The sequence below is a fragment of the Balaenoptera physalus genome (assembly GCF_965194825.1).
Source record: "Balaenoptera physalus genome assembly, chromosome: 8".
Classification (NCBI taxonomy): Eukaryota; Metazoa; Chordata; class Mammalia; order Artiodactyla; family Balaenopteridae; genus Balaenoptera; species Balaenoptera physalus.
Window position 1 is genome coordinate 24,603,151 of NC_138887.1, and position 144,179 is coordinate 24,747,329.

Here is a 144,179-nt window from a genome sequence, read left to right on the forward strand (position 1 = left end):
TGCTGACTGACCTTTCAAGTAGGGGTCTTAGTGTATCTTTTAGTTGCAATCCTCTGACACGTAATTCTATCAGTCAAGATAGACTAGGTTATGTCATGGTAATAAACAAAATGAATATCCTACTGGTTTTTAAAACAAAGCTTTGTTTCTTTTCACCCCACATATCCATTGCTAGTGGAAAGAGCATGGAAAGGGACATCTTCGGAGTGAGAGAGACTTGTGGGGGGGGGCATTGAAACTCTAGGTCCTCTTGGAAATCAAAGTTGGAAAAAGTGTTCCTATTGTGCTATATGAAGAAACCAAAACACATGAAGCCAGAAAACAAACTACTCATGATGCTCCAGTGACACTTAAGTTTTCATATGTTATTGATGGACGTTTAAATTCATCCAACCCAATGTGAAGGCAACTTGATTATATGTGTGAAGAGCTTCAAAAATATTTATCTCAATAATCCAATGATTCTTTTTCTAGAGCTTTAAATAGAAATTTTGACCTGTTTGTCTGGCGGATATGTCTGTTACCGAAATAGCTGGAACTTTGGTGGGGTTTTTTGCAAAATTGAGAAAATTTATTTAAAATCGTGTGATTTAAATTCTGTTATATGCAGTATTTGAAATTTGTTTGGGTGGCGCAGAGGACCCTCAAAGTAACAGCTATTGTGGTACATTATGTTATTATTCATAAATGTTCCCTCCCACTCCCTGGGGAAGGATTACACTGTCTCTCACAGATGCAGGCTTAGCCACGTGACATGCTCTCATCAATGAACTGAACGGAGAAGTGAAATGTGTTACCTGTGGGCAGCAGCTTTAAGTCCTTTCTGCAGTGATATCTGGCAGGGGTCCAGACTGAGGCTTTTCCATCAAGCTGACTAGGCAGAGCTCCCTATTACGTTTAGAATAAACCCATACTCCTAACCATGGCCTACAAAGCTATATATGATCTGGCTCCTGTCTACCTCCAAACCTCGTTTCACTACTCTCCAAACTCTCCTCCAGACACTCAGGCTTCCTTGCTGCTCTCATTCTCCAAGCATTTGACATTTCATGTCCTTTATTCTGTCTTCCCTCCCCGTGGAGCACATCTTTTTCCTCCCTATATTTTCTATCGCTACTCAAATATGATCTTCATGAAGAGAGAGTTCTTCCCTGATTATAGATCTAATACTGCAGGCTTTTCTTCTTGTTTATCTTCCTACTCTTTTATTTCTCAGTTCTAAAACCATTGTTTTTATATTTTAAAAAATCTGTTTACTGGTTTACTACCTGGATAGTCCACTGCTGTGTTCCCAGTGCTTAGAAAAGTATCTGACACATAACATCTGTTCAATAAATATGTGCAGGTTAAATTAATTAACAAATGTAACTTAGAGCAGGACCAAGTTTCACATTCTTGAATAAATTGTTTGTTGTCTTGCTGCAAGAAATTTTCATGAATATCAACAAGCAGAAAATAAATTAACTCCTTGAAACATATACTTAAAAACCAGGAAGGCAGACCATATAAATACAGCAACAACACTAGTATATCTGTCAAAATAGATGTTTTAGCTATTTCATCCTGATATTATAAAAGACTGAGAATAAAGCTCATGTCATGGTAGAGCAAGATGAAAAAATCTGTGGTAAAAAGCACAAATTGGTTGTGAACACTTAATAGCTATCAACCATGCCTACTTTCTAATGTTCCATTAACTTGCAGCTAAAATGAAGATATACAGATTTTAAAGATTAAATTAGAAAACTATATTCATTTCTTACTCTAGTGTCTGTCATATAGGAAGCACTCAATAAATATTAGCTGTTTTATATTATCTTTAATAAATATGCTTTAAATTTTGGGTATATAACACATCACTATTTTGAAGTAGATTGCCTAATCATAAATATTTTCCAAATCAAATGTCTATTTAATAATGAAAAAGTAGGCATTACACTAGATATACACTTTAACTTAGGATTTGACCATTGTAGAATAAAACTTTCTTCCTCATAAGTACATAGACTCCATATGTACATAGACTCCTGACACAGAGTGTCAGGCCATTGTAGAATAAAACTTTCTTCCTCATAAGTACATAGACTCCTGACACAGAGTGTCAGGCTTTGGTGATATTTTTTTATCTACTACATGTTTTATCACAAGAATATAAATATGTTTGATTTAAATTGCAACAGTTGCTAGAACATGCATAAAAAATATTACTCCAGTTTCTCTCCTGCATAAAATCCATAATTAGCATAACTATCCAACATACAATCGAATCACATGAGTGTCGCCTGAAGTACTCATGACAAGATGTTAAGTACAGCTTTGTCTTTCTAATTTAAACAATATATTGTTTATCAGGCATAGAGGGAACATACCTCAACATAATAAAGGTCATATATGATAAACCCACAGCTAATATCATATTCAATGGCGAAAAGCTGAAAGCATTTCCTCTAATATTAGGAACAAGATAAGGATGCCCACTCTCACCACGTTCATTCAACATAGTTTTGGGGGTGCTAGAGACAGCAATCAGAGAAGAAAAATAACTAAAAGGAATCCAAATTGGAAAGGAAGAAGTAAAACTGTCACTGTTTGCAGATGACATGATACTACACACAGAAAATCCTAAAGTCGCCACCAGAAAACTACTACAGCTCATCAAAGAATTTGATAAAGTTGAAGGATACAAAATTAATATACAGAAATCTGTTGCATTTCAACATACTGGCAACGAAGTATCAGAAAGAGAAATTAAGGAAAGCTTCCCATTTACTATCACATCAAAGAGAATAAACTACCTAGGAATAAACCTACCTAAGGAGGCAAAAGACCTGTACTTTGAAACTATAAGATGCTGAGGAAAGAAATTGAAGACAGCACAAACAGATAGAAAGGTATAATGTGTTCATGGATTGGAAGATCGATATTGTTAAAATGACCATACTACCCAAGACAATCTGCAGTTCATTGCAACCCCTATCAAAATACCAGTGACTGTACACTGACTGTACAGTACATTTTTCCCCAGAAAGTACACATAATAAGAAGTAAACTGTATTAAAAAGTGAAATTTCAAGAGTACGATCAGATGAAAACAGTAAAAAAATGAATATAAAAGGAGAATATGGGGGGCTACGAATTTTCTTTAGCATATATTCCCATTCTCAGTCCGAATAACATGGAATACTTATTTGAACTGCTTACGAATACCTGATTGTCCCTTTCAGAGCCTGATCCTGTCATTTAAAGAAAATGCTATTATTAGTGATTTAGATAATTATGTCAATATTCCTCTAAGTGTTAGAATAATACTAATTTGTTATCTTTCCACCCTCCCCCTCTAAGCCCTACTACACAAGGAAAAGACAGCTATATGTTAAGCATTCTCCTCAAAAAATTTAAATCTTTTCTTTAAAAAAGTAAATCCTCCCTATCACAGAGTTTGCTAGCATTCCCCAAATCCATTCTCCATTTCTCCCTTAGTAATAGCATCTGCAATGTTTAGCTTGGCACATGGAGTCTGAGATACCACATTGTCCTAGTCACAGTTTCAGCTCAGGTTTGGCCATGTGACTACGTTATGGCCAGGGGACTCCTGGGAAGTGCTCTTAAATGCAGGGTGCCTTTCCATCCTTCCTTTCTCTTTTCTGCTGTCTGGAACACAGACTTGATGATAGAACTTCGAGCAGCTATTTTGGACCTGAAACAGAGCTGAGTACTGAGAATAATGCAGCAATAAAATAGAATCCCTAATGATTTCCTTAATTTACCATGCCAACACTGGACTCCTACCTCCAGATTGCTTTTATATGAAACAGAAATAAACTTATTATTTTGGATTTTTGTCAGTTGTAGCCAAACCTAATTTTAACTGAAAAACCCACACCCATGGGGTTTTCTTTTGTATTAATAAACAAAAATATTACTATCAGAATACTTGCAAACTATAACAACAAAAAACAACAGAAGTATCAAAAGCATAGACAGTTAATTACTTAACTGGAGAATTAAGGTGATCCAAACTACTACTGATTAACTAAAAATCTAAAATTAAAATAAAACAAACCCAAGGTCATAATTATTTTAGAAAGCATTTATGTGTACAGTTTTCTAAATTCCATTTCATGGAAGGGAAAGCAAAAATATCAGAATCTATGGTTCATTGATAAACACCTGTTCCCCCTGCAGTTGTGAGCATATTAGGTGACATGATGTGGAAACAGACGCTCCAAGGAAGAGGGATCAACTGTGAGAGTAATGTCACAGGAGTTTTACATGTGACTGTTGTTCAAGCTCCAAGGGGCTAGGCCCAGCTAACAACTACAGAAATGAGATTCTGTTGCTTCAGGGAAAGTAGGTTCTTTAAGGATATCCATCTGAAAACGGATGGAACTGATCTAGAGCAGTGTTTTGCTCCCAGACAACAGGGCTGGCAGAAACTGAACAAGAAAGTTGGACCCAGCCAGTCAGCTGGTTGGGATAAAGGACAAGAGGAGGCTACACCTAGGGTCAATCTCAAAACTTAAGAAGTTAGCAAACCACAGAGATGGTAGGCAGAACTATTTCAAGAAGACAGACCATGACAAAGTTATTGAGGAAAGAAACAAAGGAACAAATAAAAACAAAGAAACAAACAGTAAAACAAAATGAATCACTTCTTTAAAGCAGCTACCATGATATCTGTTTGCCTGAAGCAGAGTTAACTAGGAGGGAAGAGGTATGGAGTGAGCTCTGAGGTCACTCAGGAGCTTGGGGTCTGCATCCTGGCAGAAGGAGAGTCATATGTATGTTCTGCCTTTGTCATATGTGCCTTTTAAATGGATCACTCTATCAGTATGGAAGAGGATGGCTTAAGGGAGAACCAATTTGGATTTAGCCTTTTAGGATACTGAGGCAGTGGAGGGAAATAATGAGGGCTTCAACCAGGGAAGAAGAGGTAAAAAGGAAGAGGAATGATCCTTTTCAAGGCATAATTAGGTGTTAAAATCAGCACACCTGGAGATCTGAGCAGTGGGGAAGGGGGAGAAGAATGGTATGAACCAGGGCTCTCACTATAAGAAGCCAGGGCTCTAGTTTGGTGGGTTTGCAGATGGTACTGCCCAACTGGAATAGAAAATAGAAGATATTGGAGGAAAATCAGGTTTAGGGGGAAAGAACCTGTTCTAGGTTTGGAAGATATTGTTTGAAGTACCTATTGGACATCCAGGTGGAAAGAGGCACAGGAGTTTTGTCTTTCTGATTAAACCTCAAGAGAGCATTTTGGACTCTCGATACACTAAACTCAATGTAATGGCCAGTTACCCACGTTTGACTGGGGCCTGTGACAATGGCAAAATGATAAGACTACCCTTTTTTGGTCATAGCTATGGCAAGGGTCAGAGCAACGATACAGCGTGAGAGAAAAACAGCTATATGCAGTCTATAATGCATTACAACAGGTGGAAGACATTATAATAGGCCTATGTGAGTCATCGAGCAATGCAAAAACCCACTATTCAGGGTCTAGAAGAGCTGTGCACGACATACAGGACCCCCATCGACATTGATAGTGACCAAGGAACCCACTTTACCCACCACAAAGTTCAGGAATGGGCCTCTAAAAATGACATATGCTGGCATTTCCACCTGCCCTACAACCCCACTGCTGCTGGGCTAATTGAAAGGATGAAAGGACTACTTAAACAACAATTGAGACAGGAAATCTATAACCGAACATCCCAAGAGCAATCATCCCAGGGCCTACGCCACGTTAACCCAGAGACAACTAGTCAACACCATCCGAGTTCAACTGTTGACCACCAAAGGACCACTGCCAATTATAGGTCAGGACAATAACTCGCTTTTGCCCTTACCACAGAATCTTCCCCCCGAGGAACATATTATAAAATGGCCCCGAGACTGGCAGTATTCGACATCAGCTGGGGGGACTGAGTGTGGACAAGTGGTGTGGTACTGCAGGCCAGGACGAAAACCACAGACCACTATGGATACTGAAGTGATTTGAGATGGAAGCACCTGCCAAGACAGTGTGTCCCAGAAACATAAAAAGAAACCTGATGACCAAGGAGCCTTCATAGCAGCTTTGAATGAAGACCTTCAGCCCTCTTTCACATAAGAGAGAAACAAAATTTATAAGTCATTTTATCGATAGTTTCTTTTATTTGCAGAAAAAAAAAATGTAATGCTATGCATTACAGTGCATAGCACTGTAAGAAAAATCCAAAAAAAATTCAGTTGACTAAAATGTGTGCCACATTATTGTGAGGTTAATAAAAACAACATTTTTCAGTTTGTCGTTACTATTACCAAAAAAACTCCACAAAACTCAGGCTTATCCAACTGGACATCATTGACCATATGCTGAAGTGATAAAACTTGAAATGATCCAGAGGCCACATTTGCCAACCCTACCTCTTCCCCCAACAGGACTATTACATGAAGCAGAGACTGCATGCTTCCGAGACAGGATCACTACACTAAAGTAGGCCTTTGTTATGTTTTTAGACGTGAATGTCCTGAGAATGCTCATGAGGTACATAGAGGCAGAGTTTGAAAATTCAAACTGATGAATTAAGGTAGCTGAGGAATATATAAATCATGTGTATAATATTGGGAATTATAAGTACTATTTTAATAAGCCTTTAATCCCGATGTATAACTTTGTATTTGGGAAATTTAGAGCTAGAGTTTCAAACTCATCTCCTTAACAGGTTGCACAACCACAGAACAGCCCTGACCCTAGAGGAGGAACTGAAAGCAATTCTAATCTGCAAATAAAGCCAATCTTTTAAAAACTGCTTTAAAAAATAAAATCTCTGGGTGAGGAACTCTTATCAATTTCTGAATTGGTTAGCCCAGTAGGTTTATTTCCCCAGGGGTTGGAAAGGACAGTCCTGTGCACATCATTTCATCTTATGCTACTGCTTGTTAGCATGTGTTTTTGCTTCTTCTGCATTTCAGTTCCATTTTTGCCAAAAAAATAATCCCCCAGCTTGTCCTTAGAAGGCTTCTTCCCAGTCAGAGATGGGATCAGATCACAAACTGAGCTAGGGAAGGAAGCCAGATGACATCCACCTTGGCTTACTCCTTGTGGTGGAGTTTTCTAGATCTCTACCTGGGATGGCCCTCTCTGCCAGGAATTAGGCCAGATCCCTTTAGGCTGTAAAGTAAATTGGATGTCACTTTTACTTGGGCAGTATTTTAAGTTTTTGTTAACCTTTCTTTTAAAATTCTTTTTAAGTACTGTAGTTCTTTTGAGGTTTTGACTAAATTTCAGTATTATGTATTTTATGATCTCAGTTCAAAATACATAAATAATAAAACCAAGGTTTTGAATTTTAAAAAGGAGTAGATTTTTGTTTCCGGGATAGGCTCTGCCTCTAGATGTGTGACCCTAGATAAGTCATTACACTTTTCTCTTTTTTTCTCTCTGTAAATTGACAGCCTTTGCAGCTATCAAAGTCTATGGTTTCATGGAGTATAATGCAAAAAATAAATATTAAATCAAGTTTTTCCCAGGACTGCAGTGGCCCTTTGTAAAAGGTTATAATTTCCTTTGAAGGTTTTTCCCTCTTTCATATAACACCCTCTGGTATCTGCAATAAAGGACAAGCACCATTACTACTTTCCTCTGTTTCAAAATAAATTCTGAGTTCTTTTTCCCCATTGGGGCCCCTTTGAATTCTTACCACTACATGTTTCTCTATGGTTCCTACTATTTGTATCTCACAAGGCTGTTGTACTTTTTTTGTCAATAGCTATATCCACCTCCCCCATCAAAGATAAAGAAACCTCCCCTGCTGAACTAGCTCCTTACCCCACTGACCTTCAACTCCGTCATAATTAGCATTACAAGCAACTCATATTTTAGCCATTCATATTTGAAGGTGAGGAAGCCATGCTCCTTTAGCTGATGCCTCACAGAGTTTTGGGCAAGGCCTGCTTGAAAAGCAATTTGACCCCTGAATAGCTTTTTGCTCATATAGTTCCCAGATGATGGCAACGTTTCCTTGTTTAAATAAGAGTTTCCCCCTTTGCCGTCCTTTGCTGGAAAATAATTAAATTAAATACACATTAGACAAGCTAGAGTGAAAAAGTCAAGCAGAATTAATATTGAATATCTGCCCGTAAGTATGTTCTTATTACAAGTTACTTGAACACTTCCTTTTCTCCAAAATGAATATAGAACCTGCCTATATAACTTCGTAATGATGATTAAATGAGATAAAAGAGAGTCTGGCAAATAGAAAGCACAGAATAAACATTATCTATTGTTATTAGATCATCTTCAAATACAATTAAACACTTATCATGATAAAACCTTTATCAGTATTGCGCTAGCAAAAGAAACCTTTATAATTTCATCTCTAAAAATTGTTAGTGTTCTCTCCCTTTGAGAACTTACATTATTTCCTGGATAATAAATGCGTAAACCTCTCTGAGTCTACCAAAAATGTCATAAGATTCTTGGGAATGTAAGGAAAAGGGGGCAGAATTTAAAAGATTAGGAACCTGGAAAACTGAATAAAAAGGGGAAAGATGAAAGAAAAGGAACTGTAAACTTAGTTAAATAATTAGTAATGCAATGATGGAAATGTTCATAAAATAGAAAAAGCTAATATTCAAATTGGCAGGATTTAAGGCTACAACAGTATAGAAAGATTGAGGGAAGATGAGCAAAAAGCTCAGTGAAATCTTACCATATATATGCTCCAGAAGTTATTCACACTTCTCAGTTAACACTTTCAGGTTCTTGTTTTATGCTTATCTCCCAGACGTGCCTGTATTTAGAATCAAGGTAGAGGCCAAGTTTTATTTATTCACTCTTGTATTCCCAGCACCTAGCCCTATTGTAGTAGATGATCAATAAATATGTGCTGACATGAAACAAGTGTATGACAGAGGCCAGTAGATCAGTTCAGTGCTCTGTGTCCAACTAGAGGGGTGGGATAGGGAGGGTGGGAGGGAGACGCAAGAGAGAGGAGATATGGGCATATATGTATATGTATAGCTGATTCACTTTGTTATAAAGCAGAAACTAACACACCATTGCAAAGCAATTATACTCCAATATAGATGTTTAAAAAAAAAATAAAAAGACATTGCTGATGTCTCCAAGGAGCTTAAAGTGAGTGGAGGTAGACTGAACATTAAAAACAAAGCAGAATACGTCAGCTGACTTTATGCAGAAATTTTGCAAGCCAGAAGAGAGTGATAAAATATATTTAAAATGATGAAAGGAAAAACCTAAAACCAAGAATACTCTACCTGCAAAGCTATCATTCAGATTTGAAGGAAAAATAAAGAGGATTACAGACAATAAAATGCTAAAAGAATTCAGCAGCACTGACTTTACCACAACGTTAAAGGAATTTCCCTAAGGGAAAAAGAAAAGACCAACACTAGAAAGATGAAAATAATGAATATTGTTTAGCATCCACAAAAACATGTGGACGCTAAACAATATGCTACTACATAACCAATGGATCACTAAAGAAATCAAAGAAGAAATTTTAAAATACCTGGAGAAAATGAAAACAAAAATATAACAATCCAAAACCTGTGAGACACAGCAAAAGCAACTCTAGGGGGGAAGTTTATAGTGATACAAGCCTACCTCAGAAAACAAGAAAAATCTCAAATAAGCAGCAAAACCTTACACCTAAAGCAACTAGAAAAAGAACAAACAAAACCCAAAGTTAGTCGAAGGAAAGAAATATTGAAGATTAGAGCAGAAATAAATGAAATAGAGACTTTAAAAACAATAGAAAAGATCAATGAAGCTAAGAGCTGGTTCTTTGAAAAGTTAAATAAAACTGATAAACCTTTAGCCACATTCATCAAGAAAAACAGAAAGAGGACACAAAACAATAAAATCAGAAATGAAAAAAGAAAAGTTACCATCAACATCACAGAAATACAAAAGATCATAAGAGATTACTATAAACAATTATATGCCAATAAAATGGACAACCTCGAAAAGATGGATAAATTCCCAGAAACAGACAATCTCCTAAAAGTGAATCAGAAGAAATAGAAAATATGAACAGACCAATGACCAGTAATGACTTTGAATCAGTAATAAAAAACAAATCCCCAACAAAAAAAAGTCCAGGACCAGATGGCTTCACAGGTGAAGTCTACCAAACAGTTAAACAATTAATACTTATCCTCCTTAAACTATTTCCAAAAATTGAAAAGGAAGGAACACTTCTGAAGTCATTCTATGACCAGCACCACTCTGATACCAAAACCAAAGACACCATGAAGAAAAAAAAAAAATACAGGCCAATATCACTGATCAACATAGAGGCAAAAATCCTCAACAAAATATTAGCAAATTGAATTCAACATTATATTAAAAGGATTATATACCATGATCAAGTGAGATTTATCACAGAGATAGAAGGATGGTTCAATATCCACAAATTGGTCAATGTGGCATACCACATTAACAAACTAAAGAATAAAAATCATATGATCATCTCAATAGATGAAGAAAAAGCTTTGCCAAAATTCAACATTTATTTATGATAAAAACTCTTAACGAAATGGGTAGAGGGAAATACCTCAACATGATAAAGGCCATGTATGACTAACCTACAGCCAACATCACACTCAATGGTGAAAAGCTGAAAACATTTTTTCTAAGATTAGGAACAAAACAAGGGTGCCCACTCCTGCCACTTTTATTCAACATAGTATTGGAAGTCCTAGCCACAGCAATCAGAGAAGAAAAGAAGTAAAAGGAAACCAAACTGGACAGAAATAAGTAAAGCTGTCACTATTTGCCGATGACATGATACTAGATATCGAAAACCCTTAGACACCAGTAAAAAGCTATCTGAACTAATAAATGAATTCAGTACAGTTGCAGGATATAAAATTAACAAATAATTCTAAAATTGTGTGGAAATACAAAAGACCCCAAATAGCCAAAACAATCTTCAGAAAGTAAAACAAAGCTGGAGGTACAGTCCTGCATGATTTCAAACTATACTACAAAGTAATGGTGATCAAAAGAGTATGGTACTGGCACAGAAAAAGACACATAGACCAATGGTTTGGAACAGAGACCCCAGAAATGAACCCACGCTTATATGGTCAATTAATCAATGACAAAGGAGGCAAGAACAGCCCCTTCAATAAATGGTGTTGGCTAAACTGGACAGCTATATGCCAAAGAATCAAACTGGACTACTTTCTCACATCATGTACAAAAATAAACTGAAAATGGATTAAAGACTTAAACATAAGGCCTGAAACCATAAAACTTCTAGAAGAAGACATAGGCAGTGTGTCTTTCACATGGATCTTAGCAATATTTTTTGATATGTCCTCAAGGGAAACAGAAGCAAAAATAAACAAACGGTACTCCATCAAACTAAAACGCTTTGGCACGGTGAAGTAAACTATCAACAAAATGAAAAGGCCAACTGAATAGGAGAAAATATTTGGAAATGATATATCTGATAAGGGGTTAAAATCCAAACTATATAAAGAACTCATTCAACTCAACATCAGAAAAACAAACAACCTGATTAAAAAATGGCAGAGGACCTGAATAGACATTTTCCCAAAGAAGACGTCCAACAGGCACATGAAAAGATGCTCAATATCACTAATCATCAGGAAAATGCAAATCAAAACTACACTTAGATATCACTTCGCACCTGTCAAAATGTCCATTTTCAAAATGATTATATATAACAAGACTTGCCAAGAATGTGAAAAAAAGGGAACACCCATGCACCATTGGTAGGAATGTAAGTTTTTACAGCCATCATGGAAAACAGTGTGGAGGTTCCTCAAAATATTAAAAACAGAATTAACATATGATCCAGCAATTCCACTCCTGGGTATATATCCAAATAAAATGAAAACATTAATTCAAGAAAAATATGCACCCCTATGTTCATTGTAGCATTATTCACAATAGACAAGGTATGGAAGCCACCTAAGTGCCCATGGATAGATGAATGGATAAAGAAGAAATCGTAAATATATACCATGGAATATTACTCAGCTGTAAAAAAAGGAATGAAATCTTGCCTTTTGCAACAACATGGATAGACCCTGAGGGTATTGTGCTAAGTGAAATAAGTCAGATAGAGGAAGACAAATGCTGTATGATTTCACTTACATGTTGCCTCTAAAAAAAAGATAAATGAACAATCATAATAAAACAGAAAGTCATAAATACAGAGAAAAAATTAATGTTGTTGCTGGGTTGGGGGGGTGAGTAAGGGAGCATGGGGGAAATAGCACAGTATAGGTTTAGGATAGAATGGAGTTTTAGAAAAGAGTGTAAAAAAATCAAAATTTAGAAAAATCGAACAGGATATACATTTGAAATATCCTTACTGACACCGAAAAAGATTGAGTACATATATTCTGCTTGGACCATTATCATCAAGAAGATTAAGTATTTTATAATGGGCTCTAGAATTAGATACATTAATCATCACTTGAGATAAGTATCTATGCCAGAAAAATTAGTAGAGCAACCTTTTGGAGGGAGAGGCAGTATAGTATAACTTGAAATAGGCAATGGTGTTACAGAACTCTTTTTGTTTAGATCAGTTTATAATTAGTTCTTCCAATTTTGCTTCCAATTTGAATGAAATGAGTGAATTTGATTCATATTTATTCTGAATTTAATGCATATTTTGAAGATATATTCCAAATTGATTAATTGAATTATAATTCCCTTTGTAATATATAGTGATATGGTAAAGAAATTCAGATGATCATTCATGACAACACTATATATATATATATTTATATATAAGCAAATTATATCATAGCACCACTCTAGCAAATATGAAGAATGAATAATTATATTTTGTAGTGGGAGAAATTGAAGTGCATAGAGATTAATAGTTTACTGAAGACCACTGATATTACCATAGATACAAGTTGGAATAGAATAATATTTTTTTGTCTTAGTTCTATAGACAGGTTACATGGCATTTCTTGCAATAAAGTACATGTAATTTCTGTCAATGAGATCATTGTTGTTGTTTTCTGCATTAGGCCCTAGAGCAGATTCAAATATATCCATGTATATAACTAAAATAAGAAAAAGAGAGCATTTTGATAAAATATTTTATTATTAATAATAATAATATAATCATGGTTATAAAAATAACAACTTTATTAACTACAGAAAATGTATATACATGTCATAACCACAGTGTTCCCCTTTTGGGTAAGCATCCAGCTATACCACCCAATAGGCAGATTATCTATTTCCTATTTACACACAAGACAAACAGTCATAACATCCACAGTATTCCATTTTCAGTTTCCTAAAGACAGAAACTTTCTGTGCAAATGGAAATGAACCTACTTAAAATTACACTGTCAAGATTTTCAGGGTCCAGAGAATTTTAACATTTTTTTTTTGTATTAGTAAATTCTTAGCTGAAAATTCAGTTGAATATTGAAGGATAAATTCTTATTGGATTTTATAGTGAAAAGTAATTTATTCACATAAAGACTATATCTCATTTAAAATAACTTTATTTCTCAAATGAGTTTGTCTATAAATATGGGATATAATTGATTGAAAGTAGTTCTTTTTTGGACCAAGTCAATTTAAAAGTTTTTTAGTATGAGAGTTTACTAAAATTCTTTACCTCATGATCCCTATATTGAAAAACCATTATTTCTTTTTAAAAAATGTTTACAAACAGCAAGAAAATTCCTGACAGCAATTTCTTATTTCTTGACAGTGTTTTTTTCAAGAGAATGTTGTGGCTATAACATTCACTTTGTACAGTACCATTGGTACCAACAAGAAATATTCACAGGAATAAGTGAAATACAATTTTGCTATCACATGTCATTATTGTTATTTTTCTTGCCTTCCAGTGTCTCACATTTCCCATAGTTTGAAACACTTAGATAGCAAGCAAGAGCCTGTTAATACTAGAGATTGACTCAATATAAACCATTGTACTGAGGACCTGCCCACAGCAGATAGGTAAAAGTCATTACACATTTTACAATAAAATTAAAGAAGTATACAAAAGGATTATCATCCCTTCTGCACGGCAGAGGCATTATGACAAATATTTTAATTTTACATTACTATTCCTGGTAGACATAAGAAAATGTCCACAATTATAACAGCATATAACCATTATTCAAACAGCCAAAATAAAAATAACATTGAAAACTTCTCATTTAAAAGATCTTTTTTCCGTGACTCGAAATGGATTTTTAGATAAATTGGATTTTTAAATTTTTTTTTGTAGTTTATTAAGAAAAGAATGCCCAGGAAATAGTATCTTTCACCAGAGAAAAATGACATGATTATTCCCTGTTGTACCACCTAAAATAACATGGGTCTTGTTCATCTTGCTTTTATTATCAATTCCATCAATCTCCTCCTATTAAAAGGAAACTCTCAAAGAAAGAACTGCATTTTACACATGTCTGATGGTTTGTTGGTGGTCTTGTTTTTACCCTTTAATAAAATGGAAAACACTGAGTTCAAAATGTCTATAAAGTTAGCTTCATTTTGTATCTAGGCCATCCCTATCTCTCTGTGGAAATTTAGAGGAAAAGACAAAAGAAATATTTTAAAATGTGAGTATTTAAAAGACTTACAATTCAGTAAATGTTTTACAAATATCATTAATATGTGACAATAAAATTTTGCCATTTAGCAAGAAGAAACTGAAAAATACTTTAATATTTAGACAATATGCCTTTGAAATTTCTGTATGTTGATTATAATGGTATATTACACAAGGGAGAGAGAAATACAATCAGATAAGCCTGTATGGACTAGCAACTTGTTGGATCTCTCTTTGCTTTCACTGTTTCTTGATACCAGCACAGATCTTATTACAGAAAATAAATAAATAAAATGGCATAATTTGGAAAAACATTTCTGGATTTGCTGCCCTATACTCTGTGGACTAAGCTCTTGAGTAAAGTGAAAACCGTTTTACTCAAGATGGAACATTGTCTTATGGAGCTTTTAGAGCATCATTTGAATCCCTGGCCTTAATTGAGACCATCCAAAAGAAACAAATTAGAGAAATGGAAATACTAGATTCAAAATATTCAAATAATTATTTTTAGAGAACTTTTATACAGGAATATTTTGTGAAAATTCAGAACCTATCCTATTGCTCTTTGTTATTTCATTTCTTGGCAAATACATGATCTTTAGCTAATCATGACTAATAAAACAATAAGTATGATTTGGTTGTTATCATACAGAATACAAAATCTGAATATTTCCCATGCGATAGGAAAGATCTATGTAAAATAAAGATAAAATTAAGATTTTTTGATAAAATATCTCATTCAGCAGATTTAACTGTACTTTAAAAAATAACTGAATACAGAGTTTAGACAAGCTAGTTCCTTTCCTTTCCTTTTACATTTTTTTCCTTTACTTGACTAAAGTTTTATTAGGCTTAAAGACTTCCAGGTAGAGAAAAGTATTTTGACTTCTTTCTTCAATATATATTTTAATGCATAATTTGATAAAAAGCTATTTACAAATTTTGGAGACATGGAAATTTTCCTCTTAAATATTGTTTTTAATTTAAAGAAGGTGAGATAGAAGCCAATCACAGCAGCAAGTCTTAGAGTTAACATATTTAAATACATTTTAAAGACCAAAACACTTTTAAACTTCAATTAGTCATCTCAGACTTTTTTAAATACTTTAGGAAAAAAGATCTAAAAACATCTTGCATAAATAATTGTCCCTAAATTTGAAGGAAAGAAATAATACTAATACACATATTAGCCTCTTCTCTTTAAGAATTAGAAACTACGTAAAATAACTTGGATGATAAATATATGTAAGAACCTATGTTAGGTGTTATTTAATTTCGTAGGTCATGACCACACCTCACATGCCAACCAGTAGAGGTCATCTGCAGATTATGGATGGAGGATGATCTAGTCACTTCTATCTTGCACCTTTCCTTAATATTTCTACTGGTCTTTAGAAATTTTTACATTTTTCTTAAGGAAAAACTATAAGTACACAATTTCAGAACATTTAGGGGTTATATTAGATACACTACAATTTGAACTGTAGTGCATGCACATGTGTACCCAGGCATTTGTGTATAGGTATATGCTTTTGTAAAGAGTATATGTACCAGTATTACAGGATACATGGTGAGGAGAAATGAATGAAATATAATGTATGGCATATTAAAGGTAATATAATTTAATATAGAGTTACAATTTAAGGACACAAGATATAAATTGTTTTTGTGAGGTTGAAATAATGTTTAACTTATGGCTTATTTATTGTTGAGAAACTAACCTTGGAAAGCAGCCAAGAGAGATTAGTTGATCTTTTCCATTATATCTTTAGCATCCAGCAATTATACCTTTGCATTTTTTAATCCATTCAAGTATCTTCAGGAGATATGTTACTACACTTGCATGTACCTTAATTCACTTCAACATTTACAAAATAACACTGACAAACAAAACAACAGAAAACACCCATAAATATTAGTGAGTATCTTAACAAACATGACACTCAAGTAGTTGTCTTGGGATTTTTTAAGTTACATTTTAATTCCATGTTCTCTGAAATCTTCATGTAAAGGAGAGTTGTATTATTGGAAGCTTCAGACACAGTTACATCAGCTACGACTGTGGTACCTTATACGTTAATATAATTTTGTGTATCCATTTTGCATAATATGCCACTCGGACAAAAATACCAGGACGATTTGGAATGGCACATCCACGACCAGGAACGATGACACCAAGAACCATTCTCATTTTATGTTGTTCACAAACCAGTGGGCCACCATAATCTCCCTAGGAAGAAGACATGCAACAATAACAACAACAAAGTATTATTTTAGAAATAAAAATTGACAATTCATTAACATTTCCTCTCAAAACATTAACATCTCAAATATACATATGTGCAAAAAAAGAGAATAACTTCAATTGAAATATGAAGACATAAAATTGATGTACTAGACCATGGTTGTCTTTCTGTTGGACTGAGATAAGTACAAAAGCTCAAAGAGTTCTATCATGTGTAGTTATCATTTAAGTATGACTTGTCTTTTCTAAAATAGTCACTCATGTTTTAAAGTGGTTTTTGCCTTTGTTGAATGCAGACTAATTAACACATGACCATTGATAGCTCTTTATGAAGATAGATTTCATATTTATTTTGACTTTCTTCTGATGTTCAAAGTATGTTCAATGTAGAAAATTTGGAAAATGTAGAAAAATACACATATCCAAAAACTCACCTGTAATCATACAGTTTTAATGATTAACCCATATTAAGTTTTCTCTTATTTCTAATTTTTTTCCTTTCCCTCAATCCTGCCCCCAGAATGATTTTAACGGTTAAATAAAAACTTGTAGGTGGTAAAATAATTCTGTTTACTATGTGGAAATTGCTTTTCCAGGCAGAAAGAAGGAATGTTTCTCCACTTAGTGTTAGTAGTTAATATAGTTATATTTATATTTTTTTCCCCTTTGTGGAAGGTAGTCTGTGATATCATGGCATTTCTTGTATGGTAATCCTGTTGTATCATCATATATAGATAGGTGATAGATAGATGAAAGATGAATAGATTGATAAAGTGATTCGTGTGTATATTTTTATATACATATGTTTATACACATTGTTATATATGATCATTAAAAAATGCTGCATCACTTTTTTGTGCCATGTAGCCTTCCTAGGATTGCAGTGACTAATTTTTGGCATCTTTGTATTTAGAAGAGTGCTTCCGACTATCTTAATTTTCCCCCAGTAGTGATGTGATGAGATAAAACTAAACTACTGCAAAATTTAGTTCTGTAATACAGGTGGAAAGAAGAGAGCTATTAACATTCTATGAAAGAGAAAATCAAGGTGGGGGTGAAATAGAAGATAAAACACTAAGGAAAATAGTTTATTCAAAGAGACTTCATATAAACTCTGCCACAGGTGTTAATCTGGTTTTTAAGTTAATGCACCAGTGATTACTGATATGAACTCTTCAAATCAATTCATTTTGAGAATTGATTTTGAGGGACTTTCACTAAATGTGATGCTATTGCTATTATACAAATGTTTAGGAGATTTCATTTTTAGGTGTCTAGATTTCCCTGGTTTGGTGATTATATTACCCTGTTTCAAATATCAGTGATGTAAAAAAAAAAATTCTGGAGGATGAGTGCATTTTTGAGAAGTGGCTGAATCAATTTGATTGACTGTAAATATAGATAAAAATAACAAATATGTGATAAATTTTTCAGTGCTAAAGTTAGGAATCTAAGAATGTATAGATGACAAACCAGATTACAGGCTATTCCTGAAGAGCAGATGTCAAAGTAGTAATGGCAGTAGGGCTGGGATAAGTGCAAGCTTTCTGAATATCTCAAAGATCTGGTCTAGCTCAAAACTTTGTGTTTACAGAACTCAGTAATAAGTAAACAAATAGATAGATATATTTACAGATAAATAATTCTTTCTCCTAGTAGATTTTCATTTGTGATGAAAATCTTAGTGATACTGATTTACTGGAAAAAACACCAAATTTGAAAGTGGTTATAAACACATAATCAGTTTTTAATTGTATTATTTTAATGCAATTTTTAAAATTCATTAACTTAAAAACATCAAAAATAACAGTTTAACAGCTTGTCTATGTGAAATAGGGATAGGAACACTGCCAAGTGGAAAGAACAGTTGCTTAACAAATGAAAATGTCCAAGCTCTTAAAATCATAAACTTTGACCTTTTGGTTTTTTAAATAGAATTTGTTTAAACACACACACACACATACACACACACACACTGGCTTAACCAAAAACATATTTAAAAGTTTAAAAGCAGGCATGTCTCTCTTACTAAAATTAATAGAGTTAAGTTAGAATTTGGGAAGATCAGATACATTTAGAAAAACATTAGAAAAATGCAAGCTATTGTATCAAACTGCATATTGGATACTTATAATTTGAACAGCTTTCTCTTAGAGTTTTGGCTGTATTATTTTCTTGTTTTTTGAGAGACAAATGTCATCTTCGTTTGCTGCTAATGAAACATGGATTGCTTCACTATTTAGCTAAAAAAATGTACAAGGATAATAAGGGTTATCTTTTTCAATTCCTCTCTCTTAGAACAGGTTGGTGTACAATGATTCTCATTTGAGAAAAATAGAAAATATAAACACAAGAAACTATGCTATCTATCACATACTCCTTATGTAAAAATCTCCGTTTTTACCTCGCATGGTCCTGATACAATATTTTCAGCCCCAGCACATATTTCAGACTCATTCAGAGTCACCTTCCCTTGATGATATTGGCTGCATTTCTCATTCCCCATAATATAGAGATGTGCTACTCGTAATAGACCGTCCGAGTTGATCACTAGAATGGCGCAAAATATGTACAGTTAATGAGCACAGGGTAAGGTAAGAAAAATAAACAAATATAAAATATTTTTACAAAATACATATGATATTGCCTTATCTTTCTAAAAATAGCTTACATCCAGTGTAGCCCCAGCCATAAACACTGCAAGTGGTTTTTTCAGGAATTGTGCACCCATAATTAGGTAAATCAATTGTACTAACAAAATCATCCAGAACAGCAGGCCTGAAAAGAGAAAATATAATGGTAAGTAACCTTGATTGGATTCAACACAAAATTAACATATTAAAATGTAGTGTGAATGTTTAATATGATTCATTTAGAGAGAATAAACAATTTTGCTTCGGAGTAGGTAGTAGAGAAATGAATATTTACTTACAAATATTTAAGAATAAATGGTCACTGCTATTTTTTTAATCATTATTTTACCTGTTAAAGTTATCACATAATTGCTCACTAACCTTTGGTTTTAGAGCAGGCTGATCATACTGTTGGTCCAATTTCATTTATTCACTTTTGAAAAATTTGAAAATGCCCCTCTCTTTGCCTCTGTACACACACACACACACACACACACACACACACACACAGACACACACACACCCCATGTGACATATGCTTTTATAATACATCTACATGAGAGAGAAAGAATAAGAACATAGTTGAAGAAAAAGCTTCAACAATTCCATTCTATGTTAAAAATATGAAACTATCTAAAGGAACTCACCTAGCAAGCTTCAGTAATACCAGATCTGATCCTTCCGGCCCATATACCAGTTGGGTAACATTTAGAACCTGTTTGCGTTTCTCATCTCCTCTTCCATGGACATCATGAATTCCAAGCCAAGCTTCATAATCTTTCAAGTCTTTGTTTCTAAGTAAAAAATTAACATATAAAATATAACTTTAAAATATGTAATATTAATCACATATATTGTTATATTAGCTTATAAGGGCAGATAAATAACCTAAATTTAAACTTTAAAATATAATAAAGAGCAACACATTTGTTACAGGAGATTCTGAATACTACAAGAACATATAAGCAGGAAGAACCTTTAAATTGCTGAAATTCTAAATGGCTTTTTTTTTTCCGAAAACTTGCTTATTCTTGCTAGAGAGTAGGTCATTTATGAGACATTCTCAGGTAAAGCACATTACATGAGTTATAATTTATTGCAAATTTTCCTTTTTATCTCAAATGTGTGTGTTTGGTTTGTTAATAGGGATTGAATATATATATATATATTTTACAGGGATTGAATATTTATACTAACAAAATCAATGTGACCTTAATGGGAATCAAAGAGTAAGCTTACAAATGCTACCTCCTTATCTTTTCCTTAGGCTAATTTCCATTGAAAATTATTCTCAGTATTATTCTGAGGCTGGTTCTACATAAGAAAGAAGTGAGGATTGAGAGAAGTTTGTTGATAATTCAGAAAAAGAATATCTAGAAATATACAGTGCAAGAAGGAGGTTGGGGTAAAAATTATTAACATAATTCTAGCAAAATTTTTCCTCAAATGAGAGTAGTGCCAATCGTGGAAAGAGGTGAACAGAAGTAGTACCCATAAGTAAGTATCAATTAAGTCAAGGTAAATTTTATAAGCTAAATCTAAAAAAAGAAATTAATTTGTTCACCCTATGCTGGTGAAACTCTGTTAAATGAATACACATTCTAAGCCTAAAGCTAAGTGGAAGCCATACATATTTTTAAATGCTCAAAACAAATACTGGTTTCAGAAATACTTTACCGAGAAGGGAAACACTGTCTTGCAGTAAGAATCCAACTTTCCTTTATCAATGATCCTCCACAGATATGTTTATTTCTAAGAGAAAGAGGAAAGAGAAACAAGTAACGTGTGTGCAGAAAGGGTGCCTGCCAATTAATGCAAAACCTATGGCTCCATTTGTTAAACACATTGAGAGAAAAATGTAGACATTAACCCAACTAGAATAAAACGAGTAATCCTTTTATCAGAAGGATGATATTTGATGATTATAGCGTTAGAACTTTTTTTCATAATGTGATTACAGTTTTATGAAAGCAACTTTATTTTTATATGAGGAACGCTGTCACTACACACGAAGATCCATTCCCAACACATATGTTCACGTGTGTGTGTGTCTTTCCTTGTGAGAGAAAGTATGTGCTACAAATATAGGATAATTAGACCTATTTTAAATTCAGTGTTTGATTATGAAAACTGCAAATTTGAGTTTTTATTTAAAATCTGAAAACCATCTGGTGGTAACCATATATAATATTTATGCGCTATTCCCTTCTTTCATTACCATTATGTAGTTCTGATATATTAACTTAGAGTATAACTGAGTTTGAGTAATTTGTTTTTTCAGCTTAAGACCAACAATATAACATTTATTTATAAAATCAAAACAATTTTGCAAGACAGATCTAGGAAATTATTAAATATTTGTAGAGAATAATAAATACTAGAATATTTACTTGATGTATCCAAAATCTGTAAATCCATTATTTTTTGGCAGACACATGGAAAAAAGTACAACTATTCACAATTTACATTTCCAAAGCGTACAGATGTTCAGTGCTTCAGAGGGTAATAGAATAAGATTCCCAGACTAAGACCACAGTTATTTATGGCCTGTACCACACAGGAGGTTAAGAATATATATCGAGTTTGAATCTCTATTCCTCTCTGTGAGTTTTGGAAGAATAGCTAAACAGCTGTTGTTACTAAGAACTTGGATTTAAAAGGAAAAGTACTTTTTAAAAAAAAGTTTATACTACTATGATCTGATGAAAAACAGTTTCACCTGCTTCTCCAAGGATGGAGACTTCCAAAGGAAGTCTCCTTTGAATAAGAATAAATTGAAAAGTATTTGCCTTTTTTTTTCCTTGAGTAATGAGATTTGCAAAGATCCTCTAATTAGTTCAAAGATGTAGATTCTTGGAACATTTTCTATAATAAAGAAAATAAAACACCCCCCCCCCAAGTTTTACAGCCTTCATTAAGTCTTCATATTGCACAATCAGCTTTAATGTTCTGGTGAGTTTAATAAATCTATTTCGGTACTACACACCCAGGACAGCTACTCTACAATTATCAACATAAATATTTATAAAAATTGATGTTATTCCTTGAAAGAAAGATACACTAAAAGAGAACTTTAGGCCATCTTCTACCTGGTATCTAAAGTCATATATATATATCAAAGGATATAAACTTCATGCTTGTTAAGAATTGACTTATTTAAAAAAAACTTCAGTTTCAAGTTGTCTCTATTCTAATTTAATGCCACTGTGATTTGGTTATGGTTAAAAAAAATGTATTTTCTTCCTCTATTCTAGGAGGCTAGAGGTAAAGGAACAGGGAGGGTTTCCAAAAACAGGAGATATTCCAGTTGGTATTTAAAGAATGAAAGGTTTTCCAGGCATAAAATACAGAGGAAGAAAGCTACAACATACAGTGGGAACCACAGCACAAAGGCTCGGAGAGAGAAACATGGGGTGTCTTGAAAACAAGGGAGAATGTGGCTAGAATTCAGGTGCACTTTGGCGTATGTTGCATGATGAGGTTCCAATACAGATAGATATAGACAAAGATATTTTAACATTCTGATTACCATACAGTATAATATGTGTAGTATATAGAAAGTTGTATGATCAGGTTTTAAGCTAACTCCTGTTTTCAATATTTAATTCTTACAACATAATTACTAATCTTAATTTTGTATAATAGTATATTTTGAAAAATTTTACATAGAACATGGCATTGATTCTTACAACATTGAGAAATAGACATGTCAAGAATTTTTTTATCCACACTGAATATTATAATTTCAAGACTGTTCAACTATCAGTATAATTTGTTAATCTTTTCCTTAATGATGAAATGTTCTAGAATTTTAAATTATTGCTATTTTTCATTAGAATGACAATAAAAAAGTCAGAAATTAAAAACAAATATAAAATTTTTGATATGATTGTGCATAGACAAGTTAAAAAATAATCTCATAATATACTAGATTGGGAAATTAATAATATAAGTATTATAACTATATGGTGATATCAAGGTATAGGTAGGTTCTCTGTGTAGTTGTCTTTTGCTTTACGAGAATTGAAGTGCCACATCAGGGTCAATGCAAACACATATGGGACCTTTGTAAGCATTTAAAATGGCACCATCTCTGGAGGCACAAATTGCAAAATCCATGGCTTTTGGCAAGCAGAATGTGATTAGTCCCCTCTTGTGCCCCCCCTCATACAGGTGCCTTGTGGAGGGCACAACCTGCACGACTACACATGGCCATACTGCTGAGAATATAACTTTTGCAAATAATCCAGATATGTATGATTTGTGTCTATTAATAATTACCTGTATTTCAAACTAACCATCCATCCTACGTTTGTTCGTGTTGGAATTCCATTTACAACTCGCAATTGTTTTGTTTTGGCGCAAGATATTACAGGATCTAAAAAGAGGACCAAACATAACATTTTGATAACACATTTTGAAATAATCCATGCCTCTCAGCTTTCTTTAGTGCAATGGTAACTACACAGATGTAACTACTGTAATTGTGTCAGAAGAACATTTTGGACAAAAGAAGGTAAATAGCATGACTACAGTGCCAAATCAGGCCCAAAATGTTTGCTATCCTCATCTAAGTAAATGGGTAACACAGAAAAACTAATCAACTCAAGGTCAACAGCATTACCATGATAGTGACAGTGGCTTTGCTCACTATGTACAAGTTCTTCAGGTCTAACATTAATTGTATTTCCCTTAACAACCTCAACATAAAATGGAACAATGTTATTTACAGTGCTTATTTCTAAATGTCAATGAAAAGCAATAGCCTAAGTGAAAATAAAAAAACTATATTTGGTTTATTACTCCTGAATTTGTATAGTAAGAATGTAGAACCATTTTGCAACATGTTACCAAAGTTATATTAATTGAAATTTTATCCAAATGACATAATTATGTCCAAATCATTATATCCAAATGATATAATTCAGAATTCTTTGAAGTAAACTTTTTCCTGACCCTCCTCTGTGTTCCTTGCCTTATCCTTTCCACTCTTGTCCATGGTCTAAAATAGATTTCCATTTGCTCTTCAGCCTGGGACACAGCAGGTGGTCTCTTAAAACATTTGAGTAACTTCCTTCAGCCCAAGAAATGTGTGAAAATCAGATACAAGCAGCTCCCAACAGATTTTCTTAAGCTGAGGATTAACTGAACCTCTCAGATTGTGTCATCTTTTGCCTCCTAGAGCATGCAAAGAGCTTTAAAGATAGAGCAGGATAAAGACACTGCATAACTTTCCAACCTTCGGGTTTCATTCTTTTTGACTGTAGCATCCTGATTTAATTTAAAGTATGGTGAAAGTCCAATGGATACCTTCTGCCCCCAATTAGGTAAAAGCAATATACATGCTTTTTTCAAAGTTAAATATAACATATTTTGTGACAGAGCATTGAATTTTGATATTCACTATGCAGTTGCCTTTGTAACACCTTTACACATGCACACAGAAAAAAAATGTTCAAATAAAATAAAATAGATTATTTTATTTTTATGATGGAACTTTATATAATGATGTTATTTTTCTATGAAGAAAATAATGACATCATTTCTGACGCATAGAGACTCAGATATATTATTTTGAAAGATTACTTACGGTCTAAATTGACTATTGTAGGTGTGGTATCACCTTCACCTGTAAAAACAAATATATATGTATATACATAATTTTTACATACATATTTCTGTTATATAGAACCAGAATTGTGTATTGAAATCCAAACATCCATGAATAGATAATTTACTACAATTCTTTACATTTTATTCAAAAATAAAATGCAATAATACTCTTTTGAGTAATTATGTATCGCTTTTAGACAAAGTTGAAAGCATGCACCTACTGGTAGTGGGTCATGTGAGGAAAGCCCTGTTTTATGACTGTGAAGGTTATCAGGTATGTGGTTTGATGGATGTTGGCAGTTTGAATTACACTGCTAGCAACAAGGAGCTGCCTCATTCTCCCAAGATGCCAAACATCGTACACAATGAACATTCCACCGAACAGCACTAATGCTTGTTATTGTTTACTTGGGCCATTCATATAGATAAACTATGTAGCTTTACTGTAATTTGACCCATTTATATTTTTTCTGAAAATTACTTTTCTTTTATATGGTTAAGGATAATTAAAACTTCCTATGTTTCAGAAAACTTTTTTAAGAATTCGAGAAGATAGAAATCAAGGTCACTCATGGAAAAAGAGGGATAGCCAAATATAATTATGTTTTGTTAGCATATTTCAAAGACTGGTTTTTCTAGGTAGTAAGGGGAAAAGTATTTAAAAAAAAGAATACCAGAAACTGCAAATAAATTATAACTAAAACTTCATACTTACTTCTTTTTTACAACCTCCCTACTGAGTGGGGTTTAATTGCAGCCAAGAGAAAGGCTTGGAGGATGCTAGGATTTGAAAATACTTAAGTAGTAATGAATGAGGTACAAGACATTTCCTGGAATTTAGCGTGTGACTGTCCAGAATTGATGACATAGAGTTTAGTCAGGCATTGTTTAGACCCAGCTGGTTGTTAGTCTCTGGAAGTGCCCTGAGCTCAAATAAACTGGCAACAAAACAAAAATGGCATATGGATTCCTTTGTAATAGATGCAAATTTGATTTTTATTTATGAGAAATCTTGAGAAAAATTAATACATGCTAAAGCATTTTTATTTATGTCCATTTTCCAGATCTAGATATTTTAAGTGAATAAGTGTAAAGGTGAACATACAAATTTCATCATTTCCCTTTCCCTTTAGTTTATCCTTGGGGATGGTTTTGTCTTAGAGTCAGCTGAGGTCATTGTTTTAGTTTACAGTACAAATTAGGATGGAGGCTGACTGTGGTCATTAAAACAACAAGGATATTTCTTTTTCCACTCAAGTTAATTACAAAAAATTCTAAAATAAAAAATTAGATATTTATTCTTTGTATCGTTTGTGGTGAGAAAGACTACACTATTCATTGTATTCTTAATTGCATATCAAGTTTCCTATTTCTAGGCATCAAGTTAATACATCAACAAAGTATTTCGTTCATTATTGTACCTTACTAAAATATTTAAATTTTTAAAAATGTGCAGATCTTATCATTTAGGGGCTTTAATAATTAAGAGTATATATATAGATTTTCCTCTAAGCCAATATTTCTCACAATTTAGAACAAGCTGCATTACCACTTAAAATCAGATTTCTAGAGATTCTGGGTTGCTGGTTAGATTATGAATTTTTTGAAAGCATTCTAGTTTCTTCTGCTTTCTAGGCCTTTTCCATTTTACCTTAAAATACTATTTTCACTTCTCCTCTTTTACTTTTCCCTTACGTCTCCACCATAGTACTCAAATCTGAACAACTATATATGATACAAATCTTACTTTATATTGATTCACCTTAAACTTGAAGAAGGAAAACATGTCAATGATAAAAGTTTTTCCTGTGGAAGTGTAGGGGTGTGTGTGAGTGTGTGTGTGTGTGTGTGTGTGTGTGTGTGTGTTTATATGGCCTCAGAACCAAACATGTGCTCTTACTGAAAACATAAAGAAAACTTTCTTTTAATAGATCCTTAAAGTTTCAACTCAAATTCAAAACTTTATGAACAGCACATCTTTTTCCACGCTGACATTTGTATTCCCATTTTTATTATATATTTTAATATTAATATGTATGTATTTAAATGACTTTATTTGAGATTATGTATGTAAAATGTCTCCTCTGTACACTGAAAATGATTTGAGTGTAGGAAACATTGTTTATATTTTCTATACCTAGAATGATATATAGGGCTTTGCATACAATAGCAGCACAATTTAAAATTATTAACAAATGAATAAATAAATACAAACTGAGGTGGAGATAATTTACCCAAGGCACTTAAAGTGATAGAACTAAAATCCTTCCCAGGAAATCAGAGTTGAAACTCTAAACCACTATGCTGTCTTAATACTTAAGAATTTTCTAAGATATACTGTGTATATGCATATAGACAAATATAGACATTTCTACAGTTTTATTTTTGCATCTTGAGAACCTTAAAAATATATGTTAAATATTATTTTGTAAGCATTTTTTAAAAAGGAGTACAAACCTTTACAGGTTTTGTAATACAAATGTGCAGTGTGAAAATGATATATAGTCTCTGAAGTTAAATAAATAAGAACTCAAATCGTCTAAAGATAAATTTTATTAGCCTTTCACCAGCAAGAAAAATGTAAATAAATCCTGGCTATAAATATTAGTTAGAAAAATGACAGTGTAAAAATATTTGTTGAAATTAATTAATGTTCAGAATACACTGAAATAAATGAGTTATCTGCAATTGCATTTAATCAAATACTAGCAACACCCTGAAGTCTTTCAATAGCACATTACTAACTTTTAGTTTAAAAATGTTAGTTGAAAATATGCTTTAAAAACTTTAAAGTTATTAGAGTCTTGTTTCAAATTTATAAACCAAATCACAGTTCTCTATGGGAACATTTTACTCTTAACTATATCTACATACTAAAATTAGGCTACTGTGATTTTTAGAAATCTGGAATTCTATAGGGAAAGCAATAGAACTTGTTTTAGAAGCCAGGTCGTTGACTTCTTTCCCTCTTCCTAGGTCATTGAAGAGTCTATTAGCCTCCATTATTATTTTTTTTTAATAAATTTATTTATTTCTTTATTTATTTTTGGTTGTGTTGCGTCCTCGTTTCTGTGCGGTTGCGGCGAGCGGGGGCCACTCTTCATCGCGGTGTGCGGGCCCCTCACTATCGCGGCCTCTCTTGTTGCGGAGCACAGGCTTCTGGACGCGCAGGCTCAGTAGTTGTGGCTCACGGGCCCAGTTGCTCCGTGGCATGTGGGATCTTCCCAGACCAGGGCTCGAACCTGTGTCCCCTGCATTGGCAGGCGGATTCTCAACCACTGCACCACCAGGGAAGCCCAGCCTCCATTATTCTTAATCGTAGAAACTTCACAAAGAGGTACCATGAAATAAAACTAATATTTAGAAAAAATAACCCTTTCACCATTAAAAAAATTTTTTTTGTGCACCAGAGAGGTTGGAAAGGTTGGTCTGTTTGCTTGTTTATTTTAATGTTAAAACCAGAAAGACATCTTCTATAAAAGAACATTTTCAGGACCTATGCAAACCCTAATCTGGGATAAGTTAGGAACATTAGGAGAACACTAATTAATTTGAAAGGCTATGATTAAAGCTGATGAAATGATATATAACAATATGAAATACTATTTCTTTGTGAACATATATTTACTATTATAGAAAATTTCTTTATTAAAAATAGATTGGGAAGTTCCAAGTTTTAACTATAGATACAATTGATTAACATCATATTTTAAAAGTTTGCTTTTATGCTAAAAGTTCATGAAACGTGACTAGTGTTACAATTTATGGTGAGAAATTATCTCTTTAATTTGATGTATATTATGGAAAATATAGACTTGTGTTTGTGTTTTATGTTTTAAAGCAAACATCATTTCTTCAATCTAATCTCTTTTAAAGTGAGTATTTTTGCTGCTATTTTCAAGGTACTTGCTACTGCCTTGTCTCACATGAAAAACATTCTTAAAACAGGACTCTTACTGAACATATAAAACTATGTCTTTTTTAAACAAGAAGGCAGTTTAACATAGTGTTTAAAGATGTTTGCTATAAACAGAGCTGTGAGACATGTACTACAGTAAAATGGTCTCTTGCTACTAATAGAGCTTTATAAGTCTTTTTCACTCAATCAATAATATATTGAGGATATATTTTCATCTCAATATACATTAGTCTCCATTAGCAGTTCTCAGTGGAGGTGATGCTATTGACATCTAGTGGGTAGAGGCCAGGGACACTACCAAACATCTTATAATGCATGGGACAGCCTCCCATAACAAAGAATTATCCAGCAGAAAATGCCAGTCGTGCAGAGGCTGAAAATCCTGATACCTTTCCCCAAACTGACTTCAATACAGGCTTCCCAGTACACAGAGCAGCACAGTATTGAGAGAGTCTGATTACCCAGGTACTCACTAATATTAGGCATTAGCAATCATTTTCTTATTTGCCAACCTGATAGGTGGAAATGATTTCTTATGCTTTTATCTTTTCATTATAATTATTATATTTTCTTACTATTAAGTTTTAATATCTTTTCATTTGTTTATTAAGTTTATTCTTGAAGATTCATCTTCAATTTTCTCGAATCATCTCATCTTTTTCTTATTGCTATATAGACGCTCTTTTACATGAAGTGTACCAGACATATACATTTTACGTATATCTTTTACTTTATGTGCTAATACTTTTTAAACAAAATCATCTTGGGCTCAGAGAAGTAGATGGAATGTTTTAGGCTTCTTAGTCTTGGCCTAAACAGCTGAGAAGAAAGTGGAAGCACAACTATCTCTGATCTGTTTATGGGTCTTTTAGTGGGCTGGGGACTTTGCTAAGAGCTCTGCTACTTTCAGAGGCTGAACAGTTAGTATTTATTGGTGGCGGTGGTGGGGGTGGGGGGTGGAGAGGTCTTTCTAGCCCAGTCAGAACAATGGCCATGTATTACTTCTGAATTCCAAATAGGAATCTTCTGAGGGAGGAAAATCTCTTTTAAAAGGTCAGCAGATTGTCCCCTTGTCTAGAGGAGAGATGAAGTTGTGTGTATGTGTGTTGCTGTCTGGAATGCATCCTTATTTTGGGATCAACTCTAGCCCTCCTATATTATTTCCACCTCTGGTTAAGGTATCATTTTAGAGGGCATGCAGTATATTTAAAATGGTTCACCTGAAAAAGATCACAAAATGTACTCACAACGAGAAATAGGGCAGTAATCCCAAGGAATGAGAGGGTTCCCCGTGTAACACCAGGGACCATGGGCATCATCATCAGGATTCCGGCAGTAATTCTTATTCAGCTTACTAGCATCTGGTTCCCAGAAGATATGCCTGCATAAACAACAAACTCTGAACATCACAAAATGCACATCTTGTCCAAAAGAAACAAAATGTCACGAAGATATAATCCTAGTGCATAACTTTCATTACAGATACAATGAAATTCACAAGCTACCTGCTGTGAATTTCGGGGTTTTTTTTTTTTGAGACTTATTTTGTTGTTGTTCTTGCAGTTTGGAAGGATGTTCTTTAACTCAGGAATAAGTCCGAATAATCAGCATAGATAAAGTGATAAAAGATTTTATGACTTTGCTTCTATTTAATAACTATACTGGCAAGGTAACAATACCCCTGTGCCAAAAAAGGAGCATATGACAAAGATCTAAGTTATAAAATGCATAGAAAATGCAAGCTATTGCAAAAGTATTTTTTTCATGTTTCAGAAACATGTAAAGAAGCATCACTAGCAACATTACTATGACAACGTACTGGAAGATACACTGAAAACAATAATAACGTGCTAATAAAATTATTAAATTCTAAAATTTCACTGGTCATATAGTTACAAAATATGATTTTTTGACAGATAATTGAGTAACACTTCAGCCTTTCTCATTTTACATCTTAACTAAATTTATTACAAAAGTAAAGCAAAAATACTGTATGTTATTTTATAAGACCATGCCCACTCATATAACATCAATATTTACATTTACCTCAGTAACATTAATGAAGTCAAATTCCACATGGCCATCCTGACCACGTCATGAAAACTATACATTCTAACTTAATTTGTTTTGGATTACTAATTACTACCATGCTTGAACATAATTAATATGTCATTTTTAAAAATTGGGAAGAGCTTCAACATAGAAACTTGGACTATCTTACTAAACTTGGATTTACTTTTTGGACCAATACAACAGTAAAGACATACAATACTTACTATGTGACAGGTTCTATTACAGATGACTTACATATATGCCCTTAGACCAACCTGATGAGACAGGCTCGAAGATTATGCAATTTTGTATTTGACGAAATTGAAATCCACAGAGGACAATTAATCTTTCTAGGGTCACGTGGTTTTTAAGCTTTAGAACATGTGTTTGAACACACGGCTCTTTCCAGAGTCAGTGTTCAAAACCACCGCACAGTATTACCTCTTTACTCGTCATAGTTTGTTCTTAAACCAAAATGGTACCATGCAACTTAGTCATTCATCAGTATCCTACAAGTTGTTTCCAAATGACTCTTAACTATTTCCAAAGGCAAACCTAAACTCAATGAATTGAGTTATAACCATTGCATCCCTGAATAAATATGCAACGTGTTTCCAGTGGTATGCTGGTAAATGTTTAACAACTAGCACTCTGAAGTGTGTATGGGGGGAGGGGGTCTTTATTTGTTGTCCTTGCATATTTCTGTAGTGTAACTGTAACTACTTCCACCATAAAACTGTCAAGCTTCTAATATGGAATCACTGAAGGCAGAGTTGGTTACAATTGTCTTTCACAAGTCCTTGAAGAGCTAGATCCACCCCACCATATTTCTAAAAATGCTTTTAAAAATATCAGTGTTGAAATCAGCATTAATTTTAATCATGCCAATTCTTGCTTAAAATTCTTGAATGAATTCCTTTAATGCTTAGGATAAAACTCAAATTTCTTAACACAGCTTACAGGGTCCTGTATGGTTTTGCCACTGGAGAATTTCTTCTCTGTGGACATTAACCAAATTATACTGTTTCAACCTTATTAAAGTTATTTCTGATTTTTATACACCTCCATTTTGGGGCTTTTGGACAAGTTATTTCTTCTGCCTGATGTACTTTTCCTCCTACACTTACTTTCACCAACTCCTACTTATTACGTATGTCCCAACTAACATCCCTTCCTGTAGGAAAACTTCCTGACCATTTAAGTGTGGGTGTCACTTGTTTGCAGTCCCATAACATAAGATATGCTTTTTTCGTGGATTTTCTAATATGGCATTGGCATTTGCTGTTTTCTGCCATTCCATACTAGAGTGAGATCCATGATGGCAGAATTCTGCTTAACTTTGAAGTCCTAGAGCTACAGTGTCCTGTACAGTAGCTACTAGCCAGAGTAACCGCAGAAAAGCTAGTATGTGGCTCATCCAAATTGAAAGGTGCTATAATTATAAATATACAACAAATTTTGTAGGTTTAATATAAAAATGTAAAATAGCTCATTAATAATTTTTATGTTGAATACATATTGAAATGAAAAGCTTTAGAAATATTGGATTAATAAAAACATTATTTTAAAAATTTGCCTGTTTAATTTTACTTCTGTAAGTATGGCTACTGGAAAACTTAAAAAGTACAAGTGCGATTACATATGTCAATTGCATATTTATGTTAGAGAACACTGCTTTAGAACTATCACTATTTGTTTGTGAAGTAAATTAGTCGAAAAAATATCATCCACTAGTGAGTACATTTTGAAAGAGAATAAGAACTTTAAAGCTAAAGTGGAACCAGGAGCAAAATGACTCAACTTCTCTGGATCCTTAAATTCTTATTCACACATACAGAAATATCTTCCATATAGGATTATGATGGTCAAATGAGATAACAACTCACAGAAAGCAACCATGTTGTAGGTACTTTATTAAATGACACTACCATTTTTCTTTTAATCCTGCTGTATATATTCCAGGATATTTAATACAAATCTGTTCTATGTTGCAACTATGTCTCATACGTCTTTTGTAATTTCAAACACACTAGCACTACTGCTGGGGTCAAGTGGAAGATAACTGCTTTTGTTGTGAATATGTCCAATGTCAAAATCTCTAATTCTCTGAAATATATAGATTTTTTTCAATTACATATCCATTGCTTTAATTATAGAAAAAGCGTGTGTATCAGAATAAAACTATACAAGGAAACATATCTCAATAAGTTTTTAGTAGTTAAGTGGAATTTTAAGGTATGTATATACATGAAGATGGTCACTTATCAATTTTATAAACTAATATTAATAATTAAATAATTATGAGAATATAATCCTATAATGTACTATTTGAAACACTAGATTTGACATTTCATTATACAATGTCTTATCCAGTTGTGTAATTGTTTTCTCCGTATGACCATATCATGCTTAAAGGTGGAGCCCAAGTGTATGTCCACTTTTTGTTAATGTTCCCGAGGCACCTGTTACAGAGCAGAACACATAGTAAATGCTCAATAAATATGTACTGGTTTGAATTGTTTATTTAAGTTTGCCACATAGAGAGAAAATGTTAAACTGAGTTGCACAGAATGATCAATCTAATGTTTTTATTAGCTTACTATAATATATAAATGAATAGAAAGAAATACCAATGTACCTGAATACACCTATCTGCTGTTATCACTACATACTATATACTGAAAGAAAGAAATTTACATACCGATGTAAATCTTCCATGTTCTTGTCCCACATCGAACATGTTAGTCCAGATCGTGTTTTGGATAAATTGCCCATATAATTTTTGCCATTCCCACGATAACAATCTAAACATAAAATACATGGAAAGAAGACTAATGAATACTAGGGAGTATAGGACAAAGACTTTTTTTACAAGCATATGAATTCATGAAAATCAACATAAAAATTAAAACAAAGCACTGAAATCTGTACAAAGCAGACACTTAACTATCTCTCATAAAATATCTTTATTTTTAGTCAAATTTCTTCTTCATTAAAATGAAAGTTTATGTATCAAATTACAAATTCAAAAAAAATCAAAGAAAAAATTAAATGAGTGGCTCTTAGGGACACCAAAGAAATGAGAATTTTGTGAGTGACACATATTTTCCAATATTTTCTACTGAAAAATTTTACTCCACAGGAAGGTCACAAGAATGATATAATGAGCACTCGTATACCAGTCACACTTGTTGTGTTTTGATTTTTGTCTTTCGTGAGATTGACATTCTGAGTCATCCAAGCCAGCTGTTTCACAAATGCTCTTTAATTTCATTTTGCCTGATTATTTTCTCATGAATGAAATCAAGTTAAATGCAGAAATATTGCCTAGGTGATATTTTGTCCTTTTTTCAGGATTATTTCATGTGACACATGATGTCAGTTTGTTCAATTATTGCTGATGAGTTTGATAACTTGGTTAAGTGGTATAAAGGAAAAACTTCTCTTCATATATAAGAAAAACAAACAAAAATATTTTGAGGCCTTTGAGGCTGACTACATCCTATTCCCAAACAAATTTTCACAAAATGGCTTAGGCATACTTTGATTAATTTTGCATGAATCAGTTATTACTCTGCTGGTTTTAAAATAATTTTTTTATTTCCTACTTTTCTTTCTCTCTTGTTATTCTTCTGTAAATGAAAGTTTTTCCTTCTCCTCTACTCCTTCCATTTAAGTATTACTACTACTACTAGTAGTAGTAGTAGTGGTAGTAGTAGTCTACTAGTAGAAGTAGTAATGTAAATATGAACTCATGGATTCTCTTTTATTCAGCATGATAGATTATCTATTCCTGTTGTTCATTTTGATGCTCAAATTGTTCCATCTTTAGCCAATGGAAGCCATGTTAAAATGGCTCCTGTGTCTTTTATCATTTCCCATGTGGTTTTATTTTTCACTTTTTTTCAACTGAGCAGTTTGCGTTCTATTAAACATTTATAGAAGTGTCCGTATTTGTAATTTTAAAAAATAATAAAAAGAAGTTAAGTTCTTTCAAATATGTGAGTTGCAGTTCTACATTTGAAAAGAAGCACTATTCCATATTTTGAAATAATCCTGCATATTTTAATAGTAACTATTTAACAATTCTGATTTTTATATGAATAAAAACTGTAGTTTTAACTATAAAATATTATCTACAAACATACATTAACATTAAGATTATTCTCTGGTTTAAAGTTGGTAAGCCATAGTATATTATCATTGGTTTTAAATATGCTATGTAATTAGAATAAATAATAGGTACAAATTCTAATAAAATTTTTAAATGAATAATAATTTGTCCAGGAATTAATTTAGTAAAAAAGAAATATAATAATATATTCAATAGTCATGTTTTGATATCCATAAATTTGAACTTAGATATAAAAACTCAAATAGGATAGGATTTGATACAGATAATATAGCAGTCATTACCATATACAATAAAATTGTTTTCAGAAAGCATAAATTTGTAAAATCCAATTCTTGTACATAGGCAGAATATATCAGTTAAAATATTTTCCTCTGACAGTGCTATTTTTTTCTACATTAGGAAAGGTTAAACCTTTGGCTGTTAGGTAGTAAATTCTTCAGATAATTTCTTACTGAAGAAAGCAATTGTGCAATGTGGTGTATTGGTACTGCTCTTTGATACATTTTTGATTTTACACCTGTGTTTTCTGTATTAGAGAAAGAGATCCTCCTTACCACTACCACCGTTTTATTTGAATATGAGCTAGGTTTTTTTTTTTCTTAGTAAACTTTTTATTTTAGAATAGTTTTTAATTTACGGAAAAGTTGTAAGTTGGTACAGAAAATTCTAATATACCACATAGTTTCCCCTACTTTTACTATCTTATATTAGTATGATAGATTTCTCACAACTATTTACCATACTGATGCATTATTACTAACTGAAAACTATATTTTGTTTAAATTCTTAGTTTTTACCTAGTGTACATTTTTGTGTCCTAGGATCCCACGTGATACCACATTACATTTAACTGTCGTGATTTTTAAGGCTCTTCTAGATGTAACAGTTTTCTCAGACTTTCTTTTTTGATGATCCTGACAGTTTTAAGGAGAACTAGTATTTTGTAAAATGTCCATCAGTTGGGTTTGTCTGATGTTTTCCTCATGATTAGATCTGGGTTATGGGTTTTTGAGAGGAAGACATAAATTTTGAGCTCTTATTAACTTGCTGGCATAAGATGTTCCAGCTTCACTTTATGTTTTTTCTTGCCCCAGGCCCGGAATCTTCCATTTCACCAAGGAGCCATTGTTTATGTTAGTGATGAAAGGTAAGGAGAAGACGTGGGTGCCATGTGTGCTCATTGCTATTTGGTACCATTGTTTCTAGTCCCTTTCATTTGATAGAGCTGGGAAGTGTGTGCATGTGTGTGTGTGTGTGTGTGTGTGTGTTCATGAGTAACTGATCCCTCTAACTCCAGTCTAGCACCAGAGTTGTTCCTTGTCTCCTCTTCATTTGTGTATTTCTTCTCCCATAGTGAGAACCATGATTCTAGGTAACATCAGTGTCTTTGCTCATTTTCTGAATTCTCCAATGCACACAAAATAATGTTAAAGCTGCTACATCCTAATACAGCAAAATTACACTTTTAAGTTCGAAAGGTATTTAAAGTTATCTAACTTTAAATGTATTCCAGTGAGGCTATATATAGTCAGAAAATTGTGTTTAAAAATTATTTGGAATTTTTTTCCGAATTCTGTAGTAATGGTATCTATTTGATATACAGGTAGGCACATTTCTGTGTTTTTTTCCATCTTTCTTGAGATTACTTTTTGAACATTTAAAACATTATTAAAACATTAATATTGGTTGATAGTCAAAACTATGTGAAAGTGTGTATTCAGAGTGTTCTCATTTTCCCTCTTGCTTCTTTGTCATATTTCTACCCACTACTACCCACCATTACAAGTAACCAATTTCATTAGTTTCTTGTTTATGGCTCTTGTGTTTCTTTTTTTTTTTTTTTTTTTTTTACTTTTTTGGCAAAGATGTATATACACACACACATATATACATATGTAATATAAATATATAACTATACGTATATATAGTCTATATATGTATTATTATATCCCATTCTTTATTACTAGTAGTAAATCCCTTTATTTATTACTAATAGAATACCAAATATATATTTTAGTGCCTTGCTTTTTTTTAAATTAATAATATACCTGAAAATCACTTCATATTAGTTCATGAAAAGTTTTATCATTCTTTCTGCAAATTTGCAGTATTCCATTGTGTGACTTCGCCAGAGTAGATTTGGGTTGTTTTGCTAGTACAGAAAACGCTGCAATAAAAAAACTCGTGCATATGTTTTTGCATATTATTGGAGCTGTATATTCAGATAGTGCATTATTGGTCCAAAAGGTGAATGCATATGTAATTTAATTATTGTAATATTCTGTTCCATAAGGATTTTATCATTTTGCACTCCCAAGAGCAAAGCATGAGAGTTCATTTCCCCATACAGCTTTGCCAAAAGATAGCATTGTCAAGCTTTTGAATTTTTGTGAATTTATATGTGAGAAATAAAAGTCTCATATTATGAAAAATCTCAATACCTATATTTTAGTTTTTTTCTTGTTACATGTGAATTTAAGCATAATTTTCATGTATTTAAGGGAATTTTTATATTTTTCTCTAAAGAAATCTTTCTGTTCATGTATTTTGTCCATTATTTAATTTTTTGGTCCTATACTTTTCACTTTCACAGTTTTTATATATTAAAAATATTTATCTTTATCTGTGATATACATTTTAAGACTTATTTCCAAATTTGTCTTTTGAATTTAAATATGATGGGTTTGTTTATGTTTTTTGCCATGGCAAGTTTTTGATGTAGCTTATTATTTTTTCTTTTATTGCCTTTAGATTTTTAGTGTTAATTAAAAGCATATCGCCACATCTAAGTTATAAAGGCATTTTTCCAAGTTTACTTCTAGTATATAAATGGTATCCCTTTTTACACTACATCTCTCATCCATTTGGAGTTTATTTTCGGGTATGGTGCAAGGCATGGATTTAATTTTATTATTTTTCCAAACGGTACTTTATTGATCCATTACTATATTTTAAAAGTTTATTTTTACGCAGTGACATATAGTGCCACATTTTAAATATAATCTCAGTAAGGAGTCTGTTTTTGGATTCTGTGTTCTGTCAATTTATTCATGTGCTAGAACTACATTCTTTTAATTATAAACTCTTTAAAAAATATTTTAACATCTGATAGGGTTATTTACCTCTAATCCTCTTCTTTTTCAAGGTTTTCCTTAGTATAGTTACATGTTTATTCTCCTAGGAAAAATCTAGAATGAATTTGTTTGGTATCAGAAAATATCACATTAAATTTACAAATTAGCTTAGGTGGAATTGATGCATTTATGATGTTGAATTCTCATATCAAGAACAAGGGATGTTTTTCTACATGTTAAAGTACAATTTGGGGCTTTCAGTAGTAATTTAAAATATAATTACATAGATTTGCACAACTTTCCTAAGTTTATTCCTAAGTTTTCCTCAGTTTTGTTTCCTATTATAGATGTAGTTTTCTCTTTAATTAGATTTTCAAAACCATATATGAATGCTATTAATATTTGTATATTAATGTGTATCCTGCTACCTTAGTGATTTTTTTATTTGAATTCAGATTTCCAAGTATATTACTATTATATCATTTTCACAAAGATCTTTTGCCTTTTTACCCAATCAATAAATATGCCTTCTTATCTAATTGTATAAAATAATATCGACAATGCAATGTTACAGAGAAATATAATGTTAACTTATATTTACAATATTAAATAGTAAAGGAGATGTTACACATTCTTGTTTTCTTTTTGACCTTAGTAAGAATGCCTCTTATGTTTTCCCATCAAGTAAGTGGTGGTTTTATGACTGAGATTACATCTACATCTATATATCTATAGTATATATATATATATATATATATATATATATGAGTGTATATATGGGTGTGTGTGTAAGTATGTATGTATTCCACAAATTCTTGAGTACTTTTATGAAGAATGCATGAATTTTGTCACAGTAATTTCAAAGTCTGTTAAGATTTGTTATATGGTTGTTTTTCTTACATCTAAGATGAATTATATTAATGGGTTTCTAAAACTGAACCATTTTTGTTCTCAGACTAAACTCCACTCAATCATTATGTATTATTTACTTAATTTCTTTATTGAACTGTTCACTCAAATTTCATTTAAGATTTTTACATTAATATTTACAAATGAGATAAGTCTATAGTTTTCTTCTGTGATACCTTTATCATGTTTAAGTTTCAATATTATAATTCCATCATAAAAATAATTTGGAAATTTTACTGCATTGGTTAAGCTACAGGGCAATTTACATAGCATTGAGATCACCTGGTCTATGAATTCATCTAGGCATGATGTGTTTGTGGTGGAATACTTTATTAGTAAATTTCCATGTTTCTTCTATAGGAATGAGTCTAAGTTTTCTTTCTCTATCAGGGTCAATTCAAATAACTTGAATTTTCCTAGTATATTACCCATTTTACTTTCATTTTCAGTTTTTACATGAAGTTGTATAAAATAATCTCATGTTTTCCTGTTTCACTGGTTATTTCTGCCTTCATAATTATTATTTTATATATTTTTCCTCTCATGAGTCAGTTATCTGGTGGTCTATTTTGTTAATTTTTTCAAAGAATCATCATTTGGCTTTATTCATTAGTTCTACTGTTTTCTTTTCTTTACCTTATTAATGTCTGCTTTTATCTTAGTTGTTTTCTTTCATGTGTTGCTTTTGGTTTACTTTTTTCTCCACCTCTTTGAGTGGGAAATTTCATTCCCCTGTCTTCATTATGTGTATTATTGATATAAATATTTAAAGCTGTGAATTGTGTTTTGTTTCCTGCCTTAAATGTACCTTATATAGTATAATACACTGTGTTTTATCAGCATTTTTAAAGAAATTCTGCAATTTCAGTTTTCTTTTTTTTAACAGAGTTATTTAATATCCAACTGGAAGAGCTTTTATATATATGCTAAATCAGATGTTGCAAGATTTGAGCAAAAGTTTTTAACTCATCAACCTATATGTGGAACTTATATTTCCTGCTATATAGAGAAGGATAAGAGCAACATCCTTTTGTGTGTGTGTGTGTGTGTGTGTGTGTGTGTGTGTGTGTGTGCCTGCATGTGTACATATCAAATATGTAACAATCCATACTACTAGCTTGGCAGTATTATACAATGACATAACTCTCTTAACATTTCACAGCTGTATGTTGAATTGGCTAACAGTGTCTCTTAAGTAGGACTTATTCATTTTCAAATTGCCCCACAGAGCCTAGCACATTGTTGCATATATCAGGTATAATATATTGTTAAAGAAAAGGAATATAATATATTGTTAAAAAAAGGAATATAATATATTGTTAAAGTGTTATTGAAAAGGAAAAAGCATTGAGTAATGGAAAGGTCATTTTAAGGAGAATTTGAGTGACTCACAGTTGTGCTAATTTGAGAGTTCAGGCAAGTTATTTAAATTCCATAAAGCTAATTTCTTCACCTATTAATATGCAGCTCTATTATATAAGCAACAACATCAGCTTAACTTTCAAAACCCAAAATCCTCATATTCTATTACCTGATCTTTGATAAGTGATATATATGTACATTAAAGCATCTTAATACACATCAGAAGCTTATAAAACAATTGTTCTCACTTGCCTCTATCACTCAGAATTTATCAGTAATTGTTTAAATGACTAAGGCAGGGACAAAGAAGATCCAGCTGGTACCAAACCTCCCTTAATCATTGGTTTCAACTTTATCTCCAACTGACCTTTAAAGTCTGCCCAAGAAGAGTGAAATTGATTGAAAAGGGACTCATCTCTTCTTCCCTCTACAACTGTTTTCAGAGTTGTTCACAAAAAATGGCACTGAGGAAAGTCAGGGGATGGAAGAAGTATGTACAGGGCAATAAATCCATGAAATAGAGTTTTAAATTTGGCTTGGACTTTTTAGAATGATTTAGGACTGACCATGGCCATGACCATCATAATTAAATTTATGTGAAAGAATGTGATTATTTAAAAATCATAACTCCTAATTCATTATATACCAATAAATGCCCAGAGCCCATTATTATTAATTTTTGACAAATGATTTTTTGTACCTACTTCAATGTGACTTTTCTCAACCACTGCTCCCTGAAACAATTATTTTCAATGGTGTCTATGTTTCCAAGCACAATGGTGATTTATCCCAAATCCCACTGTTACATATCATCTCTGCTGCTAACACCCCAGTACACATCACTCTCGTCTCTGGCCTAAATTACTGAAGCAATCATTCAGTTGATTCCCCCGTTCTGGCCCTTTGTCAGGAGTTCTGGCTATTTTTCATAATGCGGCCAGAGTCATCCAGTTAAAATTTAAGTCAGACAGATCATTTAGCTCCCGTCTCAGAATCCTACAACAGAGTCTCTCCTCTTTCAGAATGGAAGTGTAAATCCTTCCAGTTTCTACTAGACCTATGGAATTTTATCCCAGTTGCTCTCTCACCTCATCTCCTGCTACCCTCTACCTTGCTCATTCTGTACCAGCCACAATGATGCGCGTTTCTTTCTCTTAACTTTCCAAGCACTCTCCCATCTCATGCCATTTTCATTTGCAGTTTCCTCTACCTAGAATGCTCTTTACAAGTATGTGCACGTGGCACATGCTGCTCGCTGACTTATTTCAGGTCCTCCTTAAATGTTACCTTAATATGTAAGATCTTCTCAGACCATTAAAGTATAAAATAGCAACACCCTCCTCCCTCTAACTCGGGGACATTTATCTCTCTAGCACTTACACAAACTTACTTACTATCTCCACCTACATTTTAATTTCGCTTGTTTTTGTTTGCTGGACGTTAGTTCAATGGGATCAGAGAATTTTGTTTTGTTGTACTGGTATATCCACAGTGCCTAAAACTGTCCCTGGAACTAGTATACATTCAAATAAATAAAGGGATATTGAACAAATTAATATATAAAAGAAAATCCAACTTCAGGCTTGGTGATTTTGTTTGCTAACAGTGCAACAAGAAATAAGTCTTCTGCTGTAATGTGTACTCCATTTAGGCATTTCCACTGAATTTAATCATGCCCACACTGCAAAATGTCAGCTATTACCTTGTCCACTTGACACATCACATTTTGGAATTTGGGAGCAGTAGCCAACTCGGATGTTTGGATCAGTGGTAAAACACCACGGTGACTCAGCCCCATCTGGATTTCGGCAATAATTTTCTCTTAGGTCCCTATTGAGAATAAACATGTTAATGTAAATTGCCAGGGTTTCTTACATTGGTGAAGTCAGTGTTATTACATTTCTAGAATCCTAGGATGTATGCATTCTATAAATAGAGCCCTACGTTTTAGATTTAGGATAGTTATAACAGTTTAGAATTCAGTATACACAACTGACACTGCCCACATTACTGAAATAAATGCTGTCAGATGTCAGAATTCTTCTTCCACAGACCTGGAGTTTCACACAAACACTACTGCTTCGTGAAAGAGAAATAGTACCACTTCATTCTTCTCACTCATTTTCAAGACGTGGACTCTCAACTGTTACAATTTTTAAAAACTGGTCTGTTATTACTTTTTCATGGACTGTCTATAATGTAGAAACACATTCTCTTTACAGAAGAAAGGCTATTATAATTAATAGTCTTTAATTTCTCTTGTTTAAAAATGAAGTTCCACCTATTCAAACATTTGCCACAAAACACATGATAGATATTTCTTCTTTAAATTCTGTATTTCTTTGATTTATTTAATTCACTACATAGATTTCTTTTAATTCCAATGTAGTTCTTTCTTGATTTAGAGATTACAACATGCAATTTTATATTTCTGTAAAATTAAATCCTAATTACAATATAGATAACCTAACTATAGAAAAAGTTGTCAATGTAATACATGTACTTCCTTTATTTTACCAATGATATAGTTAGACATTTAGAGTTCACAATAAGGAAAAAGTCTAAACTAATATTATCTGTATGTAAAAGGATTTTACCTTAATGCAAGGTTCATGTTAAATAAAATGTGGAATTTATGATTTGCTCTCCTGATAATGCTCTCTAATTTGAAGAAAGCATGTACTTTCTTTTCGTAAATCCCTGCTAATAATTTAACAAAATTAATATTCAGTCTATTGGAAGGTACATTATTTATTTCACTTAGGCCCAATTAAAAATACTATACTTTTATTACTATCCAAATTGACCATTAGAAACTGAAAAGTTTTTAAAGAAGAAGCTTGAGTTTGGTTATAAAATCAACAGGTAGTATTTTATCTAGCCAAAATAGGTCCTGACACAACTGTTATTTAAGGTTGTAAGAACAGTGAGTGCCAATAGCTAAGGCCATTGTATAGCAAATATTCTTATTTATAACCTATATTCAAGCCTTTACCCTTCTTATAAAATTATTAACTGGAAAGATGAAGAAAATCTTTTCTTTCTTCTAACCAATTTATACTCATGTTTAAAAAAACTGTCAGTACAAAATACGTGCATTGAATTTTACATAAAGTGTACACAAATTTGCAATTTTAGATGAATAATTGCTTAGTTAAATTATTTTGAGTTATTAATTTAAGGCAAGATAGTTAAACAGAGATCTGAGGCTATCAAAAATCTTAGCTTAGGCCCTCTATAATCTATATCTAGAAGCACCTCATTAATCTAGATTAAGCAAGAATGAGAGTCAAGGTTTGCTCAAATATTTTTTCTAAGTTCTTTCCCTTCACTTGAAGAAAGAAGTGTTTACAATTATTAAAGCGAATTAATGATTATATGATTCATGTACATTCACCACAGGCAGTATTGTTCAGTTATAGTGTTTTTGTTTTGTTTTGTTTTGATTGGAGTAAAATTGCTTTACAATGTTGTGTTAGTTTCTGCTGTATAATAAAGTGAATCAGCTATATGTATACCTATATCCCTCCCCCTTGGACCTCCCTCCCTCCCTTCCCCCCCACCCCCCACCATCTAGTTCATCACAGAGCACCGAGCTGAGCTCCCTGTGCTGTAAAGCAGATTCCCACTAGCTATCTATTTTACACGATAGTGTATTTATGTCAAACCTAATCTCCCAATTTGTCCCACCCTCCCCTTCCCACCCCGTGTCCACATGTCCATTCTCTATGTCTACGTCTCTGTTCCTGCCCTAAAAATAGTGTTTTAAAGATCGTCATTTGTAAGGAGTCTCAGTTTTGGGGCAAATCGTGTTTAGTTCAACCAGAGATACCCGACCAGTATTCCATTCTCTGCTAGCCCACAAACAGTAACTGCATCAATACTCTGAGTAAAATGTTGAGTCAGATTTTATCAGTTTTATAACACAGCTCACTTTTTGTTTTTTTGACATTTATGTTTGGTTACCTTGACCAGATAACCAATTAAGAAAGAATGTCTTAAATTCCAATAACATGTAACAGCTAAACTTTTGATCATTTTTAATTGTGAAATGTGTGGATTCAATTTCTATAATTATTATCTTTTTTCTTACAGATGAGGTTCATTTGGGTATTTACACATACACAGTCTCTAACTTGAGTATTACCAGTCATTAGAAGTTGACAAAAAGTGTGCATGGCGCTGACACTGTCTCCTTTGTCTCCCTTAACTATTCGTTTCTCATTTTCTTTGCTCTCTCTAGTTTTATGTTTATTTCTGAGGTATGAAACACATGGGTCAAAAATAGAGAGTGAATTGCTGTGAAGAAAATGAAGGAAATAAACCCCAGAGTGGCAATTATAAATTTGTTACTATAAAATAATTTTAAAAACATAACAGATGAATATTTACTATCTAAGCAAAGAACTCTGAATTGGCTTTAAAAATCTAAAAATAAAATAAAAAAAACATAGACTATATCCCCTCTCCAGTGGGTGGGCCAACTAATGTTCATAGTTCTCCATCTTGAAATGTTAAGCTCTCTTATTAAAAGCCAGTTACATAAAGGCAATATATGTTATTTATAGGTGCTATTTCAGCAAAGCCACTATGAATGACACGTGTGTTATAAATTTTAAAAGCAATCATTTTATGTTCCTAATAACAAGGTGGGCAATTTAAAAACACATGGCATTGTGGCTGTCCGTCTAACAAAAGTTAAGTGGTGAAGAAAAGCAGCCATGGAGAAGAACATAACAACTATGTAATTGATATTCAAGGGCAGTTTCTTTGGCTTGGTTCATCTAAACAGCTGTTTTATTTCCCCACTTTTTAAAGAAAATTTAGAAACAATAAAAATCACTCATTCAAAATTTTAAAAATAATTTTTTTCAAGGCTGAAAACTCATCAGTTTACCATGTTGATCGAAATCAAGGTGTGCCTTGTAATCTCCCCTAAAGTTAATATGAAAATTTAAGAAGGCACTAGTTTGAAACTTGCCTGGTTATCATTACCACTAATTGGTTTATTAAATAGACCTGCAAGAGCAAAGCTGTGATCAGAAACCTAGGGATGTGTTTCCCAAAGCATGGATGGTACATCAACCATCTGATTCAGAATCACCAAGAGTGCTTGTTAAAATGTATTATTTGAAGTCCAAATTTCAGACCTGAGCAATCAAAGTCTCTGCGTGGATGTATCTGCCTTTTCATTGCTGAATTTTCCCTAGGCACACTAAAGTTTAAGGATCACTAACAAAGAAATTAGTAAAAAGCAACCACTCTGCCTCATTTTCCCCAGGGCCTACTGAAATTTATATTTCTCTAATTTACTCACTTGCACTTGAAATTTTCAGGAGTTATGTCATGCTGGTGAGGATACTGGGAATCCCAACGCTGACAGGGAATTCCATTCCAAATGGTATTGATGATGCCCCGGTAACCTTCTCCTTGACCTTGAATGCATTCAGTTGTTTCCATAGGGACATCTGTGTCATTCATAGTACTGTGAGCTATTGGTAAATAGAAATATAAATTTAAATAAAATATTTCAATCTGTCATCTACCTCTTAGAGTTCACTTGCATTTTATTAGCAGGGTTTTCTGTCACATAATTTTTATAATAATTGAATGGAATAAAAAATTCAATTTATCATTACTACTGTCTCACTCAAACAAAAGGAGGAATTAACATGGTGGACTCAACCACGGAATTTCTCTGCTTGTAAAAAGAACATTCTGGCTTGACTTTATCTAGACCTGTTTTAAAAAGCATCATTTAATAATATTTAAATTTCCTAGATCTATCTACTCATTATTAACAATAGGTGTAAAATCTCTCTATTTATTAATGTTTAAGTATTGCATATGTTTTTTAAAAATCACTTTTCTTACTTTTGAAATTAGAAAACATCTACAAATAATATAGTGACCAAGTAGGGAAATTTTAGCACTGTGCCGTAAGTTTGGCCATTAAAAAAAGTAAGAAAAAGAAAATTAATGCTAGTCTAGAGAACAGAGTTATTTTTTAAAAATCAGTTTGTCACTATTACTATCTCCATTCCAATTCTTTTCATTCAAACACTAGATTAGTTTATTCTTGAAAAATTCTTTAAAGGCATTTTACTTCCATATGTCACTATAACTTATACATGCCAAATATACAGTATTTCTGAAATGACTATACAATTACTCCTAAAATTAGTTTATTTAAATAGTTACAAAGTTGGTAATGGTATTAACCATGGTTTTCCTCTAAAATAATAAATATATTCTAAGCTGATATGCTACATTTTTCTTCTTAGTCAACTTGTTGGCTTTTAAGAAACATTACTTGCTTCTAGGCAGATTTATTTGTTGCCTTTTTCCTAGTCCAATTGCAGTGCTTTACCATACTTCATGAAGATCCTGAAAATCTCAGTAAGAAAATTTTTAAAGTACAAAATTAAATTTACCACAACTTGAACTCTGTCTTTTGTCTTAAGGTTTACTCTCTTGCATAAAATATGACTCAAAATGTTCTGGAGCAACTAAAATTCATATACCTTCTCAAAACATTCATGAAAATGTTTGTTTCCATGTAAACTTCCCAGTTACCTTTATAACCTAAATGGTTATTCAAGGTGCCTCTGCATAAAACTCAAGTTGACACCCTCTAGGATAGTTTAAGAAGTGAATAAATGTCTTTGATTCATCCATTCTGGAATTCGATGCATCATTTCTCCAAAGGAGAGGTTAGAATTAGACATGCCTTCAGAGGCTAGGGATGTCTGTAATAGTGTTTCATATTTAATGGTGTAAATTCTTTTAAAGTGGCTCTTTAACTTTATTTTAAATTTCTTTCTTTCTTACAAACAATTACTACCTTATGTGGCTGAATGCTTTATTTCATTGAGTTCCATGCAAACTAAGTAGAGCCTAAGTTTGGAGTTATTCTATGAAGTTTTGTGGGAAAAAAAAGGTGGATTAATTAATGACCATCCCAATCACTAGAATGTTTTATATACAGATTTCCAAAAATTGCTCTTTTAATAACTCTTCTTTTTTAAAAAAATCTCTTCTTCAGCTCATCTTAAAATGTGTTTTTATTTCTTATGTATCTACTTTAGGGAATAGAAATGCAGCTCAGAAATATCCTAAATTGAAAGGAAATTCAAATGGACATGAGAAAATGTCCAGAGATTGACCTATAGAATGGTCATTGAGAGTTGATGGCTTAGAGAATTTATATGTATTGATATTGGTAATATATATTGATTTAGGAAGAACAAAAATTTTGGACTGAGAGAAATGACTTGTATAGAAGAAGTTGGTGCTGTTTAACCAAGTTCATTACGATTTTAATATTACCTGAAGATCTTTGATGAAATAGAAAATAAGATGGATTTCATAGGTTCTGAGGGTTAGAACTATATTTCATTAAAACAAATGCTACTAAGCTATTTTTCTGATGATTTGAGTTGATTGTTACATGATTTGAGGAAACTGAGTACGTGTGGGAAGTCTTTAAAGGGTGACAACTCTAAAACAGGTAAAAGGTCAAGCTTGTACTGACATATATCATTCTAATTATAAAACTATGATGTGAAAGAAGACAAAACGAATGTCCCCAGGAATCTATCAATTCATTAGCTTAACATTTTAAGAAGAAAAGTTTTGATTCTCCCACTTCTTGGGTACAAGCTCTTGGGCAGCAAACTTGTGACCTCAGTTAGGACTCAGAATACTGACAATGGGAGGAAGGTCAGAGTTAGGGCAGCCAGAGCAAAAGCACTTCCACTAATCTCACAGATTTCATTGCCTGACTTAGGTACTACAGCTCTCTTACTTTCTTAGTTATTTGTGTGTGTTTTGTTTTATTCGTGTATTACTGATCCATTCTTCTCAGTATTATTTTGGCACTGTGAACTTGTTACCAAAGGATCCAGTCTTGATGAGTCAATCAGGGCCACGTTTGGCTAGATATGGGCCTATCACATCTCACTAAGTACCTAGTTCAAGGCTAAGCCCATCAGAGATTAACACACTGAGCTCCTTGGACTCTAGTATGATTTTCCAGACATCAACCTAAACAATGAAAAAAGAGGAATGATAAAATTTAAAAGCTAGTAGAAGATAAACATTTTTCTAATTTGAGGGTAAACTTTTCAAATTTTAGGATTCCCTGTGAAAAGAAATATCTATATTACAAAAACCCTAGGTCAGAGAAAAGAGTACCTATATAAGAATACTGAGGAAAATATTTCACTGCTGATTGATACACTAAAATTTCAGTGTCAAGTTCAGAGACCTGAATTGTTGTACTAACTTTGCACCTCAACTGCAGAGGTTCCCAGCAAGATTTAATTAAAGAATCTTTCACTTTAAAAGTAGCTATCATAAAATCCTCATTTGAACAATTGTGTCAAAGATTTTTTTCTAAACTTTCATTATTATATTTTAAAACTTATGATATAAACTTATTTTAAGGGGGTCACTAAATATTCACTAAAAGACAATGTAAGTTAAAATGGTTAGACTAAAAACCAAAATTTTGGATTTGGATTAAATAATTTGGATTATTTAACAGATTCTAATTTGGAGGTGGAAACTAGAACCTTTTGAAATTACAAAAATTACAGAATACAAAGAATTACTGCACATTCATAAAATACAATATTGTACAGAATAAATACAAATTTTCATTAGGCTTTGCTATAAACTGAATGTTTGTGTCTTCCTCAAATTCATATGTTGAAATCCTAATCCCCATGTTATGGTATTTGGAGTTGGACCCTTTGGTAAATGTTTAGGTTGTAAGGGCAAAGCCTTCATAAATGGGATTAGTACCCTTATAAAAGAGACCCTGCAGAGCTCCCTTGCTCCTTCTACCACGTGAGGACACAGGGCAAAGTGTGAACCATCTGTGAACCAGGAATTAGGCTCTCTCCAGATACCAAACCTGCTGTCACCTTGATCTTGGACTTCCCAGCCTCCAGATCTATGTGAAATACATTTCTGTTGTTTAGAATCCACCCTGTCTATGGTATTCTGTTATAGCAGCCTGAGCTAAGTCAGGCCCTATCAAGTGTAAAGAATCTAAATAATATTATTATTTTTGTCTCATTTTAATAAGTATCTGTAACTTTGAAATACATAACTGAAACAACTTGACAATTTTACTTATTGTTGTGTTTTAATTCAGTGGAAATATTTATTTTGATTTTAACTACAAACTAGCAGTATTCACATAGTATTTTTCTTTATTTAAAAAGTACCCTCTGAAGTTAGTGCATCTGTATTTATCCCATTTCACATTCAGCTGGTAAAAGTAACCCCATAAACAAAAGCTACATAATTCTGGTGGTAATGTATAGAATAAATAATATAGGCAAAAAGATATATTAGTACAACAAGGTAACTACACAGTTTTCATCAATTAGTAAGAGTTATTTTGCGACTTCATGCAGCTGTTTAATAAATATTATCTGATGGGGACCATGATGAATGATTTGTCCATAGACCATTTAACTGTGATGTAAATGTCTGATCTTTGTTGCCTGCATGAATACTTATGATTCGAACAAAAGGAATTATTCCTGAACCACAATAAAATAGACTCCTTCAGCTGTCCCACTATATAAACATCAAAATTTGGTGCAAAAACAAAACAAATGTTTCATGCCAATTGATTGGGAAAGGGCTATTAAATGTTGGGAAAGCTATTCCTTTGGACTTAATACTTAAACATGAGACCTGAATAAGGGAAGTCTCTGAAGAGTCTCCAGTGGCCTAGTGAAGAGTTAAAGAAACACAGAAACATCCCCAATATCAGCTGAACATTATCAAGTTTAGCCAAAGCAACATGTTTTTAAAATACTGCATCCCCACATCCACAAATGTTTTTGCAAGTATGTCTACCAAGCTCACACTGAAAATACCAGGAACTCTTCTGAGAGTTCCTCACAAATAAAACATTTTGCCAGGGGTGTCAGTGGTGGTCACCCTTTGGAAGCAGATGCAAAGATATTTATATGATCCTCAGTGGCCTATGAGTGAAGGAATGTTTTTCTTTCATGACTGACACAAAGTTTTCTATTTGGAAATGCTTTAAGGAAAACAACATTTGCTATTGACATTTTCCACTGTCCTGTTTGTTAGAACATGATCAAATATAGTGGTTGCCTCTTGGAACATTAATTTCACTTTGCTGGTGTGGACCTGCTATGATCTGATTGCTCTACTATTTGGTAGAGAACTTTAAGGTTTGAATAGATTTGTTGAGAGAATGAACATTAAGTGTTATGTAATTGTTGGGAAAACCCTCTCGCCCCCCAACAGAAAGAGATCAACACAACAAGACAACATATAATAAATCGAACCTTTTTCTCTGTGAAACACTAGCCAAATCCTTGCAGAGAGGCCACAAGGCCCTGACAGAGGTCCGTGAATGGCAACTGGAGAATGTGGTGCAAATGTATATTACAGAAAACCACACCTAGGGATCCATAAGCTTTACATGGACAATAAGTAAACCCTTACGTTTACTGTCCCCTTAACCCTCCAAAACCCCTGGATTTCTTAGTGGTGACAAGCTATTACTATTCTTTTGCCTGTAGTTAAGAACAAGTTGCTTCATAGGCCATTGGACAAATACCTGATTATTCTTGGAATAATTCAACCCAACCCACTTCTTATTCCCAGCTACTGAAGAGCAATTGAAATATAGGATTTACTTTATGATGGTCCCTGGATATTTAGAACAGTGTGTAAAGCTACTCTCCCGTCAACAGACTTGTGCTCTTTGGGCCGCAAAGGGCAGGATCAGGCTCAATGTAAATTTAAAGAGCTTCTTGTTTTAAACTTGACGTGGGAAAATAGTATAAAGACCTCCAAAGCACAAACCTCAAATTGCTTGCACGTTTTCTTTCCATGTGGACCTGGGATTCCTGTCTGAAACTTTTCTCTGGACTTTATCCAAGACTTTTCTGGTATAAAATACTCAAAAGACAAGACTTTCATGAAAGGTCTTCAATCCTATACTCTTACTCCTTAGAAGATGACTTGGAAAAGACCTCCAATACAAGATCTTTCCCTTGAGAAAGGATATTGATAGCACTGTTTTTTCCTGACACAGAATACAATAAGAGGATTATATTTCTATGAATCTCTGTTCTGGCCTTGGATGAATTAATAAAATTTAGAGAAATAATCAGCTTTCTTTAAGAAAGAAAATAATTTGCTAAAATTATTTTCCCAACACACAGAGACACTGAAGTTTAAAAGGTTACATATTACTTTAAAATGATGCCAGCGTACATTAGTTAGTAGGAGGAAGGATTCTTTTTACGTAGTACTAATGGCAACATATCTTCTTAAGCTACCGTAACAAAATAAGACTGGGTGACTTAAACAACAGTAATATATTTTCTCATAATTCTGGCAGCTGTAAAGTCCAAGATTAAGGTGGCAGCCAATGGTTCCTGGTGAGAGTTCTCTTCCTGGCTTGTAGATGAAGGTATAGACATACCTTTTTGCTATGTCCTCATATGGTAGGGAGAGAGAGAGATCACTCTCATCCTCTACTTATAAGACCACAAATCCCATTGGATTAGGATCCCGCCATTATACTTCATTATCCTTTATTATCTCCTAAAAGCCCTATCTCCAAATGCATTCAGGGCTTAGAATTTAACATATGAATTGTGGGTGGTGGGGAGCACAATTCAGTCCACAATGATAATTTTGATAGAAATCTTAACTATTAAAGATCTGCCTCGGCCACACTTCTGCAGTGGAGAGTTGTTCAACAGGTAATAAAGTTTCAGTTATGCAAGATGAATAAGTTTTAGAGATCTACTATGTATAGTAGATCTACTATACTATGTTGTACATAGTACCTATAGTTAGCAATACTGTGTTGTATACTAAACAGTTGTTAAGAGAGTTGTATTCTTACCACACACACACACAAAGGCAAAAGGGGGCAGGAGGAAACGTTTGCAGGTGATGAATATGGTTATTATCTTTGATCGTGGAGATGGATTCATGGGTGTATGCGTATGTTCAAACCTATCAAACTGTGTACATTAAATATGCGATGTTTTTAAATATCAATTTTACCTCAGTAAAGCTCTTAAAAATATAAAATGGATGTGGACACTTACATATCTAGAAGTTTAAAAAATAAGAAGGAAAAGAAAGAGGAAGTGAAAAATAAGGTAAAATATGACAAGATTTGTTTATTTTGTTGAAGGAAAAGCCATCAAGACATCAAGCAACGAAGGAACAAAACTAGCTCATGGAAGCATGAAAACTGACAATGAGTTGAGGTGATGGGAAGAAGGTATGAAGCAAATCTTCCTGGTTGGCAATGTTTGGGAAAAGCCAAGTTTTCATATGAAAATCAAGAAGCATAGAAGAAATTCCAGGAGACACTAAAAGAAAATGAAAACTACCACTGAGCAGGAAGGTAACCGTCATTCATTCAACAGATTTGTTGAACTCCTGTCGCGTGCAAGGCAATGTGGTATCTCTGTGGAATACAAAAACGACCTGGTCCTTATCCTGTTGGAACTTACAAATTTTGATAGAGACAGCTATTAACCAAATAACTTCAAAAATAAATGTAAAAACCAAATTCTGAGAAGTACATGGAAGGAGAGATTTATGTTGCTATAAATATACAATAAGGAATTTGACCCAGTCAGGGAAGTCAAATGAAGAAATGATAACTGACTTGAAATTTGAACAATGGGTAGCTGTCAACTAGGTGAGGAAGGAAGAGAAAATTTTTCAGGGGAGAGGAGATGGCAGGGGTGAAGGAACTATAATGAGAATATGGAAAATATGAGGTATAGGGAGAAAACTATTCTGGCTGGAACAGAGAGCATGGAGAGAAATGTATATGAGGCTAAAGATAGGGGTGGAGGAGTAAAGGATGGTCTTGTTTTGTCTGTGTCCTAAGATCAAAGGAAATGATTGAAGAGTTTTAAACTATTGTGTATGTGTGTGGTATGCTAGGCATAGGGAATGATATATTCAGATTTTTTTAAAATGTCATCCTGTTTGCAGTGTGGAGAAGGGATTGGAGGGGAAAGCTAGTGAATGTGGATATAGCTCCACTCAGAAGGCCACCCAAATATTCAAGATGAAAAATAATGCTGTCTTGGATAAAGGAGACAGTGATGAAGTGAAATGGAGATTTGATACATACATAGAAAATAAAATTGACAGGACTTAATGATGGATCAAATGTGAGGAGTGAAGGAAAGAGCATGTTTAGGATTATTCTAGGCTTTTGGATTTTAAACTGTGTAAATGGTGGTACCAATCATGCAAAAGAGAGCTTAAAAAAAGCAGATTAGACCATCCTATAGGATAAATGAAGAAAATCAGAGAAAAAGATAATACACGATAAAAGTCTCCAACCAGGCAAGTTGCTGGTGGTAACAGGTGGGGAACAATTGGAACAGCCAACAGGTATATCCTAGTAGGTGTATTTTAATGGGACATCAGCCTTACACGTATGACATGTAGCAAGAAGGTTGTTCTCAGAGGGATACCTGGAGTTCCAGAGATCTTTTCAGGGATCTAGGAGGTCAAAACTGTTTTCATAACAATGCTAAGATGTCACTTGTCCTTTTTACAGTGGAATTTCCAGTTGCACTTGATGTATGATATCCCAAAAGACTGAATGCAGAAGCAAATATGAGACACTCAGCTATCGTCTTCTAATTAAGGTAACATTAAAGAAATTTACAAAGAATCTAAAACAATGTCATTGTCCTTCCTATTTTTCTGAAAAAAATATTTTTCTTTTAAAATGTTATATTTATTAACATTCAATGAGCTTATTATTTTTAATGAATTAAATGTTTTTTAAGTTATGTTTTAATTTCCAATACAGTAGATTCATGTAACCCACGCGGACAATTTGGGGTTCTCAATAATGTGTAAAGATACCTTCAGTCCAACTGATTTAAATACTCAATGGGATAGCTAAGGGACATCAACCACAAGATAAGGGGCATTAACCACAAGTTAGCTTTTCAGTTGCCAAAGAGCTACTAAAGTTCACTTCAGAAAAGCACAACAAATATTATTTCTCTCTGAAAAGCAGTGAACTAATGTACAGAACAAACTCTTATTCAGAATACAAAGTTATTATTATAGGGGAAAACCATAAAAAAATCAGTACTTCATTTAAGCACTGCATGGGACTTCCCATCTTGCTATATGTTTGCAGTGTCTTAAAATTTCATATTCTTGGAAGTCTGTTAAAAGTTACACAGCCAGAATATGTGTGGGCTGCTGCCATTTAGGTAGATGTCACCTTCTGAAGAACATGGTGTGAAGGAGGACTGAGAAGGCCTGTCCCAGAATACCCTGCTACACATTTGTCAGGTGATGAGCAATGTTCATCCTTCACTTTCAGTGCTACACTAATTGTAAGACTGAAAGTTGGAAGCAAAGTGACACTACAATAAATTTGTAGTTCATTCAGCTTTTTAACAAATAAAAGGAATTGAGAGCAGTATTCAACACCTTGGATCTGGTGTAAATAGCCCAGTGTCAAGGCAATGTCAGCTTTTACTTTACTAGTTCATGCTAAAATTCTGAAATTTTAATTTTATCATAGATCTTGGTCTGTTTTGTTCACTTCTAGGAAAGTTCCCAACAACTAGGAAAGCATGTGACGTATAAGAGCTACTCAACAAATATTTATTTAATGAATTCTATAGAAAAGGGGCAAAAACTCCTCTTTATGCTCTCTCTATGCTTCCTGGGATTGCTACTATGTCCAAGGCTTCTGCTATCACTATTCACTTATGACTCTGCATGACCTTCAGGGAAGACTGAACTTAGATGTACTTTGAGCACAGATATGAAGCACCTGCGTCTCAATATAAGCAGAACCAAACTTATTATCTTTCTCCTCAAATTATACCTCGTTAAATATGTATCATCTACCCAATAACTTAGGAAGAATATTAGACTTTACCTTTTCCCTATCTCATTTCCCACATTATCCAATTCATCATTATATATGGGACGTTCTAACTCTTTAATATTGCTCACATCCTCCTTCACATTGTTATTGGCACTGCTTACTGCCTTAGTTCCCATTCTCTTTATTTCTTACTTGCCTGTTAAAATCAACTCTTCTCAGATACACCTGCCTCCTTGCTCAGCCCTCTCCATGCTAATTACCCAGAATACATAGTAATTCTTCTGGATCAGTAGTCTTCAAATGTTGTTGGTTTTTTTAATTTGTTTTTGTTTTTGCTCCTGTTACTAAAATAATTTTGAAAAAATATTTATATTCCCTCTCTTGTTTTTAAGTTGACATTTACATTTTTTATGCTAAGTTTAAATAGCTGCAAAAGATGTGATTTCTAGCATGTTTTAACTATCGATAGTTTTAAATTGAAAATTTTTATATCACTCTTCTATAATGGATTTAATGGACTCTAAATACCACAGTGATTTGATACCTATACCTTTTTCTGGATAAAATGTACATTATCAAGTTCTTTTTCTCCTTGAATCATTTTTCCATTCCACTTTACCCACAGACTGTTATTTTAGTGTAATGTATTTTATTTTATGTTGGAGAGTCTTTTATTCCTCACCTATCATACTTTCCTGAAAGATTTTTATATACTTAATTTTCTTTTAATTTCTTGTGACCTCAAAATTCTAAGAGATAAATGCACACTATACTAAACACATGCACAGCCACAAACACACAAATATACATATATATGTACACATGTTATGGATAGAGTTATACAATTATTAGCAGAACATAAATGATAAACAACAATAATATATAGTATTTTCAAAGGTCTCTTTGTTTAGTGTCCCCAAGGTTTTTACACCCCAGGACAGTACACCACATTAATATTCAGGAAGGATTAGCAGTTTGCCTTTTTTCAATAAAGTAGCAAAGGGCAGTTGTCAATGGGCAGGGAGGAAGTTGAACTTGACTGACTCCTTGGGAACACATGCATCTCAAGCAGAAGACTTTGGGAAAGAATTCATATAGAAAACTAGGAGCTGGAATTTGAGCCCTTTAACCTATCCATGCCCATAAACCCCTAGGACAGTCTTTGTTTTCCCCTGGGTTTCATAGACACCGATTTGGAAGCTACTGTTCTAGATGACAAATCAGATAAGACCACTCTCTCTGCTTAATTTTTCAGTGTTTCTCATGGCAACTGGATGGGCTACTCTTGGATCCTACTTCATCTGCCTCACATCAATCTTATTTTTCTTATCTTCTTCCATTTCTCTGTCTTTACCCCATCCCAACTCATATCAACCTAATTACCATGTCTTGAATATTGCCGTGCTGCTTTACCCATCATGTCTTTGCACACCTTTCTCACTGGCCTACCTAATCACAGTCATTCTGTAGAATTGAAATGAGGATTATTGACAGTAGATGGAAAGCACCTTTCTGTAGATGTTAAATAAATGGTAGCAATTACAACCTTCTTATACAGTTATTATATAATAAAAAAAGAGTTTTAAAATTCCCCTTCAACTTTAGAGAAGACAAGTGACACACTCATAAACTCTATTCTTTTCTTCAACCATATTGAAAACTCAGAATGAATTCAAGCAATTGGGACTGAGAGAAAACCAGAAAGCTCACCGAGGAATCAAATGATACAAATAAAAAGTGACAATCAATATTCTGTTACAACTAGTGCAGGTAAATATGTGTGTGGTATACAGAATTCTAATACACCCCTAAGATTCCTATCCACTGATGTACACTCTGTAACCCCCTCCCCTTGAGTGCAGGTAGAAGTTGTGAATATAATGGGAGAGCCACTCCTGTAATTAGCTTATGTTGTACAACAAAAGTGAAGAGATTTTGTAGATGTAGTTAAAGTTCCCAGTCAGTTGACCTGAAATTAATCAAAGGAAGACTTCCTTAGGTGGGCCTGACCTAATCAGGTGAGCTCTTTAAAAGCAGGTGCAGAGCCTTCTGCATCGAATCACAGTGTGGAGGCAAAAACTGACCAGTTATTTTTCAATCATTTTCCCAAATAAAGATGTACTATTTTCCCAGGAAAACAAAACACTGTTATTTTTACCTTTCACAACTCTGTGTTAAGGGGAAAGAAATTATATGGAAGTTCTAAAGGATATGATTTCTGAACAAGTCCTTTTGACATTCATCCCCAGTGCAGAATCTTGGGTAAAGTTGGCTTATAAAATTTTAATACCTTTGAAAAAAGTTCTTAATAAATAAATGGAAGAGGGTGCAGAGGTCAGAGGTTGAAAGTAACAGAAAGCTATCCTGTTGGCCTTGAAGAAGTAAACTGCCATATTGTGGAGAGGGTCATGTGGTAGGAAACATCAGGCAGTCTCCAGGAGTTGAGGATCTCAGCACTACAACCACAAGAAACTGAATTGGAATATTGGAATGGGACACCAAGTCTTAGATGAGACAATAGGTCTGGTGGGCACCAGGACTGTGGCCTTGTAAGATCCTAAGCAGAGGACACACCTGACTCATGCCTTGACTCCTGACCCACAGAAACCATGAGATAAGAAATATGTGTTATTTTAAGCTACCAAGTTTTTGATAATTTGTTATGCAGCAATAGAAAATTAATACACAATTGAAACCATCACCAAATTCCTTAGTTTTGCATTGTAGCCTTTACTATATGTATAAGCCAAAATATCTGGAAGACATTCTCTCTTATGCTTTCCAAAATTCCTGAATGTCACTTTATTTCATTAATTTTAATAAAAATATAGCCTCTATATATAAGTTTACAAACTAAAATCTGTCCTGTAATAAAATATTTTAAAAATATTCCCAAAGCTGAAAATATTTTTATCTTAACTACAATTGACCCTTTAACAGCATGGGTTTGAACTGCATGGGTTCACTTACACGCTGGTTTTTTTCTAGAGTAAATGCTATAGTACTACATGATCCCAAGGTTGGTTGAACTCACGGATACAGAGGAACCCAGGAGGGTCAGCAGCCCCTAATCATCATGTTGTATATACTACATACTGTATATAGGTTGTATATATTAATACTATATAGGTTGTATATACTATATAGGTTGTATATACTATATACTGTATATAGGTTTGGGTCACAAATTCTACCACCATTTTCTTAGAATTAGCATCCTATAAACATCACCCTCTGTTTAAAAAAGCCATCAGAATTGTTGCACGTTAGTTGTATAAATAGCTAACTGTAGACAGAAAAGAAAAAGAAATTTATCTAATAGTTAGAAGTGTCATATTCAGTCTATTTTTTTCCTCTCCCAATGTCTTTTAAAAATAGCCAGTCTTATGCATGCCAGTTGAAAGGTGAATGTGCCAGTGAATATGCATGTGAGTGTGTGTGTGTGTGTCTGTTTATACTGGTCTTATTCCAGAGACGATTTATGAGTGCCTAAAACACACACAAAAAGAAAAATGGAAGGGAAACTATTGGTTTATTGTACCTAGCTGGTCTAGAATTACTGACAGATTAACAAGATTTTAAAACTCATTGAGTTGAACTAACCAATCTATACAGAGAAACACTGTCACAAGAGTCATCCCTTATTTTAAGGACCAAACAGATGGTTCAATTTCCTTGGAACACTGTGTTCACATTGAGAGCCTTCCAGATTCTGCAGTTATTTCACATATGCCAGACACATCTCCTTTCTGTGGGTTTTATTTGAGTCGTCCAAAACATTTCCTTTTATTAGCAGGTCTAAGTGGAGAGATATTTACCTTGGCAGTATCATAGTGTAGATAATACTGAATAAGTCTGTTCAAAGAAATAGCCTCATCATGCCAATCTAGGGAAATATGCAAATCCCTATCCATAGCCTCATAATTGTATATTTATCATTCTGGGTGCTGGTACCTGATTGTATGTCTTTACATTTTTCTCTCTAGATATACATATCTTTATATTAGCCAGCCAATTTATAACATGATTCCACCTTACTAAATTTATGCAATTCTGATTTGAAAGCATTTTAGGATACAGTTGAAAAAATAAGACTGTACACATAAAAATAAAAGCATGTTTACACCTAATTATTATCCAGGATTATTTCAGAGAAGAATAAAAATGTGTGAGTTAACTGTGGAGGAGAGGACCAAGTGTACAGATTCAAAGGGATATCACAAAGCAAGTAAGAAAAGAAGCTTTTATCATAAACTCAGGAAAGTTGGGTAAAGGCCAGTATATAGAAGGATAGTAGGACTGCTAAAAAACAGGTTGAAAGAGAATGCAGGCTGTGTATAAGGAGGCCAGAGAGGTGAGGATCAGCTACTAGAGATTAAAGATGTCTGTGAGAATCTTCTGTTAGACTTAGTTTTCTACATTGCAGCCTCTGTCATTCACCAGAAGATGTGCATAGTCAGTTGACAGCTCATGTTATGTCTGGGAGGATAGGTAGGGAAAGGATACAGGATTGGAAGGTAAGAATCTGAGGTCCTAGCTCTTATGGCCCTAATGACATTATGATACTGCACATAATCCCTGATCTTTTTCCTCCCTCTGTAGATTGTTTTCCCTTTTTCTTGGTAACATGAGAATGTTTAGGTCTTTGCCATAAGTATAAATGTTTTGTGTGTACGTGTGCACTTGTGTGTGTATCTCTTTCAAAATAATGGCTCTCTGAAATGCAAAAGATTGGGTAGGATTATGTAACACATTCTAAAAATGTTAAAACCTATACACGTTAAAGTATCAAGTAAAATAGTTGTTAACCTGTCTCACTAATAATCGCCTGCTTAGATCCAGTCTGTGAGAGGAAAAGGAAGCAATAAATTTGACCCTAACTTACCGCACATTTTAATTGCACAGTACTCCCAGGGGGTGTCAGGGTCAAGAGTATAGCACCATGGCCTCGGCTTGCCATCAGGATTGCGGCAATAATTATCATCAAAGCCCTTGTCGGGATATCTGCAAACCACACCAAGAAAAGTGTCATGTAAATCTGCCTGGAACACCACCCAGCTCTCAGCTCACAAAATAACTTTTGACTTAGCTCGGATACTGTTAGCTGAGGAAAGAAGAGATTTTCTATGTTTCGCCTTACAAGGACTGCTAATCATTGACTGCTGAATCTATTACTGTGCATATTCTACTAAGGCTAGAGTACCATCCCCTTTGCTAATAAGTTAGGTCCACTTGGTACCGGTCCACTGGTTGAGGTCCCAAACTGAATCCCCTTCTCATAAAGCCCAATTAAGGACAGATTACATAAACATGACCTCGTGTAGAATGCTCATTAAGAAAACAGGTCCTCTTCTAGGGCAGACTTAAAGTTCAAACTGAAAGTTAGGTTTCAATAGCTATGTTACTAATGATAGCTCAGTTTTAGAGCTAGAGTCTTTCTAGGTCATGCCCTCACCTCCAGCAGAGCTAGAGACAGACTCCATCACACCACTTTCTCTATACCCACCTCCCTTTAAATGAACAGCGTCCTGAATTGGCGAGTTGTTTTTAATTGCTACCATATTCCTTGTGCTCTCACTTAAAAGACAAGAGATGCACTTAAAAACAAAGCAGTTTTAATTTCATCTAGAAGAGCAAGACAAAAAGAGAAAGAAGAAAGAAAAAACACCTTTCAGCAATTTCAGAAGAAAGGTGGGGATAGACCTTCTTCTGTAGTTATTTGTATTTTTAGTCTTTATAATAAAAAGAAGGAAAAATTTTTTTCAACTAAAATGTTTCCTGTGAAATGAATGGGCCAAAATACACATAATTTGTAAACCATTTAAACTCAAAACCTACTCCTGAGGAGAAAAGTAGACTTGGTTGCCTGACTTTTCCAGATGGGCAACTTCAAAATCCACCACAAGAAAGCAGCAAAAGAATTGTTTGCTCCGCCTTTCATTCCCTCTCTATGGGCATGAGCTGCGTCATGGTGTCGCACATTGACCCCACTTTACCTAAGTCATGGAAGGTGTGGCACTAGGAGGAGATTCACGTTCACTTTTATTTAACAATAATGCCGCCCTCCCCGGCTTGGGCCTGTCCAAGTGGTTATTATTGAATGAGCTTTTCTCTTTTTGCTGCTGCGGAAGGGAAAGAGGAAGCTTCTATTAGTGTTTTCCTTCTCCAGCCACTGATGTTCCTGTGTTCAGGACCATCCTGATTTCAGGGACTCTTAACCTCGTCAGCCAAGACCAGTTGGAGGTGAAGCCAGCACTCTCATATACCTCATCGTAAATCCCTGTGCCCCAAGACTGTCAGGAAAACATTATATCAAGAGAATTTCCATGGTAATTTGCCATGGGGCAAATAACAGTTTGTAAATAGAATCATTGGACACATGATTTGGTGGTATTTTACCTTTCTGGCAAGAATTTATGCCGATGTGGAGTCTGATGATCCCAGCGCTGACAAATCTTGCCTGATTCTGTATGATCCATGGGGCCTCGATAACTTTCCCCATTGCAGGTCATGCATTCAACTAATAAAATTAAAGCATGGCATGTTAATTGCTTTTGACAGCAAAATCAAGAACACCACTGTTCCATTCAAAGAACAGTAAATCACCTGTTTAGCAAGGATATTTTTAGAAAAACTTACGTACCCTTTTAACTTTAAATTAGGGCGTAATGTCCATTAATAGTGGCATAAAATACTCCCTACTGAACTTTTCATACAGTTTAAATGGGATTTTTGTAGTTAGTGTCATACAGATTTACCATAGGGCCAAGATGCTGCCTTTCTAATTTTTTAATAACTGTCCAAAAGGTACCTAGAAACTGAAAATCCTTGGGGATTTTCCCTTTGTTGTTCTAAAATGCCGGGGGTCTCAGTATCTATACTGTCAAACATGACAGTGCTCTTCTCTCAACCTACCCTGCAACACATACACAGAAAATACACAATTTAAAATGAGTACACATCATACTTCTACAGTTAATGCCAAGATCAGGACCAGATAGATCTGAGAGACCAGCTTCAAATAGTAATCTGGTACTATTTAAAGAATGTGAATATTTTACAGGACAAAATCATGGTTCCTTTCTATCAGTGAGTATCCACATCGAATAACTGAGCAGACTTACATACTTATCTAGCTTAGCATAGAACATGACCTGCTATTGAACTTCTTGTACTCGCTGTTTTTAAAATGTATAAGCTGATCTAATTATGCTGGATATTGCTGATGACTCTGTGAAGTTAATTAATAGTTCTCTTCTGGCTGGCCTCTTATACCACACTGAAAACTCTGAATCACATCAACTAGCTGAAAATAAGGCTTCTCAAGTGGACAGGTTGATTTGTGGCACGGCAGGCATCCTGTGGAATAAATCATTGCTTGGCTTTCCTACAAATCCGGCAAACTTCCCCAAACACATCATTTGTATCTTGTGATTACTGATCGTCTAACATTAGCTGAAGTGGGAAAAGATATCAGTGTTTAGTTTTATCCACCGGGATCTAGCCTAATGAGTATTTGTAGAAATTCGGGATATATTATTAGAATCGTCACTTTTGAACCTTTGATTTTTATAAACTAATAGGACGTTAATAACTAAATCCCTAAAACATGAAACCATTTGGCCTGATCCATCTGCTTCTTTTCGTGTAGGTTGATCTATGAACTAAGACAAGGGACCAATTCAGCTTCCTCTCATTTGATACTGAGATCCCCCAGACAACAGTCAGTAAGCTCCTGAAGTATAAATGAGAGGGATCCAAGAGCATACCGATAAAGGTGCTCTGGTTGGCCAAGGTCAATTCCACATCGGTTATGTAGTATCACATTTCAGCTTTCCATCTGAATGGGGTTACAAACTTAGTTCCCATTTTAAAAAGAATGCAAGGTTTGATATGTTCACAGAAAATGAGGCAACATTGATCATTGTTGTTTGCTCCTTTGTATTGAATGAAAGAGTAGAATAGAATCCTATGATCACAAATAAGGGGATAAAATATCCACATGTACAATTTCTAATCTTGTATAGTACTCAGGAATCAGAATATACCTATTTTGTCTCAATTAGAAAATGCAGTTTATAAGAGTATATCCTTTTCTAATTAGAGTGAATAAAATTATTGTCTGGGAAACTGTGTTGGGGCATTATTAAAAAACACTTCTCCTGAAACTTTAGAATTTTTAATTTTCTTAAGGAAACATAGCTACACAAATGAAACAGGTGATTCTATAAGATGACTGCTTTCCAGCATGAGCGGTAGATCAGTGCTTCGCCAAACTTTAATGTGCATAAAAGTTACTTTGAGATCTTGTTAAATAAAGGGCAAGTTCTGATTCAGTGAATGAGGACTGAGGCATTAATAACAAGTTCCCAGAGGACGATGCTGCTGCTGGTCCTTGGACCTCACATGGAGTAGCAAGTTTGTAGATAATTTATTCAATTCTGAAAGTTCTTAGTGTTTGGCTTTTAGGAGAGAATGGATTTTACTTAGACCTTGAAGGATGGATAAGATGTGGATAAACTATAAAGGGGCAAAATAACATAAACGGTACAGAAACATGAATTAGTATGCTATGTTTATAGTAAAGTGAAGAGAGAGTTATGAATGCAGGTGCAGACCTAATGAGATTGAAAAATAATAAAAGTTAACACGAAGAATGTTAGATTTTGGAAGGCAATGAAAGTTGCTGTTGGGGTGGGAATTAAGTGAATCCTGTGATAGGACTGAGATGCTAAGTATATTATAGTTACATATTCTTTGATTATTCAGTATTTTTAACATATAAGGAATCATTTGAGCCTTGCAGTGAGGAAAACAAGGCTCACAAAAGTTTTAAGGGACTTACCTAAAACAGAAAATGCCAGATCTGTGCCTGGAACACAGGTCCTCTGACCCACAGTCCAGCGCTCTTTCCATTCTCCCTAATTGCCTCTTTGTCCTACATATTTTAACTTGTTTCCTACACATTCTTACTGGTCATACTTTAAAATAGGTTGAAAGCAAAACTTTTAGAAAGTCAGTCTCCCTGCCTTTTCTCAGTATTGTCCTCATTACCCTCTTCGCTCCTGTTTACAGCAGTAGGTTGCCTGCCTGTTGGATTCTCACCTATTGGGGGCTAGGAGAAACGAGACTGGCCATCTTATCCCAGGATGAAAAATTTGTGGTTTCTCCATTGCATCCAACCGTCAGGTTAGTCATAAAAATTACTTCGAGAAAGGCAAATTTTGAACTCATATTTACTTCTCAAACTTCAAGAATTCTAAGACTCTTCTAAGTTTTCCCAGCTCAAAGTCAAGCCATATAGGTGGAAACCAAGTCCACCTACCTACCAAGGACTCAGGTGAAAGCATTATCTATATAAGAGTGCAAGAGGGTGAGAATTGCACCTCCTGCTGTATTTCCTTTTGACTCTCTCTATTGTTGCCAATGTATTATTTAACCGTTCCAGCAAGTTCTTCCCTTAAAAAAAAACAAACAAAAGCAAAATACTGTCCCAGTTCACAAAAGCTCAAACTAAATAAATGTTTATATTCATAAGTAAATGAATACCTTTTTCTAATTATAGTTCTGCCCTAATTGATAATAGAAAACTACAAAAACTACACCTGAATTGTAATATAACTAGGATTAATTTAACACCTTTCTCATATACTAACTAAACTCAAAAATTACTGTGTTCCATTTTTATCAATCATAAAACCACAAGTGATCTGAGTTCACAGACTAAAACAACTATTTTGAAAATATCTCTCAGACAAATCCACGCTAGTGATTACTTCAGCAAAACTGAATGTTTAAAATATGGTCTCACAAATCCACATTTATAAATAATAGTTTTATTTAAATCTTTGTTTTTAAAAGTCTTTTGCCACACAGAGTATGGAATTACACATTTAAAGTTATGGCAGTATTATTTGGTATTTTAAGTGTAAGGTATTTAAAAATAATGATTATGGCTTAATAAAATGCATTTACTTGAATATTTATCATTTAAAAAATCTGTTTCAATGACTAGTGATTGCTTTATTTTAAATCCCAAGCAAATGTTAAAGCAAGAAGTCAAATTTTCTATACCTCTGTTTTCCATAATCTTTGAATTAAACATTAATGGTAATATTTTCTTTACATAATTATGTAAGGTTCTAAATGTGATAAACGAGTATTCATTTTGGAATGCTTAATATATTTCAAAGGTTTACATTAAAAGAAAATAATTTTAATCTTTAAATACCAGATATATTTTTATGAACCAAAATTGCAGACAAATTTCAGGTGATTATTTAGCAAATATTTTAATATAGTTAGAAAAATTTCAAAAAATATATACTGTTCTACTTGTCCTTTTCCAAAGAACAGTCCAAAGTTGACCACATACTTTTCTTATTTAATTTTAAAGTATACAAAATGATGTGATCATTAATATTTCATCCATAATAATATAACCTTTGGAACTTGACATTTACAATATCCATAGATTAAAATGTCTCACCCATCATACTATTTAAACATTGTGGATTTTGAGGCGTTTTCCTCATATATGTATTTTAATAGAAATTTACATCATATCTACATTATTTTGTATATTTTGTATTACCCATTTTATAAATAGCTATTTTTCTCCATTAATGTATTGACAATGCTTCTTCTTATTTTAGATACCCTTCATTAAAATCCTGCTAAAACACTCTTTATGTCAGCATGAATTTAAATATCACAGCTCAATTCACAGTCCCTGAAATATGTTTAGCCTACAGGACAGGTGTTGGTTTACTTCTCTCACAGGAGGGTTATTCTACTCTTTCAGACTTCTAGTTGCTTCCAGAGAAAGCATATCTGCAACCTTTAATGCCACCGTGACCAATAGCATCATGTGCCATTCATACTAATGATCAATGCCCTTTTCTAAGGGAGGTGCGATGACCTCAAATCATTTAAAAATATTAGGGACGTATACTCTAATGAGATAAGGAATACCAGAAATTTTTCCAAGCATTTATTTTTTATCACATTTATTCTACACCGCCTGTCATTTTAGATATATGCCAATATAGTTTGATGAAGGTTCTTCTCTTAAACCAGGGGTTGAAAAATCACATTCCCACAGACTAGGCAGGCAAGATAAATGCTAAACTGTTTAAAGTTTGACCAATTTACCTTCCCTTGAAAACACTGTCCCAGGTCAAACAAAACCAATAAAGAAAACTCCTTGCCAATAACTTTCAACCTCAGAAAACTGTGATAGCGGAGAGTTCCCTAAAAGTAGGGTTTTCTTCCATGTGTAAATTTAAGACAAATATTACAGACTTATTCATACAAAACAGACATTCATAACGTTATCACAGATCAGTTTATTATTTTTAAAAGAAAAGAAAAACAAGAAGTTATAGTGAACAGAGTATGATATGGAATGGAAAGTAAGAATTTACAAACAGATGGAACTGGCTCTAGCACATGAATTCAAGAATTTTAAATTAACTAACAACAGAAAACAAATTCACCTTCTCTGTGACAATTAGCTAACAATGGCCTTTTTATGTGATAAATATCAACCTAATACTTAATGAATATTATGGAAGAAATAGTTCAAAAAATATTTGGTTAATCACAAACAGGTAAAATATCTCACTATAAAAATTGGACAGCATTCCAGCTGTAATCCCCACCCCAAGTACTTCAGAATGCTACTAAATTTTTATCAGAATTCAGTCCATGTTTCATTTTGATTTTTAGTATTTTAGTTTCTGACAGAACTAAAAAAGCCAGCTATTCAGTAGCCAGATAACCAAGAAAAATGAAGCCACATACAATGCTGAAATGGTCACTCTTCCTTCTTGCGGGTCATTCAGTTTCCACTGTAAAAGTAAGGGCAGTGCCCTTTCGTGCTGTGAGAGGAGGTGAAGACACAGACATGGGTTTAGAGTGCCTGCCTTCCAGACAGCCTGTGATCTACTGTTTTGATCTCTTCAGATACCATTCTGAATGGTATTCAGTTCCAGACTATGTATCAAATTTGGTTCACCAAAACACACACAGGGCACTCGAACTTTCAGTGACCCCCTTCCTTATTCTCTTCTGGGTCCGTATACCCTTGCCACACCACTTCAAAATAGCTTTGACAGAACTTCTGCAAAAGCGGGTTCTGGATGAGTAGAATTAGCGTTACTCATAAAGGGCTAAGTGTCATTCTGCTCCTTTCAGGTGAAGTATGGGAGCAGATTTTGAGCTATTATGAGCTCAAAACAGCAGATGAGGAAGCCCAAACTTTTACTCTCCCCGAAGAGATACCTCAGGCTCTTTTGAAATTCAAACTGATAACTCGCTCCATTATTTTGCATTAATCTGATGATAATCAGTTTTTAAAACATCCTATAAAAATGCTCGAATTATGATCTATAGTTGCAATTGAATGAACATCATATTCATTGTGATTTGATTCAATTCTGTTAAACTTTAATGTGAGTTGCAGTTTTACACAAAGGGAGAGCAGAGTGCCCCACATGGCATTCAGGTTCATTTACCTTCTGAACACTGAGGAATGTCACAGACTTCGTAGCGTACCTCTGGATTGCTTGTGAAACACCAAGGTCCCCCTTCTTCCCCTCGAGGATTTCGACAGTAGTTTTCCTGTAGGTCTTTACCCCGATAGCTCGAAGGCAAAAAGCTAGTTTTAAAATGATAATCATTACAGTATAAGAGCATGCAACTTTTGGGGGGGGGGCCTATTAATTTTACTAACTAGTGGGTATGTTTTCCCAAAAGTGGAGAAATCCTTTATTCTATCTCAGACCTCCATAGATATTAACCTGAATTCTGTCATTTCCATCTATTCTTAAGATACTTAAATTTTATAGATGTTTACCTAACTGAATTCTCGTATTCAGCAGCCTTAAGAATGGGCACCTCTGGATTCACTAAGAGTCAATCATTCTAGAGCCTAATTGACATTGTTTGAACCACAATTTCAAAGTTCCACTCAAAGGCAGCAAATGATTGAGGAAAGCCACTTAGGAGAGAACTGCAGAAATACTGCACTAGACCTGGAAATCTCACTATTACGCTGCTTATCTGAGATAATTATTTGTTTATTGCCTTTCTTATGAATGATAGCCCCCTTTTTTTCTGCACAATTGAGAAATAGAGTGATAAAGTAACAGGAACAAAGGGTCTAGAAACAAACTGAATCTGGACTCAAATTTCAGCTCTGTCTTACTAACTGGAGACCCCAGCGGGCAATTTTAGCCTCTTTCAGCCTACTAGCTTACCTATACACTGAGTATAACCATAACTTATAACATCTTACACCTATGTGGTTGTTTTGAGAAGTTCAAAGAGATGAGAGAGTAATTGACACTTAATAAACTCCATCTATTACTAAGCACACTCCACTTAGTAGTCTTTAGACTGTCATAGTAAAAAACAGAAATGCTTATTCTCTTTAAAAATTTTTAAAGTTTTCACTGTGACTGGGGCTTCGTGCTTTCAGGTTTAATTCATAATAGTTGGCCATTGCGTGCAGACTGCAATATATTACCTTCATTTAAAATGTGTAATGCCCTGGTTATAATTTTGTTACCAGCACACAGTACTTCAACATAAGAGCAGAAGAGTTCAAAGCCCTTTTTATTCTTTTGTACTGCTTGTGACCTTGGCCTCAATGATGCTGCAAGTGTCTGCTAGATTGCACACAAAAAAAGCATAAGTAAACAATATATATCTGTAGGTAACATTAGTGAGCACTTTTTTTTGAAAATCCGGTTACATTTTCAATATTCAGTTCAATTTTTGCTATGAAGCTTAATTTCTACTTTTACTGACCTCTGAGATCTAAATGGTACTTAAATTACAGTGAAGTCCAAAGATTTTAGTCTCTCAGTAAATACCATTCAAATATGTTTCCTACCCATTGAAACCTCTAGTTAAGAAATAATCATTTTTGTTATGCTGTGGCATAAAATAAATATGGACATGCCTTGGGTACCAAGGAACATTTTGCAATGAAATTATTTAATTTGGACAGGAAATACACCAGAGTTAAGTGCTCAGAAAATGTAAATTATTGGTCAAAAATAAAGAGTCCAAGAGACTTACTACTAACCAAACATTTTCAAGATATCTATTATTATAAACATTATGAAATGCCAAAATGTCTTTACATAAAGAGTTTATATCCCTACTTCACTGGCATTTTAAATATTGGGGAACAAAAATTAGACACTAGGTCTTATGACTGACAAAAATTATAATATAATGAAAACTTATCATGACTTTACAGTTCCTAACAGTAATTTTCAAAGGAAAAATAAGTCATCTTTTGTCTTAGTTTTAGCCCCATTATTCCAGAATAATTTAATATAATCTTTGTGCCATTGTGTGAAAATTATTTCCTTTCATTTTGCCAGTTCTCCAATTTTTCATAGTAAATTTATAATGAAATACTCATTTTTCTGATAGAATCAAAACTGACTTTTACTTTATATTTTTTTCATAAAGTACTGCATTAATCAGATTTACCTAAGAAAATCCCCCTATAACTCTATTTTCTGAAAAAGCTTGATATAGTATAGTACTGAGAATAAGTTATTGTTAATCACAAAAATCTACATTGTTGCCCCATATGTATCACTCGACTAGTATATGACACTAGCCCTTAGATAATTTACTTACTCTTTGGGTTTTCAACTTCACTTGCGAGATGAATGGAATGAATTAGATTATTATAAGCTCCTTCATTTTATATCATTTTATGTATTAAGTTTAAAAAACTAAATAATGATTTAACACATGTTAAATGCACACATATAAAATATCTACAGTTTTAGAGATTTTGTTCCACACACACATATACATATACACACATATACCTTTCCAGTGGATTTGTAAAGCAGAGAAGAAGTAGTGAATGGGACTTCCCTGGTGGCTCCGTGGTTAAGGATCCACCTGCCAATGCAGGGTACATGGGTTCGAGCCCCAGTCCGGGAAGATCCCCACATGCTGCGGAGCAACTAAACCCGGGCACCACAACTACTGAGCCTGCGCTCTAGAGCCCGTGAGCCACAACTACTGAGCCCGCACACCTAGAGCCCGTGCTCCGCAACAAGAGAAGCCACTACAAAGCCCGTGCACCGCAATGAAGAGTAGCCCCCGGTCGTCACAACTAGTGAAAACCCACACACAGCAACAAAGACCCAACACAGCCAAAAATTAATTAATTAATTAATTAATTAATTTAAAAAAAAGAAGTAGTGAATGAATAAGTCAACAGTTTAGTAGGAAAAATGCAAGTAGGAAGGGAAAGAGATAAAGTAGAAATCAAAACTAGCTATGGTTAAAAGATGAATAAAGTTTTCCCACTGGAGTTAATAAAAATGAAAAATGAAGAGAAAAATGTGTGCTGCTTTCCACAATTCTATATCAATGCATATCACATGCCTCTTTAGGACATGCAGGGTAAAGAGCAGAATGGGTCATCTCTTCTCTTCAGTCTTTGGTGTATATGACTTTCTACCCCGATTAACTGCTTTTCTTTTGTGTTCTGAAGTTTTCCGTCTGCTTTTCTTTAGTATCCCATACTTGACCAAGCGATGAAGCCTAGCCCTGCTCTTCGCACTCCATGTGTTCATTCAACACACGTTTATGAGAACCTATTGCACACACACCCTGTAATAAACTGTAATAAACTTTTACTCACATATATACTATTTTTGGTTCTCTGTCCTTGTGAGCAAGGCTCTATTTTTAGAGAGATAAGTGAAGGAATATTTAAAATTGAGTTACATCCAAATATACTTTGAAACATAAATTAGATCTTCTGGGTGCTGGCCACCTTTTCTTTTCTTTTAATATGAACTGTGTTCATAGGAAACTTGATCCATTCCATCATCTGCTTCTTTAATGAATGCTGGGTGGCCAGTGAAGGATATAGATGTAGATATCAGGTCACCTGATTTTCTAGTTAAGCTTCTATACTAATTTCATCATCTATCATCATCTTCCCATTAAGCCACTTGTAAAATATTTCAATTTAGGGAGTTGACAATAAATCACTCCTCTAGACAGACATATATAGATATATTTCTCTTTCAATTTTCCATAGAGTTAATCTTTAGTTAACACTTAAAAGTGTTAACCTAGCATGTAGATATTCCAATAAGCTGCTAATTGATGAAAATGTGTTGCTCCCATTGAATAAAATAAAAAAAAAAATGATTAATGTACAAGGTCCTCTCAGCCCTAAAGCTTTATATCACAAGGAAATGTTTGTTGGTAAAATAGCTGATTGGACTGGGAAGCCAGTTCCCAGGGAGATCTATTTCACATGTACTCCTGTAGCAGAGAATCACAATCATAGAGAATTTAGGTTGAAATAAGACCTCTACTGGGTCATCCAGTGTACTCTCCTCAACTAGGGTAGGATTGATTTCAAACGCCATTCCTTTGTTCATGAAAAACTTAGATCCATCTATTTAAGCAAAATGTTTTCCTCACTATGCAGGGAGTGACACCATGCAAATCCTTATGAGAGGACAACACCAATTACATTGTTTGTTTTGTAATGTAAAGATAAAACTATGTTTTGGAGGTATTCATGTAATTCATAAGTAATGAATTTGGAAAAATTAGTTGTTTTCTGTTATTGAAACACTGTAAAGCTGATCTGCTTGGACACTTACTAGCTGTTGTTAACAAGGCCAGAATCACAGGTTTGATCCCAGTGTAGAGCAACCAACTCTTTTTCTTTTTACGTGGGCCAATGAACTCGGTTTCTGTTTATTGAAGTAAAATCATCTTGCATAGTTTTGCCCCCCACCAAATGAATGAAATGGAATAAAAAGTGGATTCATCAAGGCAAGTTACTACCTCTATTGCAAAAACAGGTCACAGCACGTATCCTACTGATTTGCTGGGTGTTTAAGGCCCTGGGGTTGTTAAAACACAGCATACAGAGTGACACTGGCTGGCCTTAGATTCTGGCCATACCACTTGCTAGTTGTGCATGACCTTGAAAAGTTACTAAGGATCTTTGCTCTTCAGTTTCACCATATAAAAAATAGAACTAATAAAATCACCTACTTTGTGGTTCTTGAGAGGATTAAATGAGATAAACCAGGTATACTGCTCAACAAGGTACTTGGCACATGGTAAACTAAATCTTCCAATGCATCTAATAACCAGGGAGAGCTGTTTTAAACTACTTTAGTTCCTGTTAAAATTCTTTGTGAAATAAGTCTTGAAAAACTCTGGCTATATATGGCTCTCTAGTGAGTAGATATCTATGTTTCTCCTCCATGATGATTAAAATTCTCAGACTAATGAGCCTATGGATATTATGTTTACTCATCTTTAAATAGCATTCATCTGTTATAATGAACACAATTCTTCTCTTCACTATAGACATTTAATTTCCAAGGAATAAAGTTTTCTCTAGTCATTAGGCACTAGGTGAAATGGGAAAGTTGGTCAATCTGAGGCATGAATTTTTAGCAGAGGTTCTCAATTTTGACTGTGCTTTAGAATCACCTGGGGAACTTTTAAAAAAAATACTGGGTGCCAAGTGATTCTGATTTAATTGGTCTGTGTTGACACCCAGGTGGTAGGATTTGTTAAGGGCTTGTAGCAGGTGATTTTAATGTGCAGTCAAGTTTGAGAACCACCATGGTTAAAGAACATTTGGCCCCTGGGTAAGATCAGAATCTGTTCCATCTCCAACTTATCACAGGCAACCTCTCCACTCCAGCTGCAGAGTGCTGTGCCTTTTCGCAGGCAAAGAGAGGGAAAAAAATTTTTTTAATTACTTTTTTATTATTTCTTCCCAAACACCAAGATCTATAAATTGAGGTTTCAAGGTGAAAAAATGTTAGGTTACATCTTAATAATAATTTTTTATTCTTTGGCTAAATATCAGTTACAAATTCAGATAAGCTGTGGCCTAATACACTTCCGCAAAGTTGGCTAAATTATTATAGAAGTGTAGGATTATTCTGAAGCACTAACCTGGGATTGGTAACACACCTATAAAAGAGAGGCTCTATCCTCTTTTCTTCATGCTATTCTTACCTGTGTTCGTGTGGTATCATGGAATTCCAGGGCTGGCATTTGATGCCACTTTTAGTGATAGATACCGTTCCCTTATAGCTACCTCCTTTACCGATGATGCAGTTTCTAACGTAGTCTATCAGAAGAAAGCAGAGAAAAATGTTATAATTATGTGTAACATATATGCTGTGTATATTAAAAATAAAAATGATAAAATTCCATTCAAATCTTTAAGTAATGCTTATAAACCATCACAAATCATATTGAAATTTTTTGCCTAAAAATTCTACTAATATTTTCAAAATAATACATTTCAGAGTAATCCAAAACAAACAAAAAACACCATTGAGAAGTTTTAATTTTGTGAGTATATACCTGGATAACTGTAGAGATTAGTCTACCTACTTAACGTAGGTTATTCTTTATACTCAACTGGACAGGCAAACTTTATTTAGCATAATGATTTGCTCAAATTCACAGACCATTTTAAGAACATATTAAAAACAAAAATTTGTAAATCTATATTGAATTCAAAAAGTTACTTTAAGATAATGGAAATAACTGATTTGTCTTTATATCAGTAAAATTGTGTGGGTTTTTGTGTATGTGTGTGTATGTGATAATTACATTATGCTGATTGTTATTTTCCATATTTTTGCTAACAGATCAGCTGCTAAATTATAGAATAATCAAACTGAAACAAGCTGTATATTTCTATCCAATAATAGTATATACAGTTGTTAGCAACCTAGAAGATTAAAGATGGTTTTATACTAGATTATGAATTATGTTTAGGATTTACAGAATTATTGGGGTATATAGAGATCATCTTATTTTCTAACATGAATTAATTTTAATTTCATTTAAACATTTTCCCTATTAACAAAGAAATGTCTGTGTATATTACTAAATACCTAAGTTTAATAAAAAACACAGTATGATTTAAGAAAACATTAAAATTGAAATAAATAGTATTATCATAAACATAATTCATGATTATTATTTTGTGTAATGAGAGATTTATTCTGTAAAATACACATTTAGTAAACATTCTTCAATTATTTTATTATTATAAATCCACTTTTGAACAAAATAAATGCCTTGTGAATATAATATCAAACTACCAAAGTAGGCAAATTAACTAATAATATGGTCTCAATTCTTTCAAAGATTTTTTAAATGTATGTAACTAGGAATAGATCCAACTAATTTTTCAAAACCTCCACGTTTTGTTGTTATCAGAAATCATCACTATAACTTAGATTAATTATCCAAAGTTATGAAAGTTTATAATACTATAGTAAGCTCAAAATTTGCTGTTATATAAAATGTCTTAAACTAATAACTTAAGGTGGCACTTTCTAAAATGACTGTGGAGAATATCAGTTCCAGGAGATGTTACTAGAAATAAACAAAGAGGGGAGGGATAATCTAACTATGGAAAATTTGGGAAAAGGTCTCTTTAAAGTACCATACTGAAAATAGTCAAGGCAGTAGTGTCATCTGTCTTAATAGATGAATTGACTGCATAATAGATCCATGATATAATGGAAAAATCAGTTAGAAAGAGCACTGTGGCAGGCAATTACATATATTTTATACTTTGTTTCATTACGACATATTTAGGGAGAAGCCAGTTACCTTTGTTTTCATAGAGGTCAAATTCATGGCCAAACTCTTTTTTCACTCCACTTGACATGCTATTGAAAGGGAACCAGAGGCATCGCTTTCTTGCTTTGTCAAAAACAAAGGCCCTGAAAAAAATATCTGAATGAAAAGAAGGAATACTACTATTTATACAGTTTTTAAAGAATAGGCACCTGGTTTAAACAAGGAAGGCAATATAAAAACAGACACATTATTACATATACAGAAACATGAGGGATATTTGAACCTACCATTTTGATAGCCAAATAAGACAGAACAAAATTAAATTTTTATAGGTGTAGATTTAAATATCAGATAGAATAAAATTTGAAATGTTCTCATGTTATTCTAAATGACACATAGAAGAATGAGGGCTTCAACAAGCAAAATCAATATATAGCACAACTACTTGGAATATTTCTGAAGACTTTATTTTTTTTGTAAGTACACAGCAAGTTGGAAGATATTTTTGCAGTTATATACAAATTATTATATTTGAAATATCATGATTAACTTCTAAAGGTTGTAATTGTATAAAGCACATTCTAAAGTGACATGTCCTAAAATGTGTTAGACAAATCACCACCCCAGGAGATTCTCCAGAAAAGAAGGATCTAAAATCAAATGTTTGGGAAATTTTGCATATAATATCCCTTCTTGGTGAGTTATAAAGCATTTAAGCTTATTAAAGGCGATGAAAATCCTGCTCTTAGGTAACTTTACATAAGTCAATGTTTCCTAAATGGGTTTGCTTGCATAAGCATTTTTAGTTTAAATAAAAAACTACTAATATCAGAGAGAATATGCTTTTGATATACCATCTTGACAAAAATTGCTGAAATGTGTTAACTCCTAAAATTATCATTCCTATAGCTAAGTATTATATTGGTATTTTCTTGCTCACTAAAAAAAGTATTTCTTAAGCAAAATGATAAATACAAAAATCCCTTAACTGAGAATAGTAAAGTACTTAAAATTTTCAACACATTAAGTGTTACCATTTCTTAAAATACAGAAAATAAAGTTCGAATTCTGAACTATTTTCTTTCGATTAAGAAATAGTATTAAAACTCCTTCTTAACCATGTTCATGCTAATTATAATTTCACCATGTATAAGCATCTAATTAAGAAAAACACATAGATTTTCTAAGAATAAAGATTTTTTGCTTCCAGATTATATATATATATATATATATATATATATATATATATATATATATACATATTATATTTTAACATCTTTATTGGAGTATAATTGCTTTACAATGGTGTGTTACTTTCTGCTATATAACAAAGTGAATCAGCTATATGTACACACATATCCCCATATCCCCTCCCTCTTGTGACTCCCTCCCATCCTCCCTATCCCAACCCGCCAGGTGGTCACAAAGCATCAAGCTGATCTCCCTGTGCTATGTGGCTGCTTCCCACTAGCTATCTATTTGACATTTGGTAGTGTGTATATGTGCATGCCACTCTCTCACTTCGTCCCAGCTTACCCATCTCCCGTGTCCTCAAGTCCATTCTCTATGTCTGCGCCTTTATTCCTGTCCTACCTCTAGGTCCTTCATAAATTTTTTTTTTTTTAAGATTCCATATATATGTGTTAGCATACAGTATCTGTTTTTCTCTTTCTGACTTACTTCACTGTGTATGATAGACCCTAGGTACATCCACCTCACTACAAATAACTCAATTTCGTTTCTTTTTATGGCTGAGTAATATTCCATTGTATATATGTGCCACATCTTCTTTATCCATTCATCTGTTGATGGACACTTAGGTTGCTTCCATGTCCTGGCTATTGTAAATAGAGCTGCAATGAACATTGTGGAACATGACTCTTTTTGAATTATGGTTTTCTCAGGGTATATGCCCAGTAGTGGGATTGCTGGGTCATATGGTAGTTCTATTTTTAGATTTTTAAGGAACCTCCATACTGTTCTCCATAGTGGCTGTATCAATTTACATTACCACTGACAGTGCAAGAGGGTTCCCTTTTCTCCACACCCTCTCCAGCATGTATTGTTTGTAGATTTTTTGATGATGGCCATTCTGACTGGTGTGACGTGATACCTCATTGTAGTTTTGATTTGCATTTCTCTAATGATTAGTGATGTTGAGCATCCTCTCATGTGTTTGTTGGCAATCTGTATATCTTCTTCGGAGAAATGTCTATTTAGGTCTTCTGCCCATTTTTGGATTGGGTTGTTTGTCTTTTTGATATTGAGCTGCATGAGCTGCTTGTAAATTTTGGAGATTAATCCTTTATCAGTTGCTTCATTTGCAAATACTTTCTCCCATTCTGAGGGTTGTCTTTTTGTCTTGTTTATGGTTTCCTTTGCTGTGCAAAAGCTTTTAAGTTTCATTAGGTCTGATTTGTTTATTTTTGTTTTTATTTCCCTTTCTCTAGGAGGTGGGTCAAAAAGGATCTTGCTGTGATTTATGTCATAGAGTGTTCTGCCTATGTTTTCCTCTAAGAGTTTTATAGTGTTTAGCCTTACATTTAGGTCTTTAATCCATTTTGAGTTTATTTTTGTATATGGTGTTAGGGAGTATTCTAATTTCATTATTCTACATATAGCTGTCCAGTTTTCCCAGCACCACTTATTGAAGAGGCTGTCTTTTCTCCACTGTATATTCTTGCCTTCTTTATCAAAGATTAGGTGACCATATGTGCATGGGTTTATCTCAGGCTTTCTATCCTGTTCCATTGATCCATATTTCTGTTATTCTGCCAGTACCATACTGTCTTGATTACTGGAACTTTGTAGTATAGTCTGAAGTCCAGGAGCCTTATTCTTCCAGCTCCGTTTTTCTTTCTCAAGATTGCTTTGGCTATTCAGCATCTTTTGTGTTTCCATACAAATTGTGAATTTTTTTGTTCTAGTTCTATGAAAAATGCCATTGGTAGTTTGATAAGGATTTCAATGAATCTGTAGATTGCTTTGGGTAGTATAGTCATTTTCACAATGTGGATTCTTCCAATCCAAGAACATGGTATATCTCTCCATCTGTTGGTATCATCTTTAATTTCTTTCATCAGTGTCTTATAGTTTTCTGCATACAAGTCTTTTGTCACCATAGGTAGGTTTATTCCTAGGTATTTTATTCTTTTTGTTGCAATGGTAAGTGGGAGTGTTTCCTTAATTTCTCTTTCAGATTTTTCATCATTAGTTTATAGGAATGCAAGAGATTTCTGCGCATTAATTTTGTGTCCTGCTACTTAACCAAATTCATTGATTAGCTCTAGTAGTTTTCTGGTAGCATCTTTAGGGTTCTCTATGTATAGTATCATATCATCTGCAAACAGGGACAGATTTACCTTCTTTTCTGATTTGGATTCCTTTTATTTCCTTTTCTTCTCTGATTGCTGTTGCTAAAACTTCCAAAACTATGCTGAATAAGAGTGGTGAGATTGGGCAACCTTGTCTTTTTCCTGATCTTAGTGGAAATTGTTTCAGGTTTTCACCATTGAGAACAATGTTGGCTGTGGGTTTGTCATACATGGCCTTTATTATGTTGAGCTAAGTTCCCTCTATGCCTACTTTCTGGAGGGTTTTTATCATAAATGGGTGTTGAATTTTGTTGAAAGCTTTTTCTGCATCTATTGAGATGATCATATGGTTTTTCTCCTTCAATTTGTTAATATGGTGTATCACATTGATTGATATGTGTATATTGAAGAATCCTTGCATTCCTGGGATAAACCCCATTTGATCATGGTGTAGGATACTTTTATTGTGCTCTTGGATTCTGTTTGTTATTTTGTTGAGGATTTTTGCATCTATGTTCATCAGTGATATTGGCCTGTAGTTTTCTTTTTTTGTGACATCTTTGTCTGGTTTTGGTATCAGAGTGATGGTGGCCTCATAGAATGAGTTTGGGAGTGTTCCTCTGTCTGCTATATTTTGGAAGAGTTTGAGAAGGATAGGTGTTAGCTCTTCTCTAAATGTTTGATAGATTTCACTTGTGAAGCCATCTGGTCCTGGGCTATTGTTTGCTGGAAGATTTTTAATCACAGTTTCAATTCCAGTGCTTGTGACTGGTCTGTTTATATTTTCTATTTCTTCCTGGTTCAGTCTTGGAGTGTTGTGATTTTCTAAGAATTTTTCCATTTCTTCCAGGTTGTCCATTGTATTGGCATACAGTTGCTTGTAGTAATCCCTCATGATCCTTGTATTTCTGCAGTGTCAGTTGTTACTTCTCCTTTTTCATTTCTAATTCTGTTGGTTTGAGTCATTTCCTTTTTCTTCTTGATGAGTCTGGCTAATGGTTTCTCAATCTTGTTTATCTTCTCAGAGAACCATCTTTTAGTTTTACTGATCTTTGCAATCGTTTCCTTCATTTATTTTTCATTTATTTCTGATGTGATCTTTATGATTTCTTTCCTTCTGCTAACTTTGGGGTTTCTTTTGTTCTTCTTTCTCTAATTGCTTTAGGTGTAAGGGCAGGTTGTTTATTTGAGATTTTTCTTGTTCCTTGAGGTAGGATTGTATTGCTATAAACTTCCCTCTTAGAACTGCTTTTGCTTCATCCCATAGGTTTTGGGTCATAGTATTTTCATTGTCATTTGTTTCTAGGTATTTTCTGATTTCCTCTTTGATTTCTTCAGTGATCTCTTGGTTATTTAGTAGTGTATGGTTTAGCCTACATGTGATTGTATTTTTTACAGTTTTTTTCCTGTAATTGATATCTAGTCTCATAGCGGTATGGTCGGAAAAGATACTGGATACGATTTCAATCTTCTTAAATTTACCAGGGCTTGATTTGTGATCCGAGATGTGATCTATCCTGGAGAATGTTCCATGAGCACTTGAGAAGAAAGTGTATTCTGTTGTTTTTGGATGGAATGTCCTATAAATATCAATTAAGTTCATCATGTTTAATGTGACATTTAAAGCTTGTGTTTTCTTATTTATTTTCATTATGGATGATCTGTCCATTGGTGAAAGTGGGGTGTTAAAGTCCCCTACTATGATAGTGTTACTGTCGATTTCCCCTTTTATGGCTGTTAGCATTTGCCTTATGTATTGACGCACCTATGTTGGGTGCATAAATGTTTACAATTGTTATATCTTCCTCTTGGAGTGATCCCTTGATCATCATGTTGTGTCCTTCTTTGTCTCTTGTAATAGTCTTTTATTTTAAAGTCTGTTTTGTCTGATATGAGAATTGCTACTCCAGCTTTCTTTTGATTTCCATTTGCATCTTTTTCCATCCCCTCACTTTCAGTCTGTATGTGTCCCTAGGTCTGAAGTGGGTCTCTTGTAGACAGCATATATACGGGTCTTGTTTTTGTATCCATTTGGCCAGTCTGTCTTTTGGTTGGAGCATTTAATCCATTTATATTTAAGGTAATTATTGATATGTATGTTCCTATTACAATTTTCTTCATTGTTTTGGGTTTGTTATTGTAGGTCTTCTCCTTCTCTCGTGCTTCCTGCCTAGAGAAGTTCCTTTAGCATGTGTTGTAAAGCCAGTTTGGTGGTGCTGAATTCTCTTAGCTTTTGCTTGTCTGTAAAGGTTTTAATTTCTCCATCATATATGAATGAGATCCTTGCTGGGTAGAGTAATCTTGCTTGTAGGTTTTTCCCTTTCATCACTTTAAATATGTCTTGCCACTCTCTTCTTGCTTGAAGAGTTTCTGCTGAAAGATCAGCTGTTAACCTTATGGGAATGCCCTTGTATGTATTTGTTGCTTTTCCCTTGCTGCTTTTAATATTTTTTCTTTGTATTTAATTTTTGATAGTTTGATTAATATGTGTCCTGGCATGTTTCTCCTTGGGTTTATCCTGTATGGGACTCTCTGCCCTTCCTGGACTTGATTGACTATTTCCTTTCCCATATTAGGGAAGTTTTCAACTATAATCTCTTCAAATATTTTCTCAGACCCTTTCTTTTTTCTCTTCTTTTTCTGGGACCCCTATAATTCGAATGTTGGTGTATTTAATATTGTCCCAGAGGTCTCTGAGACTGTCCTCAATTCTTTTCATTCTTCTCTCTTTATTCTGCTCTGCGGTAGTTATTTCCACTATTTCATCTTCAGGTCACTTATCTGTTCTGCCTCAGTTATTCTGCTGTTGATTCCTTCTAGAGAATTTTTAATTTCATTTATTGTGCTGTTCATCATTGTTTGTTTACTCTTTAGTTCTTCTAGGTCCTTGTTAAATGTTTTTTGTATCTTCTAAATTCTATTTCCAAGATTTTGGATCATCTTTACTATCATTACTCTGAATTCTTTTTCAGGTAGACTGCCTATTTCCTCTTCATTTGTTTGGTCTGGTGGGTTTTTACCTTGCTCCTTCATCTGCTGTGTTTTTCTCTGTCTTCTCATTTTGCTTAACTTACTGTGTTTGGGGTTTCCTTTTCACAGGCTTCAGTTTCGTAGTTCCCATTGTTTTTGGTATCTGCCCCCAGTGGGTAAGTTTGGTTCAGTGGGTTGTGTAGGCTTACTGGTGGAGGGGACTGGTGCCTGTGTTCTGATGGATGAGGCTGGATCTTGTCTTTCTGGTGGGCAGGACCACGTCCGGTGGTGTGTTTTGGGGTGTTTGTGAATTTATTATGATTTTAGGCAGTCTCTCTGATAATGGTTGGTGTGGTGTTCCTGTCTTGCTAGTTGTTTGGCATGGGGTGTCCAGCACTGTAGCTTGCTGGTCGTTGAGTGGAGCTGGATCTTAACATTGAGACAGAGATGTCTGGGAGAGCTCTCACCGAATGATATTACGAGTAGCCGGGAGGTCTCTGATGGACCAATGTCCTGAACTTGGCTCTCCCACCTCAAAGGCTCAGCCCTGACACCCGGCTGGAGCACCAAGACCCTGTCAGCCACATAGCTCAGAAGAAAAGGGAGAAAAAAAAGAAGAAAGAAAGAAAAAAATAAATAAAATAAATAAAGTTATTAAAAAAAAAAATTAAAAATATTATTAAAATAAAAAAGTAATTAAAAAAAAAAAGAGAGCAACCAAACCAATAAATGAATCCACCAGTGATAACAAGCACTAAAAACTATACTAAAACAAATGGACAGACAGAACCCTAGGACAGATGGTAAAAGCAAACCTATACAGACAAAATCACACAAAGAAGCATACACATACACACTCACAAAAAGAGAAAAAGGAAAAAAAAAATATATATATATATATATAAAGGAAGAGAGCAAACAAATCAATAAAAAAAATCTACCAATGATAATAAACTCTAAATACTAAACTAAGATAAGCATAAAACTAGAAACAAATTAGATGCAGAAAGCAAACCCCAAGTCTACAGTTGCTCCCAAAGTTCACCGCCTCAGTTTTGGGGTGATTCATTGTCTATTCAGGTATTCCACAGATGCAGGGTACATCAGGTTGATTGTGGAGATTTAATCCACTGCTCCTGAGGCTGCACAGAGAAATTTCCCTTTCTCTTCTTTGTTCGCACAGCTCCTGGGGTTCAGCTTTGGATTTGGCCCTGCCGCTGCATGTAGGACGCCCTCTGGCATCTGTTCTTCGCCCAGAGAGGAGGGGGTTAAAGGAGCAGCTGATTAGGGGCTTCTGGCTCACCCAGGCTAGGGGGAGGGAGGGGTATGGAATTAGGGTCAAGTCTGTGGTGGCAGAGGCCAGTGTGAAGTTGCAACAGCCTGAAGCGCACCATGTGTTCTCCCAGGGGGAGTTGTCCCTGGATCACAGGACCCTGGCAGTGGCGGGCTGCACAGGTTCCCAGGCAGGGAGGTGTGAATAGTGACCTGTGCTTGCACACAGGCTTCTTGGTGGTTGCAGCAGCAGCCTTAGCATTTCATGCCCATCTCTGGTGTCCACGCTGATAGCCACGGCTCGCACCCATCTCTGGAGCTCATTTAGGCAGTGCTCTGAATCCCCTCTCCTCGTGCACCCTGAAACAATGGTCTCTTGCCTCTTAGGCAGGTCCAGACCTTTCCCTGGACTCCCTCCTGGCTAGCTGTGGCACACTAGCCCCCTTCAGGCTGTGTTCTTGCAGCAAACCCCAGTCCTCTCCCTGTGATCTGACCTCCGAAGCCCGAGCCTCAGCTCCTAGCCCCCACCCATCCTGGCGGGTTAACAGACAAGCCTCTCGGGCTGGTGAGTGCTGGTCGGCTCTGATCCTCTGCACGGGAATCTCTCTTCTTTGCCCTCTGCACCCCTGTTGCTGCGCTCTCCTCCGTGGCTCCAAAACTTCCCCCCCCACCCCCCATCTCCTCCAGTGGAGGGGCTTCCTAATGTGTGGGAACTTTTCCTACTTCACAGCTCCCTCCCCGAGGTGCAGGTCCTGTCCCTATTCTTTTGTCTCTGGTTTTCCTTTTTTCTTTTGCCCTACCCAGGTACGTGGGGAGTTTCCTGCCTTTTGGGAAGTCTGAGGTCTTCTGCCAGCATTCAGTAAGTGTTCTGTAGGAGTTGTTCCACATGTAGATGTATTTTTGATGTATTTTTGGAGAGGACGGTGATCTCCACGTCTTACTCCTCCACCATCTTGAAGGTCCTCCTCCAGATCATATATTTTTGAAAGCACATAATTTTCTTATAATTTTATGTAGTTCAAATTAGTCATTTATTTCTTAACATTGTAACAACTTTTAAGTAATTTTAAATAAGGGGAAATAACTTTTATAAAACAAATATTAAAAAGGTGTTATAAAATTAAAATATTTTAACTATTTTATATTTTTACATAGTGCATTTTATTCTATATCTAAATAATTTCAAAAATTATATGTATAAACTTTGTGCTTTGATTTACTTGTAGACATTTTGAAATGTCCACCTACAAGAACATTTTACAGCTGAAATAGTATTAAAGAACAAACATAAAAGGCTGTTTTTGCAACTGTGGCAGAATAACTTGATAAGAGAAAAACTGGCTAATAATATATTTGAATTTTGATCTAGTAGATAGTAAAATTATGCAATACATGTAAAATTTCCTATTTCCCTATTGTAGGGTGTTGGGGGGAGAGAGTTAAATAACCTTGAAAGCACGGTAATTAGATAAAGAATACATATGAAGATAACAACTAAACGAACACCTAAAAAGAAATTTTAAAATTACAGACTCAAATACCTGCCACTTAACATTAAAATAAAAGTGTACCACACATATATAAACTACTACTTTTTTTTCAGTAATATGGCTTTGACATGAGATTGCCTTGCAAGTGACTCATGAGCCCCATCAGGAACATGTGAGATTTGCTTCTGTGAATACAAAGGTGATTCCATCTGGAAAGTGGGTGACAGGGTTTCCAGTTTGCTGATTTCATTCACCCTTTTCTCTCATTCCATTACAATTCCATATACTCTCAGAAAACTGTATTTGCTTGTATCATTTTACATCTCCATATGGACTGGATCCAAGCTGACAAATTCCATGAGTTGCATATTTTCTTTTAAGTTTGACTTTAGGAGTCTTTCTCTTAGCCTTATTTTAACTATCATCTTCCTTACAATAATTTATTTTGTTGAGTTGTTTATGGCAGAAGGGCAATTCCAGTACCAGTTACTTAGTCATGGTTAGAAATTTTCATCTCTTGAGTCAGTTCATGTGCAGTAATTTTTTGAAACGCTTAGAATCAGGCATTCTGGTCATCTTTCTCATCCAGCAAAACACAACTTCAGTCCCTATAAAGTCAATATTGTTGATACCTTCTCAAGAGGAAAGAAAAGTTGAGACCTCTACCTCATGCCCACTGAATCACAGATGCTTTCATACAGCATTGTTGGTATTTTCCAAACATCTTAGTGTGTTTGCCATTGTTTTTCAATGATTCTAGTTCATGTAACAAGTCCTCAAAAAGATCTTTAATTCATTAAGAACCTACTTCCAGAGTATCACAAGTATGTCCATTCGATTCTGAATAAGGAATGTATTTAGTGATTCCAAATAAGTATGTATATGTATTTAGGATACACAAGTGTGAAGGATGACACCATTTCTGAGCAGAGAACTTTAGCTGTACATTGGTATCACTACATGTGGTTTTCTGCACAGGTTGCCATAAATTTGGAGACTAAATAAAACTCAACCAGAATATGGTTGAAAAGCGTGAAACCTCATATACATGGGATATATAAAGTTTTATTAATCTGGTCACATGTGTTCTCCAATGCAGCAAAATCATTTTAGTTTCTCCTAAATAAAACAAAGGGAAAGCTGTTTTGTTTTGGTTTTTTTTCTAGGCATAAGGCTGACTAATGTGAAAATCGAGGCTTAGCAATACTTTCCTTACTTGTGGATCCAGGAGAGTGTATTTTCAGATTCAAAGTTAAAAATCAACAATGAGATGTGGTTCTCCCATTCCCTTTGCCCTGGCCTTCTAACCCTGAAAAGGGAAAATACAATAAATCCAACCTCCTCAATTGCCAGAAGAACATCTCCATAAATCTACACAGCTGAGATGTTGATTGAGAGTAGTTTTCTCTAATTTATTTTTTTAAATCTCAAGGCTTTTCTAGGAAAGTCAGGGAAAGAAGGAATTATCATAGGAATTACTTGCAAAGTTAATTCCCCACTCCCAGTGCCAGGAAATATCTCCCTGAAAGTGGCAGTTTGGCTATAAAAATACTTCCAGAGGAGATCTAAATGAATAGAAAAGAGATAGTCTCTCCTCCCACTAAATCTATTGAAGACCTCCTCTAACCATGTCCTTTCTCCTCAGGCCCATAACACTTACTTCTCTGAGAAAGGCAAGACGAATTTAGGACCTCTTGCCATGACATTACTAAAATCTGTGTTCACATTATGTGTTAACTACCCAAATGTAATAGAGTAGAATTCAAAAGTGACAGGATGCCATGTGCACTCCTGTTAAAGTGGGATGAAATAGGGAATAAAAAGGTGGAAAGTAAGTGTGGGGAGGGAATATTTATGAAGAACTAGGAAATGCATTTTCTTCTGGCAATTTGGAAAACTATTCAGATGAAATTGTCACCTTCATGGCCCCAAACTCCAAGTTTTATCCTCTGGCATACTGGCAAAGTTGTAAGGAATTTTTCCCTGGGAGGTCACAGAGAAACTTTCAAAAGATAAGAAAACTCTCCATTTGAGTTCGCTCCTGCCTCTTTGAATTGCCCCATCACTTTTCACCTAAAACTTCATCATCACTACCCGCTAACTTCTTTTAAACAGCCTCTGCTGCTGACACCAATCCCTCTAGTTTTTTTATCTGATTATCTCAATGTTTTTTATGTACATCCCTAAAGACAATGATACAAGTTGCAGTAAGTTTTGGTTGTTGGGCAACTTCTATTCTGAAAATTCCTCCACTCCTCTTGTAAGGAAAAAAAAAAAAAGTTTACTCTGAATAGAATATTGTAAAATATTAGAGAGATAAAAAGTTAATGTAATTGAATTTTAGTTCCTAAAGTTCAATTGTTCATAAGATGAGAAAATATAAATTCCATAACTAAAGCCCCTGTGGATTCTAAAAGATCTCAGTTTATGTGTTCTCCCTTACTCATATTTCCATCAAATGAGAGCTAAGTCTTCTGTTGCAATGAGTTAAAACTAAAATCAAGCTTACAATTTTAAGAGTACATTGCATTGAATACAAAAAAGATGATGATAATGAGTCCATGCCATATTTGGAAAATTATTCTAAGAACGAAATGAAGCAACTTACTTGCAAGTGAATGGAAGTCCTTTATTCCTAAAACATCTATTGGCACATTGGTCTGCAGTGTTCATTTTTTTTGTTTTTATCTTCAGTAATGGGTCTTCTTTAATTAGAGTAGTCTTTGCTGACTTTTTGAATTCATGAAGTGTGTTTCTTCTTTTCTTCTGTCCTTCTATTAATAATAATAATTTTTTAAAAACATACGGGAAAAGCTTTTAAGGCTCATATAGAAAAAAATATCCCTAAGAATCATCTACGAGGTAATGATTTTATCTGACAACATACCAGACCTCCAGGGGTTGGGGGGTGGAGTGATGTGGGTAATGATACTCTCAGATACTTAAGAGCAAGAGAGGAATAGTTAATCAGTGAAGAAAAAATAACTTCACATACAGAGTCATTCATCTACATTCTTTCAAATGAAGGATGCTTTTAAAAATTAGGACAGAGTTCACTCTTAAGAAATAAATAACATGGTATTCTCCAAACAGTATGAAACGAAGTGCCAGGACATATCATATCATGCTCTATAATTAAATCTGTCATTTCCTTCTACAATTGGTCGTTATGTAAGTTATAGTACTAATTAGATAAGCCACTTCAATGACAGGTGAGAAACTTCTCACTAAAAATGGTGCACTGGGTAAATTCTTCTGACTTGGTCTTTAAAGTATTTCATACTATTCATATTTTAGCCCTTTCATTTCCTACATAAGTGTTTTCTGTGCTTTTGGGCACTATTTCTCAGTATCACTGAAGTGTTTGTTTTGAAATCAAGCCAAATGTTGTAAATCAAATGTATGTAAAACTTCATCCTTTAATGTAGCAATATCATTTTTCTTCATCAACGTATTCTACCAGGCCCCTAGATAGCATGAAGCCTCCTATTAAAAAGCTGAAGAGCAAAGCTAAAACATGCCAAGAGACTTAATCTTATGGATAACTTTAGAATAGAAAGAACTTGCTTCTTCATTCTTAATTTGCCCAGAGTTACCTGGTTTCTAATGATAATCACCTCTTCACAATGAGGATCAAATTGTCTAAGAGATTGCAGCTGTCGTAGAACAAGGATGGACATAATGGTGCCCCTCCCCTGCCTGTCAAATTATTTGAATACCCTTATAACAAAGGCAGTAATAATACGTACATTTTTAAGATACGGAAACCAAGACACATGGGAAAATTGACGACTTAGAAGATCTGATTGAAAATCCAGCTGTCTGGCTTCAGAGCCCCCACTCTTAAACACGTATGATGCCATCTCTCGCTAAGACTTGCTAAGAAAGCATGTGGAAATAACGGCTTGTAAACAGTTTCTGAAGATTTGGTTAAAGCTATCGGTAGAGAAGTAACTTGGATGGCAGAACAGGAAATCACTTCTTGGCTTTAAACGTGGTGAAATGTGCCAGGAAAAGAGGGTGAAAATTTTTCTGCAGAAAATTTGGAAATATGGCTTAACAGAGTGAGGTACCAAGAATGGCATCATACTCTTAAGTCTGCCAGCAACCACTGGCTCCAGTTGTTTTATTAAACATGCAGATGCTACCCATTAATATCTATCCTAACCTGGAGTCCACAGTAAATAAGAGAAAACATGAATTCCTCTAAATTTCTGGTTCTCTATAAAACTCCAGAACACAATCCCCAAAAAACTGGAACTAATTTCTGTAATAATGCTTTCATTTTCTTTTCTTTTCTTTTCTTCAACTTTTCTTTGCCCTATAAGATGGAATGGCTATGGTAGAACAGATATAATTTAAAAGACATTTTAACATAGAAATTCAGTCAACCAAATAATCCATCAACATGTTATTTATTGAGTGTGGACCAAATGCCTTGCATAACGTTGGCAGACTGATGATAATTCTGGCATTCTTATTGACTTGCCAAGTGACTTTGTTTAATTACCTTAAATGCTAATATCCCATTACTCAATTTACAAAATGAAAGTTATATTATATTTGAACTAAAAGGAGCTATTTAAACTATAATCATTTGGAAATCAATTTGGGTTAAAAATGTTATGAATATGCAAAGTTTTAGTTTTGTTTTTGAAATTTCATCCTTTAATTTCTGGCATAAGAGAAGAAACCGTTATTCTCCCAAGCAAATGGTATTATTCTTTTCAAATTTTGGTTTCTGCCACAGGACCATGTTAATGGGAGATAAGTTTCTCCACTAAGAGTTTCTGCTTCTTTTGACATTAGTGCACAATTTCTTAGGTGCTGTGAAATGTTTCACAGCATAAAAATCATCTGAATTCCTGTATAAATTGGAATGCTTCTCAGAAACAAATAGTGCTTAATGGACGCAGAAAATCTATTCAAAAAACTATCTGCCAAAGTGGAAAAATTGTGGTATATATATATATATATATATATATATATATATATATATATATACACACATATATATGTATGTATATATATACATATATATATACCATATATATAAAATAAATTCAATCAACTAAAAGTATAGAATTAAAATTGGCCTAATGTATTATGTATTTATTACCTATGTTTAAGTGTAAGAGAAGAACATAAAACTAAATTTTAAAAGTCTAAGACAAACATTGAGTTCAGACATGTATTTTACTAATTACCAAATAAAATAGAATACCTGGTCAGTGCTCTGGTTTCTTTTCTCAGAACCATACAACATGAAGGAAGGCACTGAGGATGACTAGAGAAAAGTGGTTTCTGTGGGATCGTTGATTATATTTAATTCTGCAGATCCTCAGCTGTCCTATTGAAATGTGTTAATGCCTGGCTGTACCTCATAAAAATAGTCTACTCTTGCTTGCTGATAAACTTTCGATCACTACCTTTCATCTAAAGATCAAACAGTATCCTGAAAAGCAAATAAATCTATGATTTCCCTTTACTAGATAATAAATAGGAGAGAAAAGCTTGTCTGGGGCTACAAAGCTAATCAGGGGCAATCAGAACCAGATACTAAGATTCCCTTCTCACTCTTTATTTCTCATGACTTAGAAGCTTTCCCTTATAATTCAGTCATATCTACTAGGTCAGTAACTAATTATTCAAAAATGCGAAGTTCAAGCTAGTTGTACGTCATGTAATCCACACATCAATAAAATTAATTCCTTCTTCAATAAAAGAAAAATTCAAAACAGAAGTCATTCAAAAACAGCATCTGAAAATAAAATTCCTTTGCTGAAAATACTTTTAACTTTCTCTTCCATATGTATTAACAACTGATGCTTGTTTTAACAACAGTTAAAAGACAAGCTTAATTTGGGAAGAAACTCAAAAATATCTTTGGATCATATTTTTCCCTACTATTTTTTGTGCATGACTGCTAGTTGAAGTTTATAAACAAAACATTGAAATGAAATCAAAGGGTAAGAGATCACTGCAACTTTGTCATGCTTTCTTATATTTTAAATTGCAACTCCTTTTCCCTCTTCCCTCAGTATGGGAAAACATTCTGTAGCTATATTTCCTGAAGAAACCAAAGTCCCTATTTTAAAACTGAAATCATTAGGCTCTTAGTGAAAAGCTACAAACAGAAAGTAGGGTCAAATGTATCAAGGTGCTTGAAGAAAGACACATTTCTCCCTCTGGTCCCTGGGCCTCACACTCTTTTCTCTCAGTACCTCATATATTTTCTTCTCTGTATGGACTAACCATTGACTTCAAAGAAAAATCATGCAAAGGAAAGGATTTGCAGGGTGTGGAAAGAAGCAGGAATCTGGCTCCACATATTCTGAGAAATCTACCCACATGATTAGTGATTAACAGCTTGAAGTGGCAAGATGTTAAGATGAAAGTACACAAATAATTAATGGAAGGGAATGGTGGTGACTGGAGATTTACTTCCCAAAGGCAAAAGTCATAAATACAAGTCCAAATCTTCATTTCTATTATCTAGGACTTGGGTTTCACAAGTGGACAATTTTCATCCCTGCTTTAGAGAAGGGAACAATATCATAAATAAAGATGTCAAGAAGGGATCAAGTCAGATTTAAATCAAATGTTGGTATTTGAGAAGCAGCATAAGTATCTCTTCCAAAAAGATTTACAAATGAAATGATGTTCAGTGTGAGAATAGGGACCTCCCTAGATATTTCCCTCCTACTTCCATGCCACTGCCTCATTCATCCTCCTCCTGGTCTCTTCCTTCACTGTCTGTTTCTGCCTGCAGCTCTCCTCCACACACCAACTAAAACAACACTAAACAACACTAAACAGCACACCAACTACAACACACTTCAGTCAGGTATCTTGTCAACTCAAAAACTTCCAGCTGTGACCCATAATGTTTAAAATAGTGTAATTTAGCATGATATTCAAGCATACATGCTAGTCTATCTTACTTTTCCAAACCCAGGCCATACTCCTCCTCCTCAGGTACTCAGTACACCAGCCCTACATGATTGCCTGTCCTTATACTCTCTCGCTTCAGTACCTTCAGCCACTTTGTGTTCCCCTGACTTAAGTACTGACCATACTACTACCTGCATTTTCACACTCAACTTGAGTATTGCATACTCCCTAAACCTGGTTTGATCCTCTAAGCTAGAAATGAACTCTCAACCATAACATAATAATACTTCTAACACAGAATTTTTCCTATATTACTTAGCAAAATGGATTTTTTAAAGCGAGTTTCAGTTGATTTCACTGCTGCTGTATTCAATATAAATAAAAGGGAAAATGCACATTGCATATTTCATTCACATAGATTTGGGTAGGAATCTCAGCTCTATCCATTATGTAAGATAATAAGAAAAAAATAATTAAGTTCTTTAACTTCAGTTTCCTCATGTAAGATGAGTCAATTCAATAATGCCAATCTTATTAGAATTAACTAAGTTTTGTTTTAGAACTTGGTCCATAACAGTCGCTCAACAAATGTGGCTTTCATCATCAAAAAATCTACAAACAATAAATGCTGGAGAGGGTGTGGTGAAAAGGGAACCCTCTTGCACTGTTGGTGGGAATGTAAATTGATGCAGCCACTATGGAGAACAGTATGGAGGTTCCTCAAAAAACTAAAAATAGAACCACCGTATGACCCAGCAATCCCACTACTGGGCATATACCCTGAGAAAACCATAATTCAAAAAGAGTCATGTACCACCATGGTCATTGCAGCTCTATTTACAATAGCCAGGACATGGAAGCAACCTAAGTGTCCATTGACAGATGAATGGATAAAGAAGACGTGGCACATATATACAATGGAATATTACTCCACCATAAAAAGAAATGAAATTGAGTTATTTGTAGTGAGGTAGATGGACCTAGAGTCTGCCGTACAGAGTGAAGTAAGTCAGAAAGAGAAAAACAAATACCGTATGCTAACACATATATATGGAATCTAAAAAAAAAAAATGGTCCTGAAGAACCTAGGGGCAGGACAGGAATAAAGACGCAGACGTAGAGAATGGACTTGAGGACACGGGAAGGGGGAAGGGTAAGCTGGGATAAAGTGAGAGAGTGGCATGGACATATATACACTACCAAATATAAAATAGGTAGCTAGTGGGAAGCAGCCGCATAGCACAGGGAGATCAGCTCGGTGCTTTGTGACCACCTAGAAGGGTGGGATAGGTAGGGTGGGAGGGAGACGCAAGAGGGAGGCGATATGGAGATATATGTATATGTATAGCTGATTCACTTTGTTATAAAGCAGAAACTAACACACCATTGTAAAGCAATTATATGCCAATAAAATGTTAAAAAAAAAATGAAGGTATTGGGGTGGAGAGTCAGTAAAAAAAAAAAAAAAAAAAAAAAAAAAACAAATGTAGGTTTCTCTCTCACTTGTTCATCTGTACATCTCCCACAGGCTCCTTGATAGTAGGTGCTCATTTAATGTTGTGTTGTTGTTGTTAGAGGGGATTGGATATTTGTATCCAGTGTAGGTGGGAGTAGATAGAGGATAATCCTATGTAAACCAATTCCTATAAAGATGGCTTGGGTCTATTATATTGAACATTTCTTTCAGTTTTCTGAAACTTTTCTAAAAATATCTCTATAATATATTCTGCTCATAACTGGTTGTCACCTCATTATAGTATCCACTTCTTTTTAAATATTGTCTTATTTCACAATAGGTAAAACAGCAGACTCATAAGCTAAATCAAAAAGTATAACCGAAGCAAGTAACAACAAAATTCTAAATGTTCAATGTTAGATGATATAAAAAAGAACAGACTTTCTTTATATGTTCTAAGAGGGCTATCCATGTTTTCCACTTTGAAGAATGTTATTTTTTTAAAAACTATCAAAATAAAGTTGCCGCCCAGACAAAGGCAGACCCTCTTTTGTTAACAATTTTAGCATTATCCACTTTAGGAATTATTCTATTACTTGTAATTCCCAACTGGCCTCTCCTTGCCTGCAGCATACTCTTGGGCTGCATTCCCCCTATCCTCAGGAAACGCAGTCATTTCAACATTAGCCAAAATGAAATATAATTACAAATGTAAATCTCCTGCCAAAACTTCGCAATGCATGCCAAAAACAAATAGACATTGTCTATGGTTGATCTACTGTTTGGGTTTTCCACACTGTGTTCCCCATGCATAAGCACAGATGATTCCAGGTAACCATATTCTACTTCAGCCCATCAATAGTTTGATCTTTGAAAATGAAAGTCCTCAAAATATTAGCTGTCATTTCAATTTATAGTCAAAATCCCACAAACCAGCAATGTCATATAAGAATCAATTTTAACATGACCCATCTCAAAGGTGATAACCTGCTAGATTGAACTTTTTTTTTTCACCTCTTCAGAAATCTAACATAAATGTTCTCGAACTGACACTTCCCACACAGTGTTGTTTTACAAAAGGGACACATCACAAAATTGAAGAAAGCCAGGTGGGACTGATTTTTCTCATCATTTTGCAAATTCTTGGTGCTTTCAACCTTTGTATTACATTGGAAACTAGATTAGAGGTCTGATAAATGTCATATTTAACTTATCTCAAAAGATATAACTGAGATATATCTCAGTTCTCTGTCTTATATTATTAAAAAAACTATGTCTACTGTCTGGGCATTTATTCCATTCTTTTATTCCCCTGTGCCCACCTATGATGCTCACTACCTTCTCCCGTTGGCATCCCAGCCACGACAATAATACAACCAAATACAGATGTTTCCTCTTGCCCTGATAACAACAGAAAACTTCCCAAAGCAGCAAATGAAACCTCTAAACTTCCAGGCAGTATGAACTCCCAAGCAACTCCTTCCCAACCTGTAAATTCTGGGGAGAAAATGGGAGACTGAAGGGAGCGGTTCTACAGCTATAATCAGAGTCACACAATTTTTGCCTCCTTGGCCCTGCAGTTTCAAAAGGGCAGGCATCCACACCCAGAAAGAATGAGACCCTAGGAGAGAGGCTTTCTCTTTCATTTTTATAACATGCATATGCTCAGAGTTTAATCTGCCTTCTCCAAATGAAAACCTGTATGAAGTCATAATTTGGCCCTGAATGTTGACTGAGTGATGTGGGGTAGTGGATTGTCATGGAAAATTGTCCTCTGGAAAAAAAAAAAAAAAAAACATGTCCCTGCTGTACTGACCATCACTTTCCCCCCCTCTCTTCAGCTTTAAATTTATCCAAACCAGCAAAGTTCAGCCAATGTTAGCATCTCGTTCCCATCCCACCATCCCTGACTATCAGGCTAAGTGAGAGGGGGCTGGATCAATGGGGAGGGGGATGGAAACAACAGAGGGGATGCTAAGTATCTTTTTAAATGCTTTTCAAACAGAAAGAGAATGTCAAAAGAAAGCTAAATGAGAGATTTTAAAAACCCATACCACATACAGAGTTAAGGAAGGATGCTGGGCACAGGGTAAAGAGAGAGCGTTAGGAAAAGGAAATGTTAGCAAGAGAGAGTTAAAGAATAATAATAATAAGGAAGAAAAGAGAAAACTAACCTGCATAGGGGATGGCAGTGGGAAGCAGGAGGAGGTGGAGGAGGACGTGCTGCAGCAGTACGGCTGGCAGAAGTTTGGTCACCCACATGGTGCTGCTGGAGGTGCTGGCGGATCCCACTGGCGATGCCTGGGTGAAAGAATCCTGTTCCGACTCAGTGCCTAGAAGAGCCCGGCGGCTCTGAGCTGCTTTTTATTGCGATGAGCTAAGTTTGTTGTGTGATTAACTGGAAAGATCTAGGTCTGAACTCCCTCTTACGGTAAGAAACTGTTTAACAACAGCCCTTTACTCTCTTCCACCCCCCTCCTTTCCTCACCACCCCCCACCCCCCAGCAGCACCAAACAGATCCCAGCTCCCCACGACCCCACCCCCACTCTGCTGAGGAAAGAAACTTACAAAGAGAAGGTCACCTGGCCTGAGGCCAGCTTCAATTTGGAAGTTGGAGCTCCAGCTCCCAGTGGCTCCTATCCGAGCAGGGAAGGGAGGAGCAAGGCTCAGCCCAATAGCTAAATCAAGGCACAGGCAGAGGACCAATTCGCTCAATTTAAGCAGGAAAATACACGTGTTTACATCTCTATTTGGGAAAAGAGGAAGGGGAAGCAGCATAAGAAGAAAGCACAGCACTGCCTTTCTGTCAAATGTGCGTCAGCTGCTAATCTGTCTAGTTCCACTACTAGAGCAATCCAGGGATTCCAAACACGGACACAGGCTCTCCAGGTGGTCAGAGCCCGGGAAGGAGCGGGTAGGCAGGCCGGCAGGCAGAGCGCAGACAGGTCCAGCCCAGGTAGCGAGAGGTCCGGTGAGAAAAGGGTATGTTATTGTGGGGTAAAAATAAGTAAACAAGCAAAACAAAAGCACCCACGGTGTCAGGCAGGAAAATTGCCCCTGCCCAATGGGCTCAAAGCAGGTAGGTTTTTTCAGAAGCTGAGCTAAGCTACCCCAGTCACCACAAAGGTACCAAAAGCACATAGAAGAAATTTGTCTGGTTTGGGGTCTGTGATAAAATCTGGTCATGTACTCTTCGTAAAATGTCTAAGACATTGGGATTACCCACTGCCTCTCCCTGACAGATAAATGTGGCACGGATTACATGTCCTTGTGCACACACACACACAAACACACTCACTCACACATGTGGGTAACTTCTAAGACTAACTTTCACTGGAAATCTCTCAAGGGGGTTGAATTCATAAATAATTCATACCCCTCTCTTCTCTAGCTCCATCCCACCTGCATGCGCTCAGCAGCCTCTGAAAATCTAAGTGGAGAGAAGGCGAGCTTGCATGGGGGGGGTGGCGGAGATAAGGGACAGACACTTGTTATCTAGAGATTTGTCTTTGAACCTTGAGGTGATGCTTTGATTACTTTAGGTAAGAGCGTGCTTGATTTTTAATGGATTTGGGGGTATAGTTGCCCCTGTGTATCTCTGAAATGGGTACAAGTAGGAACAGTGTCTCTGTCCACAGAAGAAAAGAAAGTGGGCATAATGTGGAATGTCTCTGGAGCAGTGTGCAGCTGTACAGAGATGGTAGTGGGCGAAATTAAAACCATCCACAGAACAGCCTTCCCTGCACAGTTCTCATTCCTCATCCTCCAGTTCGGTCCACCCCCACCTCCAGAAAGAACCTAAGGTTGGGGGAGAGCTAGAGAAGCTAGTGATTAAGAACTAGTTTTGAGGAATCCACTTCATCTTACCTTTTCCTATTGTTAATCCTTCTCTTTGATCATTTTCTCCTTATAGAAACAAAACCAAGCAAACTTAAAAATCATTTGTCAGCCTATTTTACTTTCCTTTTCGCTTTCTATTACAATTCTCAATTTCAGTATATTGCTTGACCATGATTCTGAATTGCCCCATGGTATCTCCTGTGCTTTACTAGGGATTCAGACGCCTTTTAAAGAAGCTAGATTTTTTCTGTAAGTAAATTCTTATAGGTAAAGAATGAAGACCAGTCTTTCTATTTGTTTTCTCTTTCTCAGAGAAAACAGAATCAGGGCCATAAGCATAATTGCAATTATCATTATAGCTTGGGGCAAAATCTATCCTGGATAAGAGATTCAGGGCACTGAAAAGAAATTGAATAAACTTATTTAACAGGTCACACATTTTCACAATTTTTTATTGGCACATTAAATATAATAAATGCTTAACCTTATTTAGAGTTATTTATATTTCTAGTTTGACAGGTTATTTGGTTTATCTATATTGAAATGACAGCTAATATGCATTGAGTTTTTAGTGTATGCTAAGCATTGTACCAAGTACTCTTAAAAAGATTCTTATTTAATCCTTACAATAAACCTACATTAAAAAGAATTATTATAATTCCCAGTTTATAGTTGAGGAAACTTAAGTAAATTATTTTTATTCTTAAATAACTTGTTCAAGATCCCAAAGGAATAAAGATTTAGGTGGGAGAGTTGAACATTGTTGGTCACAACCCATAGGATGGGGTTAACTTCTGTAAACCTCATAAGAACCACATGTCTTTTGTACAAGATTATAATCACTAAAGTTAGCCTAAGACCAAACATAGGAGATGCTTAATAATAATTTACAAAACAAACCAAAATATAAACAATTTAAAATTTCCCAAAACTATGATAAAATACACAAATAAAATAATAAATTGTGCTGTTATTTTACTTTGTCTTGATAATATATTCTCTTTTTCTTTCTAAATTATAATAATGATGTTTTCCCCGTGCTCTGCTCTTAACCTTTATACTCCTTAGGTGTTAAACTGTGTAAATCCCCAAAACTGTTTCTGAAAATTTTTTGATGAAACAGAAAATATAAGGAGAATACTTTAAATGCTACAATTTGTGTAATTACTTAAATACAGGATGGATACTCATTGCCCATATAATATCATTTTAAATCTTTCGTAAGTTTAAGGTCTCTAGTATTCCATGTAAACTGGACTGATTGAATGGAAAAATGTATGCCACTGGAGTTTTTTTAAAGCCTGCACTTGGTTCCCCCCCAAAAAGAAAAAAAAAGGTCCTTGTCGTCAAAAACCTCCTGTTTCTCAAGCACCAGTGATGTTTGCATCTATTTACATCAGAGTGAAACTGATAGGACTTTGTGCTCTGCAGACCACTAATGAGTTCTGCACTCTTGGACTAGTCATTTTATTTATTAAGTGATTGGCACATATGTGGTACCATTCTGTTTGCTACTACTACTCCTGTAGACTCAGTTTAGTCGTACGCCTGGTTTCAAATCCCAGTTACTAATTGAGAAAGTTAATTAATCTCCCTAAAACTCAGTTTCCCTACCACTAAAGTGGGACACTCTGTACCAGGTATTGATACTTGGCTCAACATTTCAAATGTGTTATCTCACTTACCCGCTCACCCCTGAACAGAAGCTATATAAGTATAAGAGGTAAGTATTATTATTGTCTCTGATTTACAGATTAAAAAAAACTGAGATTTACAGATGATAAGGAACTCGCTTTAGGTTAAACTGCCAATAGCATGCGATTCTAAGCCACAGCTATCCAGGTATCAAGTCACTGCTATCAAATACTATGCCACACTGACAGATCCAGATTGAAAGATTTCCAACCTTCTTCCTAGCTTTCAAATTTCATTATTCTTCTTATATGAATTCTTTAGTGGTCACTACACTTTTATGCAATTCTTGCCTTCAACATAAGAAAAACAGTACCTGTGTCATCTTTGAGATGGCTTATCTTTCCCATGCAACCATATCTTCTCATTCTTTCCCTACTTATTTGTTCCACCCTCTAAATGGTAATTTTTCATCTGTAGGCCTCACCACTAAACAATCGTGTTGATTACCTTTAATGTAGGAAATATTGCAAAATTCATTATGATTTGTACTGATTTCCTTTAGATAATACAGCTCATTTCAGAGCATGTATATAAAGTGTTGGTCGACACATTCATTAATTTGCCTTGACTTATATCCAAGGTGCTACCATCTGAATGGTTGTGTCCCACCCAAAATTCAAATATTGAAATCTTAACCCTCAAAGATGATAGTACTAGGAGGTAGAGTCTTTGGGAGGTGCTTTGGGAAAGGGATTAGTGCCTTTATAAAAGAGACTCCAGAGAGATTCCTTGCCTCTTCCACCATGTGAGGACACAGCAAGAAGGCACCATCTGTGAACCAGAAAGTAGGCCTTCACTAGACACCAAATCTGCTGGTGCCCTGATCTTGAAATTCCAGCCTCCAGAACTGTGGGAAATAAATTTCTGCTCTTTATCACCCACCCACTCTGTGGTATTTTGTTGTAGCTGCTCAAAAAGACTAAGACACAGGTACCTTTAACAGTAGCTCCTAGTGAAGGAGTATATGTTCTAGGGATAGAAAATGGTTATTGGGTAATTGCTTTTCAGAAAACAAAATTTAAAAGTGTCTAATGTCTAACACTGAGTACTAGTTCAACTAAAACTTTGGATCAGATAGAAAACATTTATAAATAAGTGAAGCAGAATCAGAAAACAATATGATCAAAGTAGGCATGATAGCATGTTTATTTGAAAATTTCTTCAAGACAGGGTACAATGGCCACGTAAAAACCTCACCCTGTGCTGTCAGCATGTTAACCACAAGCCATATGTGCCTATGTAAAAACTTAAGTAAAATTAAAACTAAACTTTCAAAGTTGCACTATCAATGTTTCAAATACTTAACCATCAAATGTATGTCGCTTCCGTCATGAACAATGCAGATATGGAATATTTCCGTCATTGCAGATAGTTCTATTAGATAATGTTTATCTAGTCTAAGATGTCATTTAAATGTCATTTTAATGTGATTGTAGGCTCAAGCAGAGGGGTAGATCAAAACAATGACTGTTAAAGATGAAAGAAAAAGAGAATACTAAAAATTAATCTGTACGTTGGTGACATTTACTTTGAAATCCCCCAACTTTCTTTCTATTAGTATTTTACATAGTTTGAACAAGTATAACAGGACTCCAAATTACTTTGTCTTTTGAACAGAAGACAGACAGGTCATTGTTTGGAGGATATGTCAGGCACACAGGACAGACACAAGCACAGAAAAATTTGTCATGAGAAAAAGTTTTTAAAATAGGTATTTTTAACAATACACCTGTCTACTAAGGAATGTGATACAACCCATACATTCAAGTATAGGGTCTCTGGGAATGTGGCAGGTCTTTGTCTATTACATTTTTTTAAAAAATGACCTAATTGAAAACCCTTGGCAGGACTCTGGGATGCATTATAGATGTAACATAAGGTTTTTAAAGTTAATTCAACATTGATTTACCACTAAAAAGATTAATGTTTACTCAATCAAATCATAGGCTCAACCCTTAGCCCTGACTTTTGCCACGCTCCCAGGAAATCTGCTGCAGAATCTGTGGTAAGACCACAAGGCAACATCCAGGAAAATGACAGTAAGATCATCACAAGGTAGGAATGGTCAAGTGTGTAAAAAAGCAGGGTTATTTTTTCTGTAGAAATGTATCATACGTACTTAAGCAGAAATCTTCATTTTTTTTCATGCAGTTCATTAATGTCTATAAAGCAATAGCACGGTATGTTAGAAAAAATTCTTCTAAAACCAAAAGGACAGTCATGATTAGAGCTGTTCTTTGCCTTTGGGGAGTAAAGAGAAGATAGGCGTTGAGAACACCAGGAAATCTGAGCTAAAACTAAACTCTATGATGCTGCATTTTCAGTTTTCTTTTTTGAGCCGTGAGGGGCCATTCTTTGAATCTAGGGGGCCTAGTTAACGAACACTCATCACCTTGCGTTTAGAGGCCAGCTTTTATGTATTTCCAGGTGTTGGCTGCTTTGTTAAATCTGGAGTGCCCCCAAACTTATAAAGCCTAAGCATTCCACACCTGGTACGTTGGACACTGGCATATTAGTAAAATGTATGAATTTAGGGAATCGTGTCTTTTTTCTGAGTTTAGAATCCAACAGTGATAAAATCATTAGTGTAAGAAAACAAATATTCACAATAAGGAATTTTTCAAAGCAACTGTTTGATCCATTTATTTTTTACATCTAAAAAGCCACACAATAAAATTGAGGTTTCCTTTTTATTATATGTACATGTTACATGTTTATTGTGGTCTTGGGGATATCTGAGGGCAACTCCGTTTACCAGATGGCACTCAATACCAGGAATTATATTTCAAACTTGAGAGAAAAAGGCTTCACCTGGTTGAGTACTGCTTTCGCATGAATGTGGACATGTGTGTGCTGGGGGGTGCGGGGTGGGGGGAGTGTTTTTTCCTTATAATATTCTATACTGTACATAGCTCATCTGGTCTATTGGCCCTACTTATGAGTTACTTAAAGAGCTATTTAACTAATGCTATGATAGCATGGTCCCATATAACATAATAACCTTGGTAATTTTTTTAAATGACTGAATTTCTATCTAGTTTGTTTGTAAGGCAATGGGGTTTAGGTTGTTAAGCAAGCTTACCCTTAAATTCCTGATCTATGAGCCTGGGACTCCTTACTCTAAATGGTAGGGTCCTTGGCTGACTTCTTACCCCTTTCAAGTTTGGGAGTATTTGTACTCACTGGACCCCTGGAGACTTTATAGAGCCAAGTCCATCAGAAACATCACTTTTTACTGGCAATGCAGCGTTGAATATGAGGAGGCAAATTCATGGTTCCTGAAACTTTTTTTTTTTTTAATTGCTATATTTGTATGCTTTTTCAATTCACAATATTAGGAGAAAATAACAAAATTATGTAAAATGCCAGCCTTAAAGGACAGATGAAGTATGTTGCTGGATGCTTTAATCTAATCCTGAATGAAGGGAGAAAAATAAATAACTCTAGAATGAACCGAATGTTCTCACCCTGAAACTCTAAAACAGAATTCCACCTCATTTATTGAATAGGTGATGACATTTAGCAGGACACCCACAATGGAGAACACTCGATTATAGCTATCTTCAACTTTTATTTTTTATTTTTATGAATAAGAGAGGTTATAACCTCTTTTTAAAAGTAAATAAAATAATTTCTTTAGCTATTCTATCCAACCCCAAAACAATATATTTATCATAACATTTCTTGTGTTTAAAGGTATACTAATATTTTTTCCAGGTTTTAGGTTTTGTTTTGTTTTGTTTTCCCTGACTTTTTTGCTCAGAAACAACTTCCTAACTCTCCAAAGTGCTATTTCATGTTATGTTATTCATCATCTGACAAGTTAATTATCAGAAAAAAAAGTGTCTTGCTTAATTTTTAATTTAGGATTTCTATACAATATATAACCTTAAGGCCCTACAATTTAACATTCCTTATTATGGATTTATTTAATTCTTTCTTAATGTATGCAAAGAGTGCAAAGTCAAGAGTAGCTAGTTCAAGTCCTAATTATTTCACTTACTGAGCAAACCTGGAAAAATTAATTCAATCTACTCATTGGCAAAATGATTATAATTAGGGTTGTAATAATTTTTTTAAGTGAAAGCAAGTTTATTCAGGGAGATACACACTGTATAGATAGTGGGTGGGCCATCTCAGAAGGCAAGAGTCCCCAGAATATGGGGTGGTTAATTTTTACAGGCTGGGTAATTTCATAGGCTAATGAGAGGGAGGATTATTCCAACTGTTTTGGGGAAGGGGAGGAGATTTCCAGGAATTGGGTCATTGCTCAGTTTTATAAGACCCTGAGGTGCTTCATAGGCCTTTAACCCATCTTCCTCTCCACCTCCTTTCTTTTTTTTTGCTTTTAATTTTTTAAATATTTATTTATTTATTTAGGCTGCGCCAGGTCTCACTTGCAGCATGTGGGATCTTTAGTTGCGGCATGTGTGTGGGATCTAGTTCCCCGACCAGGGATGGAACCCGGGCCCTCTGCATTGGCAGCGCAGTCTTACCCACTGGACCACCAGGGAAGTCCCCTCAATTTTTGGCCTTTTATGGTCGGCCTCAGAACTGTCCTGGTGCCTGTTGGTGTGTCATTTAGCATGCTAATATACTACAATGAGCATATAATAATGCTCAAGGTCTACTGGAAGTCAAGTCTTCTGCCATCTTGGGCCTAGTTTGTTCTAACCAGTTTTTGTCTTATCCTCAATGGCTAATAGTTGTGCCTTGCCCCCTTCCCTCCTGTCTCATTCCCCACTCAGAGATTTTACTTCCATAATCTTATGGGAAGCAGAGGGGCAACGGTCCGTCTTCTGTAGCTGTTTCAGGGCTGAGTAGGAACATCGACTCTGCCTGTCAGAGGGTAAAATTCTCTTGATGCCTGATCTGGGGGTCCAGGGAGAGGACAGCTTCTTGTAACAATTATTTATAATTATATTTATTTTATAATTATTAATTATAGTAATTGTTGCTGAATTGGTTGACTGGCCCCCACGCCGAGGCCCTAGCCCCAGCCTAGACCTCCTTGTCTCAGCCAGGGAGGTTCTTTTTCCAATTGGATTTGCACAGCCAATAATGAAACTGATGCTGAGACTAAAACAGCACAAGCTTTATTCGATGGCCAAAGAATTGAAAAGGAAGAACTTAGTTCGCAAATCAACTTCTCAACCCAATTTGGGCAGAGACACCAAATTTATAGGAGGGTTGAGGTAAAGGGGGGGGGGGCGGGAAATTGGAAGGAATAGTCATGACTTATCACATGGGTGTGGTTTGGACCCGGAACTGCTGCAACCCTCCTTTTCAGTCCTTGCTTGGGCTTTTCTGGTTGTTGTCATAGCAATTGTCAACTGTCATGGCACTGGTGGATGTGTCATTTAGCATGCTAATGTGTTACAGTGAGTGTATGAGGCTCAAGGACTACTGGAAATCAAGTCTTCCACCATCTTGGGCCTAGTTGGTTCTAATCAGTTCTTGTTGTTTTCTCTTTGCAGCTTCCTCTTGAAATTTAGGTAAGAGTAATTGGTTTCCATGCAAGCGAGAGGCAGGGGTATGATGCTGGGGCAATAGCCTTGGGAACGTAGTGATTAGCAAATAGTCATACAAAGCACATGGGAAATACTTAGGAATGCAATACAATTTTAATTATTATTGTCCTTTTAGATGCTCTTGTCATTTAATATCTCAAACAGAAAATACCTAAATTAAAATTCAGAGTGAAGACATGTTCTTGGCATGATGATGTTAGGAAAACCCCTAGTATTTAACAGTTATTTAATCCGAAGTGTCTGTTAATATTTTGTGATAAATTTTAAGTGGCACTAAATATGAATTTAAGTTTTCCATATGTATCCATGTATTAACTAATCTAGGGAAGTAGAAGGAGCCACAGAATTCCATATTATAAAGTAATGCTAGTGAAAATTAAATATAAGTAAAATAATTTGATAATTTAAAATGTAAAAAGTTTTGGGCATGCTCAACTTTGCATTGGCATCTTCCTTGGATAAATGTCATTAAAATAAATTCCTTGAAGTTACTTAAAGGAAATACGGCATCAAGAAACTAACAGTATTTGTGTTCTGTTCAATTAAATCAGTAAAAAAGGTATTAAATGCCAGCATGCTTTATCCAAAAGATTCTTACCAACTCCATTTCTCAATGATAAAACGTTCACTGCTTTTTTCCTATTTCCAAGTAACTCAAGCTACCCACTCATTTTACATTCAAGTCTACAGAGGAAATGGTTGAATAGATATTGTCCACCTTGCCAGTTAGAGCCTACAGCAATGTCTGGAATATCTTAGTGACTACCAAAAACTATTTAGATTCTGAATAAGCTTTATGAATTTTCACCTAACATATCCAAAATTTTCGATGTTTGTCTTCAAACAGCATGACAAAATAGTAGTAAATTCACCATTTAATTTTATGCACATAGGCTTACAGATACACACATGAGTGCATAAATAAAATCTATTGGTCAAAACTACCATAAACTCCTCTAAGGAAAGCCAGTTTACTGTTTAGTAGACCGCTAGATTTTTAAGTGACCCAAAGTCTGCTCTTTACAAAAAAGAAATTTAAACTGAAAGCAAAGTTCTACTTTTGTAGAACACTCAAATATCCCCTATTCTCTGACCTACATCTTTAGACATTGATTTAAGACAAAACCCAAGATCTATGTCCGTTGATGCTCTACTGAGATTGATTTCAGCTCTAATAAATACTATCTTAATAGTACATGATTTGTAATAGCAGAACTTAGGAACTATTTACATGCATCAACATTAGATTTATTTTTGATAATTTAACAACATCCAATGACATGTCTACAAGCGTGTGCTTATAATAAATTCTAAATAGATATCTTTGAATCTTTTGACTTGAAATCTTTTCCTTCAAACGACTATATATTTCTGTAGTCATAGCCAGGTCTTGTAAATTTATGTACAAGTGATGTCTGTTTCCAAAACCCAAAACACACTTTCCTTGTATCTTTAATATATTGCTTTATAAATCTTTCCATTCATTGATTCAAAACATTTATGGAGCACTCTGCTAGGTGCTAAAGATGCCACAGTGATTATACGTGTTGTGGTAGGCAGAAGAATTGCTCCCAAAGATGTCTGTGTCCTAATCCCTCAACCCAATGAATATACATAGCAAAAGAAACTTTGCATATGTGATTAAGGTTAAGGATCTTTTGATGGGAGATTATGTTTGGTTATCAAAGTGGGTGCTATCTCATCACAAATGTCCTTTAAATCAGAAAAATTTTCCCAGCTATTTCAGAGAGAGAACCATGATGACTGATGAAGAGTCAGAGAAGTGCAAATTGCTGACTTTGAAGATGAAGGAAAGGGGACACAAGCTAAGGAACTGGGGTAGCCTCTTGAAGCTGAAAAAGGCAAGGAAACAGATTCTCCCCTAGAACCCCCAGAAAGAACACTGCCCTGTTGTTATCTTGATTTTATCCTAGCGAAACCCATGTCAGACTTCTGACTTACACTAACTGAGGTAATTAATTTTATTGTTTAGGCCACCAGGTTTGTAGTAATTGGTTACAACAACAATAAAAACTAATACATATGTGTATGTCTAACCTCCCTGAGTAGTTTGTAAACTCTTTAAAGGTGGGAGTTAAGCCTTACATTTCCTTGTATCTTTCCAAATTAGCTTTGGAAAGGTAATTTGGAAAGATGCTTTCACTTCATATGTGTTTTCACTTAGTAAGTATTCAAGAAGTCTTGATTGAATGATATAATATAGAAGTTAAAAAAAAAAAAACACCGTCTGTACTAACCAGTCTGTGATGGCAATCTTAACCTCATAGTGGTTTCTGCCTTGCCCTGTGCAATAATGCACTAACTGCTCTCTGAGAGAGACATTTTGCAATGTGCTGTCTATTCAAGTAATCAGGAGAAAGCACAAAAAATCACACTTGACAGTGCAGGAAGATTAGCAAACAATACTGCTGTTTTGAAAGACAGAGATCTGTATGTTTGAAAGGGGAAGTTGCAAAACTATCTTTTCCTTTATCTATTCAGATTCCTAAGGAAGGAGGATTTTACAACTAGTATTATCCTTGTTGGAGACTCTTTTATATGTCTGGCACTCCTCCAGTCCAAGTTTATCTGATACCCTAAAACTTCCCAGAGCCTCCTCTGGGATGTAAATCCAAAGTTCTTGTGCAAAAGTAACTGAAAAATTGACGTAGCAGTGCAAAGAAAAAGCCAAATAATTTGTTAAAAAAGAGCAGAAAAATAGTTATAGGAATTACACAAAGTCTGTCAAACACAGATGGATTTTGCTAAAAAGCCTGGCCACATACTCTAGGACCTATGGGTGTAAAGTGGGTAATTGAAAGTATTTTTATCCCCTCCAACCCATTTACTGTTTCTTGGATGACTGTTGTATTTACACATCTTATTACAAACATAAAATCATATGTTAAAACCTACTCCAATTCTTGCACCTGCTGGGAAGTAACATTAATAATCTTTGACTGCCCAATGTACTAATAGATATGAGACCATACAAAGGAAAGGAGACATGATCCCCATCCAAAGGATGAATTATCTTCTACCAATAAGCCTAACAATGATAACCTGAGAGAGCCACTAGAGATATATTACATTATTTCATGTATTTTTACATTTCATTTTGTGTTTCCATTCTTTGTATTACATTTCCTGTGATTTTTAAACTGTTGAGTAAGCAAGTAGAGCTGGGTTTATTCTCTTCCTTTCTTCCTCACTTATCATAGTTTTTGGTCATGATGATGGCTAGTCAGTACTATCCATCCATTTCCAGTTTCTGCAGCCTTAATATTTTCACTGTATTTTCTAATTAAAAAATAACTAGACATGCCATTTTCATTAATTTAAGAAATGTGCATGGGAAATCACCAGGTTATCTCCCTTATTGATTTTGCCGTAAGTAAGTTAAATGCATTAACTCCAGATCATAAATAATAATAAACATGTATGGGAGCACTATTCAAATCACAGCTGATTCACTTTGTTGTACAGCAGAAACTAACACAACATTGTAAAGCAATTATACTCAAATAAAAATGTGAAAAAAATAATATGAGAAAAAATAATTTAAAAAATCATCACAACAGGGGCTTCCCTGGTGGCGCAGTGGTTAAGGATCTACCTGCCAATCCAGGGGACGCGGGTTCGAGCCCTGGTCTGGGACGATCCCACATGCCGCGGAGCAACTAAGCTGAGGTGTCACAACTACTGAGCCTGCGCTCTAGAGCCTGCGAGCCACAACTACTGAAGCCCGCGTGCTTAGAGCCCGTGCTCCGCAACAAGAGAAGCCACCGCAATGAGAAGCCTGCGCACTGCAATGAAGAGTAGCCCCCGCTCGCCAAACCTAGAGAAAGCCTGCCTGCAGCAACGAAGACCCAAGGCAGCCAAAGTAAATTAATTAATTTTTTTTAAAAAGTATGAGGCACAGAGTTATGTGAAATAGTATGTTTGAAAAATATAGAAGATATTTTTTTAAAAAAATCACAACAGACATCTGGATAGGTACTATTATTATCTCCACTTTACAGATGAGGGTCTGAGTTTTACTACGTACAACTAGTATATGGCAAATATAGGATTGGTACCCAAGCATTCTGCTTCTGAAGCCTACATTACTAGCCTCTCTCAAAACAAAACAAAACAAAACAAAAAGAGTAATATACTGCACGGTAGTCTAAGGACAAAGGATAAAGGGTTTCCTCTAATTTGAACTTGAATTAAATGTGGAAAATGGGGAGAAACCTGTCCATTAATATGACTGATTTCTCCATCTGGTAGGTGGCAGTGGGATTAGTCACTTCTCTTAATCATTACTCAGGACTGCCCCATTCCTGTGTACGTCTATATAACTTTCCATTTTTTCTGAACCCTATTAGTGGTTACAGGTTTCTTCGATATTGAAATAAAATATTGATTCCAAAATCCCAGTTACCCATTGTTGCAAACGACACCTTCAACTAGTAGTCATTCATCCCCTCTTACTTCTTCAAAGACAAGAAATCCACCATCATTTTAGGTAGCTCTTTCTGTTGTTGAGCATTTGTACCATTAGATAATTCTCTTTCACCTTGATCTGAAGTCTACCATTTATAACTTTCACGTATTTGGTCCTGATTCTGCCTCCCGGAGCCAAAAAAAAAAAAAACTACTCCCATTCAAACACATAAAGATGTGTACTGCTTCTTTAAGCAGTGCACCTTATTCCAATCCTTTCAAACACTCACTTCAGCTTTTTCTTAAGTTCAACTGCCCTCTTAAATCACCAAGTCCAGAGGAGAAGGTAACACCATAAACATGAACCAATCCACACAGAGTGAAACTCAGATTAACTCTATTCATGAATTAAAAACTAAAGAGCTGTCAATTGGATTCAATTCTTATAATGTAGGCTCTGCCATCTATTGACAAACTATTATGTGCCCAGAACTGGGAAAGAATTTTGTATAACACCATACCATTTAACCCTGCTAACAACCCCAGGAGATAGATACTGTGGGGATCAAAGCATACCAATTCTATCCAGATGCAAATTTTCCTTCTCCACATTTTGCTCACTGTGGTCTCTCAGTGCCCACTCAGTATCACTTCTCCAAGCAGCCTTGTGAATATTCACATACTTCATGGATATTTAGGAACAATAAAATATAAAATGTGCATAAATATATTTTATAGGAGTATTAAAACGACGTAGTAAAACTATTCCCACATAATAAATCCTCATAAATGCAGTAATTTTAAACGGTTATTTTCCCATGTAATCCATTCTCTAACTCATGCTTATAAGGTTATATCAGCTCGTATATTTACATATGATTTATGTAATATTTATAGATAAATATTTGGTGTTAGAATTTCTATCTTTTGTTCAAAATTGAAATCCACCATAATTAGGAAAAGTGCATATCATTAAGTAAATGCTGTTTGGAACACAAAAATTAAAACAACTATGCAAAAAGTATTCATAAATCACAAAGAAAAGCCTTTGAAATATTCACCCACATTTAAAACTAAAGATCCTGTTTTTTAACTGGAATAAAATTTAATTATGATACCATTAGGATCAGGAATAACTGTCCAATAATGTGTTTTAAATTAACAAAATGACACCTTACACTCTTTCACATCTACTCCAGGAACCCCTGATCTTCATAGTTCACAAAAATATAAACAGACTTGTCAGACCTCACTAAATTTATTAAGGTTTGGCAAAATGCCTGTGGGAGAAAAAATCATATTTCAGAATAAAGTTTAAAATGAGTAAGAAAAATAACCTCTTGAAAGTCAAGCAACAGAGCAAAGCAGGTTGCAGCTAACTGGTGAAATAATGAGTTCCTTTAGTATTTATCTATCATATGCTTACCATTCTTTTTTTTTTTTTTTTTTTTGAAACAAAGTTCTAAAGCAGATTTACTGCAACCTGAGTTCTGTTCATTCTGGCAGATGTAATCAAATTCTTACTGAAGTAAATCTGTGTTATGAAAATGAGGAAGAAAGATGAAGGTAAACATCTTAACTAGATGATTCTGTCACATACACTGCTTCTTAAAATTTGTTTTCACCTAAAACTTGAATCTATATAGAACTTGGTGAATCACTCCTGTATTACTGGACTGTAGGCATGGAACATTAGACTGCAGCTGTTTCAAAATAAACAATAAAACAATGGATAAGAAGTTTTTCATAACATTTATAGAAGTAAAATGCATTTAAATCACCATTCTTTATTAATAAATTAAGAAAATATTAATGAAAAATGAATGCACATGTTAAATATTTACTCAAAATGTGTGCAGAGAAATTACTGTGTTGCTTTTATTTACCAAGATTTTGATAACTATTCATTAAAGATTTCTGGAAGTATAATATTTTAAAAAGATAAGTCCATTTTAAAATTTAATGACTCAATATATTTAAGAATGAAAAATAATTGTTTTCAATAGAATAAAAATTACCCAAGGCCTTACTAATGTGGTACATTAATTGTGTTCATGATTAACCTAATTTTCTGCTACTATGGTTAAAAATATGCATAGGATCTACTCATGTAAAGAGAGGATATGAATTTTCTAGATGGATCTATAATTTAAAGTGATTGTTGTTAATGACAGAAAGGAAAATGACTTCTGAAAGAAACAGAATTGTTTTGTAAGTTCTTTATTTTAATTCTTGAAATAAAAACAGAGAAGTCAGTTTTTTACCTCCCATTGAATATATCATAACAACAAAGACATTCAAGATAAAATAGTCAAAACTCAAACAAATTTGGAGACTAAACTAACTATAAAGTACACAGTTACCCCACGAGTTACAAATTGAGTATAACTTTCACTAAAATAAAATTTTAGTGGTAGTAATTAAAATGTAATTTTAATTTTCTGCCAAGAGAAATATTGTTTTCATTCTTGCTAATCTTTTCCAGCTATTGAACTACCACTAATGTTACACTTATCTCCACATAGAGCCACTGATTTCAGAGGAAAATGATAATATGTAACAGGCCAAATAATGTGTTCTGATGTAGAGAAGGATAATTCCACTTAACTGTTCAGATGTAGCATAGATTATTATATTTTTTCTATTGTTATTATATATTTATTATACTATGTAAATATGATCCAAAAAGCACATGCAAATTTGTATTTCACACATTACCATTGAAACATTTCAGGAATGTTAGGGGCCAAAAGCAAAATTACTATAAATTTTTAACGTATTACTTATTTTTGAATAAGAAAGACTAAAGATAGAGTTAATAACTTAGCATCTAACTAGGCCCTACATATTTTTGTTATCTCTGAAATTAATCAGTGAATACAATTTGATTTTTTTATCCTGTATCACAAATGTTCACCACAATGCAATTTTCTCACTTGGTTTTTATATTATTCTATCATACTATGTGCTTTTCTTTTTCTTTTTCATTGCATCAGTTTTGTCCCACACACCATGTCTTTGGCTGCTCCCCAGAGTTTAGTCTTTCATTTTGTTCTTATACCTAAATACCTTCTCACAGAAAACTGCTTTATAGTCATGCCTTAACTCCTTAACGCCAAGTAATAAGCTTCACTAATTTATGAATCCTCAGTATTTAACTCAGAGACGCACATACATTTTGGTTTAATTATTCACATTTATTCCTTCTTTCTTTCACTTATTTTTTCTATAAAAATTTATTGAGTGCCTTTCTTGCAATAATAGTTCTAGGCTCTGAAGATACACTGGTAAACAAGATAAGCAAAGGCCCCTGGTCACCTGGAGATTATATTTTAGTGGGAAAAGACAGCATACAAGTAAATAAATAATGATTAAGGTTATTTCAGAAATAATAAGTGCTAGGAGAACATAAAAACACGGTGATGGGTAGGTAGGAATGGAAAATTTAGATTGGACTAAGGAAGGCTAAGTGGGACAGCTAACAAGAGAGTTAAGACCAGAATATAAAAAGGAAATAACAGGTATAATTTCAAAGCTGTATTTCCAGAATAAGCCTGTCACATGACCTACCCTCTCAATTATCTTTAGTTACCTTCTGGTCATTTAAATATTTGCATATCAACTCAGAGTCAGTTTAACAAATCACCATATTAACTTCCTCTTTAAACTTGCTAACCCTTTTACCTTTAAAATGTTTTTGGTGACGTTACCATTTTTCATATCAGGTTCAGAATCTTGAATTAGCTGACACCCACATCCTTTCTTTTCAGGAAGCATCAGCCAATATTCTTTTGCCATGCTCTCCTATCTCTCTTCTTACTTCAGCCTAGACTAGTTCCATGACTTCCTTAAAACAATTTTTCATCTGTAAAACAGAAGTAATGATTGTATACACTTCTAGAGGAAATAACAAGGGTTTTGGAAAGAGGTAAACAAATTTAAAATGTAGCTCACCACTTATTAGCTATGGCCTCAGAAATGCGACAACTTGTTTTTTATCTTTTTTTTTTGTCTTTTTTTGTGACAACTTATTTTACTTCTTAAAAATTTTTTATTGAAATACAGTTTTTTAAAATAAATTTATTTATTTATTTATGGCTGAGTTGGGTCTTCGTTGCTGTGTGCAGGCTTTCTCTAATTGCGGTGAGCGGGGGCTACTCTTCGTTTTGGTGCGCGGGCTTCTCATTGCGGTGGCTTCTCTTGTTGCGAAGCATGGGCTCTAGGTGCGTGGGCTTCAGTAGTTGTGGCTCAGGGACTCTAGAGCGCAGGCTCAGTAGTTGTGGCGCACGGGCTTAGTTGCTCCGGGGCATGTGGGATCTTCCTGGACCAGGGCTCAAACCTGTGTCACCTGCATTGGCAGGCGGATTCTTAACCACTGTGCCACCAGGGAAGCCCCTATTGAAGTATAGTTGATTTACAATGTTATGTTAGTTTCTGGTGTACAGCAAAGTGATTGAGATATATATAGAATATACATATATTCTTTTTCATATTCTTTTCCATTATGGTTTATCATAAGATATTGAATATAGTTCCCTGTGCTATACAGTAGGACCTTGCTGTTTATCCATTCTATATATAATAGTTTGCATCTGCTAATCCCAAACTCCCAATCCATCCCTCTCCCTCCCCCCATCCCCCTTGGCAACTACAAGTCTGTTTTCCTTTTTTTTTTTTTTTTTATTTGGGGTATAGTTGATTTACAATGTTGTGTTAGTTTCAGGTATACAGAAAAGTGAATCTGTTATACATATACATATATCCACTCTTTTTTAGATTCTTTTCACATATAGGCTATTACAGAGTACTGAGGAGATTTCCTTGTGCTATACAGTAGGTCCTTATTAGTTATCTCTTATATATATAGTAGTGTGTATGTGTCAATCACAATCTTTCAATTTATCCCCCACCATGTAACCATAAGTTTATTTTCTACATCTGTAACTCTATTTCTGTTTTGTAGATAAGTTCATTTGCAGCCTTTTTTTAAGTTCCACATATAAGCAATATCATATTTGTCTTTTTCCATCTGACTTACTTCACTCGGTAGGACAGTCTCTAGGTTCACCCATGTTGCTGCAAATGGCATTATTTCGTCCTTTTTATGGCTGAGTAATATTCCATTGTATGTATGTACCACATCTTCTTTATCCATTCCTCTGTTGATGGACATTTAGGTTGCTTCCATGTCCTGGCTATTGTAAATAGTGCTGCAATGAACATTGAAGTGCATGTATTTTTTCTAATTATGGTTTTCTCTGAATATATGCCCAGGAGTGGGATTGCTGGGTCATATGGTAGCTCTATTTTTAACAGATTTTTTAAGGATCCTCCATACTGTTCTCCATAGTGGCTGTACCAATTTACATTCCCACCAACAGTGTAGGAGGGTTCCCTTTTCTCCACACCCTCTCTATGTGACAACTTATTTTAATCTCAGTGTCCTTATCTTATAAAAAGAGAATTCATAAAATAGAAATGGTGTACTTGCTTCACAAGAGTTTTATAAAGAATAAGGGGAAGGGGGCTTCCCTGGTGGCACAGTGGTTGAGAGTCTGCCTGCCAATGCAGGGGACATGGGTTCGAGCCCTGGTCTGGGAAGATCCCACATGCCGCGGAGCAACTAAGCCCGTGCGCCGCAACTACTGAGCCTGCGCGTCTGGAGCCTGTGCTCCGCAACAAGAGAGGCCGCGATAGTGAGAGGCCCGCGCACTGTGATGAAGAGTGGCCCCCGCTCGCTGCAACTGGAGAAAGCCCTCACACAGAAACGAAGACCCAATACAGTCAATAAATAAATAAATAAATAAATAATTTAAAAAAAAAAAAAAGAATAAGGGGAAGATATTACACCAAAAATCCTGACAAACAGTTAATGAGTGTTAAGCAACCTTCCTTGTCCTTTTGATTGTGGAACTGAAGGAATTAATATAGAAACTACTTTCCTGATGATGTAAAATATTTTGTCAGGTTTTTTCGTTTTGTTTTGTTTTGTTTTGCTCTTATCTTCCCAATGTCACCATCTGATTCAAATCCTCATCTCTTCTTACTTGAATTTTTCTCTAATTTTTGGCTGTTAAGTGAAAAATTCAGAATCCTTCTGCCTTTAGCTCTCTTACATCAAGCAAATGGAAATTGGGACACTGGAGCATACAGCCTGGAGATTTTGACTGGAATTGGTTCTAGGAGACAGAAACTGTCATTGAGAAGAGTTGTGGCAGTTCAAGTATCATTTGATTTTGCTCCACCAGTAACAGTCCCTTGGGAATGAAGGCCTAAGCCCATTGCAAGTTAGAAGGAGGATTCCAATCTCCATTAGAAGGAGAAACTTCTCCATTTAACTGTGATCTCCTGAAGGTCAAAGCCAGATCTCATTCACCTCAGTATCACCAGTGCCTAGCATAGTTCCTAGAACATGGTAGGTGCTTAATAAATGTATTTATTTTCAAGTGATGCTGATATAGTCACGAGTAAGTTTTCAAATAAGAGGAGGATGTATTACTGAATCTGAAACTTCATCATACTTCCCATGATTGAGTTTCTAAGGGTGCAGAGGTTCACATGGGGAAGTCTGTGACCCCTGGCACTGTGTGGTTTGAGTGACTGGTTATTCTGAAAGGACTGCAGTCACTGAGCCAATTGGGAAGGGAGTCCTCGCCGAGTCCTGTAAACCCCACACCACCCCCTGTGATCAGGAGCCTGGCAGCTTCCTCTGCAGATTTTGCCAGCAGAGTGACTATAATATCATAGAGCAGGTCATAGCCCTCAAAGATCAAGAGAGAATCTCTTTTTGAAGCTATCATTCCTTGCACTGGGAGGTCCAGCAAAGAGGGTCTTTTGCTCTGGTCGCTTTATTTGTTTTTGGTTTTGTTTTGTTTTGTTTTTGCTTTTTTTTAAAAAACCAAATTCAAGGCCAGAGAAGTGTATTGCCCATAAAGTTACCCCAGAACTTCATGCCAGAGGAATTTCTGACAAAATGAATGGTTTCAAATGCAACAGCTTGCTACCAAGTTCCCAGCTTGTGATCTCCCTGGAATCTGCAGTTTCAGATTAACCCTCAGCTAAAAGCCCCTCATTCTGATGCCTCTGCCATCCCAATAGTCTGCTCCAATCCTAGGGACCCTCCAGGCTGGGTAAGCTAATTTGGACAACTAGATGTGTGATCATACTGAAAAGCCATCTTGTTGTATTCCTTCCAAATATACTTTGTAAAGAATGTAAGGAAAAAGTAGCAAAGCCTCTTTAAATACCCAAATTCAAAAAACAGCAGAAGGAACACAAGAAGTTTTACTGAGTAACTGAAGTGATTACATGCAAAGCACTTTCCCATAATCAAGGAGTTTCAAAGGAGGGTAGAGGTGATTGACAGTGTTGGCCACCCTTGAAACTACATCCTGATTGGAGGAAATAATTACAAGCAGGGAGAAAGAGACCCAGTACTCTACATTTCTTTATTTTCAGATCTAATCTGGCAGAAGAGAGACAATTGTGGAAAATAAACTTTCCAAAGTTTAAAATCTTGTTCTTGGGGAACAAGAAAGTAGGAGTCCCTGATATATCAACGACAGATTTCCTTTTCCTTTTTTCTTTTTTAATTCATTTACTGAACACCTACTATGCTCCAGATTGTAAGAAAGATTAAAGGATATCATGTCATGAAACCCATTCATGTGAACTGTAAACCTAAAAAAAGACATAAGCTGTCATTGTGGATATTAACTTTTCAGGAAAAGTGATTAGGGCAAAGAAACAAGCCATGAGGCTGGATTAAGCTTGCTGTGTGTCTGCCAGAATGTACATCTGTATCCCCATATGTGCAGATAGATGCAGAGCAATTTCAGTTGAAGGAGGCATGGTGTCACTTGACTCCAAGAATTTTAGAGTTCAGGAGAGCACTTGGAAGCCACTGGGCTTGAGGAGTGTTCATGCATCTTTGTCTGCTGTTGGTGCTTTGGCCTTTCAGAAGGAGCCAGGCTGTCTTCTTGACGTCTTTGAAATGCTTCCTCCTTTTTACCCTCTAACTTGTTTTTACACTCCAGTGCTCCTACCTTCAATTCTTGATTTTTTCTTTTCTTCTTTTTTTTTCTAAAAAAGCAAAAAACCTGACCATCTTCCCTGAAGATTCCCAGATTCACATTTATCTTTTGATTTCCCTCGGTCGTCTGTGGTAACTACTAAAAGTACAGTATTTAGTTGTATACATTTTTATTACTTACTCAATGTATGAGTTTCTCATAAGTCCCAAGAAGCTCATGAGATAATTATCTACATCTTTTAAAAAACTTATCATGAGTTCCCAGTCTTTGGAGTCAGCTTGAGAAGACTAGAATCCTGGCTCTACCACTTTTTCCATGGCCTATAAGTAAGCTACTTACCATCCCTATGCTTCATTTTCTTCATCTATAAAATGGTGATAATACTAGCATTTACTTTTTATGGCTGTTTTAAGTGTTAAATAAAATAATAAATGTACAGTGTTTAGCACAGTGCCTGGCATGTATTACATACTCAGTACATTTCAGCTATTATTGTTATTGTCAGTACTATAATTATTTTCTCAGGAAAATCATACTAAATGAAACTCTGTTGAATAAAAATTAGAATAGGTCTATGTTCCACATTCTTTCCCAAAGAGAAAAATGGAAACTTTTCAGAATGTCACCCATTCACAAGAATGCATTGCCACAGCCAAATGGGAAGGAACTAGAAAATCCTGAATGGAACTGGCTAAGCAGAAAGTATATTAGACTAAACAACGAGCCTGGTGATGTAGGGGAATAAGGCATTAATAAAAAGAGCATTGGCTTTGAAAACCCTGGTAACCCATGGTCAACTTGGATGAGCAGAAAGTGATGCAGCCCAGCTGCCTTCCTCACCACGGCTTTGTCCATGTTGCAAGCATTTTCTTTTGATAGATATGATATCAACAGTATTTAATCCTACCTCTAAGTATTCCATTCCATTTTATGATTAATCATTCTCTAAGGTCCTTAGTGGATTTTGTAAATTAATTATAGTTGGCAGAATTTAATTGGTCTAGAAACAAATGTGGAACTTGGATGTTTTTAGAGACACAGATAACCAACTACTCTTGGTGTAGGAGCTGGTCCGCCAGTTCTATTTAATCTTGTACATTTTTCTAATTTGGTTGACATTCTCTCAGCAATCTTGTTAAGTAAATATCTTGGCTATTGGTCCAACACCATCTTATGTGTAAAAAGAAGCTACTTTATAAATAACTGAAATTTTAACTATTTCATCCCATATGTGACATACAAGATAAAAGCAAAATACTAAACCCCCTTTTTAAGAATATAAACTGTATAAATTGCATAATCCACTAAATACATTTGTGATCACAAAAGTAAGTAAATTTCCCCAGGCTCAATATATCATGGACATTATTGGGGGCAGAATAGAAGAGAGAATATTTTTAATTATTATTTTTAATAATTTCAGTTATTCTCCCTATTTTTAGAAGCCGAAGAATCATAGGACAGAATTCAGCCACTCATTTAACATATATTTGTTGAATTCTCTCTATGGCCCTAACAGTTATAATCCTCTGGTATGCAAAAAATTATTTATGTTTTATTATATGTATCTATATAGTAGATGTATGCATATATGATCTATAGGATATGATATTTATATATAATAAATGTATATGATATATAATAAATATATATATAAATATACATATCAGCCAGCAACTACAGAGATCATTTTACATGCTGGAAATTGCTCAAAGCACTTTACCTATTTAATATTTCCAACAACTGATGAAATATGTATTATCTCCCATTTTGTAGATGAGTAAACTGAGACAGAGATGTTAAACAAATGTCCTATACTCATACAGCTATTAATGGTTATAAATCTAGGTCATCTCTATCCACAGAAGATGGATGAATACAAGAATATTAACCATGAACAGAACTTTTAACCAGGAAAAGAAGAATAGAATACTGCATTTGTTTTTGCAAAGTTCTTAGCTGTTGATGGCAACAATTTCCTTTCTTCTGAATTTGAACAATAGGAGTTAATGTTCAAGAGAAACATTTTAATCATTACTGATAAAGCTGATTTCTCTCCAGTCCTTAAATCATTCTTGCGTTGGTAGTACAGTAGAGAGAGGTCTTGATCATAACACTTGGCATTTATATGTAGTTTATTAAAGATTATTTAATGGTTGTTGCATTCCAAAAAAGAAACTTTTGAAAAAGATTCTTCAGCTCCAGTTTGAAATTTTACTTGCCTTTTTTTTTTTTTAATTACACCAAATTACTTCCCAAGCAGCAAGGCAAATGTTATTTTGCCCATTTAAAAGATCAGAAAACTGTAGTATAAAGAGGTCAAGGAACTAACCACTTCCCACTACATTGGACTGAGATGAGTCTAAAGGCCAGATCTCTTCATTCCTACTCCAACTTTCCAGCCACTTCGTGCTTCCTTCCCACATCAAAGAGTGCCTAATATTCTAAAAACAAATTATAATTAACCACTGGGTTTAGATAGTGGTGGATGATGTTGTCCTCCCACCCAGTGTGTGCCCGTCCCATACACCCATCCACTGTGTGATTTCACTTTCAAAATCCAGCACCTGTGCCTCTTCCTCTGAGGGTGACTGCAAGGGCTTAGGAATTTTATCTCTAAATGGTAAGCAATCCTGAGGGTTCCCAAGCTCCCTTTTGCCTGAGGCAGTAACCCTGAGGCACATCCTAAACTTCTGAGTCCCTCTAGAGCATCATGCTGAAGCTACACTCTGGAGGATTTTGCCTGAGATGCTTCTTGGTTTGGCTTATTTCCCTACCTTGTCCTGCTTCTCCTCTCCTTTCCCACTTTATCTGAGGTTCCTCCTTAATAAATCACTCATACCTGTATCCTTGTCTCAGAGTTTGCCTCTCTGGAACTTAATCTAAGACAGATGGTATTTGTTTATTAATATTAATAATATTATTGTTCTCATAATAATTAACTTTTTGCTTTCTGTACAGTCCCATGACTACAATACTATTACATCACATCTCTCCCTCTTCCTGAGATCTAGATTTGAGTTGCTAACTACTGAGCACCATCTATGTGGATATTTTGAAAGTCCTAAAGTCCAAAAGTGACTGTATCTTCTCCATACACCCTCACTGCCTTTCCTCCTTATCTCTGTTAGTGGGAATTTCTTAAGGAAGAAACAGCAGTCATTTTAACTTTTTCTTCTTTTTTTACCTTTTTATATTAAATCTGTCCCCAATATCTACCTGTTCATGCATTTCTTTTCAAATAACCTCTATTACTCTTCTTTACTACTTAGTTTACATTCTCATCACTTCTTTCTTGTACTACTCTAATAATGTTCTACATTTCTCCATTGTCTCCATTATCTATCCTCAAATTTATTCTACACCAGAATGATCTCAAAATATGATCATGTTATTTCTTTGCCTGAGGAACTGATGTGAATGTTGATATTTTAGTTTTAGCAGGTATAACTTGGTTTGGTTCAGACCACAAGTTCTGATCAGCCTTCAGTGAGTAAGCCTTCAATGTCAGTTTCTTTTTTTTCAAAGACTTTACCGGTGATATTTGTATCAACCCCATGTGTGTATCACCAGTGGCCAGTCTGCAATCTTGCTGGTGGTCTGTCTCTTAATTCAGTTCTCAAAGTCTAGTCGGCTGTTAGATCCACATGTACACAGCTTGGTGGTGAACCCAACCCAGTTCTAATCAAAATCTCCAGTTTCATCTCACGGCAAATTCCTCCACTCAAGGAAATGCTCATCAGAACTACTGGGAAACTATAAATGTCCCATGCACTTAACTCAGAAGTGTCCATGGAGTGTCCCCTCTACCTGGAACACACTTTTCCCAGTTTATTTACCTCCTGGCTCTTTCTTCATCATTCTATCTTATAATCCAACACCTTCACTGAATTATCTTCTCTGTCTTCACCAGACAAAAGTAGTTCCTCCCTCCTCATTTGTGCAATGAACTGGTTACAATATTTGTCATGTGGCTGTCTCTCTCACTTTAGGCTCTTAGCTCCTTGAGGGCAAGGACTTTATTAATGTCATGTATTTTCAGTTTGAGGCACATACTAGAGGAACAAAACATGAATGTTGAAAAAACAAATGCTAAATATTTTGTGACTAAAGAATACATTTTTTTAAAAGTTTTCTACTAATTCTGAGGTGTAGATTGATAGAACTGCTAGGTTACTTTCTTGAATTCAGAAGTTTGTTCAACCCCCATCCCAATTCCAGGAAGCCCATTAACCAATGTCCCTAGTACGAATGGTTCATCCACAGTCTGCTTGGACACAATATTTTGGGTTTCATTTCCTTGTTTGCAAATGGGGATAATTATATCTATCTCACATATAATATGTAAAACAAACAAACAACAACAACAAAACTCAAGGCATTAATCAGCTTTTACAAATTCAGATGTTACTGTTGGCACTAAAGAGTAACAGAAAGAGACGCAATGACCAGGGACTTCCCTGGTGGCGCAGTGGTTAAGTATCCGCCTGCCAATGCAGGGGACACAGGTTTGATCCCTGGTCCAGGAAGATCCCACATGCTGCGGAGCAACAAAGCCCATGCGCCACAACTACTGAGCCTGCGCTCTAGACCCCGAGAGCCAGAACTACTGAAGCCCGCGCGCCTAGAGCCCGTGCTCTACAACAAGAGAAGCCACCGCAATGAGAAGCCCGCACACCGCAACGAAGAGTAGCCCCCGCTCACCGCAACTAGAGAAAAGCCTGCACACAGCAGTGAAGACCCAATGCAGCCATAAATTAATTAATTAATTAATTAAATTTAAAAAAAAAAAAAGGAAGAAGAAGCAATGACCATTGAGGGGCTTCCCTGGTGGCGCAGTGGTTGAGACTCTGCCTGCTAATGCAGGGGACACGGGCTCGAGCCCTGGTCTGGGAAGATCCCACATGCTGCGGACCCGTGCGCCACAACTATTGAGCCTGCGTGTCTGGAGCCTGTGCTCCGCAACAAGAGAGGCCGCGATAATGAGAGGCCCGTGCACCGCGATGAAGAGTGACCCCCGCTTGCCGCAACTAGAGAAAGCCCTCGCACAGAAACGAAGACCCAACACAGCCAAAAATAAAATAAATAAATAAAAATAAATTAAAAACCAGTTGGTTAAAAAAAAAAAAAGAAGCAATGACCGTTGAGAGAGTGCCTATTGGAAAGCCATTCTCAGGAGGAAAGATTTGTCAATTATCTTTGAACAAACCCATTCTTTTCTGGGAAAGCTTTAAGTCCACATTTCAGTACACAGTGCCGATCCACTTAAAATGCTACTGGAGATGCCAAATGGTACTCTTTCAAAGGATAAAAAGGAATACTTACACCTCCAGAATCTTTAGGGGCTAATAATTACATCAGATTGATCATTCAAGAGATTCCTTTAGGTGACCAACAGGGTTACTATAGATTTGGCTGGTTCTAGATTTATTGTAAATAATTCTAGATTAAATACCTCATCTTCTAAAATAATATCTTTTCGTTAAGAAACAGGTTAAACATTATAGATTATGTGTTCTGAAATGTCTAAGAGAATGATATCATTAGCTTCTAAATATTCTTTGGCTTCATATAATTCTTTGATCCCATATAAGATAGAGATAGATATACAAATTGTTCTATAAATATTGATTGCAAGTATATATATGCTTTACTAAATCAAAATGCATGAGAACATGTAAAATTTCTAGATTTAAATGCCGACATATTTAGTCACGCCTGTAAGATTCTTTCTATAACCCCTACTTCTGATTTAAAAGATCTTTAAAATATACATATTCACAAATACATAGATACTTTAATAAAATTCCCTGATTGATCTTGATCTCTCAAAATAATACCTTAAGGAATTGTGTTTCTTTGTTACATAAAATGCAAATATTTTCAGGTGAACTGTATAATGCACATTGTTCAGTGAAGTTCATGAGATGGTATAAATGATACGAACTTTTATTTAAATTACTCCTGATGTAAATGTAGATGTAGGGTAGAAAATAGTCAAGGCTCAATAGGAAATATGCTTACCTTAAAACATAGTGTGTATATTTCTCTATGTTTGGGAAAAGTAAGTGGTAGTGATTTTCTTCATTGTGTTATAACCCTATGTTGAAAATGTTACTAACAGACTATAACTAATTAGATAGTAGCTAAAAAGAATATTTGTATAGAATGTTAAATCCATTTAACCAGTGCTGGTTAGAAAATCTCCACCACCAGGACCAAAACATGAAATCAAAATGTAAATAAAGATCAAAGGCTTTGCACAGCTGGCAACGGTGGCCACTCAGTTCACACCAGACCTCATTGAGCAGTTAACAAAGTCATGTTTAATAGCTATGCTGAGTGTCAGTGTCACCCTGAAAGCAGTGTATGGCTGGAGATCAAGGAAGGAAAATGGAGACGGGGTTATAAGAGAAGCTGAAAATATCGGGAAAATTCCCAGGAAAGCCTTGCCCTGCAGAGAAGAAAAATGATTTGGGCTTTAACACTTATTTCACCTTTAATAAGCAGCTTCATTTTGTAGACTTTTGTTTGAAACAGTTTCTTGAATTAGTAAACATTTTGATTTTCAAACAAAACCACATGACACTGGCAAGTAACCTTAAGACTTGACACACTGTACATCATCAATTCCTCTCTTTAAATCAGGCATGCAAATTCCAAGTCACTTGCTAGGGATCAGTAGTGAATTCTGTCTTGCTTATATGAGGTTGCTTTATGCACAGAGTCTTCATTCATGGAATCATTTCAAAGAACATGGTGACGAATATGAATTGAATTCTTCTGGAATGAGATTATTACACAGAGCAACAATGGGTGGATCCCACTGTTTGAGAAATAGACCATTCCCCCAACCGCCACCCGCTTTTGTTTATAATGCCCTTTAAAGTCTGTCTATAATACATCTGGTGTTTGTTCTCCTAGACTGAAAATAACTAGTAGACCACCAGTAATTTAAATTGTACCCTGTTCCAAGGATATTTGACATGTGGTCCCTTTGGAAGAACTAATGCAAAAAACTGGCTCTAACCCTGGAAATAAGGTTACCATAGACTCACAGAAGGTTGCAATTAACTAATATCAAGAAGGTTAACCTGCAAATTTCTCTCTCAAATACATACTAATCTCATTTGTAGACCATTTTATGCAGTTACAGAGAATGAAATAATAAGGGTTATAATGTTTAATTTTAAATTTGATTTCTTTTCTCTGAAAAGAAAAATAAGAAGGAAATGTCACATTAAGTTAATAGTTGCCAGTCTACCAAAGAACACACACACAGTGAATTTATTCAATGCCTAAAATTTATAGATAGCTCTGAGAGAGAGAGATTTCTTCTGAAGACCATGACGTCTGTTTTATTTGTGTTTAAACACGTTTAAAGGAAATAAATAAAACTTTATGAAGTCTCTCTCATCATTCTCCATCATTGTGATTTTCTACTGAGGTGGGGAGAAAGAATAGACTCATTAGAATATTGGAGCGTAAAGAGTTAGAAATTATGTAATTTAACCACTGCACTTCAGGGATTAGGAAACTAAAGCCCAGATCACTGAAGTGACTTGCTGCAGTGCGCACAGACAGTTACTTGCGAACACAAGCTAGAGATCTGTTTTCTTGATTCAAAGTCCAGAACACTTTTTTACAGTTCCATAGTGTCTCTCATAAAATATTCTGCATGTATCTCTGCAACTGACAAAACGTGGGTGTACTTAACTAGAGGTTTAAATGGAAGCATATAAAACTAGGTAACAAATTTAAATAAATTCCTGTATAAAAAGTTTCCATTTTAAAGATTTTTTTTTAATAAAGTGGGTCAAGAGCATGAATTTTCTAATAAAAGGGAATAAATTATTTGATGCTTTTTAAATAAAAGAATCTGATCATGAAACATTTAAGACTTACCTGTAGTTTAAAGAATTATTTTAGTTTCATGCTAATTGGAACAAAGTCCATAAGCTGAAATAGGGAGGAACATATTACTGTGTTTCCTGTGAATTATGATGCTATCCATCCACACATAATAAGATCAGTAGAAATCCCTGTGTTATTTTCTTTTTTACTTCTGTTGCTTAAGAAAGCATGTTACAGAACCACACACCAAGCTAAAAAAAGCAAAATAAAATAAAAATTGAAATGGACACAGAATATTAATTTATATGACAAAATAGATTTGTCTATAAAACTATGGAAATTATTATATAGTCATCCTGAGAATAAGTAAGTTATTGATTATTTTAGTCATTTACATTTTCCCTGTAGCCCTGCAGCACCCTCTTCCCAGTGACCACCCTCTCATGCCCTCCAGCTCTCTTTTTCCTTGGCTGGTTTATCTATGGCAAAGTGGATCATTCATTTATTTCCTCCATGTGAATATTAAATACTGAAACATAAGTCATAACACCATTAAATCCTAAAACTTTAAATACCATTGCACTAACATCGCTCTTGTTTTTTATAATATCTTCAAAATATACAAACTTGAACAACAGAATTGACACTAAAAATGTCAACAATTTGGCTGAAGTGCAGATCTTCAACATGGGGAAGGAAATGAGCATTTGAAAGAGTTGAAACAATGTCACTGATAATAAGGTTAATAATACAAATAAACTCGGCAATACCTACAGTTGATATTTTTACAGAGTGAAATAAAAAGGAAAAATAAACATTATTTTACAAAGTAAAAATGTTAGAAAATGTTACCTTCTGATCATGAAATTGTGACACACTCTTGACAAATTTTACTCCTGGAGATTTGATCTTGAAAAGTATCAGAAAGTCAAGAAAGAAATCAAATATGAATAAAAACAATATTCAGCAACTCCTCTAAGTATGATCGAATTAATTTCCAGAATAGGTCTAGGCTACTTTAATTTTTGGTACAAAGTCACCATTAAGAGAATATATCAAATTTTATCTTGAGTTTCCTTTCAAAGACTGGAAAGAAAGTCTTCCAGAAGGTGAAGTGATAAAGTAGCTATGAAACTGTAGAGATTATTGGTGTGACTCGCTTCAGTTTCCTGAACCACACTTTTCTCATCTGAAAAATATGGAAACTAATAAATGTCTTGCAGAGTTGTGTTGAGTTTCACAAATAACACATGTAAAATGCCTGGTGCAGAAGAGGAGTTTAATAAATGATAGCCAGTGTTACTGATGTGATTGGAGGACATAGGTTCAGCAAAGCATGGGAGAAACTTCAGACAGAGGAAAGGAATAGAAAACGCCAGTTTTGCTAGGCTTGGCTCTATTAAACATCATCTTGGCAAGAGCAAATAATTTGTACAATGCAGCATTTTTTTATGCAGGTGCAAATGCATGATTTATGCACTTATAAGTAAATCTGGCTTTACACATGGTTGACTGTGTAAAATGGGGTTTTTTTCCCAGGGGATTTGTGGTCATGGTATTTGTGCATAGAAGAAAGTGGAATTACTGAGAACCCATAACAGTAGGAATTACGGAAATGATGACTTTTCTTTCAGGAAAAGATTGAAATACTAGAAAATAATTCTTTTAAATGCCATTATACCCAAGCCCGTGGTCATGGTTTACTTTGTAGAAAATAATACCGAAAAGAAGTTCAAAATTAAATCATAGGCAGTGTGCTGTCCATAAAGATCTATATGGAGGGGATCATTAAGCAAGAGATAAAATTTCAGTTATTCATTTGCTATCTGTGGGACCATAGTTAAAACACTGGGCACATTGTTTTATTAACAATAATCTAGGTCAGTGTGTCACTGGCTTTTTATAATTTTATTCTATTTATTTAAAAAATTTTTTGATTAGTCATGAAATCCTTACTTCAAAAGATAGCTTACTCATATGCCTCCTGTTTAAGATAGATAAAAACTCCATCTTCTCTGACTGAAGCAGAGATGGTACCCTGGCATTCTTCCAGAGTGGCCTACATACCCTCGTCCCAACCATCTTACCATCTTAGTGCAACGTGCGCAGTTTGAAACAATCTTTTCAGGAGTCTTTTGACAGTTAAAAAAAAATGTTTGGTCCAATGGTTCATTAAGAACAATGACTACACTTTCCTTAAGAATATATCTCCCTTTTTGATTATTCAAAGAAAAATAATTATCTCTTCCATTTATTTATAAAAATATTTGACATGAGTCATCCACAGTTCTTCTGAAAAGACATATGGTATGAAATAACAGTGGGTTTTGAGCAACAAAATCTGGTTTGGTTCTGCTTGCCTCCATTATCAACCTGGGTGACCTTGGCCAAATCTAACTTCTCTGAGCCTCCATGTTCTGAAATACCTAATGCACGTGATGATCTCTACTTATCTCAAAGGATTGTTTTGAGCTTCCAATAAGATAAATATATAAAAGTGCTTGCAATATTTATAACATTCGCATTCTGTACTATGACACTAATTTCCACAGATTCAGGTTATGAGTTTTTGTTCAATATTCAAATTGATTGCTGATTTATTTCTCAGTTTAACTCTTTGAAAATAACTGCTTTTCTCACAAAAATGCAAATTTGTAGAGTCATCATGTAAATAATACAGAATTTTACATTTGCAATAATAAATACATATTTATACTTCAAATACTAATAGAATTCAACATATGAAACACCCAAGAATCTTTTACTCCAAAGGAAGTAAATATTCAGATATGAAAAATAAATCTGAATGGCATGGTCTGTTTCTTTTACTGTCATTGATAAGGCAATTAGAGTTCCTGGGAACCCAATTACAGGCTGAAGGAAAACTTTGGTTCAGCTTTAAATGTATTTAAACTTCCTGAGTTATTTCTTGTTTTCTACTTGTTTTTTTCTTTATTTTGTCTTATTCTTGGTTTGTGGAAATGATTATCATTTCAAGTCTCTCTGAGGGTAACCCATAAAGATTTATTCAAGTTTGCTCTGTGTTCTAAACAGGGAAGGGCTGCTTCATGGGTGTGCAATCGTGCAGTCTCACAGGGCTCTCTGCTTAGAAGATCTCTCTTGGCTTCATGCTCTGCTGTAGCCATCTTGGAATATTTAATAATTTTTGAACAAGGGACCCAACTGTTTTTCACTGGGCGCCACAAATTATAGGGCTGTCCCAGGTCCTAAGTCTGCTCTTTCTTCTTCTCTTTCTTCTTCTCATTGTTTGCCTCATTCTGCTTCTTTTCTACAACTCTTTAGTCATCTTTGGTTGCCTATGCATTTTTTAAGGTGAGGTGATTAAAAATGCTCTTGGGATTTCTGTGTATACAGACAGGGCTTTGCCTTAAAGTGCTCAGACAAGGAGCCTTCCCCTTCCTGCAGGGACTTAAAGCTTGTTCTTGGGACATTGTTTCTTCACGGAACAAATTTCTAATTAAATGTAACATTGATGCAATCACCTTTCACATTAGGGTCACTCCAAGGTACAAATGAAAACAGACCCCTCTTTATCCTCGCCACATGTAGTAGAATACATCTATATAAATTATTTTCCTAGAAAAATCCACCTTCTGTGATGATCTTCTCATAATCTTATCATCAAACATCTAACAAATGACTCATTTCAAGAGTTAAGCCATAGAAAATGATAAGGTTGATTTAATGGAAGAAATGCTGTTTAAGTAGCTAAAGGAGCCTCTTTATAAGAAAGTTGGTTTAAGTATAGAAGATACTGAGGGAACTTCACGGTAAGATTCTTCAATGTTTACTGTGGACATGAGAAAATGTTAAACCCTGTGTGTCCCATACACACATACGTGGTGCCTCATTCTGCATATTTTTAATTATAGAAAGAGCTGGTGCATTGAGGAGGGTTAGAAATGTTCAGAAAAGCCTGGGAATGCTGAGAAAAATTAATAAACTCAAGTTTCATTTTAACCTGCCTTATTCTCACCCATTTCATATTCAAAGTGTTGCTAATTTTAAAATTTGAAAAATACCCCAAAAGTGCAATTTTCTAGTAGTTAATAATATTTCTCAGAATATACTCAAAATTATAGAAATTCACTATAACATGTCAATCTATGTGATAGAAACACAATTTAAATTTGTAGCAAAATAATATATAACTTTTATTATTTATATCATATATAACATAGTATATATGTATAATCTATATTATAGCATATTATATCATGTATAATATATATGGACATCATTGCATATAAAAGTCATATTTCCTGGTTTAACCTCTCAGTACACATTTCCATAAGTTGATTCTCAAATGAAAGAATACTAAATTAAAATGAGAGGTCTCACCATAAAACTATTGTCACTTGAATGACTTTATTGTGCAATGAACCCCCCCCCTAAATCATTTATAGACTTGTGGGAAGTACATATGTCTGTATGGGTGTGTATATATATATATATACATATATAAACATGTATATACATATATATATATATATATTTTTTTTTTTTTTTTCTCCTAAAAGAAGGAGACGGAGTAGATTCAGAGTTATGAAATTCTCCCATGGATCTTAACATTGACAAAGTTAAAAAAAAACACTCCTTTTTTTTGAAACTAAGACTACAGAGCAGTGACAGAAGTTGGGATATAGTAGAAGATAATATTTCTTAAATTTCTTACCTTGCCACTCAAATAATTTGATTATCATTTTCTTGGAGAAAAATATGAGACATATAAGATTTGGTGACATAAAATTTCAGTTAATAGCTTTCTCTATTATTTGGCTCTAATTCTGGGAGAGAAATATCCCACAGCCATCAAGGAGTCTGCCTGTTTTTTGTGAACAGGGGTGTTTTAAAAAATGACACCTCACACTATTTTCATGTAGGGAATGGGACTGGCAGAGGATATGGGCATCAGTGACAGGGAACTTTTCCTTTGAAATTGGGGAATATCTGAATTTTTATAAAATTATTGGCATTATTCCTTACTGTTTTTGTTTTTTAAAATATACAAGTAGAAAAAAAAATTAAAATACCTTGTCTAGAATAGAAAGATACATTTTCAGAGAAAGCAATTTTAAATTCTGTACCATTAGAAAAAAAAAACTTCTTATTTTTTCTAAAATAATATTGACCTTCATCTACGACCTCATTTATTTAGCCTTATTTTTGGTATGAACTTGATACTAGAGGGTTTTTTTAAATAATATATTTGACATACATTTTTCTGAGTATATTTGATTATACACTCAGTGCTTTCAAGGAGCTCTGACTTTGCATTTATTTTTGTGAGAAGAAGCTGTATGAAAGCAGTTTCTGCATCTATTTTAAAACAGCTATTGAAGGTGTCCGTAGGGATTAAGAACATGAGTCCAGAGGTCGGGTTTGAATCCTAGAACCATCCCTGATCATCTGAGTGTCTTTGGCAACTTATTTATTAAAATTACAGTTATAAATTAGTACCCCATCTTCATAGGGAGGTTGTGAGGATGAACAAATGTAAAGTACTTCAAACAGTGCCTGGCAGATAACACAGGCACTCACTAAGTGTCGGGTGAGGTACTTACTGTTGGTTGCTGTTCTTGCCTCTGCCACCCTTACTGGCCGGTGATCCTTTTGAATTGATTGCCCAGCAATCCATTCCCCCTTTTTTAAGATAACACTGATCTCCTGTTGAGGAATTGCCACTCCCCTGCTTTGTGTAGCTTGGGGGGATTGTAAATTCAGAGCCTCCTTTACCACTAGGGAAGCCAGTGAGGTCGCTGGAGCCTCCTTACATCAGATCCTTCCTCACCCTGCTCCATACAGCAGTTGTATGGGCTTGTGTGTCACCCAAGGTGACAGCCACCCAAGGTGACAGCTGACAAGGTGTCAGCCAACCACCCCCTCACGGGACTTGATCCCGAGCACCTTACCGATACGAGGCCATTTTTTAAAATATCTGATATACCTTTTGCTTTTCTAGGTGTGGCTCTTTATCTCTCCCTCCCTGAGGGTGATAGGTTTACTCCCTCCCCCTTCTATTTCCTCCTGCCCTCTGGCCTGAGGGTAAGGGTGAGGAGGAGGGAAGACTAAGATTCCCATTTAAAGTGTTTCATTTTCTCCGGAAAACTTCTGTCTCTGGGTGTAATGATCTGTAGTCTTATCAGATTATTAAATTTCACTCTCAATTTCAGCTCAGTATTCCCTCTCCCTTCAGAATAATTTGCTTAACCATATTTATCTTGACCTGACAAGGGCTACTAGCTGATGGCACAGTGGGAAGGGGTGGAGGTTGATAACGGTGGCAAGAAAAGGAAAGCAGTTCCAGATCTCAAGTGACTTCCACAAGTAAATACTTGTTATAGAAGCAAGGGCAATGGAAAAATTGGACTAATTCATTAGCATGATAGTGCCTGGGAGAAACTGTCAAATTCTTTCTACTATTGAGACGCGAGTCACCTTGTTATGGTACTAGACACAGGGACAGCAAGGAAGTGGGACTTACTGAAATGCTATTGCCTGGGAGAGGCTGTCAGATTGTTCCAGCTGTTGAGACTCTTAAAAAGCTTGCTTCCTCTTGGGTCCAAGCTTGGGATTTCAACCATCCCTTTGATTCTGGGAGCTCCCTCATATCTTTTCAGTGAGTTTCCTCAAGTTACTCAGAGGTGGTTTCTGCTGTTTGAAACTGAAGACTAACTGAATCAAAGCTGTACAGTGTCACTTATGAGATAAAATTCTGAAAATTAGTGCTAGGGGAAAATTTGTTTTCCTGGCATTCTATTATGCTTCCCATGAGATAATTTATTCTATTCCTCTTTTTGCTTAGTCACTAGAAAATTTAGGGCCAGAAATAGTTCGTGACTACAGTAGCTATCTTTAAGTTAGGATTTGGGGGGAAAATAATAATGCCTTTTTTTCCTATTAGTACTTCTTTACCTTATTTTTGAAGTTTTTTACCTAATTTTATTTTTTAACAAAGATTTGCCTTGTATTCCAGGTTGCTCCCTTTATGCTTAAATGGATTAATAAATAAAAAACAGAACTTAAAAAAAATAAATCAAATCAAAAATAGAGATGGTATATTTTTATTTCATGCTATCAAACCATTGCCCCGTTTTCATCTACTCTGCTGCTCTCCTATACATAGCCCCAAAGAATCAACTGTGAAGACATAAACTTTTATTCAATGTAACAAATTAGTCTTTATGTTTACTTTATCAGATTTCTTTTAAACCTGATATTTGCAGATACGTATAGGTATGGAACTTTAGTGTCAGTAAGCTAGATTATCATGAAAATTTGCAAGATTCGTTTTTCCTCCGATATTTAATGTCATTGGACCCTTTTCTTTATATTTAAACTCTTCAGTGACACTCACTAATGATTAATGACCCACTGGCTCGTGCTGCCTTATAACATGAAAGTCACCGAAATACCTTTTCCCCAGAGAGCAATTATTCTATGGAACAATATCCCCTACCTGGTGCATTGAAGTCCCAAAGGCTGGCTGTTAAACTTGCAGTTGTAATTTGTGAAAAAGTCCAGAAAGCCAAGTTTTGAACGGCTGGGGATTTTATGCACAGTTGTTTCATTTTACTAGAGCAACTTGTTTCTTTTCTGCCTTTTCTTGCGAAGATTTTGAATAAGTGGCAAGAATGGCAAAGACTTGATTTAGAGGTTTTTCTATTTAAGTCCAAGGATAGCTACCTGGGAGCTATGTATCTTCTAGTTTTTTGGTTTGTGACACTATACTGCTGACATGAAAAAATGCGGAAATTCAGCCCATGTGTACGTGTTCAGATGCTCATCCATTCTGATATCTCAATAGAGTAAGACAGTTAGAAAGAGGATGCAGCTCAGACATCAGAGTTACATACTGAAATAGTGAAGAATGTCAATATGTAATTCTGCATGTAAATCTCTGGTCCATGAAGTAGAGGATGCATCCTACTCCGATACTTCCCTTGCCACCAGAATATTCAGAATATTTGGCTCAGGATAAGTATATAAATAAAGCCAAAATTATTAGACTTGTAAAATCTAAAGAAGTCACTAACCTCCTTGAGATATTTGATACTGATGGATACCTTCCCGCTTTTCCTATCTGCTTATAAAAAATAATAATGCATGTTTAGTGAATTAGTCAATTAGCAAAATATTACTTTTATGTGACTTCAACTGTTTTGGTGCTATGAAAAGTGCAATTAATATTAGTTCTACACAATAAGTATTTATATTCTCTTTGGTAAAATAAATACACCATATCCGTTAGAGCACAGTGAAGGACCAGAGCATATGATACTGATGAGAATCATGTGAATTCAGAAAATGGAGACATCATTACAAACTTCCTTAATCATAGAAGATGGAGGACAATGGTTTTGAGGTGGGCCTCCAAGTGTGGTTACAGTTTGAATAAAAGAAGAGAGGTAAGAAGGAAGGAAGAGAAAATTATTCAAGACAAAGTTTTGAAGCAGAAATAAGGATACTTTGTGTAGGAGGATGGAGGGAAAATGGCTTCCCCTGAGCTGAGAGTAAAGGTTAAGACTGTCCTAAAAAATTGACTTAGATTAGAAAGACTCAAAATCCCAGAAGAAGTGTTTGGACTAGCTAGTGGCTGTGAATATTGACGGGCCACTGATCTGAGGCCAGGGTGGCAGATGATGGAGTATAGGCAAGGGAGTCATCCTGAAGCCTCTTTCGGTAATTTAAGCCTGAGGTGATGAAAGCCCTGAGCAGTGAGGTAGCTGTGGGAATCCAGCAGGGGAGGCAAAGATGAAGGGATGATAACTCTTGGGGACAGATGGTAATTAGATGATGAAGGAGCGGATGAATAAAAGATGACTCCAAAATTTCTAGTCTCATTCAGATGACTAGAAGAATAATAGTATCTGTGAGAGATATGATGCAGTTAGGACTTGATAAATTAATTGTAGTGGCAGACAGTTCAGTGGTAATGCCCTGCCAGTAGTTGGAAACGTGACTCAGGAGAACTGCTGAAAGATCGGATATATATCTCCTGAGATATAAATGTTTATATATCTCTTGAGATATAAGTGTTTCTATGACACTATGACACTTGGATGCATGCCATAGAAATTAGTAAACAGGAAACTGGGAAACCTAAACTAATTTCAATTTTGATATAAGTAAAAACAAATTGCCATATTAAGAAATCTCATTTATTCAAACTTAATATCTATTCACCCTGGATAAGTGCCTCAGCCACTTTGCACATCATTCTCCTTATCTGTAAGCTGCGGATAATAACCTTGGCCTTTCCCAGCTCAAAAGAAAGTATCCAAATTTTTATCCTAATTATGCTTTATATCTATTTTTAAAAATCCCTGGTTAGTCAATTAGCCAATAGGTAAAAATCTTTTTTTTTTTTTTTGTATTTGTATTTTGTTCTTATCTCTTAGTGATATAAAGATACATACATAAGATATAAACTATATACGGCAGTTTCTGACTACTCTGCACGTCTGTGCTGGTTACTTCCTGATAGCTACCTCAACTAGCCAGCTGAGGGGCTTACACTCTGGGTTATTGTAAAGTATACCACTTCCCTTACCCAACTGATGGGGAACATGATCCAGCTGCTGTCTAACAAGTCCACTGCAACCCCCCACAGCTGCCTACCACCGTTTGCTTCTGCTTCTCCCATTGTAGAGGCCCATGGGGGGCAGTGGGTCATGGCTGCCCTGACAGCTGAGTGAGGAGAGGAGAGGTCTGAACAGAGTGCCCTGTGCCCCAGGCGCCATCAGGGTGTTAGCAACCAGAGCATTCCACAGTTCTCCTGCTGCAACAGACAGGAAGTAGAAAGGAAAGAGGAGAAGGAAGAAGCAAAGAGTAAAGTTGAGAAGGAGAATAAATCATGGGAAAAGGAGAAAACAAAGTTAAGTCCTTTTCAATCATCAGCGAGTGTTCTAGAGCCCCTCTTTATCACGTTAACACTTCACTGCTATTTCTCAGCCTCTAACCCCTGATACTTGAATTCTTCTGTGTCTCCTCTACCCACTACCTGGAGTCCTTGCTTTCCAGAATCTTTAGGTCCAGAGTATTGAAAACAGTGCCGCTAGTCTAGAGTTGAGGTGAGTCTTGTTTATCATCATCTATCAACATCTAGCAGGACATAAAAGGGATGGAACGGTAAGAAATGAGAGAGTTTTCTGCCTTTGCACTGTTGTGCCATCACAATAGTGATCTTGTTGACCTCAAAATTCACTATTATAAAAAGAAATTGATGTCACTGAAAACGTAAAGATTTTATTGTCCTTTTCCTCTCCTTTCACTATACATAATACATTTTCAAAGATTTCTTAGCATTTACGCCTTGAGAATTCTAATTTCCATTGTTCTGTTCATAATGTGTTTATCATATTTTTTAACCTCTAGGTGAGATCCAGTCATTGGTATTTTCTGATTTCTTGATTTCTTGAATGAAATATTTTAGAACTTCCCTACAATTTCATATGAAAGAAAGCACTGAACAAAATTTAAAAAAAAAATTCTTATCCCAACTTTGCCTCAGGAGCCTTGGGCACATCACATTGATTTCAGTCTTTTTAAGTGTATGTCATCACTGAAATTCAGTTCCCTCAGTGTAAACTTGAGATGATAATATTTATCTCACTGGGGTCTTGTGACCTTTACATTAGGTAATGTAATTAGAGCATTTGGTAAATATTAGTATTTGGTGATAGCTTTAAGTACTATCTTTTATTAGTCTTTAATGAGAATCACAAATGTTTTGCAATATGGGATGACGTCAGTAATAGTTTGCATAATGAAATTAAGAAACCAACTCATATTGTGAATTAAACATTTTTGAATTCAGAAACTATTGATTTTATAAAGATTTAAACATCTTTTTCAAATAGAGAAAAAGGTTGCATTTTAAGGCAAAGGAAAGTTGGATAAAAATAATGTTAACAGATGTCTAGAACTTCAAACAAGTAGATAGACACCCCTACCCCTGTGTTCTTGGAAGATAAGGCAGTCCTGATCCACTGACAGTTTGCCACTGGCAGAATTTTCCTTTCCCAGTTGCCATCTGCTTGGTATTTAAGTAGCATTTTAGTCCCATCATCAAGACAGTGTCAGGAAAACAGGTATGTAGAGAATCATCCAGGTGCCTACTTTCACAGGTAAAACAGAAAACAAGCATTGAAGATGGTCTTAATCTATTGCAAATAAACTTGTAAATATATTTTTAATTTAGCTTTAGTTTTTATTGATTATTAGAATCATGAAGATTAAAATAGAAATTTTAAAATTTTAATTATAACAAAAATAATCCAATAGTTTTAAGGATTTACAACTTGCATATTATAAACACATCTCTTTTCTTTCACTATATATTAATGCGTTTAGGCGCTAAGTTCATTTTATGCATAGCAAAATTATAAAATGCATTTGTATTCAACGAAAATTTAAGTAAATATTTTAATAATGGGGCAATATAATATATGTATATTTTCCATTTTAAGAAATTTTGCCTCAGTTTTGCTAAACCTCTGAACTTCCTACAGGCATTTCCATATTTAATCAGTGAAATGTACAATTGTATGTTTACTCATCTGAAAATTAGTGATATTTTTCTCTATTCATTCACATTCTGAGGGAAACAATCATGTTTCGTGTTGTGATTCCTATCATAAATACTGTACAAATCGTTCACAAACATTCTGCTATATTCTCTGGCACCAGCAGCCTTCAATGGAAAAGGTTAAGTTTCCTCTATTCCAGAGTTTGGCACATAGAATTCTTTTTATAAAATACTTTTTAATTTCAGAGGCTTGGTCTTTACCACATTTAGAGATAACATCAAAAGTATCTAAACACTGGAGTAAGGCTGAGTTAGTCAAAAATCAGCTTGGCTTCCAGGGCAAGTCATTTCATTTCCCTTTGCCTTTTCTGTGAAATAGGGGCTAATCAGGCCTTTCTTTCTAGGCTCTTAGGAGCAATCAGTGAAGCAACCCACTGAAGGCAACGCAAGACCTAGTAAAACTGTTAAGCACCCCCATCATGCTTGGCACTGGCCCGGGAGCAGGAGGTTAAAGGCATGAGCGTGTGTACATGCAGCACACACACACACACACACACACACACACACACACACACGCCCCACTCTTTCCTTCTTAGGGCTGAAAGATGCAATGGCACTGTTCTGAAAAGCCTCTATTTATTGTCTTCTAATGAAACCACAGTTTATAAATACAAGCTGGGTGTGTACTCACACAAAATGCAATACAGTTAAGTTCATACTCTCTTTGGACCTCGGGTGTGTTTCTCTGCCAGTCACAACTTTAACTGCAGATGCTCAAGAGAGTGCGGCAGGGACAAGGTTTACTCTCTACCCTGGACTGCACAGCTGCAAAGGGGCATCCTCTCAGCCTCCTATCAGCTGGTTTATAACAATCTCCACTCGGGGCTCACTTAGAAGAGCGCAGATCCAAGGGAAAGTCATTCTGTTTGGGACACTTCCGAAAGCATTAAACTGAACGTTAGAGAAAGTTTTAAAGGGAAAAGAAATCTTAGAAGCACAGCTTGAATGCATCTTTGCTATGCTGCTTTGGGATTATTGGCAGCCTGCCGGGAAACACCTTACATGCTCATAAGAGAGGCCTTCTTAGACTTTTTAAAAATAGTTTCATCTATAAATGGAATAAGACAATACGGGACTGACACTTTGATCCCTTCAGAGATGAGCACCGAGTGGGGGAAGCTGAGCTTAGTATGTGGTCACACCAGAAATACCAAAGTTAATTTAGGGAACTTAGTGAGAGTTTATGACAAAAATATATTTATAGTGGTATAATCTTTACATTTTGGTACTTTCTGGCATTGGTTTTGCCATGCTGAAAAGAGTCTGGTTTTAACGAAACACCAGAGCAATGGTCCTTTACAGATGAAAAGAGAAGCAAGTGATACTGTCTTCAGAAGAAACCTTAGTCTCTCAGGGATTCAGAAATGAAGATATACTACAAGACTTGCTTACAGCGGTCAGTGCAAGGCTCTGAACTTACCCCACCAATCTATATGGTCATGTGGTCCACCAGAGCCTGGCGCTGACAACACAGGGATTGCTTGCTGAGGCAGCAAGATTATTTTTAAGCATTATTTAATGGTCTTGAGTCCGTTGTTGAAAAAAAAAGCAAGCAAATGAGAGAAAATTCCTCTTTTCTTTCCTAAGTAAGGCAATATATATGTGGAGGCTCTGACCAGATCACCAAGACCTGATGCAGCACAGCTAAGCCTCTGGAATAAAGTTCCACTTCTCAGCTGACTGCTCTGGCACCACACAAAGGCTACTCTAGGGAGAAAGAGAAGGCAGCAAATTCTGTAATATCCATCCAAGTGTCTTAATTTCTGAAAGTCCTGTACAATACTTGGTGAAGAAAATCAGTCACTGAATGAATAGGTCAGCCCAGTAGTCCCTACTATTCAGTGACCCCTAACAACACTAACTGAAAGCACAACGTGTACGTAAGCGCAGGACATATGGAGTCACTATGGCCAGCACTGTGGGTCTTTGAGAAGAAGGCCGCTAGGGTGAGACTGGACTCTGCCACCTATGTGACTTTCTAAGAGGCTTCACAATTGGACAGCTCCCTAAGGGAGTTACCTGATCTTCATAACTGAGAAGTGTAGAAAGTTTATTTAGTCATCACACCAGAAGTGGTGTAAAGCAAATGTATTAATCTGGTTCACAGTAACCTCTGGATAAGCCAGAATGACAATTACCTACTTACAGCAAGAAATACAGTTATATTGGAAATTGAAAACCTTGCCCATGTGACCGTTTTCTGTATTTGGGAGACTGGCATGGGGATCCCAACCAAAACTTGAAGATACAAGCACAATATCAGAACAGAGAGAATTACATAGGCAGCATATCTTGGTCATAAGCTCAGAAGCTTGCTAAAAATATAGATTATCTAGCCATACTCTGGAGATTATGAGTGGGGCATGGGAATTGTACTTTAAAAGCAACTCAGACAATTCTTTGGCACCGCTGTGCATGTTGAGTGATGTAGAGATCATCCAGTATGCACTGGAATCAGTCTAGGACAATCAAATGAGTTGACCTCCACATCAAACATATAACAGCCTCCTGGCTAAACAGTTCATGCCCTTATCTCCTGTCCCTTGGATGTAGGTAAATGAGCACTGCCCGTGTGAAGTTCCTTCTCAAAATGCCTATGGCTGAATAACTGCTTTTTTAACCAACACCTTCTTTGTTTACATACATTGCTATGGTCATTTGATTTTGTTATCAACTGGGATCTATTCTGTTTCCTCAAAGGCAGATTTCTCAGATAATAGTTATATTCATGGAACACTGATTTATTATTTACAAGATCTAATGCAAAGTAGTTTATAAACATTTTCTCATTTAATTTTCACAACTGCCTTGATAACTTACTCCTATTTTAGAGATAAAGAAAATTAATTTCAGCAAATTTAAGTTACTTACCCAAAGTAAAACTAGTAAAAAAATATGGTGAAGCTGGAAATCAAATATATTTTGGGTTAACTTAAATTCCAATGCCATAACCACTAGGCATATTTCCTTGTGCACTGGTTTTTATAGTTCAACTCACAAAGGATATTGTTAATTCCAAGCACTTGTTGTCCTGTTTTCTTTCTCTTCATGTATTACCTCTCATAGACTTGATACCTGATTGTCTAACAATGTATTTGTCTGGTCCAGACAAAGGATTCTGGAATTTTATGTATTTATTTATTTTGTTCATTTCTTCATTCTATTCATAGGCTCAATGAGAAAATATTTCAGTTTTATCAAGTGCACACTAATTTTAATAGAATATTGGAAAATGTCTAATATCAGGGGAAAACTTTTAAATGATTGGTTTTAGAATGGAGATTAAATAATACATGATAATTTTTGTTAGGAGAATATATATACATATGATGGAATAGGAAATGGCTAATAAATATTGAAGAAAATATGTTCTTAATTCACCATAGGGTTCTTTAAAAGCATATAAATTTCTTAATTTTGAAATTCTGGAGGTCAGGATACCTCCCTTCTCATTTTTGTTCCTTCCCTTCTTCACCCACGGTAGTAAGATAAGATTAGGGCAGGGGATATCTTTGGTAAAAGAGATGGACAACACCAGGCCAGGCAAAGTTTATTTGGCTTTTGTGATGCTTCAACGGGAAATATATGAAATATTTTAAATCTCTTCTAGCAATGAAAAGTAAGTCACTCCTACATCGCTTCAGGGAGCATAACCTAGAGTCTCCATTATTGGAAGGACATTTCTCCTAAGTCATGAGCTAGGGGACTTGACAGAGAATTGCAAAATGTTGAGAAAATAGTGAGGAGAAGAGAGAAGACAGTAGGAGACTATGGTCACAAGATTTCAGAACATTGGAAAAATCCTAATTGGGCTAAAAATTAACTCAATAGGGAAAGGAAATAAATGTTTGGCACCATTGGACAGCCTCTAGACTTCAGTAGCATTCTGTGTCATCTAAAATGACTGTTCTCTTTCAAGGAGAGGACTATACCTAAATGTCCTGCTGGATGATGAAGATACAATGAAGAAATTAGCTTATTCACATTTTCTTCTAACAATTTGTCCAGCAATTAATGTCCCTAAACCTCAAATTCTGCCAAGTCCTCACCTTTTCTTTTGCAAAAAGCATCAATGTAATTGGCGAATGTTCATTCATCTCCTGCCTAATTTCACACTTGATTCTTCTTCCCAATTTGATTTGAAAATTGTTCAACTTTTATTCACTCAACAAACTTTTATTGAATAACTACTATCATCTAGACACAGTTACATAGTGATCAATCTGCCTGTGGATTAAAGCTTTACCAGTTTTTGTGTTTTTTTTTAGTTCATAACAAATAAGTTCCCAGGCTGTTTAATATTTCTATACTTTCACTCAGGGTCTCTCTTCTTGCTGTCATGTCTTACTACATTGGTACAAAAATTAAACATCTTCTTTATATTTTAAAATTCAGGCCAAAGTTTACCTAATCTCTTAAGCCTTCCTTGACCCTTCCCATCGCTCTAGAATACTGGACACCAATTCCTTTGTGCTCTGATTAAGCCCTTCTCTATTTCTATAATACCTAGTTTATATATCTTTAAAATATTCGTAACAGACATCATATTTTATCTTCCTAGTTATTTTTTGGAAAATTATTTCTCTTCATTTTGGTCCCTATGGTTCGGGTTGAACTGACTCCACCTTCCTGCTCATAGGATAGATACACAAGCTAATCATAATACAAAATGCCTCTGGCCACAATGAATAACTGAGGAAGAACAAATGACCCAAGTGGTAAAAGCCAGATTCCACTTTAAAATTGACATTGACACTTGAAAAGAAAGGGTCTCTTTTCTGAGATTGAAGTTCCTAAGCATCATGTAAATTTGCAGGTCATATTTGCCCCCATTTATTGGAAGCACGCCTGAGAGTGAAGTTATCAAAAAGTAAAGAACAATCAAGAAGTCAAGAGGAAGAGAATGAACAGTAAAATATTATTTTAGTGCCAGGATTTAGTGCTGAAGCCATTTGTACCCCTTGGATATTCCAGCTGTTCTTGCTAATGGACATTACTCTCAGCTAGTTTGGGTGGGGTTTTCATCATTTGCAACCAGAAGAGTCTGCATTATTACATCATGTCTGTGTCTGTCACTACAACTGCAATATAGAAGTTGCCTGTTCTATTCTATGACAGGACTTGGAACAAAGTGAATACTCTTGTTTACTGATTAAAGAAGAAATGAATGGATGAATGGAAATAAATAAATAAATGAAGTATAGCCTACAAATATGAGAAAAATATATATATATTTCGTGCTGTAGACCCAGGACATCAACAATTTGGTGCCCTTCTCTCAAGTAAAAAAAAAGAATTTCCCAAGTAAAAATTAATTATTTTCAAACTATTGTACTGCATGGTGCTGGGTCATAGTGGTTTGTGATTCCGAAAAATATCCTTAAGGTGGCTTACTCAGGTTGGATGGATTTAGTAAATATCTCAGGATAATTAAGCCCTTTATTTACTTCTTAACACCAAATGATATCCTCCAGGTCCTAAAGTTATTTTAAATGGCACATGAGATAGTGTCTCTGTCAGTTCCCTTCGGATTGAATTTCATGGTTTAATCAGACTCACCATTAACAATCTTCCCCTGGACAGGAACAGAGCTAATATAGTGTGATGAGAGAGTGTTGGCCAGTGGCTCAACTAGCTCTGCAAGTCTGCACATGTGGATTCTATTTTCAAACCTATGATTGATTTACTTTCTGACCATGGCAAACCACTCCATTCTCCCATATGATGCTTATCAACAAATGGTGTCTGCTCAACTCATTTATTGAGAAAATATAACCGCATTTTAAAAATTGGAAATTATTTCCCATGAACAATTTTTGGTTTTTTACCACACTGCTTTTCTGCATGTGTGATTTACTACCTGATCAAAATAAAGTTACTTTGGGACAGGGATTTAACATTTTAGAAATTCATTATTTTCTCTTTATAAAGATACTGACCTCTTTAGATAATTTGATATTTCTCTTATCTCAATTCATATGTCATTTATAATCTCTACTGTAAAAAATCCATTTTGAGGATGCATTGGTTTTAAATGTTCTCCAGTTGGTTCCTTACAGATTGTAAACTACTTAGACAAGGAGGAAAAGGGATTGAACAAATATTTGATTTGACTTACTGACTTTTGAACTTGATGCAGTAATCATCAGTTTCACATATTCATATGCAGTGATGTGTGTGTGTGTGTGTGTGTGTGTGTGTGTGTATGTGCGTGTATAATCTCCAAATGCAAACCACTAGAAGGAAGGAGTACTCACTTGGGATTCATTTTTCTTTTCTTGTTATACAAATTTGATCTGGTTTGTGATGGGAAGAAATGGCATGGGCTGTGAGAAGTAATTACAGCTCCTAAACTACTGCTGTACCTTAAAGTCAAGAGTTAGGACAGATGACTTTAACGGATATTTTAGGAGTGATTTTGTGTTGGACAACAGGAGAAATTATATAACACACTGTCATATATAAATTTTCTTTAAATTTTAAAAAATCTGTTTGTATATGTATTTATGGTCAGAGTTATGCTGATGTACTTGTCTCCATGTTATGGAACACACTAAATAAGATCAGCATTGTCTGTTCCATCAAGGATGGAAAAAGAAAAGTTACCTGGGAAATTAAGACTGACACCAGAAAGAGTATTAACTTCCATGGCGATTTGTTTCCATGGTTAATGGTTTGTTCAGTGTATTTCTCTTTTCTAGGAACACTTCGGTGTTGTTATTTTTGTTTTTTTGTTTTTTTAGTTATTTATGTACTTCGGTTTTTATTGTAGAAAATCTTCCATTTCTTCTAAGTTTCTGCATTTATTCACATGTACTTTTGCAAAATAGGGCACTAAAAGTTATTTACCTCTGTGTCTGTGCCTTTCGGGTTTTTTTATGATTGTGTAGCTAAGTTTTTTTATTTCATTTCTTTGTTCAAAATTATTTTATCTAAAATATTTTGTTCTTTATTTTTTTCTATTCATCAATTTATTACTGCTTTTAACTGTATTTGTATCCTTCATTATTCTTAGGTCTATTTTGTGCTCTATCTCTATCTTGTTCTATTAAATGCTTAATTTAATCTTTTACATTATTATATATCAAATTAAGTAGCATTAATGTCTAAGCCTCTAAATTTTTCATCTCAGCCTAAATTTAGCTCTATCTTATATATTTTGTGCATGTGGAGGTTTCATTTTGGATATTTTCTACCTACTCTGAATATTAAATATATTTACAAACATTCATATATTCCCATACGTATTTTGGAATGTGTTGTCCAAAATATACTATTTTTTGGAAATGCTATAAAATAACTTGAGAAGTTTTACCCTAATGCCATGATATTTATTGACACATATATTTGGATCAACCTTATTAATAACTATATACATTTATAACTTTTTGTTTGTCTACCTGATTTTTGGGGGAATGTAAGATTTCTTGACTTACTCTCTTATTCCTATTGTTTCTATAGATTTATTTTTGAAAATCTGCCGTTCTTGTTTAATATATAGTTGACCCTTGAACAATGTGGGGGTTAGGAGCACTGACCCTCTGCACAGAAAATCTGTGTATAACTTAGTAGGCCCTCTGTGTCCACGGTCCCTTATCTGAGGATTCAACCAACTGCAGATCACATAGTACTATAGTGTTTACTACTGAAAAAAAATCTGTGAAAAAGTGGATCTGTGCAGTTGAAATCTGTGTTGTCAAGGGTCAACTGTATTTGACTATTTACTACATAATGAGTCATTCTCTAGTTCAGGAACATTAGGAACGTCTCCTAGAAGCTTAGTGTTAATTCTGTACCCAGTCTAAACCACCTTTTCTCTAACTACTTTTCTGTGTCTTTTTTATGTCATTATTTTAGTTTTTATATATGCATATTTATTCTTTCCTAATAGTCACTTATTTATTCATTCTGTAAAGATATGGTTTTGATTCTCAATTTGTTTCCTCGTTCCACCGTCTCTAATTTATGTAACTCTGTTGTTTCATTATCTCATCCTTGATTTATTTTTTGTTTCATTGATTTCATCTTTCTTAGTATTTCATCTGAATTTGAAAGTATTTTTTAAGAAAATCTTTTTCAGTATTTGTGTGAATTCCATAAGAAGTGTTTTTAAGCCTGCAGTGCATTTTATGTTCTTAAAATTGTGGTGGCATATTTTTCCACAGTAGTCCGAGGTTTTCTTTCCATCTTTCTCGTATTTAATGTGGGTAGTTATATCTGAATATTTTTCCCCAGGTATAGTTTATATGAATTCCCTGTGATTCTTTTACTCACTTATCTGAGTTCTTTTGGTGTTCACCCCAGATTATCATGAAGTCTGAGGGCTGATTATTGTTGGTTTGTGTTCTGTCTGTATTTTTGTGCACTTATTTTAGATAGGAGGCATGGATTCGTCGGTAGTCTGTGTATTGACGTGACTGGTGGATTTGGTCTCTGATCTTTTTTTACTAAACGTTTTATACCACCTAGTTACAGTCTCTCCTAACCCAATAGGAGATATATTCGAATTTAATATCGAAGTCAAATTGTGAAGGCTTCATCTCTCAAGGACTCAATCAGAGGGGTTGAGCTCTGCATTTTTGCCAACATTTCCCCAGCAGCTCTCCACCTCCTCTCTTAGCCAGAGGAGAGAAAACTAGACGAAGTTTGTAGAGCTCAAATAGAGCTTCCTGGGAGGCCCTTGCCTTGGGCACTTACACAACCTCAGAGAT

At 34.9% G+C, this 144,179-nt stretch overlaps 1 protein-coding gene across 2 annotated transcripts; it reads right to left on the reverse strand.

Moving 5' to 3' along the window:
* Positions 1–8,913: 8,913 nt before the first annotated feature.
* Positions 8,914–113,487, reverse strand: HGF (hepatocyte growth factor). 2 transcript variants are annotated; one of them, XM_082473499.1, is made up of 19 exons: positions 95,045–113,487; positions 94,650–94,776; positions 86,734–86,899; positions 75,110–75,222; positions 73,490–73,604; positions 67,954–68,081; positions 61,835–61,955; positions 60,321–60,439; positions 45,842–46,016; positions 42,227–42,354; positions 33,746–33,848; positions 30,240–30,373; positions 25,051–25,089; positions 23,742–23,838; positions 21,138–21,212; positions 20,108–20,254; positions 19,499–19,605; positions 19,232–19,377; positions 8,914–16,812 (listed from the first exon to the last, which is right to left on the reverse strand). In XM_082473499.1, exons 1-19 carry the CDS (start codon positions 95,252–95,254, stop codon positions 16,636–16,638), a joined length of 2,427 nt encoding a protein of 808 aa, XP_082329625.1. In that variant the 5' UTR covers positions 95,255–113,487; the 3' UTR covers positions 8,914–16,635. The 2 variants fall into 2 exon arrangements, with proteins under 2 accessions (XP_082329625.1, XP_082329624.1); XM_082473498.1 differs by having other exon boundaries at positions 67,954–68,096.
* Between the last annotated feature and the right edge of the window lie 30,692 nt (positions 113,488–144,179).

Excerpts from the sequence above, each read along its gene's own strand:
- HGF (XM_082473498.1), bottom strand. The coding sequence starts at position 95,254 with ATGCTGCTTCCCCTTCCTCTTTTCCCAAATAGAGATGTAAACACGTGT. Across the intron at positions 75,223-86,733 it reads GGACTTCCATTCACTTGCAA|GGCCTTTGTTTTTGACAAAG; the intron begins GTAAGTTGCTTC and ends TATTTTTTTCAG. Across the intron at positions 46,017-60,320 it reads CTGTGCAATTAAAATGTGCG|CTCACAGTACTATGAATGAC; the intron begins GTAAGTTAGGGT and ends ATTTACCAATAG.